The sequence below is a fragment of the Somniosus microcephalus genome, chromosome 19 (genome assembly GCF_052327205.1).
Source record: "Somniosus microcephalus isolate GS21.2 chromosome 19, FLI_Smic_1.0, whole genome shotgun sequence".
NCBI lineage: Eukaryota > Metazoa > Chordata > Chondrichthyes > Squaliformes > Somniosidae > Somniosus > Somniosus microcephalus.
Genome location: NC_141005.1, coordinates 17236947 through 17381125, shown reverse-complemented (window position 1 = coordinate 17381125; position 144179 = coordinate 17236947).

The following is a 144179-nucleotide window of genomic DNA, read 5'->3' as shown; positions in this document are numbered from 1 at the left end:
GGCTTGATGGCTTTCGTTGTATGCCTCCTCAGCAGGGGTCCTGGGCGCGCGGAGCGGGGTCATGAGCCATGTACACAAAGGATAGCCTTTGTCCCCGATAAGCCATCCTCTTGGGGGAGGCTGTGCCTGGAACATGTCAGCCACAGTAGTCTGGCGCAGGATAAATGCATCATGGCTGCTGCCTGGAAAGCGGGCATTGACAGCTAGGATGCGCTGCCTGTTGTCACACACCAGCTGTACATTGAGGAAATGGTAGCCCTTCCGGTTGCGGTAATCCTCGGCATTGTTGATAGGTGCCCGCAAAGCCACATGCGTGCAGTCAATGGCGCCCTGCACCATGGGGAAGTCCGCGATCCTCGCAAATCCGACTGCATGCTGCTCCTGCCTCTCCAGGGTCATGGGGAAGGAGATGAATTGGTGTCTCCTTGTGAAAAGGGCATCAGTGACCTGCCGGATGCAGCGATGCACGGCGAACTGGGATATGTTAGCTATGTCCCCAGCAGCGGCTTGGAAGGAGCCGCTTGCATAAAAGTTCAGAGCCACCGTGACCTTCACTTCCACCGACAGAGACGTCCTGCACATCAGCTGTGGATGCAGATCTCTGTGAAGCAGCTGGCAGATCTCTGCAACCACCTCCCTTCTGAAGCGCAGCCTCTTAACACACTGCGCGGCAGTCATGGTGAGATAGGACACCTGCTGGCGGTATTCCCTGAGTGGGTAAGGCCTACGTTGCCGACGCCTGATGCCCCCTCTGCGTCTAGGCATGGCTACCCCTCTCACACAGCGTCTGCGAGCCCTTCGCACATAATGCTGGAACTGAGGGTTGGCACCCCATGCAGCCCCCATAATATACTGGCAAACAATGAAATCACAATGAGGCAAATTGCCAAGCTCTGGCCAGAAGCCAAAAATACCTCTCCTATGTTGGGCCAAATCAGTAAGGTCTCTTCCTTGGTCTCTGTCCAGAAATCCGTTGCACAAAAGTCATTGCAGCAAAATGGCTGGCCTTTGTAGTTCAGTGTAAGTGCCCTTTAATTAGCACTCCCCGAGGCCCGCAGGGCCTCTGCTGCGTTCCACTTCACAGTTCTTAGCACCGCCACGCCCACATTGGGCGGGCGCGACTGAAGTTCCGGTTTGGGGCGCACAAAGGGCGTTGCACGACGAAATGACGTCATAAGCTGCGCGCGCAGCTGAGTGCGCGCAAACACTTTGCGCCGGCGGTAAATGTCTACTGAAGTTGGGCGTAGGTGCAGATCGCGCTGCGCCCGGCCGCTAAGTGCCTAGCGCTCGAAGTCTACTCCTCTTAAGGTGCTAACGGCTGGCGCACGCAACTGAATTTCTAGGCCTATGACTCTATAACAACAATTTGCATTTATATAGTGCCTTTAACGCAGTAAGATGTCCCAAGGAGCCTAACCACCACCCCTTGCCATTCAACAGCATTACCATCGCCGAGTCCCCCACCATCATCATCCTACGTGTCACCATTAACCAGAAACTTAACTGGACCAGCCACATAAACACTGTGGCTACAAGAGCAGGTCAGAGGCTGGGTATTCTGCGGCGAGTGTCTCACCTCCTGACTCCCCAAAGCCTTTCCACCATCTACAAGGCACAAGTAAGGAGTGTGATGGAATACTCTCCACTTGCCTGGATGAGTGCAGCTCCAACAACACTCAAGAAGCTCGACACCATCCAAGACAAAGCATCCGAATTGATTGGCACCCCATCCACCACCTTAAACATTCACTCCCTCCACCACCGGCGCACCGTGGCTGCAGTGTGTACCATCTACAAGATGCACTGCAGCAACTCGCCAAGGCTTCTTCGGCAGCACCTCCCAAACCTGTGATCTCTTCCACCTAGAAGGACAAGGGCAGCAGGCGCATGGGAACACCACCACCTCCAAGTTCCCCTCCAAGTCACACACCATCCTGACTTGGAAATATATCACCGTTCCTTCATCGTCGCTGGGTCAAAATCCTGGAACTCCCTCCCTAACAGCACTGTGGGAGCACGTTCACCACACGGACTGCAGCGATTGAAGAAGGCGGCTCACCACCACCTTCTCAAGGGCAACTAGGGATGGGCAATAAATGCTGGCCTTGCCAGCAACGCCCACATCCCATGAATGAATAAAAAATAAATAAATTACAAAACAAAACAAACTTCATTGGCTTTGAAGCGCTTTGGGACATCCTGAGGTTCTGAAAGGCGCTGTAGAAATGCAAGACTTTCTTCCTTTTTTATATTGTGGAAGTTGAGGCTGGTTCATCTGTTCCACAGTGGAAGAAATGGGTTTCAGACATGGTCCTCCTCTGCTGTGTAAATCAGAATTAAACTCTTTAATTGGGATCTAGTATCTATGTGCAGGCTGCACCACAGACCTAATAAATGAAAATGGGTTGTGCATCTGGTATAGTTGTGTCAGTAGAATTGGTGGGACCACAACATTTAATCAGATTAGCAAATGCTAAATTAACTTGAGGTGCTAACACCAACGTTTAGACATGTTAGCAAATCATTACATCTGTTAATGATTTGCTATCGATGCGATTTTTTTTCTTGCTTAAAATCCGTAGAATTCTTTGCTCTAGAAAAGCTGGCAGTGTCCAAAACGCTGCAAAAGCTGACTTAGAATAAAAACGATTACATCATCAGCACTTTAAAACACAGGCTGCAATGTTCTTCAAGTGTCTTACAAGGGGAACGTTTATTGCGGCCAAGCTGGTGATGGTCAACATGGCAGCAGTTTTTGGAGTTAGCTGTAATTTTCGTTGATTTTTCTCTCTTCCATTTTTCTCCCCCCGTCCTCTCTCGAAGGCAGAGACTCATGTTATGGCATTGTCCATGGATGTTAGCTGACCATCCTATGTGATCTCACCTAACTGGCTGGCGCTGAGTGCCTAGACTGTGCATGGACAGTGAGTCTCAGCAGGTTATTCGTGAAATAATTGGATCAGCTCCGATGGACGGGCCACATCGTCCGCATGCCTGATATGAGACTCCCAAAACAAGCGCTTTACTCAGAGCTCCGGCAAGACAAGAGAGGCCCCAGGTGGGCAGAGGAAACACATCAAGGACACCCTCAAAGCCTCCTTGAAAAAGTGCAACATCCCCACCGACACCTGGGAATCCCTGGCCCAAAACCGCACAAAGTGGAGGAGAAGCATCCGGGAAGGCGCCGAACACTTCTTCGCTGGGAGTAAGCAGAAGCCAAGCACAAACAGCGGAAGGAACGCACGTCAACCCAAGCACACCACCTGCCCGTCCCTTCAACCACCGTCTGCCCCACCTGTGACAGAGACTGTAGGTCCCGCATTGGACTCATCAGTCACCTGAGAACTCATTTTTAGTGCGGAAGCAAGTCATCCTCGGTTCCGAGGGACTGCCTCAGAAGAAGATTCATGAAAGTACTTTGTCCTCACTAAATTCAAACCTTGACAACTCTCTAGAACTTCTCAATCCCCACCACTCCCCACTTGCACCCCTCGCACCCCCTCCCCGCTATTGATAGGCTCGATCTCTCCCCTTCAACTCATCAGCCTGACAGGAACGTGAAATCCTTTGCTACCGTGAACAATTCCTCAATTATCCTCAATGTCACCTTGTAATTCAACTGATCTCTTAGGCACTTCTTTCTCATCTCCATTCCTAATTACTCCAGTGTTTCTTATCTGCCTTTTTGCAGATTATCCTGCAACAAATTACACTGCAGCACTTTACAACAGCAACAACTTGCATTTATATAGCGCCGTTCACACAGTAAAACCTCCCAACGTGCTTCACAGGAGCGATTATCAAACAAAATTTGACACCGAGCCACATAAGGCGATATTAGGACAAGTGACCAAAACCTTGGTCAAAGAGGTAGGTTTTAAAGAGCATCTTAAAGGACAAAAGAGAGGTAGTGAGGCGGAGAGGTTTAGGGAGGGAATTCCAGAGCTTAGGCCCTAAGCAACAGAAGGCACGGCCACCAACGGTGGAGCGATTAAAATCAGGGATGCACAAGAGGCCAGAATTGGAGGAGCGCAGAGATCTCGGAGGATTGCAGGGCTGGAGGAGGTTACAGAGATAGGGAGGGGCGAGGCCATGGAAGGATTTGAAAACAAGGATGAGAATTTTAAAATCGAGGCGTTGCTGGACCGGGAGCCAATGTAGGTCAGCGAGCACAGGGGTGATGGGTGAACGGGACTTGGTGCGAGTTAGGATACGGGCAGCCGAGCTTTGGATGAGTTGAAGTTTATGTTGGGTGAAAGATGGGAGGCCGGCCAGGAGAGGGTTGGAATAGTCGTCTAGAGGTAACAAAGGCGTCGAGGAGGGTTTTAGCAGCAGATGAGCTGAGCCGGGGTGGAATCGAGCGATGTTATGGAGGCAAAAGTAGGCGGTCTTGGTGATGGAGCAGATATGTGGTTGGAAGCTCATCTCAGGGTCAAATAGGATGCCAATGTCGTGAATGATCTGTTTCAGCTTTAGATAGTAACCAGGGAGAGGGAGGGATTCGATGGCTAGGGAATGGAGTTTAAGGTGGGATTTGAAGACAATGGCTTCGGTCTTCCCAATATTTAGTTGGAGGAAATTTCTGCTCATCCAGGACTGGATGTTAGACAAGCAACATGGCAAATCAGAGACCATGGAGGGGTCAACAGAGGTGGTGGTGAGGTAGAGCTGGGTGTCGTCAGCGTACATGTGGAAACTGACGCTGTGTTTTCGGATGATGTCGCCGAGGGGCAACATGTTGATGAGAGATAGGAGGGGACCAAGGATAGATCCTTGGGGGACAGCAGAGGTAGCGTTGCAACAATGGGAAGAGAAGCTGTTGCAGGTGATTCTCTGGCTACAACTGGATAGGTAAGAATGGAACCAGGCACGGGCAGTCCCACCCAGCTGGACAACAGTGGAGAGGCGTTGCAGGAGGATGGTGTGGTCAACTGTGTGAAAGGTCGAGAAGGATGAGGAGGGATAGTTTACCACAGTCACAGTCATTTGTGACTTTGACTTCAGTACTGTGGCAGGGGCGGAATCCTGATTGGAGGGGTTAATACATGGAGTTGCGGGAAAGATGGGCATGAATTTGGGAGGCGACAACACGTTCAAGGGCTTTGGAGAGGAAAGGGAGGTTGGAGATGGGTGGCAGTTTGCCAGGACAGAGGGGTCAAGGGTGTTTTTTTTGAGGATGGGGGTAGATTTGAAGGGGAGGGGGACAGTACCTGAGGAGAGGGAACTGTTAACAGTATCAGCTAACATGTGGACCAGGAAGGGAAGTTGGGCGGTCAGCAGTTTGATGGGAATAGGGTCGAGAGAGCGCGAAGTGGATCTCATAGACAAGATGAGCTTGGAGAGGGCATATGGGGAGATCGGAGAGAAACTGGAGAAAGGCGCAAGTTCAGGGCTAGGGCACTTTAGTGTAAAGTCTCATTCAAAATATGGCACTGAACTGAAGAGCCAGCCTAGATTATGTATGCAAGTCCAAGAGCAGGGCTTGAACCCATGACTATATGATTTAGAGACAAGGAAATTACCAACTGAGCCAAGCTGGCATTGCTTGAAAGAAGCCGAGACTGAATTTACAGTATTACATTGATCCTGTGAAAAGTTCAGTTCCTGAAAGCGTATATAGATTTATACAGATCCCATTAGGAATTTGAAAAGTTAAGGAGCAGGTCATCTCCAAAAGTTAAGTTTAAGTTTGACAAAAGTTCCGTCAATTACTCAACGCTGTAATTTCGTGGAGACCCTGACTGATAAGGATGATGATTGCTTTGTACCAACAGGCAGCAAGCTCCAGAAATTGGCAACCAAACTACAATTACTGCCTCATGCACTTTGAGGAAAGGTAATTAAGACTTGAGATAGATCTGATTCTGCGAGCATGAACAGATGAACTGACGGTGCATTCATTTATCTAGCCAATTCCATTTTGCATAGAGGTCATAGACCTTGTGAGATTGAAGATGGATGAACAGGCATCTGCACCTGGCAGAGGGGGTTGTGAGTATATTCATGTGACAGAGATACGAAGACAAAAGAATCTTTCTACCTACAAATGTAAAGTGATGGACATTACCCCAGCCCGTTTCACCAAAAGGGGATAATGTGCCATTTTTGTGGTGGAGGTTTGTGTGTGGGGTGTGGGTGGGGGGGCGGAGTTAGTGGTGAGATACGTAAAAATTAATGGGAGCATAGAAACATAGAAAAATAGGAGCAGGAGTCGGCCATTCGGCCCTTCGAGCCATTCAATATGATCATGGCTGATCCTCTATCTCAATACCATATTCCCGCTCTCTCCCCATACCTCTTGATGCCTTTATATCTGGCCCCTGAGACTCCATGGTATGCACTGACTAAACGGACCGCTAGTTAGGCAGCAGAAGGTACCGGGGATAACGAGTGGAGAGTGCCCGGCACTTGCTCTGCTCAGTTTCTGACCAATTTTGAAAAGGGTTCCTTAATCAAGTATTAGGCCCCTCATTAGCACATGCAAGGAGTCAAATACCGTTCCCACCCCCCCTTCCCGAAAATCCCGGGCCGTTGACTGAAAGAGAAACTTGCATCTATATAGCGCCTTTAACAACTTCAGCACATACCCAAAGTGCTCTACAGCCAATGAAGTACTTTTTTGACGTGTAGTCACTGTTGTAATGTAAGCAACGCGGCAGCCAATTTGCGCACAGCAAGCTCCCACAAACAGCAATGTGATAATGACCCGATCATCTGGTTTTTTTTTTAGTGATGTTTGGTTGAGTGATAAACATTAACCAGGACACCGGGGAGAACTCCCCTGCTCTTCTTCGAAATAGTGCCCTGGGATCTTTTACATCCACCTGAGAGGGCAGACAGGGGCCTCGGTTTGACGCCTTTGCCCGAAAGACGGCACCTCCGACAGTGCCGCACTCCCTCAGCACTGCACTGGACTGTCAATTTAGATTCTGTGCTCAAGTCTCAGGACCCAGGTTTAAGGAAATTGGCAGTAGACCCAGATGGGAGATGACGAGAAATTTGGTTACGCAGCGAGTTGTTACGATCTGGAAGCAGACTGAATAATAACTTTCAAAAGGGAATTGGATAAATACTTGAATGGGAAAAATTCACAGGGCTATGGATAAAGAACAGGGGGAGTGGGACTAATTGGAGAGCTCTTTCAAAGAGCCGGCACAGGCACGATGGGCCGAATGGCCTCCTTCTGTGCTATATTATTCTATGATTAAACAACCATATCCCACAGTATAATTTTGGGGCCCATGTTTCCCCGGACACTGCTGCCAGAAGCAGAAAATACATTCGACAACCAACACCCCCTGCCAAACAAGCTCACGGGAACCCACAACCTTCTGATTCGAAGACGGGAGTGCTACCAACTAAGGCACAGCTGACTGGGGACTGCCCTTGCAGACCTCTGAAGGACCCGTCACTTGTCAATTATGCTGCATGCAGAGACAGCTCAGTCGCTGGGGTAAAAACAGGACCAGTGGCAGAAGGCGAAGCGTTTAGTAGTCAGCGGTGGTAACATCTGGAGCCAGCTGTGGCCCGACCATTACGGCAATTTCTTGTGCGGAATCCCGAGGCACTGTATTGCAAGGTGTTAAATTGGCTCTTGATTTGACTAAAGAGCTTGTTCTTTCACTTCATTCCTGTGGCCTCTGGTCAATTATTCAGGATTTAGGGAAAACCACATTGGCAGTGAAATTCTCCAAGCTCAGCTCCTGGTCTCACTTGAGTGATTTTCTGTGCAAGACTGAGAGAGCGAGACTAATTTAAAGTTTAATAACAGAGCTGTTGTCTGTGACATATTTTTTGTCGCCAGGCGCGCTAAAAGGTCACCTGTCTTGTCCTTGTTGTGACGGGGTAACTTTGTTTAACAGAAACAATGATTTGCAAAGGAAGCCAGCATTATTTTCCTGAGGACAAAAATGCAACAAGACAGGAAAGTCTGCCTCGCGCGTTCCTGTGCCAAGCATTAGGTGTAAAGGAAAGAAAGGCTTGCATTTATATAGCACCTTTCACAACCTCAGGATGTCCTAAAGTGCTTTACAGCCAATGAAGCACTCACAGAATCACAGAATCCCCACAGTGCAGATAGAGGCCGTTTCAGCCCATCGAGCCTGCACCGACACATATCCCACCCTATCCCCGTAACCCCACGTATTTAATCCCCTAACACTAAGGGTCAATTTATCATAGCCAAATCAACCTAACCCGCACATCTTTGGACTGTGGGAGGAAACCGGAGCACCCGGAGGAAACCCACACAGACACAGGGAGAATGTGCAAACTCCACACAGACAGTCGCCCGAGGCCGGATTTGAACCCGGGTCCCTGGCGCTGTGAGGCAACAGTGCTAACCACTATGCCACCACTCTTGGAGTCCAGTCTCTGTTGTAAGGTAGGAAATCATTAGAGCACAGCAAGGTCCCACAAACAGCAACATGACAATGACCGTATAAACCTGTTTTTAGTGATGTTGGTTGAGGGATAAATATTGGCCCCAGGACACTTGCTCTTCTTCGAGATAGTGCCATGGGATCTCCACCTGAAAGGGCAGACGCCTCATGTGAAAGACGGCACCTCCGACTGAAGAAGCGCTGCACCGGGAGTGTCAGCCTAGATTTTGTGCTGAAGTCTCTGGAGAGGGGCTTGAAGCCACGACCTTGGCGACAAAAAAAAAAGAGCTTTTGTTAATTAATTTTAAAGGAGGCAATTGGAAGATGGGAATCACTTCTGTCAGTTAAAGAAAGAAAGAAAGACTTACATTTATATAGCACCTCTCACGAACGTCTCACAGCGCTTTACAGCCAATGAAGTATTTTTGGGCGTGTAGTCACTGTTGTAAGGTGCAGCTCAGAAACCAGCCACCAGGAGGCACAGGTGAGTGCGCTTTAGCTGTGTCATCAACATAAGACCCATCTTGTTCACACAATGTGCCAAAGTAAAAAACAAGGCCTAGAAATTCAGTTGCTTGCGCCACCAGTTTGCGCCCAAAGAGGCCACTCAGAGGCTTTAGCGCCACTGGCTACAACCACCGTGATATTTAGCGGGGCGCTAATGGCGGCGTTAGCCTGTAGCGCTGCGCCGCCACCGATGACGTCATCGGTGTGCGCAGCGCCCCGCTACCGCCCCGAACGCCATATTAGGTCGCGCCCGCCTCTTCCGCGCCGGCCGCAAATAGCGACCGGTACACAGGGGCCAACCTGTGGCGGTAGTGGCGCGAGTTAAGGTGGAGGTGCGGCCGGCCGCTTTTTCGGCGGCTGCCTGCCCGCACCTCCGTCCCCGGCCTCCTACACCACCCCCCCCGCGGCATTGCCGGCTGTTTCCCGAGAGCCCGGCACTTCTCCTTGGTGCCGGGCTCATTTGCCGGCACTCGCGAGCGGGGATCGCGCTGTTGCAGCCACCTCCCCCTTAACAGTGGGAGGAAGGCCTGCAGTATCGCAGCGTGTGGCGCTGCGGCCCTTAGCGCGCCGATATTCAGTTTCAGCGCCCCAAGCGGGGCGCGGGAAGCCTCGTTTAGCGGCCGGCTTCCATTTGGGGTGCAGAAACTGAATATCCCGATGGCGCAAGTGGCTCCGCGCGCAGCGGTAATTCCGGCGCCCAGGCGAGCTTGGCGCCCCAAACTGAATTTTTAGCCCTAAGTCTTTACGTGGGCGTAGGTTGAAGGTCCTTTCTGCTTTAACATACTTCACTTAAAACCTTTCCCGTGAGTTTGTTTGGCAGGGGGTGTTGGATGTCGAATGTATTTTCTGCTTCTGGCAGCAGTGCCCGGGGAAACATGGGCCCCAAAATTATACTGTGGGATGTGGTTGTTTAATCATAGAATAATACAGCACAGAAGGAGGCCATTCGGCCCATCGTGCCTGTGCCGGCTCTTTGAAAGAGCTCTCCAATTAGTCCCACTCCCCCTGTTCTTTTCCCATAGCCCTGTGAATTTTTCCCATTCAAGCATTTATCCAATTCCCTTTTGAAAGTTATTACAGGTACACTATCCCTTATCCGAAAGCCTTGGGACCAGCTGAGTTTCGGTTTTTGGAATTTTTCGGATTTCAGAAGGTATTATTATAAGACTGGGAAATTTGTATTTAATATAAATTGTAAAAGTTCAGGCTACCTCTTGCGACTGTTTCGTGTCTCATTCCCCTTCCTGCTTCTCTGGAAAGCCGGATATCGGCTGACTCCTACTAAGCTGGCCCGCAAATCAGGTCGGGGGTCGGGGGTCGAGGGGGGGGGAGAAAAGAATATCAGACGGGCCGCGGTTCAGGTCGGGGGTCAGGGGGGTTGGGGGTTAGAAAAGAATATCGGACGGGCCGCGGTTCGGGTTGGGTCGGGTCGGGTCGGGAGAAAAGAATATCGGACGGGCCGTGGTTCAGGTCGGAGGTCGGGGTCGGAGGTCGGGGGTCGGGGAGGTCGGGTCGGGAGAAAAGAATATCGGACGGGCCGCGGTTCGGTTCGGGTCGGGTCGGGGGGAGAAAAGAATATCGGACGGGCCGCTGTATTGTTGGGTTCACTCTCCCGGTACCTCCTTCGCACTGCCCGGCTCGGCCTGCAATCTCCTACCCAGGAGGGAACTCTGTGACCCTCTGCCCTGCTCAGCGTAAGTCGTGCGCCACTCGGGTCATGTCGTGCGCACGACTTACGCTGAATGAAAAAACTTTCGGTTTTTAGAGGTTTTCGGTTTTCGGAAGTTCGGATGAAGGATAGTCTACCTGTATTCAATCTGCTTCCACCACCCATTCAGCTCGTGCGTTCCAGATCGTAACAACTCGCTGCGTAACCAAATTTCTCGTCATCTCCCATCTGGTTCTTCTGCCAGTTTCCTTAAACCCGGGTCCTCCAGTTACTGACCCTCCTGTCAGTGGAAACAGTTTCTCCGTAATTACTCAATCAAAACCATTCATGATTTTGAACGCCTCTATCAAATCTCCTCTTAACCTTCTCTGCTCCAAGGAGAACAACCCCAGCTTCTCCAGTCTCTCCACATAACTGAAGTCCCTCATCCCTGGTACCATTCTAGTAAATCTCCTCTGCACCCTCTCCAAGGCCTTGACATGCTTCCTTAAAGTGCGGTGCCCAGAATTGGACACAATACTCCAGCTGAGGCCTAACCAGTGATTTATAAAGTTTTAGCATTTATTCCTTGCCTTTGTACTCTGTGGGAGTGATTTTCTCAATGGGGAGCTTTTGGAGGCGGGACCCCCACTTGTCGTGTTTCAGTCCCGCCTCCATCAACTTCTGGCCAACCCACGCTATTTTCCCTTGATTGACCTTGTTAAGCCCGCCCAGCGGGTTTAGCAGGTCAATTAAGGGAAAGCCGGTTGCAGAGAACGTCAACGTATGACGTTTCATCTGTCAACGTTTGACAGCTCTGTGAGGCTGTCAAACACTGACATTCTCTGTAGTTTGATGAATTCAAGACCTCATCAAACCTCTTTCTTTTGCAGAAATGAGGAGGTTGCTGCATTGGAGAATGCAACGGCCATCTCTCACCTCTGCCGCGGAGGTCCGCATGACCACCGACTGAAGCCTGCAGGAAGAAACAAAGGTAAGTACACGTTTTCGAACACTTTGCACTTACCTCAGATACTCACCTCTCCACACTTGCACCCATCACTCACCTCCACAGCACACTTTTGGACCCCTCCGACCCCCGCAGACCCACTACTCGCCTCGGTGATCCTGGCGGGGTTCGGAGCCTATGGGAAGCCTGCACTTGTGTGGGCAAAATGGCGATAAGCCTATTTTTTGTCTGTTAACTACCTGTTAACAGGTAGTTAAGTGGCTGTAATTCCTTCCCGCCTCCAAGGAGATGGGACCTGGCACGGGATGGCTACCCGCCTCCTGGCAAGATGGCACGGAGGCGGGTTGGGGGCGGGTTGGGCACCCGCTTCCAAATTCTGCCATTTTCCCGGCAGTCCCGGAGGCCTCCATATCAGCCTCCCCAGGGCTGGCAAGATTGCACTCAAAGTTCTTTGCCTTTGTACTCTTTTGTGTCTATCTGAAATTCCTCTCTAATATTTCGCCAGTTAATATAAATTGGTCAATGGCCCTGCCAATGTAGGATGGAAGTTCACATGAGTGTATTAACTGTTCACAGGTTAGTATCCTTCAGTGCAATTACAGGGCTCGGGGTTTTCTTGCTCTTTCACACACTCATTCATTGTACCTACCATAATGCACTGTCATTGATTTGGTAGGACATGAGCTGGACCAGTAACAAGAAGTACTAATTTGCATAATGTGTCTGATGAAATCCGTTACGTCCTGCCTCAGACTGGCATGGTTAAAATTTCAACCGTGGCTCAGTGGGCAGCACCTCGCCTCTGAGACAGGCGTTTGTGGGTTTAAACCTCACTCCAGAAACCTGAGCACGTAATCTAGGCGGACACTCCAGTGCAGTACTGAGGCACTGTCGGGAGGAGCTGTCTTTCAGATCAGACGTTAAACCGAGGCCCCCGTCTGTCCTCTCAGGTGGAAGTGAAAGATCCCACGGCCACTATTTCGAGAACACCATGGTCCTGACCAATATTTATCCCTCATCCAACAGCTCTAAAAACAGATTATTTAGTAATTAAGAAATAGGAGCAGGAGTCGGCCATATGGCCCCTCGAGCCTGCTCCGCCATTCAATAAGTTCATGGCTGATCATCGACCGCAACTCTACTTTCCCGCCCGATCTCCATATCCCTTGATTCCACTAGAGTCCAAAAATCTATCGATCTCAGCCTTGAATATACTCAAAGACTCAGCATTCACAGCCATTTGGGGCAGAGAATTCCTAAGATTCACAACCCTCTGAGTGAAGAAATTCCTCCTCATCTCGGTCTTAAATGGCCTACCACTTATCCTGAGACTATGCTGCCTAGTTCTAGACACTCCAGCCAGGGGAAACAACCTCTCAGCATCTACCCTGTCAATCCCCTTCAGAATCTTGTATGTTTCAATGAGATCACCTCTCATTCTTCTAAACTCCAGAGAGTATAGGCCCATTCTACACAATCTCTCATCTTAGGACAACCCTCTCATCCCAGGAATCAATCTAGTGAACCTTTGTTGCACCGCCTCCAAGGCAAGTATTTCCTTCCTTAGATAAGGAGACTAAAATTGTGCACAGTACTCCAGGTGTGGTCTCACCAAGGCCCTGTACAATTGTAGCAAGACTTCCTTACTCTTATACTCCAACCCCCTGGCTATAAAGGCCAGCATACCATTAGCCTTCCTTATTGCTTGCCATACCTGCATGCCAGCTTTCTGTGTTTCCTGCACGAGGACACCCAAATCTCTCTGAACACCAATATTTGAAAGTTTCTCACCATTTAAAAAATATTGTTTTTCTATTCTTCCTACCAAAGTAACCTCACATTTCCCTACATTACACTCCATCTGCCACCTTACTGCCCACTCACTTAGTCTATCTATATCCCTTTGCAGACTCTTTGGGGGAGAAATTGGGTGAGTAGCGCCACCTGTTAGCGCCTAAAGAGGCAGTCAGTGGCTGTAGCGCCACTGGCTGCGTCTGCGGCGATATTCAGTAGGGGCGCTAATGGTGGCGTTAGGCATTTGTGCTGCGCCGTCACCGATGACGTCATCGGTGTGCGCAGCGCCCCATTCATGCCCCGATCGCGATATTTGGTAGCGAACGCCGCAGTTGCGCCGCTCGCTACCCGCGCCCGGTTCACGGGGCCTTACTGTGCCGGCAGCGGCGCAAGTTAAGCTGGGGGTGCGGGGCGGCCGCTTTTTCGGCGGCCGCCTGCCAGCACCTCCGTCCCCGGCCTCCTAACCCCCCACCCCACAGCATTGCCGGCTGTTTCCCGAGAGCCCCGCATTTCTCCTTGGTGCCGGGCTCATTTGCCGGCACTCGCAATCAGGGATCGCGCTGTTGCAGGCACCTCCCCCTTAACAGTGGGAGGAAGGCCTGCAGGAGCGCAGCGTACCGTGCCGCAGCATGTGGCGCTGCGGCACGTTGCGCTGCGATAATCAGTTTCAGCGCCCTAAGAGGGACGCGGAGCGCCTCGAGCCTCGCCCCGTGTCCCTCGAGGGGCACTGAAACTGAATTTCTGGCGATCGGTATCACTCCGATCGCTGCGCTAAATCCTGCGCTCCGCCGACTTTTGCGCCACTTTGGCGCCCCAACCCAATTTCTAGCCCTTTGTGTTCTCCTCACAGCTTACTGTCCCACCTAACTTTCTATCATTAGCAAACTTGGATACATTACACTTAGTCCCTTCATCTAGGTCATTAATATAGATTGTAAATAGCTGAGGCCCCAACACTGATCCTTGCGGCACCCCACTAGTTACAGCCTGCCAACCTGAAAAAGATCCGTTTATCCCTATTCTCTGGTTTCTGTCCATTAACCAATCCTCTATCCATGCTACTATTTTACCCCCAACCCCATGAGCCCTAATTTTGTGTAATAACCTTTTATGTGGCATCTTATCAAATGCCTTATTATCATTATCACGTTGCTGTCTGTGGGAGCTTGCTGTGTGCAAATTGGCTGCTGCGTTTCCCACATTACAACAGTGATTAAACTTCAGAAGTACTTCATTGGCGGTAAAGCACTTTGGGACATCCTGAGGTCATGAAATGCAAGCCTTTTCTTTCTTCTTTTATGATTAAAGACCGACATAGGGATATTGGCCTAGAAATTCAGTATAGCCACGTTCGGGGCGCTACAGTCGGGCGGCCGCTAAAGTTTGCACCCGGCGCAAGTTCGCGCCACCTTCACCGATATTCAGTCGCATCGCCCCAAGAGGTTGCTGCTGCGCTAAAACAGGCGATGCACGACTATCATTAGGCGCTAAGCCGGCGGTCCGGGGCGATACCCCCGAGGGCGGGCGCAGCGCAGGTGCGGCGAGTTGCTGATTGACGGCAGACACTCTGGCGCCGGTCAGCTCTTAAAGGGGGAGGGTGGACTTGTCTGGCTGCCATGCCCTGCGCACTGCAGCCCTGAAGCAAGGCCTGACCAATGCTGGTTCATCAGTTCTACGCCCTGGACCACGGGGAAGCCCGCTATTCTTCCAAATCCCATTATACGCTCTTGCTGCCTGTCCAGGGTCATGGGGAAGGAGATGTACTGATGTCTCCTTCTGAAAAGGGCATTGTTCACCTGTCGGATGCAGCAATGTACCGCGAACTGGGAGATGTTGGCAATGTCCCCAGTAGCGGATTGGAAGGAGCCGGTGGCATAGAAGTTGAGAGCCACCGTCACCTTCACTGCCACCGACAGAGACGTCCTGCTCCTCAGCTGTGGCTGCAGATCTCTGCGAAGCAGGTGGCAGATCTCAGTGACCACCTCCCTTCTGAATCGCAGCCTCCGAACACACTGCTCCTCAGACATGTTCAGATATGAGAACTGCTGGCGGTATACCCTGGGTGGGTAAGGCCTCCTGTGCCGACACCTGTTGGCCCTTCTCCGTCTGGCCATGACTGGCACTCTCTCACGGCGTCTCTGATCCCTTTGAATGCAATGCAGAAAGCCAACGTTTCCACCCATTGTAGCCCCCATTACAGTATATGTGGCGACTCAAGGCTATGGCACTGAAAGTGAAATCCAAGTGCAAAGCTCTGGCCTGAAGCCAGAAGTACCTGTGCGAGCGCTGAGTCAAAGCAGAAAGCTCTCTGCCTTTGTCTCTCACACAGAAGGATTGGCACAAAATGGCTGTCACTTATAATGCAGGAGGAGTCCCCTTTAAATAGCGCCGCCCGCACCCCGCAGCGACTGGGAACCGTTCCCCTCTACCAGTCGCTGGGGGCGCCAGGCGCAAAGAAGGGCGGCGCACTGAAGTTCCGGTTTGGGGCGCACAAAGGGCGTTGCACGATGAAATGACGTCAGGATCTGCGTGCGCAGCTGAGCGCGCGCAAAGACTTTGCGCCGACGCTAAATCTCTAGTGAAGTTGGGGAGAGGCGCAGATCGCGCTGCGCCCGGCCGCTAGCCGCCTAGCGCCCAACATCTCCTCCTCCTAAGGCACTACCGGCTGGCGCAAGCAACTGAATTTCTAGGCCATTGTATTTTAAAGGATCGCTGGAGCTCTGACACTTCTATGGACAATGTGATGCACTATTGAATCAAAGGTGCGCATTGCACTGCTGTGTCGCATAATCTTACATTTTATGAGGGATCTGTTCATTTATAGCTGTCTGTTGGTTACGGCTTTATGTTTTGACACTGCCTGTTGGAGGCTAGTCATGTGCAAATGTTGTCTAGGCCTCCTGCTGTTGTGACATCGGATTGGAAAGTGCCGTCCCCATTCATGGAGCGGAACTTTACGAGCCATGTCAGGGGACAGTGCCACACAAAATGTCTGCTCAAGGGTATCTCTAACAGTTTTACAGCATAAAACCATGAAAGCATTAAAGCATTAAGCGTAGTATAATGGGTGACTGCGAGACATTTAGAATTGTATGACAGTTCAGTAGAATACACTTCACCTTCAATAATGCTCCAGAAAAGCTTCTCAAGGTTCCAGGGGAGAGAGCTCCATTGATGTCTCAATTGGTAAATGTTTAGTGTGGGGTTGAGCCATGCAACAATTGCTTGCACTTATTTTTTTTTAATATTCGTTCATGGGATGTGGGCATCGCTGGCAAGGCCAGCATTTATTGCCCATCCCTAATTGTCCTTGAGAAGTTGGTGGTGAGCCACCTTCTTGAACCGCTGCAGTCCGTGTGGTGAAGGTACTCCCACAGTGCTGTTAGGGAGGGAGTTCCAGGATTTTGTCCCAGCGACGATGAAGGAATGGGGCCGATATATTTCCAAGTCAGGATGATGTGTGACTTGGAGAGGAACTTGCAGGTGGTGGTGTTCCCATGCGCCTGCTGCTCTTGTCATTCTAGGCGGTAGAGGTCGCGGGTTTGGGAGGTACTGCCGAAAAAGCCTTGGCGAGTTGCTGCAGTGCATCTTGTAGATGGTACACACTGCAGCCACGGTACGCCGGTGGCGGAGGGAGTGAATGTTTAAGGTGGTGGATGGGGTGCCAATCAAGCGGGCTGCTTTATCCTGAATGGTGTCGAGCTCCTTGATTGTTGTTGGAGCTGCACTCATCCAGGCAAGTGGAGAGAATTCCAGCACACTCCTGACTTGTGCCTTGTAGATGGTTGAAAGACTTTGGGGAGTCAGGAGGTGAGACACTCGCCACAAAATACCCAGCCTCTGACCTGCTCTTGTAGCCACAGTATTTATGTGGCTGGTCCAGTTCAGTTTCTAGTTAATGGTAACCCCCAGGATGTTGATGGTGGGGGATTCGGCGATGGTAATGCCGTTCAATGTCAAGGGGCAATAGACTCTTTCTTGTTGGATATAGTGCCCTTTGCCGCAGAAAGATTTCAAAAGGTGCTTTGAAGAGGCATGAGGGTAGAAAAATGACTTCTTCTAATATAAAGGAGGTATTTATAAAATACTGGTTAGGCCCCAGTTGGAGTACAGTGTTCAATTCTGGACACCACACTTTAGGAAGGATGTCAAGGCCTTACAGAGGGTGTAAAAGAGATTTACGAGAATCACATAAAATCATAGAATGATACTAGGGATGAGGGCTCAGTTATGTGGAGAGACTGGAGAATCTGGGGTTGTTCTCCTTAGGGCAGTGAAGGTTAAGAGGAGATTTGACAGAGGTGTTCAGAATCATCAACAGTTTTGTTAGAGTAAATAAGGAGAAACTGTTTCCAGTGGCAGAAGGGTCGGTAACCAGAGCACACAGGTTTAAGGTGATTGGCAAAAGAACCAGAGATGACAGCAGCGGCAGTGTGGACCTGGGAGGAGCAGCAAGGCGGCGGGGGCGGTACCAACTCAGCACAGGCAGAATTTTCAAAGAGTGACGTCAGAAGTCAAAAGTGATGTCGGCACAAGGGGAGGGAGCTGATTGAAGCCGGTGTTGGGAGCGGAGAGAGCGGCGGTACAGTGAGTATTTAAACTGACTTTCGTGGGCTTTTTTACAGAGGCTAGTGCCGGGAGGAGCAGAGAGCGGCGGTACAGTGAGGACTTAAACTCACTTTCGCGGGCTTTTTTACACAGGCTTACCAATCTCACAGACCGGCGGCGGCGTTCTGGAGCCACGTCACGATTCAAAAAGTGACACGGGCAAAAGGAAGCAGCTGATTGGGTGAGTGCGGCCAGGTGAGTACTTATACTACTCTATAGTTTGACAGTTAAGATTAATAGTTTACAAAATTTAGACGGTCTTAATTTTTGTGGTTATAGTTTCTACGGTCTCTGTTGTGTATCAGGGAGTGCTAGTAACCAAGGGCCCTTGAGTATATCATTTAATTGTAGTGTAATTAGTGGTATTGATTTGATTTAAATTTATTTAAATTAATTAAAGGGTGAGTCATGACAGGACAGCTTGGCCCTGTGGCATGCTCCTCCTGCGCTATGTGGGGAATCAGGGACACTTCCTGTGTCACTGACGACCATGTGTGCTGGAAGTGTATCCAGCTGCAGCTACTGACAGACTGCATTGCGGCGCTGGAGCTGCGAATGGATGCATACTGGAGCATTCACGATGCTGAGGACATCGTGGATAGCATGTTTAGGGATTTGGTCACACCGCAGGTAAAGGCTGCACAGGCAGGAAGGGAATGGGTGACTACCAGGCAGAGTAGTAGGCGCAGGCAGGTAGTGCAGGGGTCCCCTGTGGCCATCCCCCTTTCAAACAGATATACCACTGACATGAATCAACTGAGTGGACTGCGGGTGGCGCTGTCCAGGGAGAGTATAAATACTCGGGCATGGGCCCAGCTTGCGCAGGACATTCTTAACAGGAACTACTGAAGGACACAACTAGACCTCCATGTTGTAAAACAGTTGATTAAAGCTTTGTTTAATGCTTAGACCAAGTGCCTCGTAGTTTTCTTACATCAACCACTTTGGATATTGTTGAGGGAGATGGCTTATCGGGGGAAGGCAGCAGCAGCCAACTCCCTGGCACTGTGGGTGGTCCTGCTGCACAGGACGGGAGGAAAAAGAGCAGGAGAGCTATTGTGATAGGGGATTCTATTGGAAAGGGAATAGATAGGTGTTTCTGCAGCCGCAAACAAGACTCCAGGATGGTATGTTGCCTCCCTGGTGCAAGGGTCAAGAATGTCTCGGAGCGGCTGCAGGGCATTCTGGAGGGGGAGGGTGAACAGCCAGTTGCCATGGTGCATATAGGTACCAACGATATAGGTAAAAAATGGGATGAGGTCCTAAAAGCTGAATATAGGGAGTTAGGAGGTAAATTAAAAAACAGGACCTCAAAGGTAGTAATCTCAGGATTGCTACCAGTGCCACGTGCTAGTCAGAGTAGAAATAGAAGGATATTTCAGATGAAAACATGGCTAGTGGAATGGTACAAGGGGGAGGGATTCAAATTCCTGGGCCATTGGAACCGGTTCTGGGGGAGGTGGGACCAGTACAAACTGGACGGTTTGCACCTGGGCAGGACCGGGACCGATGTCCTAGGGGGAGTGTTTGCTAGTGCTGTTGGGGAGGGTTTAAACTAAAATGGCAGGGGGCTGGGAACCTGTGCAAGGAGACAGAGGACAGTGAAGCAAGGATAGAAACAAAAGACAGGAAGGAGAAAAGCAAAAGTGGAAGGCAGAGAAATCAAGGGTGTAAATCAAACATGGCCACAGTAAATAAGAATTCTAAAAGGACTAAGAGTGTTAAAAAATCAAGCCTGAAGGCTTTGTGTCTTAATGCGAGGAGCATTCGTAATAAGGTGGATGAATTAGCTGTGCAAATAGGTGTAAACGGATATGATATAATTGGGATTACGGAGACGTGGCTCCAGGGTGACCAAGACTGGGAATTCAACATCCAGGGGTATTCAATATTCAGGAAGGACAGGAAAAAAGAAAAAGGAGGTGGGGTAGCATTGCTGGTTAACGAGGAGATTAACACAATAGTAAGGAAGGATATTAGCTCTGATGATGTGGAATCTGTATGGGCAGAGCTGAGAAATACCTAGGGGAAGAAAGCATTAGTGGGAGTTGTATACAGACCCCCAAACAGTAATGCTGAGGTTGGGAATGGCATTAAATGGGAAATTAGAGATGTGTGCAATAAGGGCACAGCAGTTATCATGGGTGACTTTAATCTACATATAGATTGGGTTAACCAAATTAGTAACAATACTGTGGAGGAGGAATTCCAAGAGTGCATACTGGATGGTTTCCTGGACCAATATGTCGAGGAACCAACTAGAGATCAGGCCATCTTAGACTGGGTATTATGTAATGAGAAAGGATTAATTAACAATCTTGTTGTGCGAGGCCCCTTGGGGAGGAGCGATCATAGTATGATAGAATTCTTCATTAAAATGGAGAGTGAAGTAGTTGACTCAGAGACTAGGATCCTGAATTTAAATAAAGGAAATTACGATGGTATGGGGCGCGAGTTGGCTAGGATGGATTGGGGAACGTTACTTAAAGGGTTGATGGTGGATAGGCAATGGCAAACATTCAAAGATCGCATGGATGAACTACAGAATTTGTTCATCCCTGTTTGGCATAAAAATAAAACCGAAAAGGTGACTCAACCATGACTAACAAGGGAAATTAGGGATAGCATAAGATCCAAGGAGAGGACATATAATTTGGCCAGAAAAAGCAGCAAACCTGAGGATTGGGAGCAGTTTAGGATTCAGCAAAGGAAGACAAAAGGATTAATTAAGAGGGGGAAATAGATTATGAGAGTAAGCTTTCAGGGAGCATAAAAACTGACTGTAAAAGCTTCTATAGATATGTGAAGAAAAAAAGATTGGTGAAGTCAAGCGTAGGTCCCTTGCAGTCAGAATCAGGGGAATTTATAATGGGGAAGAAAGAAATGGCAGACCAATTAAATACATACTTTGGTTCTGTCTTCACAAAGGAGGACACAAATAAACTCCCAGAGATGTCGGGGAACATAGGGTCTAATGAGAAGGAGGAATTGAATGAAATCAGTATTTGTAAGGAAATGGTGTTAGGGAAATTGATGGTATTGAAGGCCCATAAATCCCCAGGGCCTGATAATCTACATCCTCGGGTACTTAAGGAAGTGGCCCTAGAAATGGTAGATGCATTGCTGATCATCTTCCAAAATTCTATAGACTCTGGAACAGTTCCCATGGATTGGAGGGTAGCTAATGTAACCCCACTATTTAAGAAGGGTGGTAGAGAGAAAACGAGGAATTATAGACCGGTAAGCCTGACATCGGTAGTGGGGAAAATGCTAGAGTCCATTATAAAAGATGCAATAGCAGCGCACTTGGAAAACAGTGACAGGATCGGACAAAGTCAACATGGATTTACAAAAGGTAAATCATGCTTGACTAATCTACTGGAATTTTTTGAGGATGTAACTGGTAGAATAGATAAGGGAGAACCAGTGGATGTGGTGTATTTGGACTTTCAGAAGGCTTTCGATAAGGTCCTGTATAAGAGATTAGCGTGTAAAGTTAAAGCACATGGGATTGGGGGTGAGGCACTGTCTTGGATAGAGAACTGGTTGGCAGACAGAAAGCAAAGAGTTGGAATAAATGGGTCTTTTTCCGAGTGGCAGGCAGTGACTAGTGGGGTACCGCAGGGATCAGTTCTAGGACCCCAGCTATTCACAATCTATATAAATGATCTAGACAAGGGAACTAGATGTAATATCTCCAAGTTTGCAGATGACACAAAGCTGGGTGGGCGTGTGTGCTGTGAGTAGGATGCAGAGAAACTCCAGTATGATTTGGACAGATTGGGTGATTGGGCAGATGCATGGTAAATGCAGTATAATGTGGATAAATGCGAGGTTATCCACTTCGGTGGCAAAAACAGGAAGACAGATTATTATCAGACCTGGGTGTCCTTGTGCACCGGTCGCTGAAGGTAAGCATGCAAGTGCAGCAGGCGGTTAAGAAGGCAAATGGTATGTTGGCCTTCATAGCGAGAGGATTCGAGTACAGGAGCAAGGATGTTCTGCTGCAGTTGTACAGGGCCTTGGTGAGAGCACACATTGGGCCAGAAATTGGTGAACGGGGCTTGCAGCCCCGTTTCTGCACTTACCCCGCGCTACTGCCGATCAGCTCCAGGGACGCCTGGAATTGGTGTTTCCAGAAGAAGAATCCCGGGCAGCGTATGACGTCACGCCGCCCAGGAGTGCAGCCAGCGCGAAGCCAGGAGCGTGCAGTGCAAGTGAGATACGCCCCTTGAGGTCTCAGTTTCACTGGACACGGCCCCAATGTTTCTGTCAAGCTGCTAAGCATTTTTACATGCAAAGCAGCAGTTTAAATAGGTTTTTGGAAGTTTTTTGAAGATTTTGGTAACTTTTATAAACTTTTTAAAATGTTTACATTATTTTGAGTAATCTGAAGTAGTTTTAAACAGAATTAAAGCAATTTAAAGACTTTTAAAAGCCCTAAAAGAATTTTTTTAGTTCCATTTATTTATTTAGCAATGTTGTCGTCATACGTGTCTTCACACTGTTCCCTTTGGGGAACTGTATGAAGTGGTGGAAGGATTTATGGCCATGATTAACGCTCATTCCGTGACCATAACCATCTTTGAACCAGGCATTAGGGCGGTTAGTCCTATGGCGGGAGGGTTTTACGGGCTCCCACAAGCTATACAAGGAGGGGGGGCCACCCACACCCACGGACGCAAATATCCCACTGGATGTCAACCCAGAATTTAGAGCCGGAGCTCCGACTCCACTTGCCGGGACTGTCTGGAGCGGGGTTCGAAACCCTACCCTGATCTGGCCCAGCGGCGGGGATCCTACCGCTATGACAAAGGCCCAATCCGATTAGCAACGTGAAATGGCAGCATAGGGCTCCAGTCACGGGGAGGGAAAAGGCACAGGAAACATATGGGTGTCACCTTTTGTGCGGAGTGGGCCTTTTGCGTAGCAGTAAGCATCCCCGCCGCTGGGCCAGAAGGAGTAGGGTTTTGAACCCCACTCCAGACAGTCCCGGCAAGTGGAGTCGGAGTTCCAACTTTAAATTCTGGGTGGACATCCAGCGGGATACTTGCGTCCGTGGGTGTTGGTGGCGCCCCCCCCCCTCAGATGGGTTGTGGGAGCCCGTAAAACCCTCCCGCCATAGGACTAACCACCCTAATGGCTGGTTCAAAGATGGTTACGGTCACGGAATGAGCGTTAATCACGGCCATAAATCCTTCCACCACTTCATACAGTTCCCCAAAGGGAACAGTGTGAGGATACGTACGATGATGACCTCTTGCGCAATGCACCTCCTTGGACCCTCAGTCGCAGATGCGAGGGGGCAAGTCGTGCAATTGTTAAATTTTTCATTTTATTGACATATAAAATGTTGGCCCAGTAATTCCCTTCCAAATGCGCGAGTACGGTCGGGGTACTTACGCATCTGGCCGGATGAAATGCCGGTTTTCAGCATGCACAGTGCATGTGGGGAAAACCGGCATTTCCTGTCCTCTGAACGAAGGGGTTCAGAGGCCGAACGCGTGCGACTGCACAGGCAGCGCGTGCGCAGTGTAATTCGCCGCTTTCATTAATGCTTTCAGTGAGGTCAAGTCATTACAACTTACACATGAAAAAAGCATGGGTACAGTTGCTCCAGAGGCTGCGGAGGAAGATATTTATTATCGTGGAGCTTCTGAAAGTATGTATGTCTGTATATATTCCTTTGCGTGTTATGTATATATTCCTTTACTTATGTGTATGAATGTATTATTTAATTATGACTTTCAGAGAAAGTAACTTATTGGAAAATCATAATTAAAAACATACATTCATACACATTAGTAAAGGAATATAAAACATACATACATATACGTAAAGGAATATATGTGGACATACATACATAACTCATTCTCACATTCCATTCACACAGCCACAATTGCTCCTTCTACCTACCGTTCTGAAAACCCTTTTAAAGAAAAAAATTTTTAACTTTAAAACTTACTTAAAATTTCTTAAAATAACTTCCTTCCCTTTCCCAAACAAAAATATTGCATTTCAGAAGCTCCACGATAAAATGTTTCTTCCTCCGCAGCCAATGAACCACTTTACACTTGCTTTTTTCAAGTGTAACTTCTGAAGACTTACCCTCACGGATTTCATGAATGAAATCTACGAAGTTCACTGCGCAAGCGCTGCCTGTGCAGTCGCACGCGCTCGAGGTCTGGAAATGCCGGCGTTCCCCGCATGCGCTGTTCATGCTGAACGCCGGCATTTCCAACGGCCAGATGCGTGAGTACCCCGAGCGCACTCACGCCTTTGGCCGCGAATTTCTGGCCCCTTGAGTATTGTGTGCAGTTTTGGTCGCCTTATCTGAGGAAGGATGTTCTTGCCATGGAGAGAGTGCAGCGAAGATTCACCAGACTGATACCTGGGATGGCAGGAATGACGTATGAGGAGAGATTGGGTTGATTGGGCTTATATTCGCTAGAGTTTAGAAGAATGATAGGGGATCTCATTTAAACTTATAAAATTCTAACAGGACTAGACAGACTAGATGCAGGAAGGATGTTCCCGATGGCGGGGGAGTCCAGAACCAGGGGTCACAGTCTAAGGATAAGGGGTAAGCCATTTAGGACAGAGATGAGGAGGAATTTCTTTCACCCAGAGAGTGGTGAACCTGTGGACTTCTCTGCCACAGAAGGCAGTTGAGGCCAATTCATTAAATATATTCAAGAAGGTGTTTGATATATTTCTTAAGGCTAAAGGGATCAAGGGATATGGGGAGAAAGCAGGGACAGGGTACTGAATTTGAATGATCAGCCATGATCTCATTGAATGGCGGAGCAGGCTCGAGGGGCCGAATGGCCTACTCCTGCTCCTATCTTCTATGTTTCTATGTTTCTACGACATGAGGAAACATTTTTTTACACAGAGAATGGTTGCGATCTGGAGTGTGCTGCCTGAAAGGGTGATGGATGCAGAATTAATAGTAACATGCAAAAGGGAGTTTTATAAGCACTTGAAGGGAAACAATTTACAGGGCTATGGGGAAGGAGCAGGGGAGTGGGATTAATTGGGTGGCTCTACCAAAGAGCCAGCACAGGCATGATAGGGCGAATGGTCTCCTTCTGTGCTGTATTATTCTTTGATTCTACATTAAAGGGGTGACCAAAAACCTGGTCAAAGAGGTGGGCTTTAAAGAGGGGCTTAAAGGAGGAGATGGAGTTGGAGAAGAGGAAGGGTTTAGCGATCGAATTCCACACTGTAGACCCTAGGTGGCTGAAAGCATTGCCACCAAAGGGAATGGGCGATGTACCAACAATCAGAGCCAGAGAAATGCAGAGTTCAGCATGGGTTGCTGTACTTTAAGAAGCTACAGAGATAGGAAGGGGAGAGGGCATGGAGCGATTTAAACACATTTTACATTTGAGGAAGATGGGGTGTGGGAGCCAATGTTGATCAGCACGGAAAGGGTTGATTAGTGAGCGGGAGAAGCAAGTTTGCATGTTCTGACCTTCTAGTCTTTACAGCGGTAGTTGATTTTAGCAGGGTGGTAGTAGAAATACTACAATTGGACTCAGCACTCTGGGCTAGGAAGTGGGGGCAGGGGAAATCAAGCAGAGTTCCTGCCCCGATTGCTATCCTGTGACTCATGTTGGAAAATGTGTGTGCAGGGACATCAGATGAAGGCGAGATTGGACTTGATTGGACTGTGAAACTGTCCCGTGCCTGCCAACATTCTCCTGCCTAGGTCCATTCATGAATAATCATTTGGACAAGGCACTGGAGGCCAGCCAGGGCCCATTGAACCCAAACCCACCACGAGTTAACACCTTCAGGAGAGGAGAGGAAAAAACATAGTTTTGAAGGCGGAAGGGAAGTGGGCAGAGTCTGCAGGGACCACAGTCACTCATTTCTGACAGATAAGCCATCTTTTATGTTGTAGGTAAGTGTTCTGGGAGAACATAGCTTCAAATGAAGACCTGCAAGTTTCAAGAAAGTGCTCCACCTGTTTTTCTTTTGTACTGTGCTAATAGGTTAATAGGACTGTTTCAAGTTTCAGCTCTGCCTTAGATATTATCTTGGGTACAGACACCTCAGGGGCCTGGATGGCCACCTGAGATGAGATGATGACTTACTTAATGTCTCATCCAAAACTCTGCTGCCTGTACATAGGAACAGGAGGAGGCCATTCAGCCCCTCGAGCCTGTTCTGCCATTGAATGAGATCATGGCTGATCTGTGACCTAACTCCATATACCCGCCTCTGCCCCATATTCCTTAATACCTTTGGTTAACAAAAATGTATCAATCTCACATTTAAAATTAACAATTGATCTAGCATCAACTGCCATTTGCAGAAGAGAGTTCCAAACTTCTGCCACCCTTTGTGTGTAGAAGTGTTTCCTAACTTCACTCCTGAAAGGCCTGGCTCTAATGTTTAGACTTTGCCCCCAAGTCCTAGAATCCCCAACCAGTTCTCTCTATCTACACTATCAGTTCCCTTAAAATCTTGAAAACTTCAATTAAATCACCCTTAACCTTCTAAATCCCAGAGAATACAACACTAATTTGTGTAATCTCTCCTCGTAACTTAACCCTTGGAGTTCAGGTATCATTCTGATAAACCTACGCTGCACTCCCTCCAAGGCCAATATATCCTTCCTAAGGTGTGGTGCCCAGAACTACTCACAGTACTCCAGGTATGGGCTAACCAGGGCTTTGTATAGCTTTAGCGCAACTTCTAACCCCTTGTATTCTGGTCCTCTGGATATAAAGGCCAGCATTCCATTAGCCTTTTTGATTTTTTCTGTATCTGTCCATGGCATTCTAATGATCTACGCACCTGAACCCCCCCAAATCTCTTTGGACGTCCACTGTCTCTAGCTATTCATCATTTAGAAAGTACTCTATTCTATCCTTTTTAGAGGGAGAGGTACTGCTGTTTGAAGGAGCACGTGGTGTTCAAAAGTATTTCATTGGCTGTGAAGCGCTTTGGGACGTTGTGTAGGGCGTCACATAAATACAAGTTCTTTCCTTCTTCCTTATCATTGTACTGTGTGCTGCATCTATTGTAATGAATCACTGCCCATATCATAGATTTAAATGTCATAAATCATGTACAATGTTACTGTATATAAATACCACAGGCACATAGCAAATGGATTATCCATTTACGATGCCCAGACTGATTGTGAACGGATCATATCGTCTGCGCCGTTCCGTGTCAAGAACAAAACTGCCGTGTAGGAAATATAGGCGCAGCCTGTCGTCACTGTCACCTCGAGCCAGGAGACAGAGGACAGCTGGTGCTGGGTCTGCCACTGTCAGGAACCAGACAGCAGCAGAAGCAAAGCCCAGAATCCGAGTCAGGGTTTAAAAAAAATTTTTAAATTTGTTTATGGGATGTGGGTGTCGCTGGCAAGGCCAGCATTTATTGCCCATCCCTAGTTGCCCTCAAGAAGGTGGTGGTGAGCCCGCCTTCTTGAACCGCTGCAGTCCGTGTGGTGATGGTACTCCCTCTCTTCTCTTAGGCAGTCCCTCGGAACCGAGGATGACTTGCTTCCACATTAAAAATGAGTTCTCAGGTGACTGATGAGTCCAATGGAGGCAAAGAACAGTTGGAGCTGTGGCTTGAGTCAGGAGTTGGGAAGAAGGTAACAGCTGGAGTTGGGAGTGGAGTTGAGGGAGAAAGAGAGAGAGAGGAGACTACCAGGCAACAGTTAGAAAATAACCCAAGGTGGAAACCATTGATCAGTCAACTTTATAAGAGGATTCCAGTATTGAAAGGGTTAATAGAGTGTGGGGAACTCACGCTCTAGGAAATACAGTAGCTGAAGTTGCTGAAAGCGAGGGGAAAAGAGGACTTATAACCTTTGGCATGCTGACTGGGATGATTACTGGAATGCAATGAAAGCTAAGCATACGAAACATAGGTATTCATTTGAAGATTAAGCACTTTATCTACTTTCGAAAGAGGGCAGGCTCAGGGTTAAGACAAGCCCTCTCCACACACACAGTGCCCGCCCCCACCACCACCTCCGCTCCTGTACAACAGAGATTTAAAAATTACCACAGCTTCAATCTTCACACAATGCAACATGCATTTGAAATTCTGGAAATCAGGTTTGCAAGTGCAAAAAGCATTTCTGGCTAAACTGTTTAACCAGAGTTAAATGGCTTTACGTTCAGCTTTATTACGGCACTGAGTTCTGGTTATAATGAAGCCATATTTGCACTTGGAACTTCCTTGTTCAACTGGCATTTGTCTACAATATTTTCTATTTTTTTTTGCAACTTTCTGTTCGTCCCTGTGAAGGTTTGACTGACTCGTGCTCGGTTACACGTACACCCACAGCAGCAATCCGCGCCCAAGTCTTCATTCTTTACACGTGAGCCTAGATAGCAAATGTCGGCAGGCTAGTTGGCCATGAAGGGCATTACAGCCAACCTTCCTCTCCCCCCGACCCACCCCACATTCACCTGCAAATTCCATGTGGGATCACCGGATAGTGATTGAGAGTAAGATCCCTGCCTCTTTTTTACGTCCTCCTTAACCTTTGAGCACAGCATCACTTGCCTTGGCTGAGACCAATTAACACTGCACAGATCAAACTAAAGAAAACTTACATTTATATAGCACCTTTCATGAACTCAGGATGTCCCAAAGCGCTTTACATCAAATGAAGTACTTTAGAAGTGTAGTTATTGTAGTAATGTAGGAAACGCGGCAGTCAATTTGCGCACAGCAAGCTCCCATCAACAGCAATGCGATAATGACCATATAATAAGTTTTTGTTATGTTGTTTGAGGGATTGAATATTGGCCAGGACAGCGGGGAGAACGACTCTGCTCTTCTGTGGAATAGAGCCATGGGATCTTTTACGTCTACCTGAGAGAGCAGACGGGGCCTCGGTTTAACGTCTCATTCATATGTAATATCACAAACAGTCATTTCTAGGCTTATGTAAAATATTAAATTATTAATCGGCTTTAATTGCTTGAATGTAAGAACATAAGAAATAGGAGCAGGAGTCGGCCATACGGCCCCTCGAGCCTGCTCCGCCATTCAATAAGATTATGGCTGAACTTCTGCATTAACTTCACTTTCCCGCTCTATCCTCATATCCCTTGATTCCCTTATATATATAGATATATATATATTTATATATCAAGAGTTAAATTACACGTTTAAATAGATTACTTTGACTATGCAATTGAAACTTTTTACACGGTGTTCTATTTCTACTCAATATGATCTGGTTCACTCAGTGCTCTCGCTCTCTCTCTCTCTGTTACTAAAGAACATACAATGGAAAGTGTGTTTGGCATGTTGGAGAGGGTTCAGAGAAGGGCAACCTGTATCATTCCAGGATGCAAAGCTCTCAGTTACGATGGGGATGCTGTGCTTGCTTTCCAATCTCATGTTTTGCTTTTTATCTTTAATACTTGTGTCCTCTGGTTCTGCACTCAGTTCAGGTTCACTAACACCCATTGCTTCCAGCAATTTAACAACATGGATCATGCAGCGTGTCGTCTCAGCAAGAATAAGGTCAGTTCTGTCAATTTAATATCTCAACAACAACAGCAACTTGCATTTATATAGTGCCTTTTACATCACAAAACATCCCAAGGCGCTTCACAGGAGCGTTACCAGACAAAACTTCACACCTAACCGCGTAAAGAGATGTTAGGACGGGTGACCAAAAGCTTGGTCAAATAGGTAGGTTGTAAGGAGGAGACAGAGGTAGAGAATCAGAGAGGTTTAGGGAGGGAATTCCAGAGCTGAGGGCCCCCAGGCAGCTGAAGGCACGGCTGCCAATGGTGGAATGATGAAAATCAGGGATGCGCAAGAGGTCAGAATTAGAGGAGCGCAGAAATGTTGTAGGGCGGGAGGAGGTTACAGAGATAGGGAGGGGCGAGGCCATGGAGGGATTTGAACACAAGGATGAGAATTCTAAAACCAAGGCATTGCCGGATCGGGAGTCAATGGAGGTCAGCGAGCACAGGGATGATGGGTGAACGGGACTTGGTGCGAGTTAGGATACATTCACCCATGGAATTGAAGGCAAATTATTGGCCTGGTTAGGGAACTGGCTGAGCAGCAGGCGACAGAGAGTAGGGATAATGAGCAGATACTGTTATTGGCAGGATGTGGCTAGTGGTGTCCCACGGGGAACTGTGTTGGGGCCTCAACTTTTCACCGTATTTATTAACGACTTAGATGATGGGATAGAGAGCCACAGAGCCAAGTTTGCTGATGACATAAAGTTAGGCGGCATTGTAAACAGTGTAGAGGGAAGCATATAATTACAAAAAGATAGTAATAGATTAAGTGAATGGGCAAAAGTGAATTTCAATGCAGGCAAGTGTGAGGCCATCCACTTTGGACCTAAATAGAATAGATCTGAGTACTTTCTAAATGTTGAAAAGCTAGAAACAGTGGAGGTCCAAACAGACTTAGGGGAGAAATTGGGTGCCTTTGCGCCTCCTGTTAGCGCCTCCGCAGGGCACCAGTGGAGCGTTACTGGCTTTCCGACCGGGCTGGGGGAAGCATGCCTCATGCCCCATAAGCAGTGCTGTAAAGGCACTTAGCTGATGGATCCAGCCCTTCACGCCTCTCTTCAGCTGCCGGGTTTCCCGAGGCCCGAGAAACCCGACCTGCAGCTGTTAAAACTAAAAGTTAAGTTAAAATGGAGGCGTGCAGCCTCCTTACAAGGTTTTAGTGACCGTCCCGCCTCCAGGGAGCATGTCGGTTGCCCTCCCCCCGTCCCGCTTCCATTAAAATCAAAGTGGGCGGGTTGGAGGCAGGTTGGGGGTCGGGATGTCCATTTAAATTTTTTTTTTAAAACCAGCCGCCCTGGGGGGCGGGGGGGGAGGGGGGGACGGGGGTTAAAATGACCCTCAATGTGTCCATAATAAAAACAGAAAATGCTGGAAATACTCAGCCGGTCAGGCAGCATCTGTGGAGAGAGAAACAGAGTCAACTTTTCAGGTCGATGTGTCCATGTTCCTTAGTGGTCCAGAGAGCCATGTGCGCTGGAATTTGTGTTCAGCTACGCTTCAAATTTATTGATACCTGAACGGCCAAAGATCAGGAACACTGAAAAAAGAATTGCTAACAGTTGTGCAACCAAAATGTATCTTCCATAACAGTAGTTTAATATTTAAGTAAAGGCTCGTACCATCAAAAGGGTTAAGACAATGTTAAGGATATGGGTGAAAGATGACTCTCACCACCACAGACCTCTCAGAAAGGTCACTGCCCTCGTGTGGGCATTTAAATAGTGACTTATATTCCGTCGGATACACTGAGTACCTGCTGGCCTTCTTGAGTTCCTGCCAAGTGGGGATTAGACATTCCACTGGAACCAAGTCCAGTATAACAGAAACAAACTCCAAGCACAAGCACGTGCTTTCCAGTGAATAGCTTATTTTTTAAAATTAGGTTAACATTAGACTGTGCTGCAACTGTACAGCGAGGAATCAGATATTTGACCAGAACCTACCCCGCATTCATATGGAAATCCATCCCTTGATACTGGCAGAGTGACATGTAATAGAATCCCGTGCCCATATAATGGTCCTTTGTAGGACAAGGCTCTCGTTTTCAGGTGGCTGTGTGGCTCATTACTGTGATGATTGTGCAGCAGGTACTGAAGGAGAGCGAGCTCGTAGCAAAGAATCTTTGAGCTGACCTTTGGAATGCTGGAGCCTTGGACCAGAACTGAAACACTTTGGGGGGGAAAATTCTGTTGCTTTGCGCCTCCCGTTAGCGCCCTAAGAGGGCGCGGCGATGTTTGTGCCGCTCGCGAAATTGACCAGACATTTTGCGGCAGCGCTAAACACTACTGCCACGATCTCCTGCGCCCGCAGATCGTGACGTCAGTCGAACGTGCAACGCCCCGGTAGTGCCCCGGGTCGGATATTGAATGACGCCCCCTGCCTTACCGCCTGCTGCTAGCAACGACAGGTTGAGGGGAATGTTTTGCAGTTGGGAAGGGACTGGGGGAGCGCTATTTAAAGGCGAACGCTTCCTAACTTTTTTTGTCAGCGACATTTTTGCACCACGCATTCTGAGAGAGAGGAAGAGACTTCTGGAGAGAGTCAATGCTGTGTGAAGGAGTTTTGGGTAATGAGCAGCACTTTGCAGGTTCATTTTGATTTGCCCTTCCTTGCATCGATTTAGAAGAGACTATGGGGGCTGCACTCTGAGCTCTTTCCCTGGGCCCCTCCATTGAACTTTCCAGCAGAATTGATGTACAGGTCTCTCCAGGCCGAGATTCAAGGCTGCAATGAGCAGGGTGTGGATGGAGAGCAAGATCGACCCTCCCCTTTAAGAACTGGCTGGCGTCAGTGTGTCTGTGTTCCATCGCTGACTGTCATCACATGGGCTTCGCCAGCGCTCTGAGGTAGCGCCTCGCTCCTCGGCGTTAGCGCCTTAAGAGAGGTGTGTAGCGCCTGATTTAACGCTCCAATCACCTCCAGGTGCAATGGAAGCCAAGTTTGCAGTCGGAGGCAATAGTTAGCACCAGGCGCTAAACTTTGTGCCCGGCCGATAATTGCACCCCAAACGGGGCGATATCGAATTTCTCCTCCCTTGCCTCTTGTATCAAGACTGGTGCCGTGGAACTAGGTACAAATGTCCAAATATGTAATTCATTTATTCGCACTTGAGGGATATCTTGCTGGATTTGGGAAGCAGCAGCAATCATTTGGGGTTTGGACTTTGCATGCAATGTACATTGAGCTGCAGTGAGTCCACAACACAGAAACAGACCATTTGACCCAACTGGTCTATGTCAGTGTTTATGCTCCACTCGAGCCTCTTCCCACCCCTCTTCATCTCACCCTAGCCATGAATCCTTCTCTTCCTTTCTCCCTCATGTGTTTATCTAGCTTCCCCTTAAATGCATCTATACTATTCACCTCAACCAATCCCTGTGGCAGCGAGTTAACATTCTAACTACTCTTTGGGTAAAGAAGCTTCTCCTGAATTCCCTATTAGATTTATTAGTGGCTGTCTTAAGATAAGAACAAAACATAAGAAATAGGAGCAGGAGTCGGCCATTCGGCCCTTCGAGCCTGCTCCGCCACTCAATGAGATCATGGCTGATCTTCTGCTTCAACTCCATTCACCGGCCCTATCGCCATATCCCTTGATGCCCTTACTAGTCAGAAATCTATCGACTTCTTTTTTGAATATACCCAATGACTGAGCCTCCACAGCCCTCTGGGGTAGAGAATTCCAAAGATTCACCACCTTCTGTGTGAAGAAATTTCTTCTCATCTCAGTCCTGAATGGCCTACCCTTTATCCTGAGGCTGTGGCCTCTGGTTCTAGACTCCCCAGCCAAGGGAAACATTCTCCCAGCATCCACCCTATCAAGCCCTGTAATCATTTTGTATGCTTCAATGAGATCCCCTCTCATTCTTCTGAATTCAAGAGAATACAGGCCTAGTTTACTCAATCTCTTCTCATACGACAGTCCCGCCATCCCAGGAATCAATCTCGTGAACCTTCGTTGCACTCCCTCTATGGCAAGTATATCCTTCCTTAGGTAAGGAGACCATCTTATATTTATGACCTATGGTTTTGGACTCCCCCACAAGTGGAAACATTTTCTCTACATCCACCCTATCAAATCCTTTCATAATCTTAAAGACCTCTATCAAGTCAACCCTCAGCCTTCTCTTTTCTAGAGAAAAAAGCCCCGGCCTGTTTGATCACATGCATGAGTGTCAGCGGTGTATAATTCTTAGACTCCTGGAGCACCTAAATAATTTGGCCATGTAAATCCTCAATAAATAGGGGAGGGCAGATGGCTTTTGGTTTTTATCCAGTTCAGGATGACAGTACTAGAAGAATGGAACTCTTCTCTACTTTTGACACTCAGCTCCAGCATCAACAATAACTTATATTTATATAGCACCTTTAACGTAGTAAAACGTGTCAAGGCGCTTCACAGGAGTATTATAAGACACAAAATTTGACACTGAGCCACATAAGGAGAAATTTGGGCAGGTGATCAAAAGCTTGGTCAAAGAGGTAGGTTTTAGGGAGCATCTTAAAAAAGGAAAGAGAGGTAGCGAGGCGGAGAGGTTTAGGCAGGGAACTCCAAAGCCTAGGGCCTAGGCAACAGAAGGCACAGCCACCAATGGTTGAGCGATTAAAATCAGGGATGCTCAAGAGGGCAGAATTAGAGGAGCGCAGATATCTCAGGGGGTTGTGGGGCTGGAGGAGATTACAGAGATAGGAAGGGGTGAGGCCATGGAGGGATTTGAAATCAAGGATGAGAATTTTGAAATTGAGGCATTGCTTAACCGGGAGCCAATGTAGGTCAGCGAGCACAGGGGTGATGGGAGAACGGGACTTGGTGTGAGTTTGGACACGGGCAGCCGAGTTTTGGATGACCTCAAGTTTACGTAGGGTGGAACGTGGGAGGCCAGCCAGGAGTGCGTTGGAAAGTCAAGCCTAGAGGTAACAAAGGCATGGATGAGGGTTTCAGCAGTGGATGAGCTGAGGCAAGGGCGGAGACGGGCGATGTTATGGAGGTGGAAATAGGCGGTCTTAGTTATGCTGCAGTTTAGTGGTCGGAAGCTCATTTCAGGGTCAAATATGACACCAAGGTTGCGGACAGTGTGGATCAGCCTCAGACAGATGTTAGGGAGAGGGATGGAGACAGTGGCTCGGGAATGGCGTTTGTAGCGGGGACCGAAAACAATGGCTTTGGTCTTCCTAATACTTAATTGGAGAAAATTTCTGCTCATCCAGAACTGGATGTCAGACAAGCAGTCTGACAATTTAGAGACCGTGGAGGGGCCGAGAGAAGTGGTGGTGAGGCAGAGCTGGGTGTCGTCAGCGTACCTGTGGAAACTGACACTGTGTTTTCGGATGATGTCGCCAAGGGGCAGCATGTAGATGAGAAATAGGAGGGGGCTAAGGATAGATCCTTGGGGGACACCAGAGATAATGCTGTGGGAGTGGGAAGAGAAGCCGTTGCAGGTGATTCTCTGGTTACGATTAGATAGATAAGAATGGAACCAGGCGAGTGCAGTCTCACCCAGCTGGACGACGATGGAGTGCCATTGGCGAAGGATAGAGTGGTCAACCGTGTCAGAGGCTGCAGACAAGGCAGGAAGGACGAGGAAGTATTTGGAGGTCAGAGTGAGCATGGCATAGGTGCAAGATGTTCTTTAACTTCCCCTTATCGGGAGAGCACCTGACGACTGCACCAACGTGGCATTTTCATTTTCCTTGCCAGCTATCTCTCTAGCCTCACTGAATTACATTACTAATTCAGTGTCAAATTGTACTGTGAATTATGAAGTTTTGTGCTTTGAAGCCCCACTTGCTAGGAATTGGGTTGAGAGACTGGGTCAAACTCATTTCACTAGGGACCTAGAGTTGTCAGGGAGAGGAAGCTATCATACTAGATTCAACCTCAGGTCCCAGAAATCAAAACAAAACAGTATTCTGCTCCAGTGTGCCCCTCAAATTCGCAGTTCAAAATACCAAGAGAGAGTTAACCCCATACAGGCAATTCCCACTGTCAACAAGGAGCGTTGAGCATTAGTAGTTCAACCCTGGGTGAAGTATCTAGGCCTAAACTGCAGATACTGGAGATCAATGTTCCCTCTAATTTTTTTTGTTTGGTGCTGCGCGGTTTAGAAACCGGTGAGCTGGCTGCGCAGGAGCTCCAGCCATCCTCTCGGCCGGGCAGCTTAGAGGGATCAAGGGATATGGGGAGAAGGCAGGGACATGGTACTTAAGGCTAAAGGGATCAAGGGATATGGGGAGAAGGCAGGGACAGGGTACTGAATTTGGATGATCAGCCATGATCGCATTGAATGGCGGAGCAGGCTCGAGGGGCCGAATGGCCTACTCCTGCTCCTATCTTCTATGTTTCTATGAACGTTGTGGGAGATGTGTTATAATGTTTCACGCAAAAACAATATTGGGGAACAAGTGATTGATATTTACATTGTTTACATTGATAAAGGAACATTTTGGTAAAGTGTACGAATGGAAGACATACTTGGGTTGCCGAAGACACGCTCCATTTTGTGGCCTGATGAAGCTAAAGACCACACCGAATTCATTTCAATAAGTAAAAGAGCTCATTAATAACTTACCATGCACATAAGCCAAGAATGCGAAAGCCAGAGCTGCGCTTTTCTGCTTTCCTATTCATGCATGAGTTCATAGGGGAAAGCATAGGGGCAGAAAGGTATTGGGTTTGAAGCCATCTTTGGGTGATAGGTTTGCTGTAATTGTATTTATTTCTCCCATTAGTGGCCTTTGCACCACAGATTAATACTATATTCATGAAGCATTGTTGATGTGCATATTGTCGCATGGTGCAAAATTGCTTTATTAAAACCATACGCAGCCTAAAATAATGGATGGAAACAGAGGGGGGAGTTTTCCCAGCCCTGGGGAGGCGGGTATGGAGGCAGAACTGCCGGGAAAATGGCAGAAACTGGGAGCGGGTACCGACCCCGCTCCCAACCCGCCTCTGTGCCATCTTCCCGGGAGGCGGGGTCCCCGACTCGCGCAGGGACCCATCTCCTCGAGGCGGGAAGGGGATTACAGCCAATTAACTGCCTGTTAACAGGTAGTTAACAGGCAGTTAAGAGGCTTATCCCCATTTTACACCTGCAAGTGCGGGCTTCCCGACGGCTGCGAACCCCGCCAGGGTCAGCGAGGCGAGCAGTGGGTCTGCAGGGGTGAGAGGGATTCAAAAGCCCACTGTGGAGGTGAGTGATGGGTGCAAGTGTGGAGAGGTAAGTATGAGAGGTGAGTGTAAAGTGTTAGAAAAAGTTTATTTATCTTTGCTTCTTTCTGCAGGCTTCAACCCTTGGGGATCTGGAGGTGCCTCATCTCAACGGCAGAGATGACAGAATGGCTACTGCATTCTCAGATACTGCAGCCATCTGATTTCTGCTGAGGTAAGAGGTTTTGATGAGTCTTTGTGCAAGGACCCACCACAGAACAGAGCTTGTCAGTGTTTGACAGCTTCTCTAAGCTGTCAAACGCTGACAATTCATCTGTCAAAAATTTTGACAGATGAAACGTCATACGCTGACATCCTCTGTCACCGGCTTTCCCTTAATTGGCCGGCTAAGCCCACTGGGCGGGCTTAACAAGGTCAATCAAGGGAAAATAGCGTGGGTTGGCCGGACGTCGTTGGGGGCGGGACTGAAACCCGACAACCAGCAGTCCCGCCCCCAACGTGCCCCCATTGAGAAAATCCAGCCCAGAGTTGGTAAATAATAAATACTCTCTGTTTCATAGCTAGTTTTTCCAGAAAAGAAGGAAAAGTCATTGTTCTTTCTTAGTTATTCAGTTAATTTATCAGTTAAGCATCAACTACCCAGAATACGCACACCCATTGCAGCCAAGTGGATTACCTCTGCTGAGAGAGGACTGACAGAGGGACATCCCACACAGCACATCGCCAAGCTTCTCTCTCTCGCTGACCTGCTGTGTATTGTCACAGCTGCTGTGTATTGTCACAGCTATCTTGTTCCCTCTGTTGTATGTGCCAGTAATTTTAGCATTGGCTTACTGCCATGTATAAGGTGGCAGTGCATGCGTTCGGGCAACTTTGGGCAATGTTAATGCCAGCTTATGAACTCTGAAGCTGGTTTAACATTGTGAGCGAGTTTTCCTATCTGGGCGTTCTAGGGCTGTGGGGTCTACCAACAGACGTAGGGACATAGGAACAGGAGGAGGCGATTAAGAACATAAGAACATAAGAAATAGGAGCAGGAGTAGACCATTCGGCCCGTCGAGCCTGCTCCGCCATTCAATGAGATCATGGCTGACCTTCTGCCTCAACTCCATTCACCGGCCCTATCGCCATATCCCTTGATGCCTTTACTAGTCAGAAATCTATCGACTTCTCTTTTGAATATACCCAATGACTGAGCCTCCACAGCCCTCTGGGATAGAGAATTCCAAAGATTCATCACCCTCTGTATGAAGAAATTTCTTCTCATCTCAGTCCTGAATGGCCTACCCTTTATCCTGAGGCTGTGAGCCCTGGTTCTAGACTCCCCAGCCAGGGGAAACATTCTCCCAGCATCCACCCTATCAAGCCCTGTATTAATTTTGTACGCTTCAATGAGATTTCCTCTCATTCTTCTGAATTCAAGGGAATACAGGCCTAGTTTACTCAATCTCTTATACGACAGTCCCGACATCCCAGGAACCAGTCTCGTGAACCTTCGTTGCACTCCCTCTATGGCAAGTATATCCTTCCTTAGGTAAGGAGACCAAAATTGTACACAGTACTCCAGGTGTGGTCTCACCAAGGCCCTATATAATTGGAGTAAGATTTCTTTACTCCTGTACTCAAATCCACTTGTAATGATTCAGCCCCTCAAGCCTGTTCCGCTATTCAATTAGATCATGGCTGATCTGTATCTTAACTCCATCTACCCACCTTGGTTCCGTAATCCCTTGAAGCCCTTGCCTAACAAAAATCTCTCAACCTCAGTTTTGAAATTTTCAATTGACCCCCAGCCTCAGCAGCTTCTTTTTGGGGGAGAGAGTTCCAGATTTCCACTACCCTTTGTGTGAAGAAGTGCTTCCTGACATCACCCCTGAACAGCCTGGCTCTAATTTTAAGGTTAGGCCCCCGCACCCCCCCCCCACCGCCCCCCCATTGTCCTGGACTGCCTCATACCTGCAGGATGGGAGCAAGAGGGCAGAAGAAAAGCGAGAAATAGATTTTGAAGTTAAATGTATGGCAAAAAATAAGGAATAAAAGTTAAGTTAGAAATATAGGACATAGTGACAACAGAGAAAGAGAGAAAACATAATGGAGAAAGGACATCAGGCAGAGTCCAGAGGCCCGAATCACAACCGCACTCTAAACCTCTTGTTTCCCGCTCCCTCCACTCCACTAACAGTGGCAGCTTCTTCAAGCCCCTTGCCCTCTTCCTCTGGAACAACCCACCCCACCCTGTGGCATCTCCACTTTGCCACCTTGCTCCCTGCTTTCAAAAGCCTCCTTTTGGCAGTCTTTCTGCCCCCTATGGAACCTCTGCCAAAACTCTTCCCCTCACCCGCCATCCTTTGCCTGCAAGGCACTCTGAGACATTTCTTTGTACATAATGAGCGCTATTGAAATGTAAGATGTTATTGGTGACATAAGTTGGTCAGAGTATTAAACAAGGCTTTAATCGACTGTTTCACAACATGAAAGTCTAGTTATCCTTCACTAGTTCCTGTTTACAAAATGTCCCTGAGCAAGCTGGGCCCGTGCCCGAGTATTTATACCCTCCCTGGACAGCGCCACCAGCAGGCCGCCCAGTATATTTCATAAATAATTTCTACATGAATGGCACAATTTATGACAATTGGAATATGTACACAATAAATGGGTGTCTATTAGGAAAGCTGGTAAATGACAGTGTTTTGGCTGTGATTATTGGCTATTCACCGAAAGTATTTTTTTAATATGTTCATGGGATGTGGGCGTCGTTGGCAAGGCCTTCATTTATTGTCCATCCCTACTTGCCCTTGAGAAGGTGAGCCGCCTTCTTGAACCACTGTAGTCCATGTTGTCGTGGTTTGGTACAACTGAGTGGCTTGCTAGGCCATTTCAGAGGGCAGTTAAGAGTCAACCACATTGCTGTGGGTCTGGAGTCAGATATAGGCCAGACCGGGTAAGGACGGCAGATTTCCTTCCAATTTCCTTCCTTCCTGTGATGCTGTATCTGGGTTATATGATGCTGTTAACAACAAGGCTAACGGATAGACCTCAAGGACATTTGATTATGTCAAAACAAGTAATTTTGAGCGACACTTCTCATCGACAAAGCCATAGTTGGAGTATTACATGCAATTTTTGGCATCCTCTCTTCAAAAGAACACAGGTGCATTGGAAAGTGTTCAATAAAGAACAAGAGTGATACCAGAATTTTGGGAACTAAGTTATCAATGGCAGAGATTCACAGAACTGGTACCCGGAGGAGAAAAGAAGATTACGCAGAGACAGTGAAGCAGGCCTTTAAAATGGGGAGGCATGAATACTGTAGGTGTAAGAAGGTCATTCAACAGACTGTGACCACAGGCCATGAGCACAAAATTAACCAGCTTCAAGCAAGACAAGAGATTACAAGAACTAACACACAGTTGTAGTTAGAGCCGATTGGGAGCAAAAAGAGCTGGAGAAATACTTTAATTTAAGGTTGTAATGACAAGAAGGAACAGACGATTTAATAGTCTATCTATGTCTTTGTGTCATTGGGAAAAATTCCATAAATCCTTATTTTCTTAGACTAGATCAATTGATTTAGTATCTGATCCGTGACCAGCTCAGGGGCTTAAATCCTCTCAGGATTCACTCAGCTCTTCATCCTTCCGAGATGGATAGAATGAATACCATGGGGGTGATTTTAGCTCAGGTGCGGGATGGTGTCGTGTTATCCGAATTTCGTGTTTCCCGCACAAATCTAAATCGATGTGGGAGATTGATGCAATTTTAACTCAATTGGCCAATTAATTTCCAACGTGTGGGAAGCCTTTGCAAAGGGATTTTTCATGACTGAAAATCCCCTCCGATGACATCATCATTGCGGCTGCATTTAAGGTCTGCAACAAGCCTTGCTTCTTCCGCAGACTGCCAACCTTTTGCCCTTTCATGCTAGAGGGACCTGGAGACAGACTGACCACCGAAAGACCTAGGTCTGCTCCAAGGTTTGACGACGTTGCCCTGCAAGCTTTAGTTGAGGGAGCAGGAGCTCATAAAGAGATGCTCTTCCCTTCTTCAGGGAGGAAGAAGCCTCCCCAGCAGACCAAGGCTGTGTGGGTCCAGGTGGCAGAGGAGGTCAACTCATTATCGGTAACCTGCGGAACCTGGATTCAGTGCAGGAAGAGATTTCATGACCTTCTGCGCACTGGAAAAGTGAGTATGAATTTCCCATCACCCTCAATCTGAACCCCATTGCCTTTCCTCACCAGCACTCAGCTTTAGCAATCTCTTCCTCTACATCCCACTTGATACTGACATCCATGCACCCTTATCCATTCCCTTTCACTCTATGGTCACATTCACATCACTATTCGGCTATGCAGCCCTCACACTCCCTAGCACTCTGATGCTTTGAACACAACTGACAACACACAGGGAGGGCCCTTGGTCTTGCCACCTCGCTCCATCTTTGTCTCCTTCTAAGTATCTATGCTATGGAATCTCTACACTCACTCCTTCATTCTCAATCAACCTCCACTTGTCTCCCTCATTGCAGGAAAAGAGAGCTCACAATAAGCGAGAAAGAGCGAGGACAGGAGGAGGGCCACCCTCACTAGCCCACCTCACCCCCTGGGAGGAGGCAGTCCTGGAGATCGTAGGAGTGGAGGAAGCTGTGCAAGTGGGGGATGGACAGATGGGTGCATCACAGCAAGCTGGTGACAGAATAGTTTTCCATCTCTCTCATTGACATTGCATGAGTCGCTGATAATGATTCTGAAGCTATAACAGATGGACTTATGACCATCTGCAATATGCAATGTGCATGTAACCTTGGCATCACATCTCTGACTCTTTCCTTTACTCCCCCACAGGACCATCACAAGCAGCCGTCCCCACTGTCCAGGAGGAAAAGCCTGAGCAGCCAGACTCCTCAGGAGGAAGCTGCAACCTCTGAGGGCGCTCCATCAGCAGAATTCAGCACACCCAGCACCAGCACAGACACTCACACCTCAGTGGGACCTTCGGGACATAGAGTAGTGTTGTCACCTGGTGTATCACAGCTCACAAGTGAGCATCAGCAGATTGTGGAGACAGGGACAGCAGTGGAGAGTGCTAGTCGGAGGGCGCAGGACTTTGCCAGCTCGGCTCAGCTGCATGTCGACCCTCTGCCTCTGGGTCCATCCATAAGATCAGCGGGGCTGGAACTCCAGGAACAGATGCAGGAGTCTCTGGCAGGTTTTGTCTCCAGGGTCGATGCGAGTGTGGAGCGAATGGAGGAGTCCATAGCGAACATGAGCAGAGCCTTTGTGGAGTCATTGGTGCATGAACGCAGCACCACGGAAAGGATGGCAACCTCCATGGAGGAGGTAAGTCGCCAGAGTGCAGAAAACATGGTGGGGGAGAAATTCAGTAGGTTGCGCCACCCGTTATCGCCTTAAGAGGGCGCTAAGTGGGTCGCAAGCCAACTGGCCACGCCTCCCGCTAAATTCCGCGGGACGTTAGTGGTGGCGCTAACCGTTAGCGCTGCGCCGCTACTGATGACATCATCGGTGTGCGCAGCGCCCCGCTGACACCCCGGCTGCGATATTTGGCAGCGCCCCCTGATTTACCGCTGGACGCTATGTCCGACCGGTTCAGGGGGGCCTACCTGCGGCCGGGGAGGCGCAAATTAAAGGAGAGGTGTGGGGCGGCCATTTTTGTTGTTGGCCGCCTGCCAGCACCTGCCTGCGCTCCCGTCCCCGGCCTCCTGAACCCCCCCCCCAGCGGAGTGCCAGCTGCGTTCCAAGAGCCCGGCACTTCTCTTCGGTGCCGGGCTCTTTTGCCTGCACTCCCGATCCTCGGGGGCCCAGCTGGGCCCCAGATCGCGCTGCACAAGGCCCCTCCCCTTTAAGAAGGGGAGGAAAGCCTGCAATACCGCAGCGCGATGTGCCGCGGCGTGTGGCACTGCGGCACGTTGCGCCACGATATTCAGTCGCAGCACCCCAAGAGGGATGCGGGGCGCCTCCAGTAGTGCTGCGCTTCCCTTTGGGGCACTACCACTCAATTTCCGGTGGGCGGTTGCAATGCTTCCGGGGCGCTACTTTTAGCACCCTGGCAAAGCTGGCGCCCCAAACGGGGCTATACTCAATTTCTCCCCCGGTGAATGTTCATAATAGAATGACATCTCTGGAGGAGCGATGGTCATCTATTGAACATAGAAACCAGACCTTCACGGAAGTCCTTCTGAGTAGGACTGCCAGTGCAGAAACGGGTCCCCATGGCCCCCTGATGCGCAGCAAGGTGCTCTCAAGCCACTTCCAAGCGATGGCCCCTTCTGGCCTGTGCAGCTTCAGGTGGGTGAGCAGCAGCCTGGCGCTCCTGTTGCTGCTGCTGTTGTTCCTGGTTCTGCTGTTGCCGCGGCTGGTGTTCGAGCTCATCTAATGCCCAGAAAGGAAGGAAATAAATGGCTCCCATGCTTCTGGTATATGCGTCCGTTGAGGAAGCGCTGAGTGAAGGTGGCGAGAGGGGTTTCCCAGGAGGTCACACTGGAGATGGGTGTGAGGCTCCAACCTTCCACAGGTGTGGTTAAGCCTTCTAAAGGTTGCCCCAGATCTGAGACCACTAAATCTTGCCACCTGCAAACCATGGCTGTTCAAATCTCCTCTTTACCTGCAGTTGATAGTCACCAATGCAATAGTGCTCCCGCCAGGTTTCACATTCGTGATTCCCACCAGGCGTGTTTTACGTGGGAAAAGGGTTACAGTTGCAAGGGCCTGTTAAAATAGGATTATAGAGGCCATTTAGTGGTAATTAAGGGGCTTAAAGACCAGTCCCGCCTGTTGGATGTGGGACGGAGTCGAGACCATCAGACACGCCTGAGTTAAAATTGCTCGGAGTCGGGAACTAGGCGGCGGGGGGGGGGGTCCCGCCCGCCAGTTTTTGGCAATTTTAACCCCCCGCCCACCTCAAAGCCCGCCTCACGGCCCAATGAAAATCGAGGCCCATATCTCAGGAATAAAAACGGAAAACGCTGGGAATACTCAGCAGCTCAGGTGGCATCTGTGGAGAGAGAAACCGAGTTAACGTTTCAGGTTGATGACCTTTCATCAGAACTGGAAAAGGTTAGAGATTCTAACTTTTTCCATTACAAGGTCGGCTTTCTCTCCCCATGATGTCAGGTCTGCTAGTCCAGCACCATAACCACGAGGCTATCACACCCCCGACCGACTTCATGCTACTTTAAAAATGCGTTTCCATCTCCTCAATTTTGGAAGAGATCTTTTTCTGCGTCGGAGCAACGTTTCCATTGCCCATACCAACTAGGCCAGTTCCTCAGACTGAGAGTTTCCGATTAGGCCCAATTACTATTTTATAACTGTGAATAGTTTTTTTTTACGAAGATCAATTTTCAAATTTGTTGGGTATGTACCGTTAACAGGGATAGAAACTCACTGACCTACCTGCATAAAAATGCTGCTTTCTTGGGGGAGTTTGGAGAGAACAAGATATTTTATAAACCATAACTGCAACGGCAAGGTGGCACCTTGGAGCGCTGCAGTCAGTTTTGGTTCTGTGAGTAGGCCATTACTTAAGGTAAGAATAAACTTACTTAAGGCAAGTTTTCGTTCTGCTCTGATACACGTATTATTTAAAGGATTGTAATTCTTGGTATCGATTTCCTCGGGTTTGGGCAAGATCAGCATTTCCCACTCCTGATTGCAGTTGAGAAATCTTCACAGGAGGTACAAGTGGTTGAACCTGAGATGCCAAACAGCCCGCCCACTGTTACTCAGAGTTGAAGGATGAACATATAGAAGAAGAAGGCGACTTGCATTTATATAGCGCCTTTCACAACCACCGGACATCTCAAAGCGTTTTACAGCCAATGAAGTACTTTTGAAGTGCAGTCACTGTTGTAATGTAGGAAACACGGCAGCCTATTTGCACTCAGCAAGCTCCCACAAACAGCAATGTAATAATGACCAGATAATCTGTATTTGTTATGTTGGTTGAGGAATAAATATTGGCCATGACACTGGGGATAACTCCCTTGCTCTTCTTCAAAATAGTGCCACGGGATCTTTTATGTCCACCTGAGAGATCAGACAGGGCCTCGGTTTAACTTTTCATCTGAAAGACGGCACCTCCAACAGTGCAACACTCCCTCAGTACTGCACTGGGAGTGTCAGCCTAGATTGATGTGCTCAAGTTCCGGGAGTGGGACTTGACCCCACATTGGGAGTGCACTAGCACTTTGTAAATGATGGGACAGCGGAGAACCTTGGGATGTCCCCTCAGTGCACTGTGTTAATGCAAGTGCGCTGGCTCCATTGATGTGCCCATAGTGGAACATCAGCCTTAGTGTAAGACTGTGTTGTTGCCCCAGCCCAAAGGTGCAGTAAAACCTGAGAACAAGCTTACAATTATCCAATTAGTATGCATGCTCCACCACAGTTCAAATGGGTTACCTTACACATTTATAGCCAAATATAGAAATCCCATTGGGATCCCCATTGTATATCTGCACTGTTTCTTGAACTCCCTGATTGCTGCTCAATTATTAAGGAGCCCATTACATAGAATGTACAGCATGGAAACAGGCAATTCAGCCCAACTGGTCCATGCCGGTGTTTATAAGAACATAAGAACATAAGAAATAGGAGCAGGAGTCGGCCATTTGGCCCCTCGAGCCATTCAATAAGATCATGGCTGATCTGATCTTGGCCTCAACTCCACTTTCCTGCCCGCTCCCCATAACCCTTGACTCCCCTATAGTTCAAAAATCTGTCTATCTCCATCTTGAATATATTCACTGACTCAGCCTCCACAGCTCTCTGGGGTAGAGAATTCCACAGATTCATGACCCTCTGAGAGAAGAAATTTCTCCCCATCTCTGTTTTAAATGGGCGACTCCTTATCCTGAAACTATGCCCCCTAGTTCTAGATTCCCCCACGAGGGGAAACATCCTCTCTGCATCCACCCTGTCAAGCCCCCTCAAAATCTTATATGTTTCAACAAGATCACCTCTCATTCTTCTAAACTCCAATGAGTATAGGTCCAACCTGCTCAACCTTTCTTCATAAGACAACCCCTTCATCATGTTTGACAAATTTGCTGGAGTTCTTTGAGGAAGTAACATATAGGGTGGATAAAGGGGAACCAGTGGACGTAGTGTATTTAGACTTCCAAAAGGCATTTGACAAGGTGCCACACAAAAGATTATTGCTTAAGATAAAAAATCACGGGATTGGGGGTAATATTCTGGCGTGGGTGGAGGATTGGCTATCTAACAGAAGGCAGAGAGTTGGGATAAATGGTTTATTCTCAGACTGGCAATCAGTAACTAGTGGTGTTCCGCAGGGGTCAGTGCTGGGTCCCCAACTCTTTACAATCTATATTAACGATTTGGAGGAGGGGACCGAGTGTAACATATCAAAGTTTGCAGATGATACTAAGATGGGAGGGAAAGTAGTGAGTGAGGAGGACATAAAAAACCTGCAAGGGGACATAGACAGGCTAAGTAAGTGAGCAGAGATTTGGCAGATGGAATACAATACTGGAAAGTGTGAGGTTATGCACTTTGGCAGGAAAAATCGTAGAGCAAGTTATTATCTTAATGGCAAGAAACTGGAAAGTACTGAAGTACAAAGGGATCTGGGGGTCCTGGTGCACAAAACTCAAAAGGTTAGTATGCAGGTGCAGCAAGTGATTAAGAAGGCCAATGGAATGTTGGCTTTCATTGCTAGGGGGATAGAATATAAAAATAGGGAGGTATTGCTTCAGTTGTACAAGGTATTGGTGAGACCGCACCTGGAATACTGCATACAGTTTTGGTGTCCATGCTTAAGAAAAGACATACTTGCTCTCGAGTCAGTACAAAGAAGGTTCACTCAGTTAATCCCGGGGATGAGGGGATGGACATATGAGGAGAGGTTGAGTAGATTGGGACTCTACTCATTGGAGTTCAGAAGAATGAGAGGCGATCTTATTGAAACATATAAGATTGTGAAGGGGTTGGATCGGGTGGATGCGGGGAGGATGTTCCCGATGATGGGTGAAACTAGAACTAGGGGGCATAGTCTTAGAATAAGGGGCTGCTCTTTCAAAACTGAGATGAGGAGGAACTACTTCACTCAGAGGGTGGTAGGTCCATGGAATATGCTGCCCCAAAAAGCTGTAGAAGCTACATCATTACATAAATTTAAAACAGAAATAGACAGTTTCCTAGAAGTAAAGGGAATTAAGGGTTACGGGGAGCGGGCAGGAATTTGGACATGAGTCTAGGTTCGGATCGGTCATGGGCCTGTGGGTAGCAGAGCGGGCCCAGGGGCCATGTAGCCTGATCCTGCTCCTATTTCGTGTGTTTAATTCTGTTAGATTCAGGAGATGGTTCTGTGATAGTAGATTGGCGGTTAGGATCAGATCAGCCATGATCTTATTGAATGGCGGAGCAGGCTCGAGGGGCCGATTGGCCTGCTCCTGCTCCTATTTCTTATGTTCTTAAGTTCTTATGTAACCTTTCTTCATAAGACAACCCCTTCATCTCCGGAATCAACCTCGTGAACCTTCTCTGAACTGCCTCTAATGCAAGTATATCCCTCTTTAAATAAGGAGACCAAAACTGTACGCAGTACTCCAGGTGTGGTCTCACCACGCCCTGTGCAGTTGTAAACAAAGCGCAGCATTGGGAGTCGAACTCACGACCCCGAAGGAAGCCTAAACCCAGCAGCTTCGAGCACTTGGCCACACTACCATGCTCTACACCCTACTTCATCTAACCCTGTCAATATGTTCCTTTCTCACGAGTTTATCTTGTTTCCCCTTAAATGTTTCTATGCTATTTGCCTCAACTACTCCTTGTGGAAGCGTCTAACCACTCTCTGCGTAAAGAATTTTCTCCTGAATTCCCTATTGGATTCGTTGGTTGAAGTGACTGTTGCCTCTTGTCATTCCCAAGGTAAGGAAGGCCTGTACTATGCCTTGGTTTAACTGGTTGTAGGTGCTCATTGGTTAACTTGGATGCTACATAAACCAAAATCTGCAGCATCACAGCGTGAAATCCCTGCTTCATCAGTATGTTGGATAAGATTGGATATCAATGTTGGATGTTGAAGCTTAAATAAAGCAAAGAGTTCCTAACATCTAAAAATGCACAAATTATATTATTTAAACTTTATTATTCACACATTACAGCCAGGTTAAAGGGTTAAATAAATTGTCATGAGACTCATTTACAGGATACAGGCTCTTTTTTAACCTGAGTTTCCAATAAGAAAGTCTTGCATTTATATAGCACCTTTCACGACCTCAGGATGTCCAATAGCGCTTTACAGCCAATGAAGTGCTTTTGAAGTGTCGTCACTGCTGTAATGTCGGAAAAACAGCAGCCAATTGCTATGTTATGTTGATTGAGGGATAAATTTTGGCCAGGACACTGGGGATAACTCCGCTGCTCTTCTTCGAAATAGTGCTACTGTTCTTTGTCAAATACTGCCATGGGGTCTTTTACATCCACTTGAGAGAGCAGACGGGGCCTCGGTTTAAAGTCTCATCCAACAGTGCAGCACTTCCTCAGCACTGGAGCGTCAGCCTAGGTTTATGTGCTCAAGTCTCTGGGAGTGGGACTTGAACCCACAACCTTCTGAGAGTGCTACCCACTAAACTACGGCTGACAATGGGAAGGTTGAGCACTTCTAAGCATGTTTTGACCGTTACATATCCATTGGATTGGGATGGATCCCCACCCGTCACACCCCCCCCCTCCGATTGTTTTATGCTATTCAGCAGTGGTTGGAATTTGTATATCATTTGCATATTCACCTGCTTGCTCACCTTGAGTCAGGTTGAGCCTCATGGGAACCACCTACAGCCCTGGAAGCTGCACGGATCCAAAAAGGTACAATGCAGAATAAGAGCTGACTCTCTTATCTGGTTCAGCTGTGACTATGCAGGAAACACTTGTCAAATGATGCATTATTTTAACTCAGCGGGACCACTTGTTTAATGAGAGAGGCTCATTATGTTACTTTTACAGTCGCTGCAAGAAGCCAGCTATAATGAGCAAGATGCCTTGTACTCCCTCGGATATGAATAGCTGAAAAGGGACCTACTACTGAATAGTGTTGCTGAGTCCTACATTTGTCTTTAACCTCGGTGTTGTAGAGTGAAGATAATGAGTGAGGGATGTTAGGAAATAAAATATTTTTTTCCTGCCAGTCTCAGCATCGAGCGCTCTCAGATCAGGTGTAATATGGGCATGATGTAGAATCATGAGCCCATCTGTTCTGCCCGAACAATGTGCATTATCTCCAACCTCACAACCTTTACTGCACCAGTGTGACACTTTCCGTTCCTCACGGCAGCCAACCTTGTGGCTTTTCTGAGCAAGGTTGCCAAGTTAGTGCTAGTTAGTGCTGAGTGATAGCACCCAGTCTAATCAAACATTTATAAATTGTAATTACGGAGGCTATTTTGAGCTTGCCCGTTGAGCAATTATATGGTGAGGACTGCGTTAACTTCCTGTCTCACCATGGATGCTGTGTATTACAAAAATGCAGCACTTACTGCCGGCATTACATCACGATGCTCAATCGGATGTCTGCTCAAATGTTTAAGAATGACTCCTTCAGTGAGTGAGCTTGAAGTACTTGACACCTGCTTACGAATGTGGCATCATGCACTGGTGGCGGTAAAGCCAAAAAATGGTGAGCTAAGCAAAAGTCCAAAGATGACGGGCCGTATTTTCCGATCAGAGGCTTCCCGTGTGTGAATGCCTCTGATCTGGAAAAAATCTACGCATTTACCTGAGGGCTCCCGAGGTGCGTGTAGTTCCAATCCTGGGCCTCTCGAACTCCAAGTGCGCAAGGCCCACGTATCCCAGGGACACATGCGGGTCGCAAGCGTCCCTGGGATCACGTGGGCCATTGGGAGCCAATAGCAGAAGGGAATCTCCCTTCATACACTTGACAGATAGACCTGTCAAATATATGTACAGGAAACTTTCTGGTATCCGGCACGGATGGGACCGACGTGTTGCCAGTTCATCAACAATTCCGGATAACCGAACGCTATATTTAAAACATACGGAGCTTCTGAGCTCCGTATCTAGCAACAAACCCTGTTGCTTAGCAACAGCTTCAAAACAATCAGCACAGCTTGCAAGCATCTCTGTAGCTTAGCAACAGCTTCAGTTAGACGCTTGCTCAGCCAGAAATGAGTAAAAAAAAGTAACAAAAAGTAAAAAAAAGTTACCTGAACTGACTCCTGAATTTTGCCGCTTAACCGACATTTCCGGTTATTTAGTGGCCGGTTAATCGAAAGTTTCCTGTAATAGCAAAATAATGCGGATGCTGGAAATCTGAAATAACAACAGAAAATGCTGGAAATACTCAGCAGGCCAGGCAGCATCCGGGTCCCAGACCTGAAACGTTAACTCTGTTTCTCTCTCCACGGATGCTGCCTGGCCTGTCAAATATATGAATGGAGATCACCCCAAAAACACTTTAAAACATTAAATAAATGAATTAAATAAATTAACAAAAAACATCACATTTTTAAAATTAGTTGAAATTACAATAAATTAAATATTTTAAACAAAAATTTAATTTTTTGAAAAATATAATTAAAGTTTTTTACGGGGCTAAAAATAAACTTACTTTTTTTAAAAGTATTTTTAAATGATAAATGAGTGAATTAAAAAAAAAAACTTTTATCAACTCTTATGCTGGCAAAAGCAGGCCTTACGTCCCTGCTTTTACCAGGCGTAAAATTTCTAAGGGTTTTCTGCGGGCGGAGGTTCTCCAGAAAGTGGAACTATCTGCCCACGGAGGCCCTTCTCCAGGGCAGGCGTCCGATCTGTCAAGAGCATTCTTGACAGATCGGAAATGCCGGTTTTCAGCGCATGCACATCGCGTGCCTGAAACAGGCATTTCTGATGTCCCTACAGGTGTGTACACAGCGCGTACACGCCCATAGTGATCGGAATATACGGCCCAACATTTTCTGCAGGTGAATATTACATCTGCGAGACAATTAATCAAATATCAAGAATAATTACTTCAGCACAAAAATGGCATTAGGGGGACCCTAGAAGGGCTTGGACTATGATCATGATGATAGTGAAAACAACAACTGGCATTGGCATAGCCCAATAGCGTAATAAAAGTCACTCGATGCTTCATAAATGAGAGAACAAAATCAAGCAGTGCTATTAATATTTAAGAACACAAGAACATAAGAATTAGGAGCAGGAGTCGGCCATAAGGCCCCTCGAGCCTGCTCCGCCATTCAATAAGATCATGGCTGATCTTCGACCTCAATTCCACCTTCCCGCCCGATCTCCATATCCCTTGATTCCCCTGGAGTCCAAAAATCTATCGATCTCTGTCTTGAATACACTCAAAGACTGAGCCTCCACAGCCCTCTGGGGTACAGAATTCCAAAGATTCACCACCCTCTGAGTGAAGAAATTCCTCTTCATCTCAGTTTTAAATGGCCGACCCCTTATTCTGAGACTATGCCCCCTTAGTTCTAGACTCTCCAGCCAGGGGAAACAACCTCTCAGCATCTACCCTGTCAATCCCCCTTAGATTCTAATATGTTTCAATGAGGTCACCTCTCATTCTTCTGAACTCCAGAGAGTATAGGCTCATTCTACCCAATCTCTCCTCATAGGACAGCCCTCTCATCCCAGGAATCAGCCTGGTGAACCTTCATTGCACTGCCTCTAAGGCAAGTATATCCTTCCTTAGACAAGGAGACCAAAACTGTGTAATTTCTGTAACTTTCAACCCTCTTCGCAACAGATGCCAATCCAGCTCGCTTTTAACAGTGTCAATTGTCTCCAAATCAATTATCTTCTTCTTTAAGAAGTTGTTTTTGCTTCCATTGACATAACCAGATGGCCAATTTTTGATATCTATCCCAGTTTGAACCTATGCCCCTCCCCTCCCCCGCCCCACCCCGCTCTTCCATTTCTGGAAATTCGTGGTTCAGATTTACCATCTTAGTGCTCATCACGGTGAGCAGTCGCGGCTAGGCACAGCTAGATGCAGAGTAAAGTTCCCTGCCCTAGCAATATGCCTCAGCCCCAGTCTCAGAAGATTCTGTATTTAGCCTTAGGCCTGTCTGAGTGGCATTGCAAATTCGTGCCAAATTGGTGGCAGTTTTGTGCTGTGGCCATGCCGACTAGGAACCAGATTGAGACTGCCCAAACTCACTTTAGATAAAGTTTTGCAGGCAACTTTGAAGCTCTTTTTCCACAGGAGACATACTTACAGCCCAGCAGTTTGTGCTGGATTTGAACCCAAAGGTGAACATTAAGTGTCGAACCCACTGTGCCACCCAGGATTAACCTCTTCTACAGAGTTTCAATACCATTTGTCATCTTATTTAAACTCTTTTCAAAGCTGAAAAGGCCAAATGTTCTCAAAATCCAGTCCTCTGACACGAGGGATCATAGAAACATAGAAACATAGAAGATAGGAGCAGGAGTAGGCTATTCAGCCCCTCGAGCCTGCTCCGCCATTTAATGAGAGCATGGCTGATCATCCAAATTCAGTACCCTGTCTCTGCTTTCTCCCCATATCCCTTGATCCCTTTAGCCTTAAGAAATATATCTAACTCCTTCTTGATCAGCCTCGTCAGAGGTGCCATCTTTCGGATGAGACGTTAAACCAAGGTCCCGTCAGCTCTCTCAGGTGAACGTAAAAGATCCCACGGCACTATTTCAAAGAAGAGCGGTGGAGTTATCACCGGAGCTTGCTGTTTGCAAATTGGCTGCCGCGTTTCCTACATTACAACAGTGACTACACTTCAAAAAACACTTCATTGGCTGTAAAGCGCTTTGGGATGTCCAGTGGTCATGAAAGCTGCTATAGAAATGCGAGTCTTTCTTTTTTCTTGTGACGCTTTGCACCATCTCCAGCGCTTTGATGCTTCTCGTGTGTCTTGGTGGCCAAACCTGGACACAGTGTGCAAACGTGGCCTTAAATGTCTCTCATCTTTCCTCAAAGCTCATCCTTTTGACACTGTGAACAATCTTGAACTTCTTTCTGTACTTTCAGCAAGTACATATATTTATGAGGAGCTGATCAGAACTGAACCTACTATTTCAAGTGAACACGTACTTGGTTTGAATCATTCCAAAGAGAAATAGACAGCTCGGTGTTTCTCAAGAGGGAATGGAAAGACATGGGCCAGACACTACTGCAGGTGGAGAGATGAAAATAGGATGTAAACTGCATGGCAAGTTAAAATTAAAATTAAAAATTAAAATTATAAAAGTCCTAAGCACTGGAATTACCTCCCTAAATCTCTCCGCCTATCCACTACTCTTTCCTCCTTTAAGACGCTCCTTAAAACCTACCTTTTCGACCAAGCTTTTGGTCACCTGCCCCAACATCTCATTATGTGGCTCGGTGTCAAACTTTGTTTTTTTTGATAACGCTCCTGTGAAGCGCTTTGGGAACGTTTTACAGGAAACTCTTTTTTATCCGGCACCGACGGGACCGGCATGTTGCTGGTTTATCAAAATTTCCGGATGACGGAGAGGGTTATTTACCGAGGCTATTTTTAACAAAGAAAAATTAAAAAATCAAGACATGTGCAGTATACAGTAATTGGGTACTCACCTACAGAATGTTGTGTTAACTGGATGGTGGAAGATGCTTGATTAAGTACAGTACTGCCAGTTGAGGGTAATGCAATGCAATGACTACCAGCAGCATGGGAGACACACAGTACCCCTGTAAAATGGCGGATCGGAAGAGACTACCGGCAGCGCGGGAGAGTCAGACTCCTGTTATTGAGGCGTTCCGACTTCCGACAGCGCCAAGAAGCCGAGTAGTGGCAGTTTGGAGAACTACTCCCACTGACTAACTCGGCCACCACGGGAGACTCGGACTCGGACTCGGCAACATTGCCGGTTATTGAGATGCTGTTTTCGGAGTGAGAATTTTGCCGGTTAATAGAGAATTCCGGATATTTAGGTGCCGTTTAAATGAGAGTTTCCTGTATTACGTTAAAGGCGCTGTATAAATACAAGTTGTTGTTGTTGTTGTTGTTGTTGATTGGCATATTCCCATTTCTACTTTCCTATCCTTTCGTGGACCTGAAGCAAGTTGACTCACCGTGCTGTTGGGTGGGGAAAAAAATGGCGGGAGGAGGTTGGAAATAAATTGAAATGAATGGAGGCAAAAAATAAGGCAGAAATATAAACCAAACGCTAAGTGATAATCTGAACTCAGTCCCCAGAAAGGAAGCTGTTCTCTGGAGCTGCAGCCAGTGTTTCATTCCAATGGTTTATAAATGAAACAGTCTCCCGGCGGTCAGGTCTGGCTCGAATTTGTGACCTCTCACCTCTCCTGCTGTTTCCCAAGTGGAGGGATTGAAAAAAAAAAGATCTCCACTTCTTAAAAAAGAAGCACAAGGCAGCATTTATTCAAAAGCTTTCTCAGCGTGACGGCATTGGTAGAGAGAACCTCCATTTAAATGAGCATGCAGAAACTCGGAATGGTTTCACGGATCTGCAAGTCAACAGCTATAGGGCAATCACATTCCTGCCTGGAGATTTTGCAAAACAAATTAGGTGGCCAGTCAGGCTGTACCTATAAACACATTATTGCGCAGTTTTCTGAGGTGACTAAACTTGCAAAAGTTGTACAATCTAGCCCTGAAATTCCTGGAATCGAGAGAAATGCTCAGCCTGCCTTTATATTAAGTCTTTCCATTCCTCCTTGAATGCAGCAGTGAATCGAAAACATAAAGCCAACACATTATTGACGGTACAAAGTATCACTTGCTTGTTTAGGAAAATAGGAATGGGAGGAGGCCATTCAGCCCCTCGAGTCCACTCTGCCATTCAATTGGATCATGACTGATCTGTACCGCAACTCCATTTACCCGCCTTAGCTCCAGACCCCTTGATATCCTTATCTAATAAAAATCTATCGATCTCAGCCTTGAAAGCTCCAACTGTCTCACCATCCACAGCCTTTTGGGGGAGAATTCCAGGTTTTTACTACTCTTTGTGTGAATAAGTGCTTCCTGATTTCCCTCCTAAATGATCTAGCTCTAATTTTAAGATTGTGGGGGAGAAATTCGGTATCGCCCCGTTTGGGACACAATTATCGGCCGGGCGCAAAGTTTAGCGCCTGGCGCTAATTATCGCCAACGACTGCAAACTTGACTTCTATCACCCCTGGAGGTGATTGGTGCGCTAAATCAGGCGCTACACACCTCTCTTAAGGCGCAAAGGCCGAGGAGCGAGGCGCTACCTCAGAGTGCTGGCGAAGCTCATGTGATGTCAGTCAGCAATGGAACACAGACACACTGGCGCCAGCCAGTTGTTAAAGGGGAGGGTCGATCTTGCTCTCCATCCACACCCTGCTCATTGCAGCCTTGAATCTCGGCCTGGAGAGACCTGTACATCAAATCTGTTGGAAAGAACAATGGAGAGGCCCAGGGAAAGTGCTCAGAGTGCAGCCCCCACAGTCTCTTCTAAATCGATGCAAGGAAGGTCAAATCAAAATGAACCTGCAAAGTGCTGCTCAGTACCCAAAACTCCTTCACACAGCGTTGAATCTCTCCAGAAGTCTCTCTCTCTCTCTCTCAGAATGCGTGGTGCCAAAATGTTGCTGACAAAAAATGGCAGGAAGCAGTTGCCTTTAAAGAGCGCCCCCCCAGTCCCTTCCCGACTGCAAAACGTTCCCCTCAACCTGTCGTTGCTAGTGGCAGGCGGTAAGGCAGGGGGCGCCACTCAATATCCGGTCCGGGGTGCTACCGGGGCGTTGCACGCTCGACTGACGTCATGATCTGCAGGCGCAGGAGATCATGGCGGTAGTGTTTAGCACCGCCGCAAAATGTCTGGTCAATTTCGCGAGCGGTGCAAACATCACCACGCACGGGCGCTAGTTGCTTTGCGACCCGTGGAGGCGCAAAGCAACCGAATTTTTCCCCCTATGTCTCCTCGCTCTTGATAACTCCAGCAGAGGAACTAGTTTACTGCCTTCAAAAGTCACAAAAATATAACTTAAATAATGAATTTTCACCATGCAAACTCCGGTGACTTTTTAAAATGTTTTCCTAAGGCCTAATCTAACACTGTGCCTCAGTGCCTTGCGAGAACAGCTTCCCGCTTCCTGGCAAGAGGGCACGGAGGTGGGTTGGGGGCGGGTTTGCCACCCGCCCCCAAATCTGCAACTTTCCCGGCAGTCCTGCCTCCATACCTGCCTCCTCGGGGCTGAGAAAATCCAGCCCTTAGTCTACACCAGACCCAGACAAGAGGCAAGGAAAATCCCCAATGGTGAAACGGTTTAAGAACCATAGGTCCAAAATCACCTGTCCCTCCCAATGCTACACTTACCATATGGCATGTCTCAAATGACTCATTTACTGCATCCCAAGATATTATTTTCTGAAAGAAATCTATCTAATTTGCATTTGTTTGAATCAATACTATTTGCTTCCACCATCTCCCGAGGGAGTCTGTTCCATAGATTGGACAGGGTGAGGATAGGTTGAGGCTCAATGCTGCTGCTACTGTGATCGATTAGTCTCCTGATAGGTACTGTCAAGGTTCACACATGAATAATGGCCTTCAGAGAAAGCGGGTGGCGGGGTGGTGGGGCGTGGGGAATCAATTTTAAATAAAACTTTGATAATGTAGTCTATTCTGTAGGTGGGCAGAGGAAACGCTTCAAGGACACCCTCAAAGGCTCCTTGAAAAAGTGCAACATCCCTACCGACACCTGGGAATCCCTGGCCCCAAGACCGCACAAAGTGGAGGAGAAGCATCCAAGAAGGCGCCGAACCTCTCGAGTCTCTTCGCCAGGAGCAAGCGGAAGCCAAGCGCAGGCAGCGCAAGGAGCGCACGTCAACCCTAGCACCCCACCCACCCGCCCCTTCAACCACCGTCTGCCCCACCTGTGACAGAGACTGTAGGTCCCGCATTGGACTCATCAGTCACCTGAGAACTCATTTTTAATGTGGAAGCAAGTCATCCTCGGTTCCGAGGGACTGCCTAAGAAGGATTCTGTACAGCAATGAAGTGCGGCTGTCACCTGGAACTCTGAGCCCAGAACGAGGCGATGGCTTCAGAGGAGGGGGAGACAGAGAAATCATTGGTTTAACGAGAAGTATGACAAAAGCCAAAGAACAAAATCACATCACAAATGGACGCTCTACAGCTTAGTTTGATCCAAAAACAAATGATCCTGTGCGAAAAATCTCCAATGTCATGACACCAATCCACCATTAAGTGTTGTATTTTTTAAATAGTCAGGAAAGACTGCCCCCTTTAATAGCATTGCTACCTTATTCCAGCCCACCACCTCTCCGCCGGTTGCTACGGGCAACGTTGTATTACTATTAGAAGATAAATAATTCTATTTTGGAAAGGTGCGGCACAATAACAGTTGCCATGGGGGTGGATGCACTCAGTGTAAATCTGGCCACCCAATGATAAATGCCTTAATTGCACCTCAGCAGATCCCGTTGCTCTCAAACATCATTATCTTTGCACAGTCACCCTGTGGTGGCTGTTATTGTTTCAACAACCTTGCTTCAGGGTACTTTTGAATTTTGTTATTTTCATAAATTACTTATGAAAAGTTTCATTAGCAATGTCATTTGGAACTTAATCCTTTAACCCATCAAAGGCACCAATAGTTCTTTTAACATATCATTAGAAAACAGTAAAAATTAAAAACAAAACATATTCTTGGTGTCTGTTTTGGTAATATTCTATTTTTGTAGGTTATTCTGTTGAATGTTTTTTAAGTTTGTTAATGGGATCAAAAAAAGGCACAATGGTTATTAAAACTTGGCATCGCCTAATCATTAATTCTTCATTTTACCTCATCTTCTCTCCTACCCCTGCAGTATAAGCCTTCATTATGGAGGGAATCTCCCGAAACAGGCAACTCATTTATAAAACAACAACAACAACATGCATTTATATAGCGCCTTTAATGTAGTAAAACATCCCAAGGCACTTCACAGGAACAATTATCAACCACAATTTGACACCGAGCCACATAAGGAGATATTAGGACAGAGAGGTAGGTTGTAAGGAGCATCTTAAAGGAGGAAGGACAGGTAGGGAGGCGGAGAGGTTTAGGAAGGGAATTCCAGAGCTTAGGGCCCAGACAGCTGGAGGCACGGCCGCCAATGGTGGAGCGATTAAAATCGGGGATGCACAAGAGGCCAGAATTGGAGGAGTGCAGAGATCTCGGAGGGTTGTAGGGCTGGAGGAGGTTACAGAGATACGGAGGGGTGAGGCAGTGGAGAGATTTGAAAAAAAGGATGAGAATTTTAAAATCGAGGTGTTGCAGGATTTATAGAGGGAACCTTCCCAACAGGAACTCATTTAGAGAGAGAATCTCCCCAATGGGAACTCATTTATAGAGAGAATCTCCCCAACAGGAACTCATTTAGAAAGGGTATCTCCCCAACAGGAACTCATTTAGAAAGGGTATCTCCCCAACAGGAACTCATTTATAGAGAGACTCTCCCCAACAGGAACTCATTTACAGAGGGAGTCTCTCCTTTGATTCCCTTGTCAATTCTTTCATTTATAGAGGGCATCCCATTAATCCTCTTTTAAGGGCAGTGTTTCCTTGAACAAAGTACAGTAAGCTCTTTCGTATCCGGCACCTATGGGACCGGGATGGTACCGGTTGATTAAAAATTCCGGATAACGGAGAGGTATACCTACCGAGGCAATTTATATATTGGCCGACCTCAGACCAGAAGAAGGGACATGGAGTGACAATGGCCCAAGGTACGAGAGCACCGTTACATGGCCACAGGTGCAGGAGCCCCTGTTACATGGCCACAGATCCAGGAGTCCCGGTTACACGGCCACAGCTACAGGAGCCCCGGTTACACAGCCACAGGAACAGGAGCCCCGGTTACACGGCCACAGATCCAGGAGTCCTGGTTACACGGCCACAGGTACAGGAGCCGCGGTTACACGGCCAGTTGTGCAGGGGCCTTGGTTACACGGCCACATGTGCAGGAGTCCCGGTTACATGGCCACAAGTGCTGGAGCCCCGGTTACACAGCCATAGGTACAGGAGCCGCGGTTACACGGCCAGTTGTGCAGGGGCCTTGGTTACACGGCCACATGTGCAGGAGTCCCGGTTACACGGCCACAAGTGCTGGAGCCCCGGTTACACGGCCACAGGTACAGGGGACCCGGTTACACAACCAGAGGTGCAGGAGCCATGGTTACACGGCAAAAGGTATGAGAACCTTGGTTACACAGCCACAAATATACAGTAAAACTTACCTTTGGGTTCTTCTTTGGCTGGATGGCCAGCTGATACTGTGCGGGGAAGATTGCAGCACCCACAGCGACGGCGGGAACAAGCGGTAAGTCATTCCCCACCATTTTCAGGACACTACTGCCCCGTTCCTTCTGGGGCGGAAGCCTCAAAACCTACTCCTGAATTTTGCCAGTTATTCAAGAATTCCGGATGATTAAGTGTCATTTAAACAAGAGTTTACTGTATTAGGAAAGGGAGATAAGTAAGAAGAAGAATAACACCGTCACTGCAGCGGTTCAAGGCGGCAGCTCACCACCACCTTCTCAAGGGCCATTAGGGATGGGCAATAAATGCTGGCCTTGCCAGCGACGCCCACATCCCATGACTGAATAAGGACAAGTGACAATATGAGGGAGCTGAATTATCATCAACTGAGTTACAGTTATGAACCAAACGTGCTTTAGTGATCATGTCCTTTTGACCACATGCATGCTATGCAGGTCCCACCACCAAAAGGACCTGGCTGTTCCTTTCCAATATCCTTCCTTGGCCCCCCAACCCTTGGGAAGACTTTGCCTCCTGCTTGGTGATCGCTTCACTGGTGCCTGCAATCCTGCAGTATCAAAGTGTGATCCCGAACAGTGAGTACCTTAGGAGATGAGGTCACAGGGAGCACCACATGCAAGCCTGATCCCGTTCTTCCCCAAAACCTACACATGTGGACATCACTGCTTGGGTGATGAAACCCTGGTTCATTTTTTTTCCTCGCTAACCCAGGAGTGCTGAAGACATCCACAGTGCTGCCCTGGTTTAGGGCACAACACAGACCAGGAATCAAACCAAGAACCATCCCGGGCTGTCTGACTTAGGACAGCACTGTTGCCAAACACCTCGATGATATCTAATTTATGGGGCGAGTTAATGTATTGGAGGTTGGGCTTCTATGTGGCAAATGGCCATTCCTCGTCCATTTTTTTGGGTTCATATGTAACCATTCAAATAGACAGACGAAGTTGAATATATTCATAATTTATTTAATTTGATTTTTTAAAGATTGTGGGGGGGTGGGGGGGTGTAGTTTTACCCTAACTCGCTGGGTGGGAAACCCTCGGGATCGGGTGGAACGCCGGTTTTACACCCCACCCGATATTGCTTTCTGTTAACTTCAATGTAGAGTGACATCGGGCCGGGTGTCAAACCGGCATTGCTCCCGATCCCGTCAGTTTCCCGATGGGCGGGTTTTGTTAAAATTGTCCCCACGAGTGAGTCCCTCTTTGAAAATCCCATGAGCCGATATTCTGGCACTTATTAATAAAATAAGGATCACTGGGAGGGGGGGGGGGGAAACACCTTCTCGCCCGGAAAGCAGTCGGTCTCCTCGCCAACTGCCGTTAACGGTCGTCTGAAATGGCCGCCGCGCTGGACGAGGTAAATTGGTGTGGGGGGCATGGCGGTAGGTGGCGCAGCGCTAACCTTAGATGCAACGCCGTCCTGGTGGCGTTCCACGAGGGATCCGGGACCAATTTGTGGTGCTGCTGCGGCGTTGCTGCTTCCCCGAGTGTCCGTGTGCGAGGCGGTGACGCTCGCAATGGGTTGCGGGCAGTGAGGAGCTCTGCAATTTAAAAGGCCATGCACATTGAAGCAAGGGAAAATAAAGTGCACTGATTCAATACATTTTTCAGCCCTTTCTGTCTTTTAACAAATATTCAATATTTAAAAGAAGTTCCAAATGTGAATATTCAACTGTTGAAGCTGAATTACCTTCCTAACTTCAACAAATGGGAAAACTGCCTCAACACTAACACAACTGGCTCAGCAAGCCAGGGAAGAGGCACCTAGGGTTTCGCATGCAGCACTCCAGCTTTGTGCAGGGGGTCAACACTGCAAGACTGGTCCTCTACCCAGAGGGGCCAGGAGGCCCTTCAGAAAGAACGATGTGGGAGCACATCACTAAGGCTGTCACTGCCAGCAGTGTTGCCCCCAGGAGCTGGCTCCAGTGCCCAAAGAAGCTTCATGACCTCAGACCACTGGTCAAGGTCAGTGAATGCATCTTCAAAAGCCGTCTCCTACCAACTGCACCACTAGCCTCACACACTGCTCAATGCACGACCCCCAATCACTCACCTACCAACAATCTGCACCAATGACGAGGTACATCTCCCATTCTTAGCACCACCCCACCCCCTTGGAGGAGACGGTGCATGGCGTTCTTGGCAGGGGCATGGCTGAGCCCTTGGCCAACAACGGAGCTGAAAGGATACAAGATGCGGGTATCCTCGTCCGTTATCCTCCTTCTGGAATGCACCTCTAGGTGTCCCACCCTTCCGCCAGCACAACTCCACCCTTGTGCCTTCCTCATTTCATACACCCAAGAAATGCAGCCTGCCCAGCCAGTGGGACCGCAGGCGGATGATTCCATCCCGGATATGCCGGCCACAAAGGGGCTGTCTGGGATGCATCCTTCTATCTGATTCCTCCTCTTCGGCTTCCTCCTCTTCTGCGTCTTGCTGTTCTGCGTCTTCCTCTTCTGCAACTTCCTCTTCCCTCTGCAAGTGAATGCTGTAAATGTGAAATTACAGCATAAAATGCTGCAAATACTCAGTTGGTCAGGCAGCATGTCGACCTGAGACATGAACTCCACGGATGTTGCATGACCTGCTGAGTATTCGCAGTATGTTCTGTCTTCTCAAAGGCCTTCATTTACCATCCGAGCCCTTGCAAGCATCCAGCAGCACTCCCTACACACTTAAAAAACTTTTCACATCTATTGCAGCAAGCCACCACTTCAATAAAAAATTTTAATAAGTCCAAAACCTTCCATTCAAACTTACCTGATTGATGTGTGTGTCCTTTTAACAGCTGCAGATATCGCTCCTGTCAGCCTGCTTGCATGCTGGGCTAACCTGGCTGGCTTAGGACTCAGCGCTGACTTGAGTGCCAGGGTCCAAGTTCATAGGTGACGTTAGGTTGGCGTGTCACCACACCGCCATTTTTTTTCAGGGCGATGCCAGTTACTGGCAGTGCAAAGGGGGCGACCAATATGGCGGCTGCCGTGACGTCCTCCAGCTGGAATTTTTTCACGCATCGCTTGCGCTACCAGGTGGCGGCGAGGACATCAATTTCTCGCCCATTGTCTTTATTCACAGTTTCACAATTGAAATCAAGGGAACAAAAATTGGCTGGGTTTTTCAATGGACGGATGATCCACTCTACCAGGTTAATGTCTAGCCGGTGAAGTAGAAGACGACTACTTTTGCATCTTACCTTTAACAGAATGCTTTTTTTGCAGCTAGAACCATGGACAAAAATGCAGCCATTTTTTTCTTATTCATTCACAGGATGTGGGCGTCACTGACAAGGCCAGCATTTACTGCCCATCCCTAATTGCCCTTGTGAAAGTGGTGGTGAGCTGCCTTCTTGAACCGCTGCAGTCCGTGTGGTGAAGGTGCTCCCACAGTGCTGTTAGGGAGTTCGTTCCAGGATTTTGACCCAGCGGCGATGAAGGATCGGTGATATATTTCCAAGTCAGAATGGTGTGTGACTTGGAGGGGAACTTGGAGGTGGTGGTGTTCCCATGCACCTGCTGCCCTTGTCCTTCTAGGTGGAAGAGGTCGCGGGTTTGGGAGGTGCTGCCGAAGAAGTCTTGGTAAGTTGCTGCAGTGCATCTTGTAGATGGTGTACACTGCAGCCACGGTACGCCAATGGTGGAGGGAGTGAATGTTTAAGGTGGGAGATGGGGTGCCAATCAAGCGGGCTGCTTTGACCGAAACGAGAGGCAGTTTCACACTGATGGAGTACCATCAACAAGGCAGTTCGCTGTTGACTGCATTTTCAAATATAAACGACCTGACTTCCAGAGATCAGACAGCATCAGGGATCCAAATGTCTGCAGTTAAAAGCACAGTGCCGAATCCTTCCCTTTTAGCTATGAGAAGCACTGGAGCCTAGCATTGATTTGGAGCATGACAGGAAGAAAATTAAATAGGGCAGAGCAACACACAGACGTGGCGGATCTGCACTAAGCATCACTTTCCTTGGATGATGCAAAAGTGCTATTGCTAAAGCAATTTGGAGGAGGGTGTTAGCATGTGAAGATTGAAGAAGCATCCCCCTTGATAGAAACATAGAAGGTTAGAGCAGGAGTAGGCCATTCAGCCCCTCGAGCCTGTTCCGCCATTTAATGAGATCGTGGCTGATCATCCAAATTTTTGATTGGTTATAAATCCATTGGCCAGTGAGACTGAGCTTTGTTGAAAAGAAGCATCCCAGGTTTAATGCCTGGTTAATTAGTGTATGAGTCTCGCCCCTCCCTATCGCTGTAACCTCCTTCAGCCCTACAACCTTCGAGATCTCTGCGTTCCTCCAGTTCTGGCCTTTTTCGCATCCCCCAATTTCCCTCATCCCTTAATTGTTGGCCATGCCTTCCGCTGTCTGGGCCCTAAGATCTAGAATTCCCTCCCTAGTCCTCTCTCTGTCTCTCTATGTCTTTCTCCTCCTTTAAGACACTCCTTAAAACCTACCTCTGTGATCGTCACATATCCTACTATCGCCTTACTCGGTGTCGAAATTTGTCTGAAAACACTTCTGTGAAGCACCTTGGGATGTTTTACTACATTGCTATATAAATGCAAGTTGTTGTTGTTGAGACCGCAATGCCTGGGTTGGAAAGTGGAAGAAACTACCCTGTGTTCCTGCTCCAGCTCCCCATCAGTCACCACTTGTTGGAAAGTTCACACATGTGGATGTCTGGCGAGGGCATGATTGGGGAATGTTGAGTCTGTGTTTTCCCAAATGTAGTTATGCTGAATAACTGGACACAGACAACAGAATACTTAAACAGGTCTTTAGTAATTGAGGGTCAGGGCTGAACTGAAATACAAACTGCTCCACAGTGTTTATATACCGGTGTGGTCACCACCGGTACTACAATATACAGGAGCCATCAGAAAGTAGTTCATCACCTTAAGGTAGTCTCTTAAGGTGGTACAGGTTACATACACTACAATTCCTCCCCTTTTAGCTTAACAGTGTACACCCCAATTTAAACATAACATGGATAACATATATATAACTTTCATACAAAACTGTTCAAAGATTCAGTCTCTGAGGAGGCCTCCTGATCCGGGCCGGATAACACCTTTCAGGGGTCTCTGGTTCTCGTTGCTGGGGTGACTCATCCATTTGATCTCTTATGGATTGAACATCATCATGTACATTCGAGTCTGAGGTAGATGCTACAGGCTCAATAACTTCTTCAACTGGTGTCTCTGCCGTAGACATGGGATCGACCCTTGTTCTCGATTCCACAAGTTGGTCAGCATGACGTCGTATTACGTTCTCACCAACGTCTACCGTGTACACCAAGGGTCCCTGTCGGGCACGAATTGTTCCGGATTGCCATTTATCATTCCTATAGTCCCTGGCCAACACTGGTTGTCCTATTTCGAAACTCCGAGTGGCCTTGTTATTTACGTGCTGGAATTGTTTGTTTTCGACTTCCCTACGCACATTGGGTTTTAACAAATCCAACTGGGACCGCAACCTCCTGTTAAAGAACATTATGGCAGGGCTTTGATTTGTCACTGCATGCGTGGCGTTTCGATATGCCATCAGGAAATTGTCCACCTTGTGTTGTAGTGGAATATGGTCTTCGCTCATGGCCTTTATCGCCTTTTTGAGCGTTTGTACAAATCTCTCGGCCAACCCATTGGTAGCCGGATGATATGGGGCAGATGTATAGTGTTTCACCCCATTCTTCTTCATGAATTTCTGGAATTCTTCTGACACGAACTGTGGTCCGTTGTCTGAACATATTTGTTCCGGCAACCCATTCCTTGCAAATATGGTTCTTAGAACTGCGATCGTCTTTTCAGAGGTAGTGGTCGACATCTTAATCACTTCTGGCCATTTAGAATGTGCGTCTACCGCTATCAAAAACATGGAATCCATGAATGGACCTGCAAAGTCGATATGCACACGTTGCCATGGGGTTGAAGGCCATTCCCACAGATGCAGCGGTGCAATTGGAGGTGCATTTTGAACTTTTTGGCACCCTGAGCAGCTTTTAGTCAGATCCTCTATTTGTTTGTCGATACCTGGCCACCACACATAAGCCCTAGCAAGGCCTTTCATCTTGACTCCCCCCAGATGACTTTCATGCAGTTCCTTCAGAACTCTCTCCCTTAATTTAGGAGGAATAATCACTCTTGTTCCATACATCAATGTTCCTTGACAGACAGACAGCTGCTCTCGTCTGGCTGAGAATGCAGGTAACAATGGTTCGCCATGTGTTGGCCATCCCTTCACTGTCAAATTGTAGACCCGAGACAGTGTCGGGTCGTTTCTGGTCTCTCTCTCAATACTCGCATTGGTGACTGGTAAGCATTCGATGATGGTCGAGTGAAATATCTCGACAGGGTCAACTGCCGGTGCCTCTTCCGCTGTAGGTAGTGGCAGGCGCGACAGCCCATCAGCATTACCATGTTGCTTTGTACCTTTGAATTCGATCTCATATTGATGTGCCCCTAGGTAAAGGGACCATCTCTGAAGCCTCTGCGCCGTCATAACCGGAACACCCTTCTTAGGGTTAAAAATGGAAACCAACGGTTGGTGATCTGTCAGCAGCGTAAACCTTTGGCCTTGCAAGTAATGGTTAAATTTCTTAACTCCCCACATGAGGCTGAGAGCCTCCCTATCTATCTGAGCATAGTTGCGCTCAGCGGAGGTCAATGATCTGGATGCGAACGCGACTGGCCTTTCCAAGCCATTTGGCAACTTATGTGAGAGCACTGCCCCGATACCATATGGAGAAGCATCACAAGCTAAACGAATAGGCAGCGTTGGGTTAAAGTGAGCCAACACTTCCTTAGAGGTGATCAGTGCCTTGCTTTTTTGAAAAGCCCGCTTACAGTCCTCGCTCCACTTCCATGGTACTCCCATTTGCAAAAGAGTGTTCAGCGGGTGTAACACCGTGGATAAATTTGGAAGAAACTTGTGGTAATAGTTAATCAACCCAAGGAACGACCTCAACTGGGATACATTTTCCGGAGTGGGAGCTTTCACAACAGCTTTGATCTTGTCAGGTGACTTATGAAGCCCCTCCTGGTCAATGACATGACCACAGTACGAGATTCGCTTCTGAAAGAATTCACATTTCTGGCGATTAACTCTGAGTCCATATTCTTTCAATCTGGTGAGCACCTGCTCCAAATTCGCGAGGTGTTCCTTATCATTATCTCCTGTAATCAGAATATCGTCCAGGTAGCATTGTGTGCCTGGAATTCCCTGTAATACCTGCTCCATGGCCCTTTGCCAAATCGCTGGAGCCGATGCCACTCCAAAAACCAGTCTATTATACCGATATAAGCCCTTATGTGTGTTGATCGTGAGATACTGGCGTGACGCTTCATCAACTTCCATCTGTAAGTACGCCTGCGCCAGGTCTATCTTGGTGAAGTGTTTCCCGCCAGACAGCGAAGCGAAGATATCCTCAATCCGCAGAAGCGGATATTGCACCGTGTGAAGAACCGGATTAACAGTGATCTTGAAATCGCCACAGATGCGAACCTTCCCAGCTTCCCCCGGCTTGTTGCTCAATGAACGCTTCATGACAGGAACAATGGGCGTGGCCCATTCACTCCAGTCCACCTTTGACAGTACTCCTGAACGTTCTAGCCCTTCCAGCTCTGCTTCCACAGCAGGTCGTATCGCATAAGGTACCGGTCTGGCTTTGAAAAATTTTGGGTTTGCATGTTCTTCAACCTTGATGTTTGCCGTAATTCCTTTCAGTGTTCCCAGTCCCTGTTGGAACAGCTCTTTAGCATCGTCCAATATTTTGGACAGTCGTTTAGGTTTGACGTCGTCCTCTTTACAGGAATCTACAGTTAGTGCTTGTAAGGAATGCCAGTCCATATTTATTCTCCGGATCCATTCCCGTCCCAGTAGTGGTGGACCTCCCTCAGGTAACACATACAAGTCCATTTCCTGACTTTCTTTACCATTGTAGACCACCTTTACCTTTATCTTTCCGATGGGGTATACTCTTTGCCCCGTGTATGTTTTCAATACAATCTCCGTATCCCTCAGGGGAATGTGTGAGAATAACCTTTTGTAATCTTGCTTATTCATGACCGTCAATGCCGATCCAGTGTCCAATTCCATCTTCACTTGGACTCCTGCTATCCGAAGCATGACCCAGATAGTTTGGTGGTCTGCTGTGTTACCCACATTATGTATTTTTAGACAACCCAGTTCTTTACTGCTGGAGTCTGAATCCGTCTTCTGTTCATCCGAACTGTTCTCTGTCACCTTGTGTACTTTTTTGTACTTCTCCTGCAGCGACTTTTTGTTGCTGGTCTTCTTTCCTGACCGGCATACTTTCGCTATGTGACCAAGTCTGCCACATTTCCTGCATTCTTTATCTTTGAACCAACACTGGTTCTGATCATGCGTTGTCCTTCCGCAACGATAGCACTTTACTGCACCCAATGCCATTTCATTGGTGCTGAATTCCGATGGCCTTTGCTGCATTTCCGCAGTGCCTCGTGCTGCTGCCTCGTGCGATGCTGCAATGCTGAAAGCTTTGTCCAGCGTAAGATCCTTTTCCTCTAGCAGTCGCTTCTGGGTTCCTTCCTTTAGTAGCCCATACACGAACTTATCTCTCAGAGCGTCTGCTAGTCCTGTACCGAACTGACAGTACTTTGATAACTTGCGCAGTTCGATTAAGAATTCAGCGTTGCTTTCCTCTTTAAGCTGAATTCTTTTGTAAAATTTAAATCGTTCCGCTATCAGCAGCGGCGTGGGGTTTAAATGCTCTTGCAGGATAGTAACAATCTCCGCGAAACTCTTTCCTACCGGTTTATCTGGTGTTACAAGGTGCCTTAATAACCCGTATGTCTTCGCACCCATCAAGTTTAATATGGTTAGTGCTTTCTTATCCGCCGGTACCTCATTCGCTGTACAGTAAACTTCAACGCGTTCCACATAAGTGGCCCAATCTTCTACATCGCTATCAAAAGCAGTGATGTTACCCGTTTTTGGCATCTTGTTGAGTTTCCTTTATTTTATTTATTTTCCAAAATGGCGGCTTCCCGCGCTTGGCGGCTTTTCCCGCGCTTGTCTTCTTCCCCCGCCGACTAAAATGGCGATTACCGCGCTGTTGCCGTTCTCGCCTCCCAGCGGTCCTTTATTTCCCCCGACGCTGCTGCTCTTGTTCCCCGCCGCTCCCGCGGTCCTCGTGGACATTAATGCTTTTCTGGCTGCTGCGCGTCTCTGCCCCGATTGCAGTCCGGCCCCTTACACTGGCTGCGGTCGTGTTCTCCACCCTTTTCTTCGGTTTCCCTCCCCTTCTCCCACTGGCAACTCAGCCGACTTTCTCTCCGTGTCGCTAGATCGGGCTTACCCGCCGCTGTCGTAGAAGGGATGATCAATGCCTGCTCCTGATGGTGGACTTCGTGGCCAGCAAATCCAAACCGGGTTCTCGATGCCTCCCGTGCGATGTGGTGCTCAGCAGGATGATGAGGGCGGATGCCCCTTTTCGACGCCCGTTCTGAGGACGAAGCTTCCTTGGATGCAAAACTGCCGCTAGGTACGATCAGACTCGTCGCCACTGTTGAGTCTGTGTTTTCCCAAATGTAGTTATGCTGAATAACTGGACAGAGACAACAGAATACTTAAACAGGTCTTTAGTAATTGAGGGTCAGGGCTGAACTGAAATACAAACTGCTCCACAGTGTTTATATACCGGTGTGGTCACCACCGGTACTACAATATACAGGAGCCATCAGAAAGTAGTTCATCACCTTAAGGTAGTCTCTTAAGGTGGTACAGGTTACATACACTACAGGGAACAGCTATAATGTCCCGTGGTGGAACACCCTGCCAACTTTCTAGACTCACACGCGAAGACAGTGGTGATTCCAGAGGTCACCTGTTGTCTAAGGATCTAATGTCCCAACATGAGTCACACTTTCCTAAGTGGACAGGAGGAAAGAAGAAAAATATACATCTGCAAAAGGCTGGATAAGTTACACATTTACTGCGCGCTTCACAAAACGTACAGCGTATAAGGTAATCTTCTTGCGATATCAGGCTTCACGTGTCTTATTCCACCATTACAGTGCAACAAAAGGTATTAATGGCCCAGAACTTTGGGTCTCCATGGGTGAGTACACACGGGGTACTCACCCGTAGGCCCAATGGAAGTGCTGGTTTTCTGCATGCACTGCGCATGCGTGGGAAACCGGCACGTCTGTTCCCCTGAAAGCAGGGGTTAAGAGGTGGAATGAGTGCGCGGGAGAGGCTGCACGTGCGCATCGAACTTACGTTTTTTTTGGAGGTTTTCCCGGGAAGGTAAGTCTCCAGAAGTTAGACATGTAAAAAGCAGTCATAAGGCCTGCTTTTAACAAGGTAAGTGGTGAATCAATTAAAATTAAAAAAAAATTTCCACAGGTTTATTATTTTTAAATACTTTAAAGAAAGGTAAGTTTATTTTTAGCCCTGTTAGAAGATAAAATTATTTTTTTCAAAAATTTAAATTATTGTTTAAAATAGTTATTTCATGTAATTTACAGTTTATTTAAAAAATGTGATGGTTTTTAAAATTTATTTGAAGATTTAGTGATGTTTTGGGGCTCGTAGTATTTCTAAGTTTGACAGCACTTCCTGTCAAACTTATGAATGAAGCATTCCCTGCTCCGATTGGCTCCCCATGGCCCACGTGATCCCAGGGGACGCATCGAACTAACTGCGCCCCTGGGATACGCAAGCACTGCGCGGCAGCAGTTGGAGCAGGCCCAGGATCGGAATCCCATGTGGGCCCACAGCTCAACGGCCGGCGCGCTAGGTAAGTGCAGGTTGGAGGCTTGCACCCGCGGGAAGCCCCCGACCCGAATTTCTGGGCCATTATTCCACATTAAATCCTATCCTCAATGTTTGAATCATTACAACAGTGATCACATTTCAAAAGTACTTAATTGGCTGTAAAGCGCTTTGGGACATCCTGAGGTTGTGAAAGACGCTGCAGAAATGCAAGACTTTCTTCCTTCCTTCCTTCCTTCCTTCTTTCTTTCTTTCTTTCCTTCCTTCCTTTCTTTCTTTCTTTCTCTCTCTCTTTCTTTCTTGTAATTGAAGATAGGCAGTGCAAAGGCAGGTTTCCTCTGTTTATCGATGGGTAGCTAAATTACACAGATCAAATCAGGACGTCACCTTTTGCTGAATCTAAAAGTGGACACTGGGGAGGATGGGGTGGTTTTTGATGCTTTTCTTGCGCTCAGTGAAAATTCACTGTAAACATTAATATTTCATAAGAATGACTGCTACATCGTGAAAGACAGAAGCAAATGGGGAAAAGCATGATTCACATTTTAGAAATTTCCACTCACTAACTGGACAGGTAGCAACTCTGAGAAAGAAAAAGGAAGACTTGCATTTCTATAGCGTCTTTCACGACCACCGGACTTCTCAAAGCGCTTTACAGCCAATGAAGTACTTTTGGAGTGTAGTCACTGTTGTAATGTAGGAAACACGACAGCCAGTTTACGCACAGCAAGCTCCCACAAACAGCAATGTGATAATGACCGGATCATCGGTTTTAGTGATGTTGGTTGAGAGATAAATATTGGCCCAGGACACCGGGGAGAACTCCCCTGCTCTTCTTCGGAATAGTGCCATGGGATCTTTTACATCCACCTGAGAGGAGACGGGGCCTTGGTTTAACGTCTCACCTGAAAGACAGCACCTCCAACAGTGCAGCACTCCCTCAGTGCTGCACTGGAGAGTCAGCCTAGATTTTTGTGCTCAAGTCTCTGGAGTGGGGCTTGAACCACCACAACCTTCTGACCTAGAGGCGAGAGTGCTACCCACTGAGCCACAGCTGAGACCGATCAAATTAGTGACGCAAACTTTGTGGCAAACTAGTATTTTATGGCTTTAATCAAACGAAAGAACACACTGTCGTTATATCTTCCATTTTACCATCTCTAAGCATGAATTGAAAAACAAAGCTCTCAATATTCCTCACTTTCTAAAAGCTGGCACTTATCACTGAGAATGCTCCTCTTCTTGAAAGGCTCATTAATATTCATTGACATAGGGTGACTCTAATAAAGCCAGTTAAATTCATATCCCCATGGTTACACTGAGCTCTCTGCTTTTGCACATCAGCCCTCCAGGGCGTGATTGACATGCATTTTGTCAGCTCATCATACCCTAGACTCTTCAGGCACTGAAGCAGCCCAACCAGCAGGGCCTCTTTTAAAGCCTGGAGCTAAATTACTTTAAATTCCGATCGACCATCAACACGAACTCCTGGCTTTTCTGTTTTCTAAGCTGCTTTCATATTGATTTTGTGGCACGTCAGGTTCCTGCAGGGTCACCTGCAACTGACAGCGACCACAAAGTAAAAATGTAATGGTTAACCAATGGGTTAAACATAGAAGATAGGTGCAGGAGTAGGCCATTCGGCCCCTCGAGCCTGCTCCGCCATTCAATGAGATCATGGCTGATCATTGAAATTCAGTACCCTGTCCCTGCCTTCTCCCCATATCCCTTGATCCCTTTAGCCTTAAGTAATATATCCAACTCCTTCTTGAATATATTTAATGAATTGGCCTCCACTGCCTTCTGTGGTAGAGAATTCCACAGGTTCACCACTCTCTGGGTGAAGAAATTCCTCCTCATCTCTGTCCTAAATGGCTTACCCCTTATCCTTAGACTGTGACCCCTGGTTCTGGACTCCCCGGCCATTGGGAACATCCTTCCTGCATCTAGTCTGTCTAGTCCTGTTAGAATTTTATAAGTTTCAATGAGATCCCCTCTCATTCTTCTAAACTCCAGCGAGTATAAGCCCAATCGGCCCAATCTCTCCTCATACGTCATTCCTGCCATCCCAGTTATCAGCCTGGTGAATCTTCGCTGAACTCCCTCCATGGCAAGAACATCCTCAGATAAGATAAGGGTTGGCACCTGGAAAGGCCCAGTTAAAAAAAACTGCTCTGTCCGCCTGCCTGCTTTGGCCAATCCGCCATGTTGACTTTGGAGTCACTGCTCTGGCAGCAAGAGGCACATGTCGCGAGCCGACGACACTAACCCAGCCAGAAACCGAGATAGAAACAGCTTCAACCTTAACTCATCGGCAAGATCATAGGCCTGCAGGAACATTCATCTAGCCAAATTCTGTTTTGTCTTTCAGATGAGACGTTAAACCGAGGCCCCGTTGTTCTCTCAGGTGGACGTAAAAGATCCCGTTCACTATATCGAAGAAAGCAGGGGAGTTATCCCCGGTGTCCTGGCCAATATTTATCCCTCAATCAACATCACTGACATGAATCTTGTCATTCATGTGGAAATGACTTATGAAATAATACTGGGCAGCCTGCTGGTGGCGCTGTCCAGGGAGAGTGTAAATACTTGGGCATGGGCCCAGCTTGCTCAGGACATTCTTTAACAGGAACTAGTGAAAGACACAACTAGATCTCCATGTTGTAAAACAATTGATTAAAGCTTTGTTTAACGCTTAGACCAAGTGCCTAGTAGTTTTCTTACATCAATCACTAAAACAGGTGATCTGGTCATTATCACATTGCTGTTTGTGGGAGCTTGCTGTGCGACAATTGGCTGCCGCGTTTCCTACATTACAACAGTGACTACGTTTCAAAAGTACTTCATTGGGTGTAAAGTGCTTTGGGATGTCCAGTGGTCATGAAAGGCACTATATAAATGCAAGTCTTTCTTTCTTTGTGTCAAGAGGTCACCGAAACAAAACGTTAACCCTCACCCACCCCCAACACCCTTCCCCACCCCGCCTTCCTGTCTCCACAGAAGCTGACTGACCTGCTGAGTGTTTGCAGCAATTTTCTTTTTAGTTGTCTCCATTTGTATTACGTGGGGTTTGGAGATGTTTTTCCGGATTACATTCAGTGATTCTAGCCATTTAGGCCCTGGGTGATAGGGCAGGAAGGTGGAGTTGAGGTAGAAGATCAGCCATGACCTTATTGAATAGGCTCGAGGGGCCATATGGCCTACTCCTGCTCCTATTCATTATGTTCTTACGTTCTTATTGATTTACAGTGAGTGGTAAGCCGAGTTCTGTATTTATTAAAAGAAAGACTTGCATTTGTATAGCGCCTTTCATGACTCAGGATGTCCCAAAGCGCTTTACAGCCAATGAAGTACTTATGAAGTGGAGTCACTGTTGTAATGCAGGAAACGTGGCAGCCAATTTGCGTACAGCAAGCTCCCACAAACAGCAATGTGATAATGACCAGATAATCTGTTTTTTGTTATGTTGATTAAGGGATAAATATTGGCCCCAGGACACCGGGTATAACTCCCCTGCTCTTCTTCGAAATAGTGCCATGGGATCTTTTACGTCCACTTGAGAGAGCAGACGAGGGCTCGTTTTTACATCTCATCTGTAAGATGGCACCTTACGGTAGCATAGTGGTAATGTCACTGGGCTAGTAATCACAGTTGGCCAGGACTACTGATCCGGAGACACGAGTTCATAATCCCACCGCGCCAGCTGGGGAATTTAATTTCAGTTAATTAAATAAATCTGGAATAAAAAGCTAGTAATCAGTAATGGTGACCATGAAACTAGTGGATTGTTGTAAAAACCCATCTGGTTCACTAATGTCCTTCAGAGAAGGAAATCTGCTGTCCTTACCCGGTCTGGCCTATATGTGACTCCAGACCCACAACAATGTGGTTGACTCTTAACTGCCCTCTGAACTAGCCTAACAAGCCACTCAGTTGTAACTAACATAATAAGAATGAAACTGAATGGACCACTTGGCATTGTCCTTGGCACCAGCTACAGACACTGCACACCCAGCCCAGTCGAGCCTGCAAAGTCCTCCTCACCAACATCTGGGGACTTGTGCCAAAATTGGGAGAGCTGTCACACAGACTAGTCAAGCAACAGCCTGACATCATACCTTTCAGCCAATGTCCTAGATTCCTCCATCGTCGTCCCTGGGTATGTCCTGTCCCACCGGTAGGACAGACCCACCAGGTGTGGCGGCACCGTTGTATACCGTCGGGAAGGAGTGGCCCTGAGAGTCCTCAACATTGACTCCTGGTCTCATGAAGCATGGACAAGGAAACCTCCTGCTGATTACCACCTAGCACCCTCCCATAGCTGATGAATCAGTACTCCGCCATGTTGAACACCACTTGGAAGAAGCACTGAGAGTAACAGGGGCACAGAATGTACTCTGGGTGGGGGACTTCAATGTTCATCACCAAGAAGTGGCTTGGTAGCACCACAGCTGGCCAGGTCCTGAACGACATAACTGCCAATCTGGGCCTACAACAGGTGGTGAGAGAACCAACACGAGGGAAAAACCTACTTGACCTCATCCTCACCAATCTACCTGTCGCAGATGCATCTGTCCATGACAGCATTGGTAACATAAGTGGCAGTGACCGCACAGTCATTGCGGAGACAAAGTCCTGTCTTCACACCGAGGACACCCTCCATCATGTTGTGTGTGTGGCGCTACCACCGTGCTAAATGGGATAGATTCAGAACAGATCTAGCAGCTCAAAACTGGGCATCCATGAGGCGCTGTGGGCCATCAGCAGCAGTAGAATTGTATTCCACTTCATAGCCCGGCATATCCCTCACTCTACCATTACCACCAACCCTGGTTCAATAAGGAGTGTAGAAGAGCATGCCATGAGCAGCACCAGGTGTACCTAAAAATGAGCTGCCAACCTGGGGAAGCTGCAACACAGGATACATGCATGCTAAAAAGTGGAAGCAGCATGCTATAGACAGGGCTAAGCGATCCCATGATCAGATCAAAGCTCTGCAGTCCTGCCACATCCAGTTGTGAATGGTGGTGGACCATTAAACAACTAATGGGAGGAGGAGTGGATGATTCATATTGGCCTACTTCCGAGGTCCCCACCATCACAGAAGCCAGTCTTCAATTCGATTCACTCCATGTGATATCAAGAAACGGCTGAGCGCACTGGATACAGCAAAGGCTATGGGCCCTGACAACATCCCGGCTATCGTGCTGAAGACTTGTGCTCCAGAACTAACCATGCCTCTAGCCAAGCTATTCCAGTACAGCTACAACACTGGCATCTACCCGACAATGTGGGAAACTGCCCAGGTATGTCCTGTCCACAAAAAGCAGGACAAATCCAACCTGGCCAATTACCACCCCATCAGTCTACTGTCAATCATCAGCAAAGTGATGGAAGGTGTCATCGACAATGCTATCAAACAGCACTTACTCACCAATAACCTGCTCACTGATACCCAGTTTGGGTTCTGCCAAGACCACTCAGCTCCTGACCTCATTACAGCTTTGGTCCAATCATGGACAAAGGAGCTGAATTCCAGAGGTGAGGTGAGAGTGACTGCCCTTGGCATCAAGGCAGCATTTGACTGAGTGTGGCATCAAGGAGCCCTTGTAAAACTGAAGTCAGTGGGAATCAGGAGGGAAATGCTCCACTGGCTGGAGTCATACCTAGCACAAAGGAAGATGGTTGTGGTGGGTGAAGGTCAATCATCACAGCCCCAGGACATCGCTGCAGTATCCTAGGCACAACCATCTTCAGCTGCTTCATCGATGAACCTTTCCTCCAACACGATGGGCCGAAGGGCCTCTTTCTGTGCTGTAAAACTCTATGACTCTATAACATAACGCGATGGGCCGAAGGGCCTCTTTCTGTGCTGTATAACTCTATAAGGTCAAAAATGGGGACGTTCGCTGATGACTGCACAGTGTTCAGTGCCATTCACAACTCCTCAGATAATGAACCAGTCCATGCCCGCATGCAACAAGACCTGGCCGACGATCAGGCTTGGGCTGCTAAGTGGCAGGTAACATTCACGCCACAGAAGTGCCAGGCAATAACTATCTCCGACAAGCGAGAGACTAACCACATCCCCTTGACATTCAACGGCATTACCATCACCGAATCCTCCACCATCAACATCCTGGGGGTCACCATTGACCAGAAACTTAACTGGACCAGCCACATAAATACTGTGGCAACAAGAGCAGGTCAGAGGCTAACTATTCTATAGCAAGTGTCTCACCTCCTGACTCCCCAAAGCCTTTCCACCATCTACAAGGCACAAGTAAGGAGTGTGATGGAATACTCTCCACTTGCCTGGATGAGTGCAGCTCCAACAACACTCAAGAAACTTGACACCATCCAAGACAAAGCAGCCTGTTTGATTGGCACCCCATCCATCACCTTAAAAATTCACTTCCTCCACCACCGGCGCACCGTGGCTGCAGTGTGTACCATCTACAAGATGCACTGCAGCAACTCGCCAAGACTTCTTTGGCAGCACCTCCCTAACCCGCGACCTCTTCCAACTAGAAGGACAAGAGCAGCAGGCGCATGGGAACACCACCACCTCCAAGTTACGCACCTTCCTGACTTAGAAGTATATCGGCCGTTCCTTCATCGTCGCTGGGTCAAAATCCTGGAACTCCCTCCCTAACAGTACTGTGGGAGCACGTTCACCACACGGACTGCAGCGGTTCAGGAAGGCGGCGCACCACCACCTTCTCGAGGGCAACTAAGAACATAAGAACATAAGAACATAAGAAATAGGAGCAGGAGTAGGCCAATCGGCACCTCGAGCCTGCTCCGCCATTCAATAAGATCATGGTTGATCTGATCCTAACTGCCAATCCACTATCACAGAACCATCTCCTGAATCTAACAGAATTAGACACACGAAATAGGAGCAGGATCAGGCTACACGGCCCCTGGGCCCGCTCTGCTACCCACAGGGTCATGAGCAATCCGAACCTAGACTCATGTCCAAATTCCTGCCCGCTCCCCGTAACCCTTAATTCCCTTTACTTCTAGGAAACTGTCTATTTCTGTTTTAAATTTATGTAATGATGTAGCTTCTACAGCTTTTTGGGGCATCATATTCCATGGACCTACCACCCTCTGAGTGAAGTAGTTCCTCCTCATCTCAGTTTTGAAAGAGCAGCCCCTTATTCTAAGACTATGCCCCCTAGTTCTAGTTTCACCCATCATTGGGAACATCCTCCCCGCATCCACCCGATCCAACCCCTTCACAATCTTATATGTTTCAATAAGATCGCCTCTCATTCTTCTGAACTCCAATGAGTAGAGTCCCAATCTACTCAACCTCTCCTCATGTGTCCATCCCCTCATCCCCGGGATTAACCGAGTGAACCTTCTTTGTACTGACTCGAGAGCAAGTATGTCCTTTCTTAAGTATGGACACCAAAACTGTATGCAGTATTCCAGGTGCGGTCTCACCAATACCTTGTACAACTGAAGCAATACCTCCCTATTTTTATATTCTATCCCCTTAGCAATGAAAGCCAACATTCCATTGGCCTTCTTAATCACTTGCTGCACCTGCATACTAACCTTTTGAGTTTCGTGCACCAGGACCCCCAGATCCCTTTGTACTTCAGTACTTTCCAGTTTCTTGCCATTAAGATAATAACTTGCTCTATGATTTTTCCTGCCAAAGTGCATAACCTCACACTTTCCAGTATTGTATTCCATCTGCCAAATCTCTGCCCACTTACTTAGCCTGTCTATGTCCCCTTGCAGGTTTTTTATGTCCTCCTCACGCAACTAGCGATGGCCAATAAATGCTGGCCTTGCCAGTGACGCCCAGATCCCTTAAGCGAATAAAAAAAAAACCTCTGACAGTACAGAACTCCCTCAGTACTGCCCTGTAGTGTCAGCCTAGATTTTTTGTGCTCAAGTCTCTGGAGTGGGACTTGAACCTACAAACTTCTGACTTAGAGGCGGGAGTGCCACCAACTCGATTTATTACGCCCACTTTTCTGTGAAGGCTGTTAATCAGTGGGGCCTTTTCCATTTTTTTCTGGCTATCATGCAATCATCTGACTGCCAGAACTTAAACATATGGGGGGAAAAATTCAGTATCGCCCCCTTTGGGGCGCCATTATCGGCCGTGCGCAAAGTTTAGCACCTGGTGCTAATTATCGCCTCCAACAGCAAACTTGGCTTTTATCGCCCCTGGAGGTGATTGGAGCGCTAAATCAGGCGCTTTACACCTGTATTAAGGCACAAAGGCCGAGGAGCGAGGCGCTACCTCAGAGCGCTGGCGAAGCAAGGAAGGGCAAATCAAAATGAACCTGCAAAGTGCTGCTCAGTACTCAAAACTCCTTCACACAGCGTTGAATCTCTCCAGAAGTCTCTCTCTCTCTCTCAGAATGCGTGGTGCAAAAATGTCACCGACTAAAAAAGGCAGGAAGTGGTCACCTTTAAATAGTGCTCCCCTAGTCCCTTTCTGACAGCATAATGCTCCCCTCAACCTGTTGTTGCTAGCGGCAGGCGGTAAGGCAGGGGGCGCCACTCAATATCCGGTCCGGGGCGCTAACGGGGCGTTGCACACTCGACTGACGTCACAATCTGCCGGCGCAGGAGATCGTGGCGGTAGTGTTTAGCGCCGCCGCAAAATGTCTGGTTAATTTTGTGAGCGGCGTAAACATCGCCGCACCTGGGCGCTAGTTGCTTTGCGCCCCAATTGGCGCCCTCTTAAGGCACTAACGGGAGGCGCAATCAACTGAATTTTTCCCCCATGAACTTAAAAAAATGGGGACCTTTTATGCTGAACTTTAGCTTCTGGTCAGTGGGTTGGGGGAACGTGTGTGCTGACCCTCAGGACGATGCAGCAGGAGACCCGGCCTATTTTAAGCTGGCAAACTGCCTGCACCAAATGGATGTCCAGAGGCAGCTCACTGGGTTGTGGTTGGCCCAAGATCGCAGTGGCCGGCATGCCTCCCACCCAACAGCAAAGTTAGTCCTCGGAGAGGAAGGGAGGAGGGAAGGGATTTTGAAATGCAAAGGAAGCTTGGGGTGTCAAGGGCAAAAATTAATTCTGTGGAGCGCGCTGGAGCCAGGTGTTCGCCGTGGCTCAGTGGGCAGCAGTCTTGTCTCTGCCTCAGACGGTTGTAGGTTCAAGCTCCATACCAGAGATTTGAGCAGATAATCTGGGCTGACCCACCAGTGCTGCACTGTCAGAGGAGCCGTCTTTCGGATGAGACGTTAATCCAAGATGTCTGCCCTCTCAGAAAAGCTCTCATGGCAGGCACTATTTTGAAGAAGAGTTGGGGAGTTCTGGCCAATATTCATTCCTCAACCAACATCACTATAAAACAGATTACAGGAAACTCTTTCTTATCCGGCACCGACGGGACCGGCGTGTTGCCGATCAAAAAGTCCGGATTACAGAGAGGTATACTTACCAAGGTACGAGAGCCCCGTACATGGCCACAGGTGCAGGAGCCCCGGTTACATGGCACTTGTGCAGGAGTACCGGTTACATGGCCACAGATCCAGGAGGCCCTGTTGCACGGCCACAGGTGCAGGAACCCCGGTTACACGGCCACAGGTGCAGGAGCCCCGGTTACACGGCCACAGGTGCAGGAGCCCCGGTTACACGGCACTTGTGCAGGAGTACCGGTTACACGGCCACAGATCCAGGAGTCCCGGTTACACGGCCACTAATATATAGTAAAACTTACCTGAACCTACTGCTGAATTTTGCCGGTTAAGAGAGATTTCCGGTTAAAAGAGATTTTCCTATATCACATTGCAGTTTGTGGGAGCTTGCTGTACTCAAATTGGCTGCCACGTTTCCTACATTACAACAGTGACTACACTTCAAAAGTACTTCTTTGGCTGTAAAGCCCTTTGGGACATCCTGAGGCTGTGAAAGGTGCTACAGAAATGCAAATCTTTCTTCTTCTCTAATAAACATTCTTGTTAAATTGCACTCTATACCTGCACAATCTCAAATACATAGAAAGCTTCACATTTAAATCAACATGTTCCTTGTGGCCTGTTAAAGTTCCTAATTTAGTCATAACTCACTTATCATTAGTTTAATTATCTCAAATTGTGGCAAATTCTTTCTTCATTGCTGTACATAATTGCTGTAATTTAAAGGGTAGATGGTGTGTCGTGATATGGTAACAAACTGACTCCAACTCAATTATCTTTGAACTGCAATGTGTGATAACAGTTCTCAACCTCTTCTTTCAATCCCTCTTATTCATATTCTAAGTCTAACGCCCAGGAGGGGGGAGGTGGAAGCGAATAAAAGAATGACTATTAAACGTGTGCTAATGTGCCAAAAATGAAGGTCTACTATCGAGTTGATCTGTTTATTATTTCAAAGGGCTAAATTCTATCACCCCCCCCCAACTTCCCCTCCAACCCAGCAAAATTATATTTTAACACAAAGCAAAATACCGCTGACGCTGAAAATCTGATGTATAAACAGAAAAATGCTGGAAACAGTCAGCAGGTCAGGGCAGCATCGGTGGAGAGAAAAACAGAGTCAACATTTCAGGTCGATGAGCCGCTGTTCTTGGCCAATGTTTATCCCTCAAACAAAATCACTAAAACAGACGGTCTAGTTATTTATCTCATTGTGGGAGCTTGCTGTGCGCAAATTGGCTGCCGCATCTCCCTACATCGTAACAGTCACTACAATTTAAAAGTACTTCAGTTTGTGTGAAGCGCTTTGGGTCGTTGTGGAAGGTGCTATATAAATGCAAGTTCTTTCTTTATTTAATACTGTATGCCACTGAATCCTGCCAGGTCACCAGCGGTGACGTATTCCAAATCAGTCACTTGTCCACAGTTGCATCAAACAAGGAGCAGAGGCTTTGTTTGCAAGGGCAACATAAGCTTCCCTGTGGAGAAAATACAGAATGTTTCCTGGCTGCGAAGGTTCCCAAGAGCAAAGGGTTAGGTAGAATTAAATAAATCTGGAATAGAAAGCCAGTATCAGTAATGGTAGCCATGAAATTACTGGATTGTCATAAAAACCCATCGGGTTCACTAATGTCCTTTAGCGAAGGAAATCTACTGTCCTTCCCTGTCTGGCCGATATACAACTCCAGACCCACAGCAATGTCATTGGGCTGGATTTTCATTGAGGAGGCGTGTAGGAGGCGGGACTACAACTTTCGGGGTTGTAGTCCCGCTTCCATCGAGTTGTGGCCAACCCACGCGATATTCACTTGATTGACCTTGTTGAGCCCGCCCAGCGGGCTCAGCAGGCCAATTAAGGGCCACCGGCAACAGGTGACGTCACAGATTGACATTTCATCTGTCAGGAGATTTTGACAGATGAAATATCAGCGTTTGACAGCTGTTTGAAGCTGTCAAACACTGACAATCTGCACTCTAAGTCAATTCCTCCCTCTCAGGATGATTTAGAGAGCCCCCCGGAACAGAAAGCTGAATGCTGCAGGTTTTGACAGCTCGCGGCCATTTTGCTTTCTGTGTCGGTGAGATGAGGGACTCCGAGACCTGAAGGAAGGAAGGCTGTAAAGGTAAGTAAAACTTATTTAAACACTTTACACACACTAAACACACTTACCTCTTCACTCATGCACCCATCACTCACCTGAACACCGGACATCTCGATCCCTCCAAGCCCTTCATCCCGAAGGCCTGCCTCGCTAACTTGGCATGGTTTGGAACCGTCGGGAATCCCACACTTCAGCAATAAAAATAGGGATTAGGCTAAAAACTGCCTGTTAACTACCTTCCCGCCTCGGAGAGGCAGGTCCCAGCGCGGGTCGGGTGCCTGCCTCCTTTGAAACTGGCATGGAGGCGGGTTGGGGGCAGGATGGGTTCGTGCCCCCCAATTTCAAGATTTTAACCCCTCACACGCCTCCAATCCCGCCTCCATGGCTCAATGAAAATCCTGCCCATTGACTCTTAACACTCCTCTGAAATGGCCTAGCAAGCCACTCAGTTGTGTTCAAGAAGGCGGCTCACCACCACCTTCTCAAGGGCAGGTAGGAATGGGCAATAAATTGATTCTAGAACTAGGGGGTCACAGTCTCAGGATAAGGGGTCTGCCATTTAGGATTGAGATGAAGAGAAATTTCTTCACTCAGAGGGTTGTGAAACTTTGGAATTCTCTACCCCAGAGGGCTGTGGATGCTCAGTTGTTGAGTATATTCAAGGCTGAGATTGATAGGTTTTTTAACTCTAGGGGAATCAAGGGAAGTGGAGATCGGGCAGGAAAGTGAAGTTGAGGTCGAAGATCAGCCACGATCTTATTGAATGGCGGAGCAGGCTCGAGGGGCCGAATGACTGACTCCTGCTCCTAATTCTTATGTTCTTATGTTCTTACAAATGCTGGCCATGCCAGTGACTCCCACATCCCATGAATGAATAATAAGAAAAGATGGTATCCATTTATTATACAGGCCTTCAAGCTAGGCTGATCTATAAACAGGCAAAGTGCATTGTCCTCTGAGAGGGTGCCCCAAGTGCCAAACAGGACAACCTTCCTTGCATTTTGCATGTCAGCCAATGGCTCAGTGGGTAGCACCCTTGCCTCTGAATCAGAAGGTTATGGGTTCAAGTCCCACTCCAGAGACTTAAGCACAAAAATTCTAGGCTGACACTCCAGTGCAGTGCTGAGGGAGTGCTGCACTGTCAGAGGTGCCGTCTTTCAGATGAGATGCTCAACCAAGGCCCTGTCTGCTCTCTCAGGTGGATGTAAAAGATCCTACCGCACTATTATGAAGAAGAGCAGGGGAGTTATCCCCGGTGTCCTGACCAATATTTATCCCTCAATCAACATCACTAAAACAGATTATCTGGTCATTATCACATTGCTGTTTGCAGGAGCTTGCTGTGAACAAATTGATTGATGCATTTCCTACATTACAACAGTGACTGTACTTCATTGGCTATGAAGCACCTTGGCACGTCCGGTGGTCGCAGGAAGGCGCTATATAAATGCAAATCTTTCTCTTCATGCAACAGAATTCCAATTGTGCTGGCCATCGAACAAAAGGTTAAGTGGTGAACTGATCCATCACTTGCCCACAGGCTCCCTTTCATTCTTGCACATTGGTTTCACTTTCACCTGGAGCCTGTCTCCCCACCCTAGTCTTTGCAAAATCCGGCAAATATTTAAAATTAATTTCAAAGCTTTATAAAAGGTTGAAACAAAGCTTGTCCCCCCTATGCCACCATTTACCTTTGAATGTCCACGTCCCTTTGAATTTGAGCTGTTCGCCAAATATTGTGCATCCCTCACTTAACCTAGTTGCTGGGCAAGGACAAAGCTGCGTTGGGAGGTTAGGCTAATTATTCAAATGAGTTGACCCTGTAAAACTGGGCACTGTCACTTCATGGTTTCACTGGTCCGACCACACTTAGCGTGCTGTGTTCAGTTTTGACCACTACACCAATTAATCATGATACAGCTGTGCTAGAAAAGGTGCGGAAAAAAATCAACGGGTAATATTCACCTTCATTTCTTCAAGCCGATGGGTGTGAAAATCAGGCTGGCTCTATAATGAGTGGGCAATCCCTCTGCCAGTTTACTGTCCAAGTGGTGAAGGTAAAGATTCCCCCCGACAAGATTGATTCCAGGTGAAAATTAGATGAGCTTTGAGAAATAAAACTTAGGGAAGACGGATAAGACAACGTATGGGATACTTGGTTTTGGCTTTCAACAGCACCTCTCAAAACCGCGACCTCTACCACCTAGAAGGACAAGGGCAGCAGGCGCATGGGAACACCACCACCTCCAAGTTCCCCTCCAAGTCACACACCATCCTGACTATATCGCCGTTCCATCATCGTCACTGGGTCAAAATCCTGGAACTCCCTGCCTAACAGCACCGTGGGAGCACCCTCACACACGGACTGCAGCGGTTCAAGAAGGCGCCTCACCACCACCTTCTCAAGGGCAATTAGGGATGGGCAATAAATGCTGGCCTTGCCAGTGATGCCACATCCTGTGAATGAATAAGAAAAAAATTGGGGCATTGAATTAAAAAAAAACAAGGAAGTCTGGTTAGGTCTCAGCTGGTGTATCGTGTACAATTCTGGGCGCCACACTTTAGGAAGGATGTCAAGGCCTTGGACAGGGTACAGAGGAGGTTTACCAGGATGATATCAGATATAAGGGGCTTCAGTTATGTGGAGAGATTGGAGAAACTGGGATTGTTCTTCTTAGAGCAGAGAAGGTTACGGGATTTTTTTTATTCGTTTATCGGATGTGGGCGTCGCTGGCAAGGCCAGCATTTATTGCCCATCCCTAATTGCCCTCGAGAAGGTGGTGGTGAGCCACCTTCTTGAACCGTTGCAGTCCGTGTGGTGAAGGTACTCCCACAGTGCTGTTAGGGAGGGGGTTCCAGGATTTTGACCCAGCGACGATGAAGGAATGGTGATATACTTCTAAGTCAGGATTGTGTGTGACTTGGAGGGGAACTTGGAGGTGGTGGTGTTCCCATGCGCCTGCTGCCCTTGTTCTTCTAGGTGGTAGAGGTCGCGGGTTTGGGAGGTGCTGCCGAAGAAGCCTTGGCGAGTTGCTGTAGTGCATCTTGTAAATGGTACACACTGCAGCCATGGTACACTGGTGGTGGAGGGAGTGAATGTTTAAGGTGGTGGATGGGGTGCCAATCAAAAGGGCTGCTTTGTCCTGTATGGTGTCGAGCTTCTTGAGTGTTGTTGGAGCTGCACTCATCCAGGCAAGGTGTTCAAAATTGTGAGGGGTTTTGATAGAGCAAGTAGGGAGAAACTGTTTCCTCTGGCAAGTGGGTCGGTAACCAGAGGTCACAGATTTACAATAATTGCGAAAAGAACTGGAGGGGAAATGAGGAGAATGTTTTTCACACAGAGGTTTGTTAAGAATCTGGAACGCATTAGCTGAAAGGGTGGTGGATTCAGATTCCATAGGAACTTTCAAAAGACAATTGGACATGTACTTGAAGAGGACTAATTTGCAGGGCTGTGGGGAAAGAGCAGGGGGAGTGGGACTAATTGGAGAGCTCTTTCAAAGAGCCGGCACAGGCACGATGGGCCGAATGGCCTCCTCTGTGCTGCAGGATTCTACTTCTTTGCTTTTGTCCTTTAATGTGTTCATCTGAATATCCTAAGCTTCTCAGCTGAAGTTTTACAGTCCAGAAGGCAGGTGGCTAAGGGCGAATCTCATTGAAGTATATAAAATATTAAATAGTATAGATAAACCCAAATTATTAATGGAAAGTATGCCAAGAAGCAAGACCACAGGACGTAAATGGAAATGAGTAAGAAGTACTTTTAAAAAAGATACCAGGAAAAAGTTCTTCACTATGTGTTTCAAACAATCTACCAAGTAAGATAACAGAGGTCATTCCGAATATAATTTGATGTCACACTGGGAGAGTTAATGTACCAGAGGGATAAGATTTGATGGGCTGAGGAGTCTTTTCTCCTCTTTTGTTCTGCTGACATTGAAATGAGAGAATTGCAAAGTCATAGCAGCAGACTTTCTTGAAAGATAATCTCCTGCTGGTTACAGGAGGATTCTGCCCAGTACACATTATAATAGCTTGTCAGAGTTTTATCCAGTTTGCCACCTTTAAATCTTCAGGTGAAACAATTAATCCGTTAATAAATGTTGTGCCAACACTGCTTCGGAAGAAGAATTAGCCCGTCCTCAAATTGCGGGCTAGAGGATGAGGGTAACTGTTGGCTGAGGGAAGACTGTCTCTTCTAGAAGTATTAAACATTGGGCCGTAGTTTGGGGCCCCTATGGGCGTGTATGAGGTGCGTACGAGGCGTATACGTGCCTGTCAGGGCCACGCAAGTTTCAGGTTTAGGTGTGCGAAGCGCACGCGCCAAAACCCGGAACTTGCGGTGTGTCAAGAAGATCATCTGCATCCCCGGGCGAAGGACTTCCGTGGGTGGAGAGTGGGCCTATTTACCCAACTTCTGCCGAGCGAATGCCCGTGAAATTCTTATGCCTGGTAAAAGCAGACGTAAGGCCTTATTTTACCAGTTTAAGAGTTTAAATGAGTATAAAAATATTTTTTTTCAATCATTTAAACATTAAAACACCTGTAAAATAAGGTAAGGTTATTTTTAGCTGCTTCAAAACATTTACATTTATTTTTCAGAATTTTTGTATTAAATATTTAATTAAATGGCATTTTAATTAATTTAAAATATGTAATTTTTTTTATTTATTTGATGTCTAGGTGTATTTTTTGGGGTATTCCCATTTATGCTCATGTGGCCTCCGTACATACAGAATCCCCATAAGCGTGAATGGGGATTCCCTTCTTTCATTTGTTGGTCCAGCCCACGTGATCCCAGGGGAGCTCGCGAACCGCCTGCGCCCCTGGGGTATGTGGGCCTCTGCCCGCGGGTACCCGGAGAGCCCCAGGGCCGCGAGTCTCCGTACCTCCCGGACCACCGGCTACGCGGGCTTTTTATTAGCGGATCGGAGGCATTTCCCCTGCAGGAATCCTCCGACCGCAAATTCAGGGCCGTTACATTAACAACTATTTTACAAAAAATATATATTTTTCTGATCAAGGTGAGAAATGTTGCCAGTGAGAAATGAACCATCTTGGTCACCGAATGTCATGTGAGCATTGAGCACTGCCAGAGCAGTTGTTGCTTTGTTGGATGCAAAGTACATTTCTCTGCACCGTGCCCTAACCTCCGAAGAGTATCAAATTCAAATTCAAATTCAAATTCAAATGCTTTATTGGCATGAAAGTTTACAGAGAACCATATTGCCAAAGCTTACATAGCAAAAAGGTACATTTTCAAACATTCTGTAGGTGTCAATCGATTTGACGTTTGTTGGGTACATACAATATTACTTTTAAACAATATTAATTTTAAACAGTCTTTGTACTTCATTTGGTACGTTCAATATTAATTTTAAACAGTCTTAATTTTAAACAGTCCTCAGGTTGTGACATGTTGTTACATATTTGGCCCCAAGGTATGGTCTGTCTCCTTCTCCTAGGACTAATCTCAATTTTGACAGGTCATCTAATTCCTTGAAATCTGGGGTTGTTTGGCTTAGCTTGTTGAATAATATGTTTCTTGATGTGTTGAATTTTTCGCATTTTAGGAGGAAATGCATTTCTGTTTCAACCTCGCCGGCCAGACATTGATCGCATATTCTATTCTCTCTAGGCTGCCAGGATTTCTTGTATCTGCCTTTTTCAATTTCCAGTTGGTGGTCGCTTAGTCTGTACCTGGTGAGGGTCTGTCTCTGTTTTGTGTCTCTGATGGTCGTGAGGTAGTCTGCCAGTTTATATTCTCTTTTTAGGGCCCGGTAACATTCTAATCTGCTTTGGCTTTCGGTTATTTTGTTCCAATGTTCCAGGTAGGTTTCTTTGCATTGTTTAATGATTTGGTTCACTCGGATTGGTGTTTGGACGGCTGTGTTGGTCTGGGGCTGGTCAGGGTCCGGCTGAGTACTTAGTTTCAGTAGCAGCTGACTCAGGGGACTCTTTTCTGGGTTTAGCTCTTGGGTCTGAAAGGCTTTGAAATGAAGGGTGTCTGGGGAGCTAGATTTGAGGTGATTTAGGAAGTTTAGTGCTCGTTTTTGGATGTTTATTATCAGTGGGTATCTGCCTAGTTCGGCTCTGCATGCATTTGTTGGCGTTTTTCTTTGGATGCGAAGGATGCTTCGGCAGAATTGCTGCACCAGCGTGACTTTCATTCCATTTCCGACACCAGCCACCTCTGAGTGAGATTGCCAGTTGATCCCCGGTTGACAGGACAGCAGGAAGAAAGTGACTGTTTACATTGTGCTCGAATGAAACAGGGCGTACCGACTCAGGCTCAAGAACAAAGGAGGGGAAAAAATTCACACAGAGAGTTATTAGAACATGGATTGCTTTCTTACAACTGGTTACTGAGGCAGCGAGAATAACTTCATGTAAAAGTGAATTGGATAAGTATTTGAAAAAGAAGAATATAAAAGGCTTCGGGGAAAGGACATGGATAAGGGATTAGAGTAGATAGCTCCGGTTGAAGTTAGTGCTGGTGTAGAAATGAGGGGCCAAATTGCCTTCCGCTGTGCTATTATTTCTGTGGCTGTGTGAGTCCCTGTTAAGTTAAGCATCGGAACTGACATCGGCTCCTCCTTGCTTCTGTTACAGTAAGTTGGTTAGACCAAGAATAACAGATTTTAAAAAAAACCTCCCCCAGGGAGAGCCTCTTTTGAGCAATGGAGATCTGGGGAAATCCTGAAGCAAGAATATAATAAATAATGAAGGTCGGTTACTGAGTCGTGCTCTGTTTTATAGTTTGAGCAAACACCTGGCATTTTTGTCAGCCTATTTGTATCAGCCATGGCTCAGTTGGTAGCACTCTCACCTCGTAGTATAAGTAAAGCTAGACTGACACTCCAGTGCAGTACGACAGGAGTGCTGCACTGTTGGCAGTGCTGTCTTTCAGAGGAGACATTAAACAGAGGCCCCGTCTGCCCTCTTGAGTGGATGGCACTATTTTGAAGAAGAGCAGGGGAGTTCTCCCCGGTGTCCTGGCCAACAGTTATCCCTCAAACAACATCACTAAAACAGATTATCTGGTCATTACTGTTAGATCCGTGTATCTTGATGTATGGTGTCCTTCAATAACTAGACAAGAGACTGCAGGGAACAATCAACAGGTGTTTACTGGATGAGGGTTACTCTAAAACTAACTGTACAGATCCCTATTCAGGGTTTATATACAGGTGTGGTCACTGCCGGTAATACAGTATACAGGAGCTGTAAAAAGTAGTTCTCCCCTTAAAGGTACATACACTACAATTCCTCCCCTTTTAGATTAACAGTACCATAACATTCATTTAACAATTAACACTTTTAACGTGCAACATTAACTGAAAATAGTCCATTTATAAATTCAGTCTTTGGGGCGGCTTCCTGATCCTTTCTGGATAGCGCCTTTCCTGAGTGTCTTGCTCTTGGTGCGGAGGCGATTCTGGCCCCCTGTCGTCGGTTGGTTCATCAGCTTCCGATGCTACTGTTTCTGGGGTAAATGCTACCTGTATGTCGGGTTCATCACCAGGTACGCGAGACATGGGGTTGACTCGTTCCTGTGACTCTAGGATCTGGTCGACATGGCGTCTCACAATGTTCTCCCCAACATCCACTGTGTACATTAGTGGCCCCTGCCGTGTGCATATCGTTCCTGGTTGCCATTTCTCTGTTCGGTAGTCGCGGGCCAAGACTGGTTGCCCTACATTGAAGCTCCTTGTCGGCTTCTCATTGATGTGCTGGAATTGCTTATTCTCAACCTCTCTTCGTACATTTGGTCTGAGCAAATCCAGACGAGATCTCAACCTTCGGTTAAAGAACATCATGGCCGGGGTCTGGTTGGTGACTGCATGTGTCGCATTTCTGTAGGCTAACAGGAAATTGTCCACCTTATGCTGCAGTGGAATGTCGTCATCGCACATGGCCCTTACTGCTTTTTTAAAGGTTTGTATGAACCTCTCAGCCAATCCATTTGTGGCTGGATGATACGGGGCGGATGTGTAATGCCTTACCCCATTCCTTTTCATAAATTTCCGAAACTCTTCGGACACAAACTGTGGTCCGTTATCAGAGCAAATCTGCTCTGGCAAGCCGTTCCTGGCAAATATGGTCCGTAGGACTGCAATAGTTTTCTCCGTGGTGGTGGAGGACATTTTGATCACCCCAGGCCATTTCGAGTGCGCATCCACGGCTATTAAAAACATTGAGTCCATGAATGGACCAGCAAAATCAATATGCACCCGTTGCCATGGAGAGGCGGGCCACTCCCATGGGTGTGGCGGGGCATGTGGTGGTGCATTTTGGACCTTCTGGCATCCTGAGCAGCTCTTTGTCAGGTCCTCGATTTGCTGATCGATCCCCGGCCACCACACATAAGCCCTAGCAAGGCTTTTCATTTTCACCCCTCCCAGATGGCCTTCGTGAAGCTCATTGAGCACTCTCTCCCTTAGCTTGGGTGGAATTACCACTCGGGATCCACACATCAAGGTCCCCTGGCATACTGACAGCTGTTCTCTTCTGGATGAGAATGCTGGCAACAGTGAGTCGCCATGTGTTGGCCATCCCTTCACTGTCAAGTCATATACCCGAGACAGTGTCGGGTCATTTCGGGTCTCCTTCTCTATATCCGCGTTAGTTACTGTCAAGCGTTCAATTATAGTTGAATAAAATATTTCGACAGGGTCCACTGCTGGTGCTTCCTCTGCAGTAGGCAGTGGCAAGCGTGATAGCCCATCAGCGTTTCCATGCTGTTTCGTGCCCTTATACTTGATTTCATATTGGTTCGCCCCTAGAAAAAGGGACCATCTTTGTAGCCGTTGCGCAGTCATCACCGGAACGCCCTTCTCTGGATTAAAGATGGAGACAAGTGGTTGGTGGTCAGTCAGCAAGGTGAACTTCTGCCCGTGCAGATAGTGGTTGAACTTTTTCACTCCCCACACTAGGCTGAGGGCCTCCCTGTCAATCTGGGTGTAGTTACGCTCGGCTGAGGTTAGTGACCGAGACGCAAAGGCTACTGGCCTCTCCGAGCCGTCCGGGAATTTGTGCGACAGCACCGCTCCAATACCATAGGGTGATGCATCACACGCCAACTGAATTGGTAGTGCTGGGTTGAAATGATCCAACACCTCTTTTGATGTGATCAATTCTTTGCACTTCTGGAAAGCTCGTTTACATTCGTCATTCCACTTCCATGGTACCCCCGTTTGCAGTAGGGTGTTCAGTGGGTGTAGTACTGTAGACAAATTCAGCAAGAACTTATGGTAGTAGTTCACCAGCCCGAGGAACGGCCACAGTTGTGACACATTTTCCGGTGCTGGAGCCTTGACTACTGCCTCAATCTTTTCAGGGGACTTATGTAACCCATCTTCATCAATAACGTGGCCACAATACGAGATCTGCTTCTGGAAAAACTCGCATTTGTGGCGATTAGCTCGGAGCCCATATTCCTTCAATCTAGTGAGCACCTGCTCCAGGTTGGCGAGGTGATCACTGTCATTTTCGCCCGTGACCAGGATGTCATCCAAATAACACTGGGTCCCTGGAATCCCTTGCAGGACTTGATCCATTGTCCTTTGCCAAATAGCCGGAGCTGATGCTACCCCGAACACCAGCCGGTTGTATTGGTAGAGACCTTTATGAGTGTTGATCGTGAGGTACTGTTTCGAGGCTTCTTCTACCTCCATTTGCAGGTATGCCTGGGCCAGATCAATCTTAGTGAAGCGTTTCCCTCCAGATAGCGAGGCGAAAATATCTTCAATCCGCGGAAGCGGATATTGTACCGTGTGAAGGACTGGGTTCACTGTCACCTTAAAGTCCCCACAGATGCGAACCTTCTTTGGTTCCCCAGGCGTATTACTCAATGACCTCTTCATTACAGGAATGATGGGTGTAGCCCACTCGCTCCAGTCCACTTTGGACAGTACTCCTGAACGTTCCAAACCTTCCAGCTCTGCTTCGACGGCTGGGCAGATCGCATAAGGCACTGGTCTGGCCTTAAAAAACTTTGGGCTTGCATTTTCCTCTATTTTGATCGTCGCTGTTATGCCTTTTAGTGTTCCGAGTCCTTCCTGGAACACTTCTTGTGCGTCAGTTAGCATTTTTGACAGTCGTCCAGGTGTGACGTCGTCATCCTTTTTGGCATTTACAGTCAATGCTTGTATGGAATGCCAATCTAGCTGTATCTTCTGGATCCATTCATGTCCTAGTAGTGGTGGTCCTCCATCTGGCAATACATATAGGTCCATTTTTGGTGTTTCCTTGCCGTTATATATAACGTTCACCCTTACTTTTCCTTTGGGGTAGACTTTTTGCCCCGTGTACGTCTTCAAGACAATCTCTGTATCTCTCAAGGGTATATGTGAGAATAGCCGCTTGTAGTCCCTTCGGTTTATGAATGTTAGGGCTGATCCTGTGTCCAATTCCATTTTCACTTGGACTCCGGCTATCTTGAGCGTGACCCAGATAGTTTGGTGATCCTCCGTTTTGATCACATTATGTAGTTTCAGACAACCCAGCTCCTTGCTTCCGGAGTCTGTATCACTTTTCTGTTCGTCTGAACTACTCTCCGTCACCTTATGTACCTTCTTGTACTTCTCCTGTGGAGATTTCTTGCTGCTGGTTTTCTTTCCCAACCTGCAGACTCTTGCTATGTGTCCTACTTTTCCACACTGTCTGCACACTTGGTCCTTGAACCAGCAATCATTATGGTCGTGTGTTGTTCTGCCGCAGCGATAGCACTTCACTGTTCCGTATGACATTTCATTTGTGCCATATTCTTGCGGTCTCCGTTGTATCTCTGCAGCGCCCCGTGTGGCTGCTTCGTGTGATACTGCCATGCTGAAAGCCTTGTCCAGCGTAAGATCCTTTTCTGACAGAAGCCGTTTCTCGGTTCCTTCACTTTGAACCCCACACACAAACTTGTCCCTTAAAGTATCTGCTAGTCCCGTTCCAAACTGGCAGTGTTTCGATAGCTTGCGCAGTTCCGTTAAATACTCAGCATTACTTTCATCTTTATGCTGGTTCCTTTTGTGAAGCTTAAATCTTTCTGCTATCAGCAGCGGTGTGGGGTTTAAGTGGTCCTGTAGGATTGACACTATGTTTTCAAAATCCTTTTCCACTGGCTTCTCTGGGGTTACTAGGTTTCACAGTAAGCCATACGTTTTTGCACCCATGGAATTCAACAATACTAGCGCTTTCCTGTCATCTGGCACTTCCTTCGCCTTGCAGTACTCTTCGATGCGTTCGACATATGTCGCCCAATCTTCGACTTCATTGTCGAACGCTGTGACACTGCTACTCTTCGGCATCCCTGGGTGTGGTTAGACTGGCTCAAAATGGCATCTCCTGCGCTCTCCCTTCTTCTCCGCTGTGGCTCAAAATGGCGTCTCCTGTGCTTTCCTTTCTTCCCGCCCTCTCCCTTCTTCTCCGCTGTGGCTCAAAATGGCGTCTCCCGCGCTCGCCCTTCTTCTCCGCTGCGGCTCAAAATGGCATCTCCCGCGCTTTCCCTTCTTCTCCGCTGCGGCTCAAATGGCGTCTCCCATGCTTTCCTTTCTTCCCTTCTTCTCCGCGGACGCTGCTCAGCCCTTGAACACCGGCTGCGCTCTGCGCGTTTTCCTGCACACCTCTCTCGTTGACGCCGCTCAGTCCTGAACACCGGCTGCGCCCTGTGCGCTTTACCCTCTCTCTCTTCTCCCGTTGACACCGCTCGGTCTTGAACACCGGCTGTGCCCTGTGTGCTCTACCCTCTCTCTTCTCCCGTCGACGCTGCTCGGCCTTTTTCTGTGCCGGCGGTCGGCTCTAGCTGCCGCTGGATGGGAAGGGTCTGCACCGTACCTGTTGCCAGCCCGTTTCGCTGGACCACCATGACTGGAGAACCATGCCCAGCTCTCAACAGCCTCCTCTGCGATGCTCAAGTCTCCGCTGGATGGTCGACGCCCGTACTTCTGGACTCGGCCTTCTTCTTTCACTGTTCTCCAGGAGCGAATCCCTGGGAGGTGATGCAGAGTTGCAGGTAGCTTTGAATCTTCTCGTCGCCAATGTTAGATCCGTGTATCTTGATGTTGTGTGTCCTTCAATAACTAGACAAGAGACTGCAGGGAACAATCAACAGGTGTTTACTGGATGAGGGTTACTCTAAAACTAACTGTACAGATCCCTACTCAGGGTTTATATACAGGTGTGGTCACTGCCGGTACTACAGTATACAGGAGCTGTAAAAAGTAGTTCTCCCCTTCAAGGTACATACACTACAATTACCACATTGCTGTTTGTGGGAGCTTGCTGTGCGCAAATTGGCTGCCGCGTTTCCTACATTACAACAGTGACTGCATTTCTACAGTACGTCATTAGCTGTAAAGTGCCGGAGGTTGCTGTAGAAACCCGTCTTTTTGTGCCATCTTTGATATTAGGGGGGGAATGTAGCTTTTGATTCACATTGCGGGGCTGAATCTGTATTTAGCCCCAGCTGTTTTATCCTTTTGATTTGTTCTGTGGAGCTCTGTGTACATTACTGCTCCTCTGTAGAGTAATGGGCCAGAAATTTGGGTCGGAGGCTTGCCGTGGGTGCAAGCCCCCGACCTGCACTTACCTAGCACGCCGGCCGTTGTGCTGTGGGCCCGCGTGGGATTCCGATCCTGGGCCTGCTCCAGCTGCCGGTGTGCAGTGCTTGCGTATCCCAGGGGCGCAGTTAGTTCGATGCGTCCCCTGGGATCACGTGGGCCATGGAGAGCCAATGGTAGCAGGGAATCTCTATTCATAGATTTGACAGGAAGACATTTAAAATTTTGAAAAAATTAATTACAGTTTTTAATGGGGCTAAAAATAAACTTACCTTTCCTTAAAGTATTTAAAAATAATAAACCTGTGGAAAAAATGTTTTAATTTTACTTAATTCACCACTTACCTTGTTAAAAGCAGGCCTTGCGACTGCTTTTTAAAAGCGTAGCTGCTGGAGACATACCCTCCCGGAGAAACCTGTAAAAAAAATGGAAGTTCCAGGCGTACGCGCTGCCTCTCCGGCGCATGAGTTCGACCTGTGAACCCCTTCCTTTAAGGGAACAGAAGTTCCGGTTTCCCGCGCATGCACAGTGCATGCACGAAACCGGCACTTTCGTTGGCCCTACGCGTGAGTACCCAGCGCATACTCACCTGTGGGGACCTGAATTTCTGGCCCAATGTTGTTGTCCCCCCTTGAATGCACTCCAAGGGTTGGAATTTGTCAATGGGGAGCTCTTGGAGGTGGGTTTTAGTCCCACCTCTATCGGCTTGTGGCCAACTCACGCTATTTTCCCTTGATTGACCTTGTTAAGCCCGCCCAGCGGCAGATGAAATGTCATCGTTTGATACCTCTGTGAAGCTGTCAAACACTGACAATCTGTCTTCTAAGTTGTGTCTTTACTCAAGACTCAATTAGAAAGCCTTCCTGACCAGAAAGCTGAATGCTGCAGCTTTTGACAGTTCAGCGGCCATTCTGCTTTCTGTGCCGGTGAGCTGAGGGACTCCCGAGACCTGAAGGGAGGAAGCCTGCAGGAAGAAGTAAAGGTAAGTAAAACTTATTAAAACACTTTACACACACCTCACACACTTACCTCTGCACACATGCACCCATCACTCACCTGCACACTGGACATCTCAGCCCCTCCGACCCCCGCAGACCGACGGCCCGCCTCGCTGACCCTGGCGAGGTTCGGAGCCGTCGGGTAGCCCACACTTCAGGGCTGAAAATAGAGATTAGCCAAAAAACTGCCTGTTAACTACCTGTTAACAGGCAGTTCATTGGCACTAATCCCCTTCCCGCCTCGAGAAGACGGGACCCGGCGCGGGTCGGGTACCCGCCTCCTGGGAAGATGGCACGGAGGCAGGTTGGGGGGTGGGATGGGTACCCGCCCCCAGATTCTGCCATTTTCCCGGCAGTCCCGCCTCCAAACCCGCCTCCCCAGGGCTGGCAAAATCGCCCCCTTAAGTCACGAGTAATCCTGTAAGCAGCAGGTTTATTTACGAGGCTTAAAGGCCCCAAAATTGTGCGGCTCTGTTACCATCATGGAGTCTTGCTCGATGGGAATGCAGATGGGCCAGGAGGTCAGTATGCCTGATTCGTGGCATTCTTAATTTCTGAGGCACCCAGCCCCATGCCTGATTCTCCGATCTGTGCTCCCATTGGCCGAGATATCACACCAACAGCAGAGCCTTCTAATTTCCGTGCTATATCTTTGTGGTTGTCAGCTGTGGCTCAGAGGGTCGCACTCTTGCCTCTGAGTCATGGGTTCATATCCCACGCCAGAGGCTGAGAGAGTGCTGCACTGTTGGAGGTTCTGTCTTTCGCATGAGACTGTTAAACCAAGATCTTGTCTGTCTTCTTGGGTGGACATAAAAGATCCCGTGGCACTCTTCAAAGAAGAGCAAGGGAGTTATCCCTGGTGTTCCTAACCAATATTTATCCCTCAATCATCATCACTAAAACAGATTATCTGATCATTATCATATTGCTGTGTGCTCAAATTGTCTGCTGCATTTCTTACCTTCTCTTCTCTTCTTAGGCAGTCCCTCGGAACCGAGGATGACTTGCTTCCACATTAAAAATGAGTTCTCAGGTGACTGATGAGTCCAATGCGGGACCTACAGTCTCTGTCGCAGATGGGGCAGACGGTGGTTGAAGGGGCGGGTGGGTGGGGTGCTTGGGTTGACGTGCACTCCTTGCGCTGCCTGCGCTTGGCTTGCGCTTGCTCCCGTCGAAGAGACTCGAGATGTTCGGCGACTTCCCGGATGCTTCTCCTCCACTTTGTGCGGTCTTGGGCCAGGGATTCCCAGGTGTCGGTGGGGATGTTGCACTTTTTCAAGGAGGCTTTGAGGGTGTCCTTGAAGTGTTTCCTCTGCCCACCTGGGGCTCTCTTGCTGTGTTGGAGCTCCGAGTAGAGTGCTTGTTTTGGGAGTCTCGTATCGGGCATGTGGACAATGTGGCCCCTCCACCGGAGCTGATTGAGCGTGGTCAGAGCTTCAATGCTGGGGGTGTTGGCCTGAGCGAGAACACTGATATTTTTGCACCTATCCTACCAATGGATTTGCAGGATCTTGCGGAGGCAGCGTTGGTGGTACCTCTCCAGTGCTTTGAGGTGCCTGCTGTACATGGTCCATGTCTCTGAGGCATACAGCAGGGCGGGTATCACTACTGCTCTGTAGACCAATAGCTTTGTGCTGGGTTTGAAGTCCTGGGGGGAAAAATTCAGTTGTTTGCGCCTCCCGTTAGCGCCTTAAGAGGGCGCTAATGGGTCGCAAAGCAACTAGCACTCGGGCGCGGCGATGTTTGCGCCGCTCGCGAAATTACATAGACATTTTGCGGCGGTGCTAAACACTACTGCCATGATCTCCTGCACCTGCAGATCGTGACGTCAGTCGAGTGTGCAACACCCCGGTAGCGCATCAGACCGGTTATTGAGTGGCGCCCCCTGCCTTACTGCCTGCCGCTAGCAACGACAGGTTGAGGGGAGCGTTTTTCAGTCAGGAAGGGACTGGGGGAGCATTATTTAAAGGTGACCGCTTCCTGCCTTTTCTTGTTGGTGACATTTTTGCAGCACGCATTCTGAGAGAGAGAGAGAGAGACTTCTGGAGAGATTCAACGCTGTGTGAAGGAGTTTTGGGTACTGAGCAGCACTTTGCAGGTTCATTTTGATTTGCCCTTCCTTGCTTCGCCAGCGCTCTGAGGTAGTGCCTTGCTCCTCGGTCTTTGCGCCTTAAGACAGGTGTGAAGCACCTGATTTAACACTCCAATCACATCCAGGGGCGATAAAAGCCAAGTTTGCCGTCGGAAGCGATAATTAGCGGCAGGCACTAAACTTTGCGCATGGTCAATAATGGCGCCCCAAACGGGGCGATACTGAATTTTTCCCCCTAGTCTTCAAACACTCTCTTCCTCAGGCGACCGAAGGCTGCACTGGCAGACTGAAGGCGGTGTTGGACTTCGTCATCAACGTCTGCCCTTGTTGACAGTAGGCTCTTGAGGTATGGAAAGTGGTCCACTGTTATGTTCATTAATAAATAGACATTCTTATTATGAACACAGCTAGCTTCTAGCTAGTCATTTATTCAGTACACGTTCTCTAGGTACAGTATCTGTAGAGATGCAGCATGTGTGCTCCTGTGTGCAGGCTGCCATCTTGACTGTTGCCTTGTGGGTAGCCTAGTGCCTCATGGGTAATGTAGTCTTAATATCTATACAGCTGGGTAGTGTAGTCTTATATACATACAGCTATATACAGCTCTACACAGCTCTACGGCTCCACCTAGTGTCCACTATAGAATGACATGTTATTGATCATTACATCCCCCTTTCTTTGAGGTTTAACAAAATCAATATCAATCAACTTTCAAGAAAACAATAAAGATAATATCAGTAACACTTTTGTTAGTGCTCTATAAACATAAACATTTTCAAAACAGTCAACACATTTTCAAAGCTTTACATTGTACTCAAAGATTAAGTCTATCAGGCTCTTTTACTTCACGTGTGGATCTTCTCAACACGGGTAAGTCTGATGTGTCTTCATGAGATTGTTCTGGCGGTGAATGACAAGATGCAGTTGCGGCATTGTCATCAATCTGGTCTTGAATAGTCTCTTGTGTTTTTAGGAGGGAACGGCGGTTCCTCCTGAGAATCTGTCCTTCCTCAGTTCTAACAGTGTATGACCTTGGTCCTACTTCCTCAAGAACTGTAGCTTTCCTGTTCCATGCATCTGGATCCTCAATCCTGACAACATCATCCCTTGTCAATGGTTTTAGAGTTTTGGATGACTTGCCATAGTATGATTTCTGTTTCAGCTTTAACAGTTGAAGTCTCTGTCTCAGTTCCTCACTTTGCTGTTCTTTTGCACAGCAGGGTAGCGTGGTGCGCAACTTGCGACCCATTAGTAGTTCAGCAGGTGAAGAACCACAGTCTAAAGGTGAGGCTCGGTAGCTCAGCAGGGTGAGATAAGGATCAGACTTGCTTTCTGTCGCTTTCTTCAGTAGCTGCTTGAGAACTTGAACACCTTTCTCTGCCTTACCATTTGACTGAGCATACAAAGGACTGGATGTGATGTGCTGAAAGTCATAATGTGCTGCAAACTGTTGCCACGCCTTACAGTTGAAGCACGGACCATTGTCGCTAATGGCAATCCTGGGAATTCCATGTCTGGTGAAGATGGATTTCACATGCATTATGACACTGCTTGCTGTGGTGCTTGAGAGCAGCGCCATCTCAGGATAGTTAGAATAGTAGTCAATCACTATTAGATAGTCTTTACCATTTAAATGAAAAAGGTCCATACCAACCTTTTGCCATGCTGCTGTTGGTATGTCAGCTACTATCATTGGTTCCTTTGCTTGTTTGTTTTGGTGTTTCTGACATGTCTCACATTTGCCTATCATGTTCTCAATGTCCTTATTTATGCCAGGCCAATAAACAGTGTCTCTTGCTCTCCTTTTGCATTTTTCAATTCCGAGGTGTCCCTCATGAATCCTTTTGAGCATGTCTTGATGTAGAGCCTGTGGAATGACTATTCTGTTCTGTTTTAGTAATAGTCCACTTGCGACACTCAATTCTGACCTTATGTGAAAATATTTTGGACAGGAACCTTTTGGCCAACCATGATGAATGTTCTCTATTATTGTTTGTAATACTGTATCTTTTACTGTTTCTTCTGCTATTTGCTTTGATTTTGTGTCTGACACGGGCAGCGCAGCAGTGACCATACTCACATGAACATCCACGTCTTCTTCAGTAGAGCTCACATGACTCATTGTGGGTGCTCGGGATAGTGCATCTGCTAACACTATGTATTTGCCTGGTGTGTAGATCAGTTCAAAGTCATATCTTTGCAACTTCATCATGAGTCGTTGAATCCTTGGAGACATCTCATTCAGGTTTTTTTTTATGATGGCACCCAGAGGGCTGTGGTCTGTCTTAACTGTGAAGGTGGGAAGTCCATATATGTAGCCATGAAACTTTCCTAGTCCAACTACCAAGCCTAGACATTCCTTTCAATCTGGGCGTATCGACACTCAGTATCAGTCATAGACCTGGAGGCATAGGCAACAGGCTTCCAATCTTCACCCTCTGCTTGTAGCAAGACCGCACCTAGGCCATCTTTTGATGCATCCGTTGACACTTTGATTCTTTTTGTTGGATCAAAGAAGGTGAGTACAGGTGTGGTTGTCAGCACTGTTTTGAGGTTTATCCACTCTTGTTCATGTCTTTCTGTCCATGCGAACTCATTTGTTTTATGTAGCAGGTCTCGCAGACAGGCTGTCTTGGCTGACAAGTTAGGAATGAACTTTCCAATGAAGTTTATCATCCCCATGATGCATAGCACTCCTTTTTTGTCAGTGGGTCGGGGCATTTTGAGTATGGCGTTTACTTTTTCCATATCTGGCTCTATTCCTTTACCAGATAGATTATCTCCTAGGAAAGTAACTTCCTGGACGCCAAACTGACACTTGGCTTTGTTGAGCTTCAGTCCATTCTGGCGTATGCTCTGTAGCACTTTAGTCAGTCTCTCATTGTGTTCTTTCAGTGTGGAGCCCCAGATGATGATGTCATCAACATAGACCTGAACTCCTTCCAGACCTTCAATTATGTGTTCCATCGCTCTATGAAAGATTTCAGATGCAGATATTATCCCGAAAGGCATTCTGAGGAAACAATACCTGCCAAATGGTGTGTTGAAGGTACAGTATTTGGTGCTCTCTTCATCCAGTTTTAGTTGCCAAAATCCTTGTGAGGCATCGAGCTTTGTAAAGTATCTGGCACCTGACATTTCACTGGTGATTTCTTCTCGCTTGGGAATCTGGTAGTGTTCACGTTTTATGTTTGCATTTAAGTCCTTTGGATCCATGCATATTCTTAGATCATTGTTCTTTTTCTTTACACATACCATGGAGTTAACCCAGTCTGTTGGCTCTTCGACTTTCCTGATGACTCCTAGTGTGGTCATTCTGTCCAGTTCATTCTTGAGCCGGTCACGCAGGGGTGCTGGAACTCTTCGTGGAGCATGTACCACTGGCTGAGCATCCTGCTTTAGCTGGATCTTGTAAGTGAATGGTAGAACTCCGAATCCTTTGAACACATCCTGGAAATTATTCACAACAGAATCCACCGAGTCATCTGGCCTGCTTATGGCACAGTTTATACGGTAGACTCTTTTGACCAGTTCTAAGTCCTCACAAGCTTTGTCACCCAGTAGTGAATCAAGCCTTTCAGCCACAACAAAAAACATGAGATGATGCACTTTGTCTTTGACTATCACTTTAAGTCTGCATACACCTAAGCTATCTATTTTCTGTCCATTATAGTCCTTCAGTAGTACTGACTTTTTCTGTATTTTGGGCTTTTCTTTCATATTGTTAATGTCACTCATACTGATTAAGTTTGCTTTTGCCCCAGTGTCTAATTTCAAGGTAACTAATGCTCCATTTACCTGCAGTGGGATCATCCATTTGTCCTCTTTTACTGCATTAACTTTATGTTCAGCATTGTCCATTTCTGAGGGCTGCACATTTTCTGTATCCTTTTTGATATTGTCACATGACACCATTCCTACAAAAAATGTCTCACTTAAATCAGTGTCCTCAATTACATTAACTTGTTGCCCTTTCTTAGTTTTTACTTTTGAAAAGCATTGTTTGGCAAAGTGATTCTTTCCATTACACGTTGTGCACATTTTTCCAAACGCTGGGCATTGTCTTAACTGGTGTTTGTAACCACAGCGTTTACAATTAAAAATTTCATCCTCCGATTGCTTTTCATTTCTGTTCTGCCCACGTTTCTTCCCCTTGTAGGACACAGCACCGACAGCAGCATTATCACTCATTACAATCGCATCATTATTGATTTCACTGAAAGCCTTCGCGTGCTTTCGAGCTAGCTCGCTGGCTCGGCATATTTTCACTGCATTTTCCAAATTTAGTTCGGTTTCTCTCAACAGACGTTCCCTGACTTTTTTATCATGAATACCAAACACAATCTGGTCACGAATCATGGATGCTTTGAGCTCAGAGAAATTACATGTCTGTGCTTTCAGTTTCAGATCAGTTATAAAGCTATCAAAAGTCTCATTTTGTTGCTGTGTCCGAGAACGGAAGATGTATCTTTCATACATCTCATTCTTTTTGGGAGAGCAATGTGCATCAAATTTTTTTAGCACATCTTCTAATTTTTCTCTGTTCTCCTCTGGATTAAATACAAATGTATTAAATACCTCTATCGCCTGTGGGCCTGCAACCGTAAGCAGCAACGCTATTTTTATTGCGTCTGGTTTCGTACCGAATCCGATGGCAGCAATGTAGAGTTCGAATTGTTGTTTAAAAATCCGCCAATTGTAGTTGACATTTCCCTTGAGATTCAAATGCTCTGGTGGCTTCAAATTCTCCATGACGCTTTTCACAATTTTCAGCAGATCTTCACCATCCTGGTACCATGTTATGTTCATTAATAAATAGACATTCTTATTATGAACACAGCTAGCTTCTAGCTAGTCATTTATTCAGTACACGTTCTCTAGGTACAGTACCTGTAGAGATGCAGCATGTGTGCTCCTGTGTGCAGGCTGCCATCTTGACTGTTGCCTTGTGGGTAGCCTAGTGCCTCATGGGTAATGTAGTCTTAATATCTATACAGCTGGGTAGTGTAGTCTTATATACATACAGCTATATACAGCTCTACACAGCTCTACGGCTCCACCTAGTGTCCACTATAGAATGACATGTTATTGATCATTACAGTCCACGTTGTCCAAGGTCTCGTCATGGATTTTGCTAATCGGGGGGCAGTACTGTGTGGCGGGGGCAGGTTTGTAGAGGGCCTTTGTCTTACGGATGTTTAATGTAAGGCCCATGCTCTCATATGCTTCAGTGAAGGTGTTGACGATGGTTTGGAGTTCAGCCTCAGAGTGTGCGCAGACGCAAGTGTCGTCTGCATACTGTAATTCAATGACAGAGGATGGGGCAACCTTGGATCTGGACTGGAGGCAACGGAGGTTGAACAGTTTCCCGTTTGTTCTGTAGATTAGCTCCACGCCAGCGGGGAGCTTACTGAGGGTGAGATGGAGCATTGCAGCCAGGAAGATCGAGACGAGCATCTCTTACATTGCAACAGTGACTACACTCTCAAAAAGAACTTCATTGGCTGTAAAGTGCTTTGGGATGTCTTGTGCTATATAAATGCAAGTTCTCTCTTTAAGAAAAAACTGACAGCTCTCTTGTCTTTCCAGACATTGTGGTGATGAAACAAGGATTGTAGTCCGTAGAAAGCCCACACATTCTTATCACTATTTGACTTTCCAATCACCACCCCATTGGGCTTTATTAAACATTCAAAGATTGGATCTTCAAAGATGTTCTTCCTCTGCACAATGGAAAAACAGCATGACCCATCCCTGGAACACTGGTATCTTACCCCCGTGTGTTCACTTATTGCCACATCCCCGAGAGCGACTAACAAGAGATACAACGAATTGGATTCATGAGGCATTCAGTCTATCAGTGCCAGTTGGTATTATAACAAATTATAAGCAAACACTAATTTAAGATCTAATATCTCAACAGGGTCCTAATTCTCCTTCAGGTCATAAGCCTCTTCATAATTGAATTTAATGGGAGAATGATGTTTACATCACAGGTTGACGGATTCAGTGGATTGCTAGAATGGCAGAAGGTTGCTGTAACAGGGGTGTCCGAACTATAGCCTGTGCTCCACATGCAATCCTTGAGCCATGGCGATCAGGCTGTCAAAGCCCAAGCAACGCAGCTCAATTGCTGCTCATATTTCTTAGTTATTTGAATTTTGTTTACCTGGAGGTTTGGCTATTAATGGATAAACCGCAAATCAGAATGCCAAGATATGTTAGTAATCTGCAAATTGGCTTAGAAAGGCTGGGAACATAGAGGGAAAAAAATGACACGTGTCCAATCCTGGCATGTCTGATTTTCTGTCTAACACAAATTTACAGGATCAGAAGCACCGCTTCCCAATCCCCAAGAGTTGCAATTCCCAATGTTCAAAATACATAGTATGACATAGTATTAACAGCAGGCTGACAGGTCCGTGCCGGTGTTTATGCTCCACACGAGCCTCCTCCCACCCTTCATCTAACCCAAATCATCAAATATCCTTCTATTTCTTTCTCCCTCATGTGTTTATCTGGCTTCTCCTTAAATGTATCTGTGCTAATCACCTCAACCGCTCCCTGTGGTGACGAGTTTCACATTCTAACCACTCTCTGGGTAAAGAAGTTTCTCCTGAATTCATTATTGCATTTATTAGTGACTATCTTATATTTATGGCCCCAATTTTGGTCTCCCCCCGCAAGTGGAAACATCTTCTCCACGTCTACCCTATCAAACCCTTTCATAATCTTAAAGACCTCTATCAGGTCACCCCTCAGCCTCCTCTTTTCATACGACTCTGTCCCTCATATACCTCAATTGATTTCCTTGCCAAATACCCATACCGATGACGGACATGCCAGGATTGGACACGTGTAATTTTTTTTCCCTCTATGATTTTGCTTGCGCTGTCCACCTCCATTCCACCCCGCTGCGGTCATGAGCTTCTATGTAAAATAGTTAAATCTAAACTATCTGTTCACCTCCCGTCCTCTGGCCCTGTTCCTTGCTACGTGTGTTTTTTTTTTGTTTTCATTGGGAATTTTACTTTTGATGTAGCAATACCACTGCACAAGTACAACATTGATGAAGGCTGAGAGATTCTTCCAGCTTTAGTACTTTAATTAGTATTGTTTGAACAGGAACATGGGCGGAACAGCTCTGTTCCAGTAAATAAACAGCCTGGATTTATGTGCTGCGCTCCAGTTCTAGGGCATGAGGAATGAGTCAACTTAACTTAATAAAAATAGTGTAATACAATTCAACAATGAGTGTAAATACTGTCCTACTTAGTTTAGCATTTTTAAAACTCAGTCATTTCAGAACAGTCTACATCCCTCATAATGCTCAAAACTGACAAATCTTGAGGCTCTTGGTGCACAGGTCCTGACTCGAGTACAAAAGAATGTTTGTCACCTGATCGGCTGTCCCTCTCTCACCTTTGACCTCCAACCTCTCCCTTTTATCATTGCAACCATTCTTGTTGCTATTTTATTAATACTTTGGCCAGTGTCCTCTGAACTTGGCTCGCATTCTCAGCTCCAAATTTGGCATCCTACACACTCCTCTTCCCTGTATCCTAACTGCGGCCTCGCCCCTCCCTAGCTCCGTAACCTCCTCCAGCTCTACACCCCTCCGAGATCTCCGTGCTCCTCCAGTCCTGGCCTCTTGAGCATCCCCGATTTCAATCGCTCCACCATTGGTGGTCGTGCCTTCAGCTGCCTGGGCCCGAAGCTCTGGAATTCCCTCCCTAAACCTCTCCACCTCTCTACCTCTCTCTCCTCCTTTAAGATGCTCCTTAAAACTTACCTCTTTGAGCAAGCTATTGGTCTCCTGTCCTAATAGTTCCTTATGCGGCTCGGTGTCAAATGTTTCCTAGTGATGCTCGCTCCAGTGAAGCACCTTGGGATGTTTTACTGCATTAATGGCTCTATATAAATACAAGTTGTGGTTCTGTTGAAATTCCATTGCGTAGCACCCGTCTTTGGGGTTGGAATAAGTTACAACATTGTCCTCTTACACTTATTCTCAACTTGAATCCAATCCAGACGGATGGGGCGAGTCTTCTTTCCGTTGGTTGTAAGTAAATGAGTCCAGACAGCTTCAGCCCAGCTCCAAGTGGGCATGGACCTGAAGCCAAAGCAACCCTTACACATGTGACAACCTAGGTAACTAGCAAAAGCTGGCCGACAGCTTCCAAAAAGTTGACATAGGTCCCAAAAAGCTGACAACTCAAAAAGGCATAAGCTTATGGCATGTGGAAACAAGAAAGGGGTGCATTTCTATAGCGCCTTTCACAACATCCCAAAGTGCTTTACAGCCAATGAAGAACTTTGTTTTGAAGTGTAATTTATTGACTGTTGTAATGTAGGAAACGTGGCAGCCAATTTGGGCACAGCAAGCTCCCACAAACAGCAATGTGATAATGACCAGATCATCTGCTTTTAGATGTTGGTTGAGGGATGAATATTGGTCAGAACTCCACTGCTCATCTTCAGAATAGTTCCATGGCATCTTCTATGTCCACCTGGGAGGGCATCCGAAGGACAGCATCTCTGACTGTGCAGCGCTCCCTCAGTTACTGCACTGGGGTGCCAGCCTAGATTTTGTGCTCAAGTTGCTGGAGTGGGTCTATTGAGCGCACAATGTTCTGACTCGGGGGCGAGAGTGCTACCCACTGAGCCATTGCTGATACCTGGTAGTACCATTGGCTCCGGAGACAAACCTAGAAATGATAAAGGCTCAGCTCAGTAGGTTAATGAGCAGTAAGAGAGCACAGATAGGAATTTATACAAACAGGTTAACGGGTGTGCTAAAAATAGCACACGCGAAAATAAACACCATAAAAACAAAATTAAAATAAAAACAATAAATTGGCAATCGCGCTCAGAGAGTCAACCTCACAATAACCTACATCTCACATTGGATACCTGGTGTGCGAAATTAAAAATCCACACTGGTGAATTTGGACTATGTTCCTCTGAAGTTCAGGTTAAACCTATTTATTGAGGCAACATACAGAGAGGTTAATTATACATGTAACGTATGCTATACTTGGTATTATTAGACAGAAAATCAAGGGGACATGCCTGCAAATATCCATCATCCTAATCAGTGCAACAACAAAAAAATAATCGCAAAAACAGCACATCAAACTGGGAAGGAAAATCGAGCTTGTAAATTAAGTAATGGAATAATCAGAAAATTACCTTGTTAAATTTTAAACTAATGAAGAGGAGGTGGGAGGATTCAGGAAAGAGTAAATTTAAAAGCAGCGAGAGAAATGTCAAGGCTCTAGAGCAGAGTAGAGTTTTGGGTAAAAATAAGCAGAGTGGGTCAGGAAGGGACAGAGAGAGTAACAAAGCTAATAAGGCATCAGTGACTGAGGTGACATCAGGGAAAAATAGAAATAAGCCAAAGCTAAAGGCACCATATCTGAATGCGCGAAGCATGCGCAACAAAATTGATGAATTAATAGCTCAGATAGAAATTAACAGGGTTGATCTAATCGCCATTATGGAGATGTGGTTGCAAAGTGACCAAGGTTTGGAAATAAATATTCCAGGATACTTAACTTTTAGAAGAGATAGGCAAAATGGAAAAGGAGGAGGGGTATCCCTGATACTAAAGGATGGGATAAAGACAGTAAAGAGAAAGGATCTTTGCTCCAAAAATCAAGAATTAGAATCAGTTTGGGTGGAGCTAAGAAACAGCAAGGGACAGAAAACATTGGTGGGAGTTGTTTATAGGCCCCCAAACAATAGTTGTAATGTAGGGCAGAGTATAAATCAGGAAATTAGAGGCGCATGTAACAAGGGAAATACAGTAATCATGGGGGACTTTAATCTATATATAGATTGGGAAAACCAAATTTGCAGTAATAGTGTGGAGGACGAATTCATGGAGTGTATGCAAGATAGATGGCAACTAGGGATGGGCAATAAATGCTGGCCTTGCCAGCGACGCCCAGATCCCAGGATCGAATAAAAAAAACTATAGATCATAACCAGCGCTCCCATTTTCTCAAACAGCAGGTGCTGGTAATGATTCTTCTATTACCGTTTACACCTCCTTTGGACCCAGCTTTTATTGTTTCTTTACTGGTCCCAATACCACCCCCTTTTGCATTGCACCGTCAACCCTTTTGTCATGTAATGACTCCTGCCCTCCACCCTATCACAGACTTTCCCCTTTGCTCTTTCCTCCCGCCACCACCACCCCCTCCCCTCTCTTTTCCCCTGGCTCTGCACTTGCTTATAAAATGTTAAATCTACAACTTCTTCCAGTTCAGATGAAAGGTCATCGACCTGAAACGTTAACTCTTTGTTTCTCTCGCCACAGATGTCGCCTGACCTGCTGAGTCTTTCCAGCAGTTACTGCTGTCGTTTGCTTTTGGGTTAGATTACAAAAGACTGTCTCCACCGTTGGCCTTTCCAATGTTTGTGTTATGTCTGACATTTGGTGATAGGTACTCGATTGCCTTGGCCTGAGCACATGGAGTTTGATAGTGCTGTGATCATTGTATTGTGTATAGGTATTCGATTGCTTGTGCCTGGAAGGGTGTGTGTGGCAGCCATATTAAAAGCAGCATGAACTGAACTCACTGACGGTCTCTGGATTATCTTTGCAAACGCAATATTTGGCGACAAGGATGGCTGAAATCTCTCTTCCACCACCTCCTCCCTTCCTTGCACTACCCGGTGAGCCCCCGATCCCATGGGTTCGCTGGTTACAGTCCTTTGAAACCTATCTCATTGCTCTTGGACTAGAAACTGTGAGTACGGCTCGGAAAAAGGCACTGTTATCCCATTGCTTGGGAGCGGAGGGCCAGCGTGTTCTTGGGACATTGTGCACAGCAGACTCAATCCAAACATATGATGAGGCTGTGGCTCTGTTAAGCACACACTTCTCTGCCCCACAAAGTGCCCTCCTGCGGCGATTCATTTTTAGACAGCGTCACCAACTCCTCGGCGAGTCAGTGCATCAATACGTGGCTAATTTGAGGGGGTTAGCTAGCTCGTGCAAGTTCGGTACATTACAAGATGAGATGGTGCGTGATCAACTAATAGAGCACACCAACAACGTGAGAGTGCGTGAAAGACAGTTACTCGAGTCCGACGAACTGTCGTTGTCACAGGCAGTCAACATTGCCTTTCAAGTGGAGTCTGCAGCCGAATGTGCAGCGAAACTAGCACACACACCCAGTGACAGCGCCCTCGGCCCCGACAGCTCTGACACGGTAGTGCTCGCGCGACGGCAGCAACGCGCGCTACCGCGGCAACAGTGTGGAAACTGCGGATCTCGTTCACATGCTACCAGAGCGCAGAATTGCCCCGCGCGCGGCCAAGCCTGTTGCAATTGTGGAAAACAAAATCACTTTGCCAAGGTCTGCCGCCCTGCCCCTGTTGCTACAGATGAACACTCTCAGTCCTCAAGCAGTTGGCCTACAATTCACAACGTGAGCTCTGGGCCAGTAGTGGCTTTCAAATCATGCACAATTAACCTGAATGATGTGTGCATCCCACTGTTGTTGGATACCGATGCCAGCGTCTCACTGCTGAATGTGGACACATCAAACGCTTTTTCAGCTCCCTGCCACTCTCTGCGCCCTCCACTACCCTTTGCGGGTATGGTAATTCGAAAATTGGACTAGTGGGCTCAGTCAACCTCACAGTACGCTATAGAACAAAAGTTTTGCCAGATTTTTGTTTTCATGTGGCACGCCAAGGAGCTAACCTGATGGGACTGGATCTTTTCACTGACCTGGGTTTTTCTCTCTTGGACACCGGCGGGTCTGCGATTCTGCACGTCACCTCACCGTGGCGCCAAACATGGCCAGCACTCTTCGAGGGTCTGGGCTGCCTGACTGCCTTCACCCACCAGCCCATGGTTGACTCCACCGTTACCCCTGTCATTCAGCCACTGCGCCGCATCCCGCTTGCTCTCCGTGACGGGGTCACAGCTGAACTAAAGCAGCTACTGGAAGCCGGCATCATTGAACCAGTTGATGCCTCCCCATGGGTCTCCAACCTGGTGGTCGCAACGAAAAAGTCAGGTGGTCTACGCGTCTGTGTCGATCTTCGAGCAGTGAATAAGGCTGTAAACCCTGACAAGTATCCACTGCCCACGTCAGAGGAACTCACAGTGCAGTACACAGAATCACCAGTGCAGATAGAGGCCATTTCGGCCCAGCGAGCCTGCACCGACACATATCCCACCCTATCCCCGTAACCCCACGTATTTAATCCCCTAACACTAAGGGTCAATTTATCATAGCCAAATCAACCTAACCTGCACATCTTTGGACTGTGGGAGGAAACCAGAGCACCCAGAGGAAACCCACGCAGACACGGGGAGAATGTGCAAACTCCACACAGACAGTCGCCCGAGGCCAGATTGAACCCGGGTCCCTGGCGCTGTGAGGCAACAGTGCTAACCACTATGCCACCATGTTCTATGGTTCTATCCTGTTCTCGAAACTGGACCTTCAACAGGCTATCTACAGGTTCTCCTCCACCCCAGCAGCAGGGACCTCACTGCTTTTGTGACACATGCTGGCGTCTTTCGGTACACCAGGATGCCATTTGGACTTAGCTCTGCACCCAGCTGGTTCCAAAAGGTGATGGCCTCTGTGCTCGCGGGCATTCCTGGGGTGGCCATCTACCTGGATGACATCGTCGTGCATGGGCCCTCGACCTCCACTCACGACGAACGTCTTCACAGAGTTTTCACAGCTCTAGCAAAACACAAGCTCACACTGAATGGCGAAAAGTGTGTCTTTGCTGTTTCAGAGACCGAATTTGTGGGGTTTCGGTTGTCGGCTGACGGTATATCCCCACTCCAGTCAAACGTGGATGCCATTCACAGCATCCCAGAACCCAGCTCTGCAGCACAGGTTGCCTCCTTCCTTGGCATGACTGGGTACTACCTGAAGTTTTTGCCCCAGTACTCAGCCACCACAGCCCCACTGCGCCAGCTTCTGCGAAAGGATGAGCCCTGGGTGTGGTCACAAGCCTGTACGGAAGCTGTTCGCCTCCTCAAATCGCAGCTCACGTCGCCTCCAGTGTTGGCTCACTTTGACGTCGCCAGCCCCACCCTCGTCACCTGCGACGCGTCCGCTGCAGCTGTGGGGGCAGTGTTATCGTAGATACAGAATGGAGTGGAGAAACCAATCGCCTTTGCCTCCCGAGCCCTTAGCCCCACCGAACAGAAGTACTCAGTAGGCGAGCGTGAGGCGCTGGCGTGCGTCTGGGCATGTGAGCGGTGGCACCTGTACACGTATGGCCGTGCCTTCACCCTGCGAACCGATCACCAGGCTCTCACTGCCCTGCTGTCGACATCCGGCACAGGCCACAGACCACTGCGTCTACACCGCTGGTCTGACCGCCTCCGCCAATACAATTTCAGTCTCCAGTTCACACCAGGACGTGACAATGTTGTTGCAGATCTGCTCTCCCGCACTGTCTCTGTCCCAGCCCCACTCGTCGGGTCTGAACAAGTGGAACAGGATATCGTCCAGATGCTGCACACGCCTCTCCAAACCACAGTCTCTCTCCAGGAGCTCAAAGAGGCCTCTGAACAGGATCCGGCAATCTCCCAGCTGTGCACCTTCATCAGAGATGGCTGGCCTCGCAAGGTGCCTGAGGAACTGTCTGCCTACTCCAGAGTTAAAGAGGAGCTCTCCTGCTGGAATGACTCCTGTGTTGCACGTGGGCTCTGCACCGTGGTCCCAAGTGCCCTTCGTGCGCGTGTTTTATCCATGGCACATGAGGGCCACTTGGGCATAGTGAAGCTCAAACAACGATGCCGAGACCTAGTGTGGTGGCCGGGTATCGACATGGAAATCGAGGCCCTGGTCAAGGACTGTGCAACCTGCCTTGTAAGTGGCAAGACTGGCCACCAAGCTCCCCCACCCCTGCAACCCCTTGCCTGGCCCTCTCAGCCCTGGGAGCACCTGCAGCTGGACGTCTGCGGGGTGATCCATGGTGTCCCCCACCATCAACGGTTCCTAGTGGTGACCTATGACCTGCACTCAAAATGGCCAGAGGTCACTGCCGTGGGCTCCGTCACCTCTTGGGTCATCATTGATATCCTTGAGTCCCTCTTCTCCCGCTGGGGGCATCCAAAGGCCATCACCACAGACAATGGCCCCCAAATGGTCTCTTCGGAACTCTCCTCTTACCTTGAGAGCAAGGGCATCCGTCACATTCACACAGCGTACTACCACCCCGAGTCAAATGGGGGGGGGTGGAGCGTTTTAACCAGACTCTGAAAAATGGCTTCAGAGCACACCTATCCCAGGGGTGTGCGTTTGACAAGGCCCTCCTCCAGACACTGCTGCACTACAGAGCCTCCCAGCATTCCACTACAGGGGTCTCATCCGCATCCCTCATGCTAGGCCGTGAGCTCATGCTGCCCCTTGGCAGGCTCTGCCCCTCGCTAGCTCAGAGCCCTGCTCCACCGGCTCAAGCCACAGTCGCTAGACAGCAGGAGAAGATGAAACTCCGCTTCGACCAGTCGAAGAGGGCCAAGGCGCCCAACATCTCAGTCTCCGATTGGGTCAGAGTCCGCAGGCCTCACCGCAATAATAAGATGGCGTCATTCTGGTCCTCCCCTCTCCAAACCAGCCGCCAACTTGGACCAGCCACTTTCTGCCTCACTGACGGCTCTCGGTGGCATGCCAGCCGCCTTCGGAAGGTGCCAGCACCCCCTGATGTGGGATTATACGGACCTAACCCCCAAGCCTTACCCCCAGAGTGGCGGGATGCACATGTGGCTCAGCCAGCCAACCCTCAAGCAGATGTTGTGCCTCAGCCTGTTCCTCACCAGTCCCCACCTCGGCTTGCTCCTCCCCAGTCCCCACCTCGGCCTGTTCGTACACGTTCTCGCCCTGGCCACCTACAGGACTTTGTCACTACATTTCATGTTTGAAATTCTGTGAGGGGGGAGGAAATGTTATGTCTGACATTTGGTGATAGGTACTCGATTGCCTTGGCCTGAGCACATGGAGTTTGATAGTGCTGTGATCATTGTATTGTGTATAGGTATTCGATTGCTTGTGCCTGGAAGGGTGTGTGTGGCAGCCATATTAAAAGCAGCATGAACTGAACTCACTGATGGTCTCTGGATTATCTTTGCAAACGCAATAGTTTGCTCCTACAAACTTGAGCACCAATTCACTTTTCAAGGGGATTCATCGACCATAAGCATTTCCATCTGTCTGTGGAGCTCAGTCTTTCCGTGGTATTAAATGCGTGAGTGTGCAATATTATTCATCACATTATAGTAGCTGTCTCTGTCTTCCAGAGACCACTTAGCACTAGTTGCCCTCAAGCAGTGAAGCTTAAGTTTGTCACTGAATATTGAAACAAAATGTAAAACACAGGTATTTATTAATTCAAGAGCTATTTTACATATTCTTGTGATAGATTATTCCATTTTTCCTTTCGCTATTGTGCTGCTCAGTCAACTTGCCTTTATTTCATTTTTGACACAATCATAGAAACATAGAACCTTGCAGCACCGAAGGAGGCCATTCGGCCCTTCGTGCCTGTTCTGGCTCCTTGAAAGAGATGTCCCACATCCTCGTCTTTTTGTCCGTAATTCTGTAAGTTCCTCACAGTCAAGTACCTGCCCAACTCCCTTTTAAAATTATTTATGGAATCAGCTTCCACCACCTTTTCAGGTCGAACGTTCCCGATCCCCGACAACTCTCTGAGTGAAAAAATTTCTCCTCATCTCCCCACTAGATCTTTTTCCAAGGATTTTGAACCTACGACCTCTGGTTATTGACCCACCTGCCCGAGGGAATCATTTTTCTCTCTCTACTCTATCGAAACCTCTCATCATCATTCTAGGTCAACTCTTAACCTTCTCTGTTCCAAGGAGAACGGTCCTAATTTTTCCAACCTCTCCTCATAACTGAAATTCCCCATCCCTGGTAACATCCTTGGTAAACCTCCCCTGCACCCTTTCTAAGTCTAAATAAGAATGGCCCAGAAATTCGGGTCTCCACGGGTGAGTACGCACGGGGTACTCACGCGTGGACCCGATGGAAGTGCCGGTTTCTTGCATGCGCTGCGCATGCGCGGGAAACCGGCACTTCCGTTCCTCTGAACGAAGGGGTTCAGAGGTCGAACGCGTGCGCGGAGGAGTCTGCGCGCGCGCGCTTTGAACTTACGTTTTTTTTACAGGTTTTTCTGTGAGGGTAAGTCTTTAGATTTTAGAAATGTAAAAACCAGGCGTAAGGCCTGCTTTTTAAAAGGTAAGTGGTCAATTAATTAAAATTAAAACATTTTTTCCATAGGTTTATTATTTTTAAATACTTTAAAGCAAGGTAAGTTTATTTTTAGCCCCGTTAGAATATAAAATTATTTTTTTCAAAAATTTATATTGTTTAAAATACTTCTTTCATGTAATTTATAGTTTATTTAAAAAGTGTGATGATTTAAAAAAATGTATTTGAAGGTTTACTGCTATTTTGGGGCCGTAGTATTCATAAGTTTTGACAGGTCTTCCTGTCACTACTTATGAATGGGCTTTTCCCTGCGCCGATTGGCTGCCCATGACCCACGTGATCCCAGAGGACGTATCGCACTAACTATGCCCCTGGGACACGCAAGTACAGCGCGCCGGCAGCTGGGCCAGGCCCCGGAGCGGAATTCCACGGGGCCCTACAGCTCAACTGCCGGCACGCAAGGTAAGTGAAGGTCGGGGGCTTACACCCGCGGGAAGCCCCCGACCCGAATTTCTGGGGTAATATTTTTTTAAGACAAAAGACTATTTGGGAACTGGAAGAGGTCAGTAGGCTCAACAATCCCATTCCTCTGTGATTAACCTTGACCTTTAAATGTGGCTCACACGGGTGAAAGGTCAGCTTAAAAAAATAGGATGAATTTTGTACTCAGTGAGAGTTGAGGAATAAGACGCTTTCCTAATCTATGGGAAAAATATTACATTGAGTTACATCGAATGTACAGCACAGAAACAGGCCATTCGGCCCAACTGGCCTGTGCCGGCATTTATGCTCCACCCGAGCCTCCTCCCACCCCTCATCATCTAACCCTATCAGCATATCCTTCTATACCTTTCTCCCTCATGTGTTTATCTAGCTGCCCCTTATATGCATCTATACTATTCGCTTCAACTATTCCCTGTGGTAGCGAGTTCCACATTCTCAACACTCTCTGGGTAAAGAAGTTTCTCCTGAATTTCCTATTGGATTTATTAGTGACTATCTTTTATTGATGGCCCCTTGTTTTTGAACCCCCTACAAGTGGAAACATCACGCCCTGTCGACCCTTTCGTCATTTTAAAGACCTCTATCAGCTTACCTTTCAGCCTTCTCTTTTCGAGAGAAAAAAGCCCCAGCCTGTTCAGTCTTTCCTGAAAGTTAGAACCACTCCGTTCTTGTATCATCCTTGTAAATTCTTTTGCACCTTCACCAATGCTTCTATATACATGTTATAATATGGAAACCAGAACTATGCACAATACTACAAGTGTAATCTAACCAAGGTTCTATAAAAGTTTAACATGGCTTCCCTGTTTTTAATTCTATCTAAAAACAAACCCTAGTGCTTAGTTTGCTTTTTTATGGCATTATTAACCTGCTTCGCTACTTTTAGTGATTTATGTATCTGTACCCCTAGATCCCTTTTCTCCTCTATTCCATCTAGGCCCTTATTATCCAAGCTGTATGTGACCTCCTTATTCATCCTACCAAAATGCACCACCTCACACTCATCTATATAGAAATTCATTTGCCAATTAAATAACCATTCCGCAAGTTTACTAATGTCTTCTTGCATTTTGTCACAATCTTCCTTTTGTATTAACTACAGCCCCCAATTTGGTGTCATCCGCAAATTTAGAGATTGCACTTCCGATTCCCAAGTCCAAACCGTTAATGTAAATTGTGAACAACAGTTGTGAACAATTGTGAACAGCACCGATCCCTGTGGAACATCACGTCCCACCTTTTGTCAATTGGAGTAACAACCTTTAACCCCTGCGCTCTCTTTTCTGCTTGGTAGCCAGCTTCCTATCCATTCTGCTACATGTCCCGACGCCACATGTCCTGACCTTAGTTATGAGTCTATTATTGGTACCTTATCCAAGGTCTTTTGAAAATCCAAATATATTACATCTACTGCATTACCCTTGTCGACTCTTTCTGTTACTTCTTCAAAGAATTCAGTAAGTTTGGTCAAACACTCCGAGATCAGGTTCGATGCAGAGTTATTCTCCCTCCGTTCTTCCCCAACAATGTGCGGAGTGTCTATTGAGACCACAGTGTCAGCCAATGAGTAGGAGGTAGGGCCGGGACTTCTGGCAGAACTTACAGTATTTACTCAGCAAAGAGCAGAGCAAACAAAATCTATTTGAAAGAGTCTCTACGAACTGCAGTAGCAAAATGCAGTGTGTGGAAGATCGTTACATCATTCAAATTATGTGCGTAAAACCGGTCGTAGTCACTTACAGCAGTGCGGTCTCTGGGCATGATAGATGGGAGGGGGGGTGGGTGGGGATTACCCAATTATCTGCATTCTGGTCAGGACTTGTGACCTCACTATATGCTGCTGTCACTATCTGCAGCCAACAAAGTGCCTCAGCAGCAACCACAGAAGTGCTCCCACTAATGCACCAGTGTGAGATTTTTATCGATTCCCACACCAGCCATCCTGAAGAGCGACACTGTCAGTTTTGAGCTAACTAATGCCAAATCAGTTTTGTGTGCGGATCCCACCAGTGGAGGCAGCCCTGACCAGGAGTCGTCGCCTGGTATGTTAGTCTGTCCTTTCTCTGATCAGATTGTGATAGAAATACCATGGGGAAAAAATTCAGTTGTTTGCACCTCCCGTTAGCACCTTAAGAGGGCGCTAATGAGGCGCAAAGCAACTAGCGCCCGGACGCGGCGATGTTTGCGCTGCTCGCGAAATTAACTAGACATTTTGCGGTGGCGCTAAACGCTACCACCACGATCTCCTGCGCCGGCAGATTGTGACGTCAGTCGAGTGCGCAACGCCCCGGTAGCGCCCCGGACCGCATATTGAGTGGCGCCCCCTGCCTTACCGCCTGCCGCTAGCAGCGACAGGTTGAGGGGAGCATTTTGCAGTCAGAAAGGGACTGGGGGAGCGCTATTTAAAGGCGACCGCTTCCTGCCTTTTTTTGTCGGTGACATTTTTGCACCACGCATTCTGAGAGAGAGAGAGAAAGACTTCTGGAGAGATTCAACGCTGTGTGAAGGGGTTTTGAGTACTGAGCAGCACTTTGCAGGTTTATTTTGATTTGCCCTTCCTTGCTTCACCAGCGCCCTGAGGCAGCGCCTCGCTCCTCGGCCTTTGCGCCTTAAGGCAGGTGTGAAGCGCTTGATTTAGCGCTCCAATCACCTCCAGGGGCAATAAAAGCCAAGTTTGCTGTCGGAGGCGATAATTAGCGCCAGGCGCTAAACTTTGCGCACGGCCGATAATGGCGCCCCAAATGGGGCGATACCAAATTTATCCCCCCATGTATTTCTGACATTTTCTGTTTTGATTTCAGCTTTCCAACATTGATACTTTCCAGCTATTCTCTCCATTTTAATTTTGCTCCAGCTAATTTTAAGCAGCATCCTTAAAGAAATGGCAGACTTTCAACTCTTCGGGATAAAGGGCAGCTCCGTAGCATCGCACGGCATCAGACAAAATGGCTTTTATATTCTGTCTTCATTGCATTTCCCTTGAAATACAGACAGGGTGCCTGTCAGCTGTGGTTCGGTGGGTAGCACTCTCGCCTCTGAGTCAGAAGGTTGTGGGTTCAAGTCCCACTCCAGAGACTTTGTGCACAATATGAGACGAACACTCCAGGGCAGTACTGAGGGAGCGCTGCACTGTTGGAGGTGTCACCTTTCCGAAGAGATGTTAAACCGAGGCCCCGTGTGCCCTCTCGGGTGGACTTGAAAGATCAAAGATTTCAAAGAAGAGCAGGGGTGTTCTCCCTTGATTCCTGGCCAATATTTATCCCTCAATCAGCATCACTAAATATAGATTATCTGGTCATTCTCACATTGCTGTTTGTGAGAGCTTGCTGTGGGCAAATTGGCTGCCGCGTTTCCCACATTACAACAGTGACCACACTTCAAAAGGTACTTAAGCAAAATACTGCGGATGCTGGAAATCTGAAATACAAACAGAAAATGCGGGAAACACTCAGCGGGTCAGGGCAGCGTCTGTGGAGAGAGAAACAGAGTTAACGTTTCAGGTCGGTGACCTGACGAAGGCTCATTGACCTGGAACATTAACTCTGTTTCTCTCTCTCTCCACAGATGCTGCCCGACCTGCTGAGTGTGTCCAGCATTTTCTGTTTTTATTTCAAAAAGTACTTCATTGGCTGTAAAGCGCCTTGGGACGTTGTGAAAGGCGCTATACAAATGCAAGTCTTTATTTCTTTGTCTTGCGGCTGCATGTCATTGCGGTTCTGTGCCGTCATTGACACCCTCCTGCGAAAAACTCAGCGTCAGATTACTTTCACCAGGCGGTTAATTAAACACAACGGCAGTTTTGAGCAGTCGGGCATTTGTCTGGTTGAGACAGCAGGTGATGTCAGAGGATATAAGAAACTGAAAGAAGAATCTGTAAACCATTTAGTCGACCTGTTAGAAATAGCTTACCACTTCCACATTCCGATAGCTGCCAGCCTTCGGAGATGTGACACAGGCCATCTTGTCACTGCTGGAGAATGCAGCAAAAAATGCTTGGTTCTAACATTCCACGCTGGCACAAGACTATTCACTTCTGATTCCCTTCAACAACAAAAAAAAAAGGGTTGCCTTTTCCTGTTGGCCTTTGTAAAAATGCATTGCAAATTGATTAATGCAGCAAGACGATAACCTACGAGCTGCACAATGACACTGGAATAGGCGGCGAGGCAGCAGTTGTCAGACAGTTGCGCAGTTGAAGGCTTCAAACAATATCACAAACCAGAGGAGCAAAACCTAAGCAGTTTAAAAAACATCATCAGACTCCCCCTCGATGGGTAAATGCACCACACAATGTGATACTAGATTGACCCCTGAGATGAGAGGGCTGTCCTATGAGGAGAGATTGAGTAGGTTGCGCCGATACTCTCTGGAGTTTAGAAGAATGAGAGGTGATCTCATTGAAACATATGGGTTGACAGGGTAGATGCTGAGAGGTTGTTTCCCCTGGCTGGACATTCTAGAACTAGGCAGCATAGTCTCAGGATAAGGGGTCGGCCATTTAAGACTGAGATGAGGAGGAATTTCTTCACTCAGGGGATTGTGAATCTTTGGAATTCTCTGCCCCGGAGGGCTGTGGATGCTCAGTCGTTGAGTATATTCAAGGCTGAGATCGATAGATTTTTGGACACTAGTGGAATCAAGGGATATGGGGATCAGGTGGGAAAGTGGAGTTGAAAGAAAGAAAAGAAAGACTTGCATTTATATAGCGCCTTTCATGACCATCGGACGTCTCAAAGCGCTTTACAACCAATGAAGTACTTTTGAAGTGCAGTCACTGTTGTAATGTTGGAAACGCAGCAGCCAATTTGCACACAGCAAGCTCCCACAAACAGCAATGCGATAATCACCAAATAATCTGTTTTTGTTATGTTGAGGTCGAACATTAGCACAGATCTTATTGAATGGCGGATCAGGCTCGAGGGGCTGTATGGCCTACTCCTGCTCTTAATTCTTATGTTCTTATACTGAGTTTGGACCTTTGGTCTGTGCTGATTCGAGCTGGCTGATAGTGGGGATTATATCATTGGCCTACATAAGAACATAAGAACATAAGAAATAGGAGCAGGAGTAGGCCAATCGGCCCCTCGTGCCTGCTCCACCATTCAATAAGATCATGGCTGATCTGATCCTAACCTCAAATCTTCTATCACTCTCCATCCACCGAACCCATGTGATCTCCCGGGAGAGGCGAAAAACCAGATAAAAAACCCAATGGCCAATTTGGGAGAAAAAATCTGGGGAATTCCTCTCCGACCCATCTAGGCGATCGAAACTCGTCCAGGAGATCACTCTGTCCCTATATTTTCTACAGTACTTACCTTCTGTAAAGGCGATCTCCACCCCAGCCAGGAACGGGAATAAACCATCTCCTGAAATCCAACACAGAATTAGAACACAAGAAGTAGGAGCAGAACCAGGCTACACGGCCCCTGGGCCCACTCCACTACCCACAGGGCCATGACCATTCCGAACCTAGACTCATGTCCAATTTCCTGCCCGCTCCCCATAACCCTTAATTCCCTTTACTTCTAGAAAACTATCTATTTCTGTTTTAAATTTATTTAATGATGTAGCTTCCACAGCTTTCTGGGGCAGCAAATTCCACAAACCTACCACCCTCTGAGTGAAGAAGTTTCTCCTCATCTCAGTTTTGAAAGAGCAGCCCCTTATTCTAAGATTATGCCCCCTAGTTCTAGTTTCACCCATCATTGGGAACATCCTCACCACATCCACCCGATCAAGCCCCTTCACAATCTTATGGCCTAGATATTGGGTTTTGGCTTAGCCAGGGCTTTAGCGCCGGAAGTTAGTGCCGGCGCTAAGTCCCCCTGCGCGCGCCAAAAATTCAGTAGCGCCGCGCCCAAACGGCTGCCGGCGCTACTGAAGGGTCTTAGCGCCTGGAAAAGGGCGCTAACTGCCGTTTAGCGCCGCAATTCCGGCGCTGCGGCACCCGATGCGGTGCGGCAGGCTGGGGAAGTGCAGGCCTCCTCCTTCCGTTAAGGAGGAGCTGCCTGCACCCGGCCGCGGCCCGCGCAAATCTGTTTAAAAATGAGCCCGGCACCTCGGACAAGTGCCGGGCTTGCATCTGTTCCGGGGGCGGGGGGGGAGAAGTCCGGGGAGGGAGCTGCGGGCAGGCGGCCGGCGGGAAAGCGGCCGGCCGCCGCGGGGCCTTTAATGCGCCGGCGCAAACACATGTTGGACTCTGTTGCCAGAGTCTTAGTTGCGGCTGCCACGGGCGAGGCGGCTGCAACTGAATTTCGGCGCTGGGGCCCGTCGGCATGGCAACCGGGACGCTGCGCACACCGATGACGTCATCGGTGCCGGCGCAGCGCTACCGGTGCAATGCCGCTTTAGGGCCCCAGGGAATTTTTCAACTGGCCATAACTCTGGCGCTAGTCCCTCTAGCGCCTCAAAAGCGGCGCTAAGGCTAGTGAATTTCTAGGCCTATGGCCTAGAAATTGGGTTTTGGCTTAGCCAGGGCTTTAGCGCCGGAAATTAGTGCCGGCGCTAAGTCCCCTGCGCGTGCCAAAAATTCAGTGGCGCCGCGCCCAAACGGCTGCCGGTGCTACTGAAGGGTCTTAGCGCCTGGAAAAGGGCGCTAACTGCCGTTTCGCGCCGCAATTCCGGCGCTGCGGCACCCGATGCGGTGCGGCAGGCTGGGGAAGTGCAGGCCTCCTCCTTCCGTTAAGGAGGAGCTGCCTGCACCCGGCCGCGGCCCGCGCAAATCTGCTTAAAAATGAGCCCGGCACCTCGGACAAGTGCCGGGCTTGCATCTGTCCCGGTGGGGGGGGGGGGAGAGAAGTCCAGGGAGGGAGCTGCGGGCAGGCGGCCGGCGGGAAAGCGGCCGGCCGCCGCGGGGCCTTTAATGCGCCGGCTCTAACTGCAGTAAGGCACCTCTGACAAAACGCTGGTTGCGGCTGCCATGGGCGAGGCGGCCGCAACTCAATTTCGGAGTTCGGGCGGGTTACCACGGCAACCGGGACGCTGCGCACACCGATGACGTCATCGGTGCCGGCGCAGCGCTACCGGAGCAACGCCGATTTAGGGCCCCAGGGAACTTCACTACTGGCCATAACTCCGGCGCAAGGCCCTCTAGCGCCTCAAATGAGGCGCTAAGGCTACTGAATTTTCAGCCGTATATGTTTCAATAAGATCGCCTCTCATTCTTCTGAACTCCAATGAGTAGAGTCCCAATCTACTCAACCTCTCCTCATATGACCACCCCCTCATCCCCGGGATTAACCGAGTGAACCTTCTTTGTACTGACTCGAGAGCAAGTATGTCTTTTCTTAAGTATGGACACCAAAACTCTATGCAGTATTCCAGGTGCGGTCTCACCAATACCTTGTACAACTGCAGCAATACCTCCCTGTTTTTATATTCTATCCCCCTAGCAATAAAAGCCAACATTCCATTGGCCTTCTTGATCACTTGCTGCACCTGCATACTAACTTTTTGAGTTTCGTGCACCAGGACCCCCAGATCCCTTTGTACTTCAGTACTTTCCAGTTTTTTGCCGTTAAGATAATAACTTGCTCTATGATTTTTCCTGCCAAAGTGCATAACCTCACACTTTCCAGTATTGTATTCCATCTGCCAAATCTCTGCCCACTTACTTAGCCTGTCTTTGTCCCTTTGCAGGTTTTTTATGTCCTCCTCACTCACTACTTTCCTTCCCATCTTTGTATCATCTGCAAACTTTGATATGTTACACTCGGTCCCCTCCTCCAAATCGTTGATATAGATTGCAAAGAGTTGGGGACCCAGCACTGACCCCTGCGGAACACCACTAGTTACTGATTGCCAGTCTGAGAACGAAGCATTTATCCCAACTCTCTGCTTTCTGTTAGAGAGCCAATCCTCCACCCACGCCAGAATATTACCCCCAATCCCGTGATTTTTTATCTTGAGCAATAATCTTTTGTGTGGCACCTTGTCAAATGCCTTTTGGATGTCTAAATACACTACGTCCACTGGTTCCCCTTTATCCACCCTGTATGTTACTTCCTCAAAGAACTCAAGCAAATTTGTCAAACATGACTTCCCCTTCATGAAACCATGCTGAGTTTGTCCTATTAAATTAATAGTGTATCCAGCACATGGAAGGGAAAAGTCAGCGACAGTTTCCGCTGCTGATCCAGGGGGAGTGGGACTAATTGGAGAGCTCCTTCAAAGAGCCGACATAGGCACGATGGGCTGAATGGCCCCCTCCTGTGTCCTATAATTCTATGATCCAGTGGAAAATATACATCTGTGAACAGGTTGATGCTCAAACATTCTGCTCACACTCGGGCAGGTTTTCCTCTACCATTCTGCCCGACTCTAGGTGACCTGCGGTGGACGGATGTCGGAGAGGAATTTTCCAGAATATGTTTTTTTCCTTATTGGTCCTGGTTTTTTTTTTGCTGGTATTTTGCCTCTCCCAGGAGGATGTTGCCAGGACTGGAAAATTTTAGTTATGAGGAAAGATTGGACAGTCTGGGGTTGTTTTCTTTAGAACAGAGGAGGCTGAGGTGAGACTTAATTGAGGTGTATAAAATTATGAGGGGCCCAGATAGAGTGGATAGGAAGGACCCATTTCCCTTAGCAGAGAGGTCAATAACTAGGGGGCATAGATTTAAAGTAATTGGTAGAAGGATTAGAGGGGAGTTCAGGAGAGTTTTTTTCACCCAGTGGGGTGCAAGCCCCCGACCTGCACTTACCTAGCGCGCCGGCCGTTGTGCTGTGGGTCCGCGTGGGATTCCGATCCTGGGCCTCCTCCAGCTGCCGGCGCGCAGTGCTTGCGTATTCCAGGGGCGCAGTTAGTTCAAAGCGTCCCCTGGGATCACATGGGCCATGGAGAGCCAATCGTAGCAGGGAATCTCCATTCATAAATTTGACAGGAAGACCTGTCAAATCTATGAATAGAGATCGACCCCAAAACATAACTAAAACTTCAAATACATTTTTTTTTAAATCACATTTTTAAAATAACTATAAATTACATAAAATAACTATTTTAAACAATAATTTAAATTTTTGAAAAAATAATTACAGTTTTTAACAGGGCTAAAAATAAACTTACCTTTCTTTAAAGTATTTAAAAATAATAAACCTGTGGAAAAAATGTTTTAATTTTACTTAATTCACCACTTACCTTGTGTACAGATAACTGTAGCTGTAGTAAAGACAGCTGCTTGACGGCTACAGAGTGCCGGTATGCGCAAATAGAGAAGGAGTGCCTGGGCTTGGCATTTGGGTGTGAAAAATTTCATACCTACATCTATGGACTTCCCAAGGTTATCCTAGAAACTGACCATATGCCACTGCTAGGGATCGCAAAAAAGAATCTGTGTGACATGTCATCACGGATACAGCGCCTAATGATGAGACTACAATGTTATGATTTTGAGCTCACATATGTGCCAGGGACACAAATGTTCATTGCAGATACACTATCCAGGGCTGCGCCTCGTGCCACACAAAACAGTGAAACAGAAGAGGATGTGGACTTTCATGTGGATATGGTCTATGCAGCATTGCCCGCTTCACAGGAACAACTATCAAAGATAGCCACAGAGACATCAAAGGACCCTGTTCTGAGGAAAGTGATGAGAAATCTTCAAGAGGGTTGGAAGAAAGGGTCATGTAAACAATATCATCATATTCAGTCTGAGCTTTCTGTGGTCAATGGACTACTGCTTAAGTGTGACAGGATTGTAGTGCCCATCTCTATGTGACGAGAAATGCTTAACAGGATACATGAAGGGCACCTGGGTGTGGAAAAGTCAAAAAGGAGAGCACGTGAGGCACTCTACTGGCCAAACATGAACTCTGATATTGACCAGATGATCAGTGAGTGTGCTACATGTCAGGAGTATCACTACAAGCAAACAAAAGAGCCCCTCATTACCACAGAGCTCCCATCACAACCTTGGCAAAAGGTAGGAACTGATATTTTTCACTACGAAGGAAAAGACTATTTGTTAGTTATTGATTATTACTCTAATTATCCTGAGATTGCTCTCCTACCCAGCACCATGTCAAGAGCTGTGATAACTCACCTGAAGTCAATCTTTTCCAGGCAGGGCATCCCTCTAACTCTGGTCTCTGATAATGGCTCTCCCTATGCCAGTCATAAGTTTCAGTCGTTAGCTACAGAGTATGGCCTAGAAATTCAGTGCCCTTAGCACCGATTTTGCGGCGCTAGAGGGCCTAGCGCTGCAATTGGCGCCGGTTCCTAAATTGCCTGGGGCCCTTCCGCGGCGGTAGACCGGTAGCGCTGCGCCGGCACCGATGACGTCATCGGTGTGCGCAGCGTCCCGGTTGCCGTGGTAACCCGGCCCCAAGCCGAAATTCAGTTGCGGCCGCCTCGCCAGTGGCAGCCGCAACTAAGACTCCGGCAAACGAGTGTTGCCGGAGTCTGCGCCGGCGCTTTAAGGAGGCGCGGCGGCCGGCCGCTTTCCCGCCGGCCGCCTGCCCGCAGCTCCCTCCCCGGACTTCTCCCCCCCCCCCCCCCCCGGAACAGATGCAAGCCCGGCACTTGTCCGAGGTGCCAGGCTCATTTTTGAAGAGATTTGCGCGGGCCGCGGCTGGGTGCAGGCAGCTCCTCCTTAACGAAAGGAGGAGGCCTGCACTTCCCGAGCCTGCCGCACCGCAGCGGGCGCCGCAGCGCCGGAATAGCGCTGCAATGCGGCGTGTTGCGCCAGTTTTCAGGCGCTAAAACCCTTCAGTAGCGCCGGCAGCCGTTTGGGCGCGGCGCTACTGAATTTTTGGCGCGCGCAAAGGGACTTAGCGCCGGCGCTAACTTCCGGCGCTAAAGCCCTGGCGCAGCGCAAACTCAATTTCTAGGCCTATGAGTTTAAGCATGTAACCTCCAGCCCACTCTACCCTCAAGCCAATGGAAAAGCAGAGAAGGGGGTGCAGATTGTGAAAAGACTATTAAAGAAAGCAGCACACAGCAACACTGACCCATATCTGGCCATGATGTCGTACAGGGCGGCCCCGCTGGAAAGTGGCAAGTCTCCAGCTGAGCTCTTACTGGGTCGCAAAATCCGTACGCGACTTCCCAGGCATGTCACACCTGATCACAGAGATGAGGTATGGGCAGACAAAGCCCGGAAACTTCAGCGGAAACAAAAAACGCTCCATGACCGCACAGCCACTGCACTAGTGCCTCTACAGGAGAAGGATGTAGTTCGCATTGAAGGGCCTGGGTCATGGAATCAAAGAGCCACCGTTCTACAACAGGTTGCCCCCAGGTCATACAGTGTCATGACAGAAAATGGCAATGTGTATCGCAGAAACAGGAGGCACCTACTGAAAACCACGGAGACCTATCAGCCGCAGGAGGACAGAGAGGATGAGCTGATGATGGAAATCCGACAGAGTGACGAGGAGACGAGGGCAATGCCACAAAGTGATGAAGTACACAGGGGTGACAATGAAACAAGGGATCCATGTGGTACAGACATGAACTTAATGGACACAACTGGGTTGGCCCAGCAAATACCCGCTCAGCTACGCAGGTCACAGCGCACCAGAAAGCCTGTCGTTAGACTCGACCTGTAGACAATGGAAAGACTGTGATGTGCCTCAATAATTCCGAGACTCGATGTTAGCGAAACAAAACAAGGCTTTTATTAACTTAGAAGGTAACACGCAGTGGAGAGAGGTATCTTCCATCTGGAGGTCTGCAGTACTGGATATGAGGCCAGACTGAGCTTGCTTACATAGGGGCCAGGTATGGGCGGAGCCCTACACACAATCCATTACAATATACAATACAATGGTGAGGAGACGGAACTGAGGTAAGGGAACTGAAACCTGAAACCAACCACAGTCACAGGCAGTGATGAATGGAATATTTCATCACATTCACCCCTTCTATAGATTTAGTCTGCTCGGGGGTTTGATAGTCCTCTGCGACCGACGTGGCTGTTGTGGTGTCGCGGGTGTCGGCTGGGTGTCCCCGGTGGCCTCCTGGGTCTCTGCCGGGGGTGCCGCCAGGGTTGTTGAAGGGGTAGTTGGTGGGGGTGCCGTTGGTCGATGTTCTTCCGGGGGTGATGAAAGAGTAGTGGGTGGGTAAGAGTTGCTGTGATCGTTGTTGTTGCTATTGCCGTGGTTGTTGTCGTTACCGGCTGGGGCGACGTCTTTTATGGACACGGTGTCCTCCCTTCCGTTGGCGTGCCGGACATACGCGTATTGGGGGTTGGCGTGGAGTAGGTGCACTGGCTCCACGAGAGGGTCCGTCTTGTGGCCCCTCACATGCCTTCGCACGAATACCGGACCTGGGGTGGAGAGCCATGACGGCATGGATACGCCTGAGGTGGATTTCCGGGGAAAGACAAACATTCGTTCATGAGGTGTGGCATTAGTGGCAGTACACAATAGCGAGCGTATCGAATGGAGCACATCTGAGAGGACTTCCTGCCAGCGGGAGATAGGGAGGCCCTTGGTCCTTAGAGCTAGAGTGACTGCTTTCCATACTGTCCCGTTCTCTCGCTCCACTTGACCGTTACCCTGGGGGTTGTAGCTGGTGGTACGGCTCGTGGCGATCCCCCTGGACAGCATGTACTGGCGTAGCTCTTCACTCATGAAGGACGCCCCCCTATCCGTATGGATGTAGCTCGGCATACCGAACAGGCAGAACAGGCTGTTGAGGCATTTAATGACCGTGGCGCTGGTCATGTCTGGGCAGGGGAAGGCGAATGGGAAACGGGAGTATTCGTCCACAATGTTCAGGAAGTAAACATTGCGGTCGACTGACGGGAGGGGGCCCTTGAAATCTAAGCTGAGCCGCTCAAAGGGCCGTGTAGCTTTGATTAAGTGGGCTCTATCTGGGCGGTAGAACCGAGGCTTGCACTCAGCGCAAGTGCGGCAGTTCCTGGTCAGAGACCGAACTTCCTCAATCGAGTAGGGTAAGTTACGGGAAGTGGAACAGCCGCGTGACCCCTGGGTGGCAGAGGTCGTTGTGGAGGGTCTGTAGCCGATCCCCGGTGGCGCTGGCACACATCCCTCGTGAGAGGGCGTCAGGGGATTCGTTAAGGGCCCCTGGCCGGTAAATGATGTCATACTCGAAGGTGGAGAGCTCGATCCGCCACCTAAGAATCTTATCATTTTTAATCTTCCCCCTCTGTTTATTATTGAACATAAACGCTACCGACCGCTGGTCGGTAAGTAGGGTGAAGCGTTTGCCGGCTAGGTAGTGGCGCCAGTGGCGCACTGCCTCCACGATGGCTTGGGCCTCCTTTTCTACGGAGGAGTGTCTCATCTCGGGCCCTTGGAGGGTCCTCGAGAAGAAAGCTACGGGCCGCCCCGCCTGGTTGAGGGTGGCCGCCAAGGCAAAGTCAGACGCATCACTTTCCACTTGAAAGGGAGTGTTCTCGTCCACTGCCTGTAGCGTGGCTCGCTCAATATCCTGCTTAATGCTTTTGAAGGCGGCGTGGGCCTCAGCAGAGAGCGGGAAAGAGGATGCTTTCAAGAGGGGGCGGGCTTTGTCAGAGTAGCTGGGGACCCATTGGGAATAGTAAGAAAATAACCCCAGGCACCTTTTCAGGGCTTTGGGAGTGTTGGGCAGGGGCAGCTCCCGTAGGGGGCGCAATCGGTCGGGGTCTGGTCCGATTTCCCCATTCTCCACCACGCTGCCTAGTATGCAGAGACGCATGGTGTTGAAAACGCACTTGTCCTCGTTGTAGGTGAGGTTGAGTTTTTGTGCGGTTTTCAGGAACCTCTCGAGGTTCGAGTCGTGATCCTGCTGGTTGTGACTGCAGATGGTGACGTTGTCGAGGTAGGGGAAGGTTGCCTGCAAGTGGTGGTCATCGACCATGCGGTCCATCTCCCTCTGGAAGACCGAGACCCCATTCGTCACCCCAAAGGGGACTCTGAGGAATTGGTAGAGGCGTCCGTTCGCCTCGAAGGCGGTGTACGGGCGGTCCTCTGGTCTGATAGGGAGCTGGTGGTACGCTGACTTGAGGTCGATGGTGGAGAACACCCGGTATTGGGCGATTTGGTTCACCATTTCTGATATGCGGGGTAGCGGGTAGGCGTCTAGTTGGGTGTACCTGTTGATCGTTTGGCTATAGTCGATCACCATCCGTTTCTTCTCACTACCCCTTACCACTACCACTTGGGCGCGCCACGGGCTGTTGCTGCGTTCAATAATGCGCTCTTTCAGGAGCCTGTCTACCTCGGTCGCGATAAACCGCCTGTCCTCCCAGCTGTACCTCCTGCTTTTGGTCGCTATTGGCCGGCAGTTAGGGGTAAGGTTCGCGAATAGCGAAGGCGGCTTTACCTTCAGGGTAGCCAGACCGCACACTGTGAGGGGCGGCTGGGACCCACCGTACTTGAGCGTGATGCTTTGGTGGTTGCACTGGAAATCCAGGCCCAAGATCACGCTCGCACATTGATTCTTCATGATTAATACTTTAAAATTATCGTATACAGTTCCGTTAACGGACAATTGTACCGTGCAGTAACCCAGAATGGTCGATGTCTGGGTTTTATCAGCCATAGAGATGGTACCCTGAGTAGGGACCACCTTTAGGGAGAGTTGTTGTGCCAGTTCAGGGTGGATAAAACTCTCCGTGCTTCCACTGTCAATTAAACATTTAACCCGGCACCCGTTTACCTCGATGTCCACCATTGATTTGGATAGCGGGTGCGGCCTGGTCTGGTCCACTGTGACCGATGCCACTGTAGGGCCCTGATCGAGACAAGATGGCGTCCACGCTGTCTGCTCATGAGATGGCGGACCCCATGAGGTCGGGCAAGATGGCGTCCAAGATGGCCGCTCCCACGGCGCACACGCGGCGGTGGCGGGTTTTCCGGCGGGGTTCCCTCTGCACACCTTCCCGAAGTGCCCCTTCTTACCGCACTTAAAGCAGGTGGTGCCTTTCGCCGGGCACAGGTTTCTGGTGTGCTTTGGCTGCCCGCAGAAGTAGCAGTTGGGTCCCCGACGCGTCGCGGCTGTCGTAGGGCTTCTGGGGGGAGAGCAGGGCCCCGACGGTGTCGGGCTGCCAGGCGGGGAAGATGCCTTCCAAGATGGCGGCGCCCTTGGTGCACACGTGGCGGCGTGGACGGCGCGGGCTGAAGAGTAGGTGTCCGAGTTTCTCTGGGCCACATCCAGGGATCGCGCGGTGTCCGCAGCCTGTTTCAGGTCCAATCCCGTTTTTTCCAGCAGTCTCTGCCGGATGTAAGTGGAGCTGAGGCCTGTGATAAAGGCATCGCGAACAAGCTCGTCAGTGTACACTGCGGCTTTTACATCTTGGCACTTGCAGTCTTTGCCAAGCATTTTCAGGGTGCCTAGGAACTCCTCCACCGATTCCCCGGGTCGCAGTGCGCGAGTAGCGAGCAGATGCCTAGCATACACCTCATTCGTAGGTTGCTGGTAATGCGCCTTTAAGATGTCGCAGGCGGCCAGGTACGTGTCGGCGTCTTGGATGAGGGGGTAAACCCGGTGGCTTACCCAATTCCGCAGAATTCCGAGTTTCATACTCGCAGCGTCCGTAGCGTCTTTGACGGCTGCGGAATTGTCCAGGAAGAATTCCATACACATAAACCAGTGTCCGAAGCGTGCCGATGCGTCCGAAGCATGCTGGTCCAAATCCAAACGTTCGGGTTTTAGGAGTTGATCCATTGTGTTGAAAAATAAGTTAATAAAATTGATGTGCCTCAATAATTCCGAGACTCGATGTTAGCGAAACAAAACAAGGCTTTTATTAACTTAGAAGGTAACACGCAGTGGAGAGAGGTATCTTCCATCTGGAGGTCTGCAGTACTGGATATGAGGCCAGACTGAGCTTGCTTACATAGGGGCCAGGTATGGGCGGAGCCCTACACACAATACATTACAATATACAATACAATGGTGAGGAGACGGAACTGAGGTAAGGGAACTGAAACCTGAAACCAACCACAGTCACAGGCAGTGATGAATGGAATATTTCATCACAGACTGTAAACAGCTAATGGACTTCTGGGTGTGGGTAGTGTTTATATGTACCAGCAGTTATTGCAAGGTATAGTTACACTGACAGTTTTTACATGTTGTTAATAGTAATTAATAGTAGTTACACTGACTGTTTTTATATGTTGTTAATATGTATTCTATGTGTTATGTTATGGTGTTTACTGTTTATGTCATCGTTGAGGGGGAAAGATGTACAGATAACTGTAGCTGTAGTAAAGACAGCTGCTTGACGGTAGCTGTAGTAAAGACAGCTGCTTGACGGCAGTCGGATAAATAGGAAGCCATCTTGGCCATGCAGCAGTACTACACGAGCTGGCACTGACTCAAGACCTAATAAAGAGTACTCAACGATATTTACTCATAAGCCTCTTAATAGTACGATATAAGATAACATTATACCTTGTTAAAAGCAGGCCTTGCGACTGCTTTTTAAATGTGCAGCTGCTGGAGACTTACCCTCCCGGAGAAACCTGTCAAAAAAACGGAAGTTCCAGGCGTACGCGCTGCCTCTCCGGCGCACGCGCTTGACCTGTGAACCCCTTCCTTCAAGGGAACAGAAGTTCCAGTTTCCCGCGCATGCGCAGTGCATGCACAAAACCGGCACTTCTGTTGGCCCTGCACGTGAGCACCCAGCGCGTACTCACCCGTGGGGACCCGAATTTCTGGCCCGTTAACATATGCTCTCCCAGCAAGACACTTTCACTGCGCTTGTATACAGTTAAACAAGTTAGAACCCTTATTCCATCCAAATGTTTGATGCAAAAATATAAACCTTGAAAGAAAAACCTGCATTTCTATAGCGCCTTTCACGACCTCAGGATCTCCCAAAGCGAATCACAGCCAATGAAGTAGTTTTTGAAGTGTGGTCACTGTTGGAATGTAGGGAACTCGCTGTTGACGATATTAGTGGACATACCAATATCGCTCTTCTCTGCTTACTATTTCAGCGGAGGCGGTAACCCGTTTCAAACAAGCTGACTCCCGTGTTAAAATAACAGACAGAGGAATGTCCTACACATGTGCTAAGGCTCGGCCCCTCAGTACTGATATCACCCGCAATAATTACAGGCCTCCAGTCAATAAGGTACTTTGCCCACCTTGGCTGTCGGGGAGGAATCCATACTGGGAGCCAGTGCGGGTTGAAGACAGGGCTGCCAGCATGCAGCGCCGATTCTTCAGCCCTCACTCCCTTCAAGAGAAGCACCCGCTTGGAGTTGCAAGATTGGCGAATTCGCCCTTGTGTTCCGGCTGCATCTTTTAAACATGAAGAGCGCCGGGGTTTTTAAGCAGTCTCTGTTTTTTTTTTATTCGTTAACGGGATGTGGGTGTCGCTGGCAAGGCCGGCATTTATTGCCCATCCCTAGTTGCCCTTGAGAAGGTGGTAGTGAGCCGCCTTCTTAAACTGCTTCCAGTCCATGTGGTGAAGGTGCTCCCACAGTGCTGTTAGGGAAGGAGTTCCAGGATTTTGACCCAGCGACGATGAAGGATCAGCGATATAGTAACATAGAAGATAGGAGCAGGAGTAGGCCATTCGGCCCCTCGAGCCTGCTCCGCCATTCAATGAGATCATGGCTGATCATCCAAACTCAGTACCCTGTCCCTGCCTTCTCCCCATACCCCTTGATCCCTTTAGCCTTAAGAAATATATCTAACTCCTTCTTGAATATATTTAATGAATTGGCCTCAACTGCCTTCTGTGGTAGAGAATTCCACAGGTTCACCACTCTCTGGGTGAAGAAATTCCTCCTCATCTCTGTCCTAAATGGCTTATCCCTTATCCTTAGACTGTGACCCCTGGTTCTGGACTCCCCCGCCATCGGGAACATCCTTCCTCCATCTAGTCTGTCTAGTCCTATTAGAATGTTATAAGTTTCAATGAGATCCCCTCTCATTCTTCTAAACTCCAGCGAGCATAAGCCCAATCGACCCAATCTCTCCTCATACGTCATTCCTGCCATCCCAGGTATCAGTTTGGTGAATCTTCGCTGCACTCCCTCCATGGCAAGAACATCCTTCCTCAGATAAGGTGACCAAAACTGCTATACTTCTAAGCCAGGATGGTGTGTGACTTGGAGGGGAACTTGGAGGTGGTGGTGTTCCCATGCGTCTGCTGCCCTTGTCCTTCTAGGTGGTAGAGGTCGCGGGTTTGGGAGGTGCTGCTGAAGAAGTCTTGGCAAGTTGCTGCAGTGCATCTTGTAGATGGTCCACACTGCAGCCACAGTGCACCGGTGGTGGAGGGAGTGAATGTTTAAGGTGGTGGATGGGGTGCCAATCAAGCGGGCTGCTTTGTCCTGGAGGGTGCTGAGCTTCTTGAGTGTTGTTGGAGCTGCACTCATCCAGGCAAGTGGAGAGTATTCCATCACACTCCTGACTTGTGCCTTGTCGATGGTGGAAAGGCTTTGGGGAGTCAGGAGGTGAGACACTCACCGCAGAATGCTGTTTCTGAATGAATGTCATGAGCGCACTGAGTTTTGTTAACTTGCAGCACATCTCCGAGCTGAGATGTCTCCTCATGGGGCCGAAATGCTACCCATTGCTTATGTGGAAACAATCTTAGTTGGCAGAGTGACAGTTGAAATGAAAACCAAAAAGGATATCTTTGCTTACTTGTTCTTCAGGGAGGAAGTAAAAAAGGAAAGTCCGCCACCTATTAGATATATCACACCATCCAACTAGCCTTGCAGCATAAGGTGTTTAAGAACTTGCTTGGCTCGCAGTCCTAAAATCATGGGATTGAGTACCTGGGCGGTTTGACAAGAGTGAAGTTTACTGGCAGCAACTGCAATATGAGTTCTTACTTGGGCCTGCTGTATGGAAACCTCACAGCAGTGAAGTGTCTTGCATTGTTACCATTTGTTGTGTAGGTTATTGATGAAGCATTGAGTTCATAATCAGGGAAATATCTGCATCAGTTTCAGCTCCTCCACCACGCACCCCTCCTCCCTCCCCCCTCCCCCAACCCTCTCCCCAGCTAAAAGAGGTCCTCTTTATTGCTGGACTCCATTGGCCAGCAGAAAGGTGACCTGGTCCCAAGATTTAAATCTGCAAAAACTAAGTTCATCAAAAACCGAAACGGTTTGGCGAGCAGTCGGCCATGTGTTGAAGCTGCCCATTGCCTTGTCCTGACTCCAACGGGAATCAGCCACCGGAGTTGCACAAGGACATGGTGCAATGCCTTAGTCTCTCTTCCTACCTGAGAGAACTTCTCACTCCTATGCTTGGCATCTCTCTGGGGGAGAACCAAGGGAGCTCAGGAAAGGCTTGACATGTGGGCTGTCACGGGCGAACCCATGTCCTACCGTTCTTGGTCACGGTGAACCTTATGCAGGCGCGTGCTACCATGCTACCATGACCACCCCACAAAGCAGATTCCTGCCTCTGATTATGATGTTAACAATTGGATCAAAATTTGAGCTGAGGTTGTAGTCTTCAGTTGGGTTATTGTGTAACGGTTCTTTTTATAGCAGCTTTGACTTGCAGCTTGCACAGGCCGAGAAAAAAAGAACTGCCTCCTCAACATAGTTTCTGTCAGCTCTCCAGGGATTAGTGCTGCTTGGTGGAGGATCAGCTTTGAATATTCAGCCTTTGGCACTTGTCAGCATGTGTTCTGTGCTTCTCTTTTGAAGACTCTCTGCTCGGGTTGCCGCTAATTTAAACTACAAAAGGAAAATGCTTCTCGTGACAAGTTGGCTGGCTCCGACCATAATGACATAGGGGTCAATTTTCAGGCCTCCTGCCTGGCAGTATAAAGGGGGCGGTAGTGCCTTGCAAAATGGCGTGCAATAACTTACCACCCAGTTGCCGCCATCTCTGTGACTGTACCAAGGTTTCCTCGGGCCTACCGCTGGTCCCTTGACATCGGCTGTAGGCATATTTAACGTGCAAATTGGGGGTTCTTTGACACATTGCAATCGGGAACTGTCCTGCTGCAGTTTGTTTTAGTTCCCTCTCCAAACCTCTCTGTATTGATTTCTTTGTGGGTTCAATGATGAGACATTTATGAAAGAGAATGAGTTTTAATCTAAAGTCTGTTCAACTCTTTATACAGCATTCAGGAGACACCATTATGCTAGTGATGCATCTAGAACGAAACTGAAACTAAACTAGACTGCCTTGCTTGTCTCGGTCACATGACCTCTGCTGGTCAGGCACAAGCAATCAATACATGCAATCATGCTGGTAGGCATCATAATCGAACAGGCAAATAACATCACTATTTGCTGATATCATTACATCTCCTTTTCTTAAAACAAAAGTATTTTACTTTTAACTAACAACATGTTTTCTTTGTATTAATCTGCATTTTAACTGTAACACTTAATGAACTTACATTATCATTATCATGATCAAGGTTTTTTAACCTTGCTTTGTGTGTTCACATGAAATATGTCAATACACTAGAACTTGAAGAAAGAATAAGATAACATTACTTCCTTCTATAACAATAGTCCTTAAATTTGCTCAATGAGTCTCTCAGGAGGCTTCACGTGTCTTGAGGATTTTCTGATTGATTGTCCTTGAATCTGAGTTGTTGCCTCAGATGGTGGTTTCTCAGCTGTGTGATCAGGTTGTTCAACAGTATCAGTCTCTTGACCTGCTGTGGCTGGTCCCATGAGAAGATCTCGACGATTTCTTCTCAGAGCAGCACCCTCATCTGTCTGAATGGTGTATGATCTTGGTTGAACTTCACTCAGGGCAGTTCCCTTCTGAGTCCATGTGTTTGTTTTGTCTTTGAACATTACTTGGTCACCAGTGTATGCTAGTGATGCATCTAGAACGAAACTGAAACTAAACTAGACTGCCTTGCTTGTCTCAGTCACATGACCTCTGCTGGTCAGGCACAAGCAATCAATACATGCAATCATGCTGGTAGGCATCATAATCGAACAGGCAAATAACATCACTATTTGCTGATATCATTACACTCTCCAGCTTGCTTTCTCCTCCTTTTAGAGGCTCCTTAAAACCTACTTCTTCGACCAAGCTTTTGGTCATCTGCCCTAATATCTCCTTTTGTGGCCTCGGTGTTAAACCTTGTTTGATAATCGCTCCTGTGAAGCACCTGGGGACGTTTTACGACGTTATAGGAGCTGGAAAGCATGCAAATTGTTGTTGTTGTGTCTGCTGGAACGAGTCGGGGTGGGGGGGAAACAAAATGGAAGCATGTCCATATATGGGTTAAACAGGCGACAAGGTCACTGATTGGCTGTGCGTGGGTGATGTCATGGCCATGTGGAAGCCACATGGGGTCGGGGGGCATGTAAAGAAGTGGCTCAAGAGGGACAGGGCAGAGCTGTTGCAATCAGAACAAAGCAACAAACAGCATCAACACATGGTCGCCTGTTCTCCAAAAGATTTTGGTTAAAATCCATCTTTTGTACTTAGTGCTGGTAGCTAGTTGAACTGTTATTGCAATTATTGATGCCACCGTAAATGGTCATCTTGTCCAACTGATCAACAGTACAGAGGGACCCCCGATTGCCATTTTTGGACTGACCCAGGGCGGGGCCGTGCGCCTAGCATGCATCAGCTGGCCGGCCCGGCCGAAGAGATCCCAAAGATAAGTTCCCCCCAGTGTTCTTGAGGGGCCAGGAGGAGCAGGAGTGCTCCACAAAAACCAGCCTAGGCCGCTGTGGCTCAGGCTACCTTCCCCCACATCCAGACATCAGGCCACCTCGCCCCACCAACCGCAGCCCCCTCTACCATGAACGTTCCTTATTCCAGGTAGGCTTCCCGGGCGCTTGATCTCTGGCTGCAGCCCTCTGTTCTGATGATAATGAGGCTCGGACGTCAGAATGGATCGGGCCTTACATGTGCTGGGCAGTTGACCGAAGTCCACTTGTTAGATGGGGTTGGGGGGGTGGGCATGGGTGGAATTCCCCCGATATATAGTACCTGAACCGGTGCGAATTTATAACATCTTCAAGCTAATTTGTGAAGCAAAGATGTTGTTTCCCAAAAGTTATACAACACAGATCTTTTAAAAATGGCTTGAACCATTAGCTGCCAACCATGGCTCAGTTGGTTACACGCTCACCTTTGAGTTAGAGGGTTGTCGGTTTTTAGTCCCACTCCATGACACACAAGCACATAATCCTGGCTGACACTCCAGGGCAGTGCTGAGGGAGTGCTGCACTGTCGGAGGTGCCGTCTTTCAGATGAGACGTTAAACCGAGGCCCTGTTTGTTCTCTCAGGTGGACGTAAAAGATCCCATGGCACTATTTCGAAGAAGAGCAGGGGAGTTATCCCCGGTGTCCTGGCCAATATTTATCCCTCAACCAACATCACTAAAAAACAGATTAACTGGTCATTATCACATTGCAGTTTGTGGGCGCTTGCTGTGAGCAAGTTAGCTGCCAGGTTTCCTATATTACAACAGTGACTACACTTGGAAAAAAAAAGTACTTTGTTCGGTGCAATTGCACCTCTCGTTAGCGCCCCCGGGGAGGTGGCGGGCGCGGAAAAAAATCATTCGGCCGACTTACTTGCTGCGGCCTGCTGCGTCTTTTAACACGGGGTCCATGTCGCGATCTGGCAGTCCGGCACTTCTCGAGTGCCAAGTTGCTGGCACGGCACCCCTGCTCCCCGGCGGTCCAGGTCGGGCCCCACAGAGTTGTGGGCTTGGGCCCTCCCCTTTAATGAGGGGAGGAGCCCTTCTATGCAGCAGCGCTACGTGGCCCAGTGCGGAGCGCTGCAGAACGCACTGCCCCGATATTCGGGGTTAGCGCTCTAAGAAGGAAGTGAATTAGTGTCCACCTCCCTCTTGGGGCGCTAAGACTGAAGTTAGCGATCGCCGGCGCTATTTTTCCACCGGGCTAGCGCCCAGGCGACGTTGACGACCCAAAATGGCCGCTAACGAATTTTTTCCCCCCAGATCTGTTTCTTTATTAAACCATTTACCAAAACCGTTTGCTGTTTTGAACTCAGGGAATGACTGTTTATTCAGCCAGGTGAAGGTTGACTGAATCCTGAGGCCAACTCGCTGCAACATGGACTATCCTTGCAAAATGTTGCTCAGCACATCAAGACAGCGGGATTGATCAGATTTCTCACTGACTGAAATCAGCGTTCCTCAATACAAAGACACGTTATTGCTAATTGACTAACGAACAGGTAATTACTCAACTCAAGGTGCATTTTTAAATGTGCTCTTGTCTATTTGAATCTGCACTCAAACAATCTGGGTCCCAGTATCTCTAATGTGGAATTAAACCAACACGTTGTTTAGTGCTGTATAATTACCAGACTGATTCATTAAGAGTGAAATTAATTCATCGCATACACAATACTCTTGCCAGTGCATTCAAAACTCCTCTGTTCTTCATTTCAAGACAAACAGTTTAATTTTCCAATATTATGTATTTAATTTCCAAACCTCCTCAGGTTTGGAACACATGGGAAAAAGGGATTTAAATCTGAATGTTCAAATACAATGCATTATAATTCAGTATCAGAGGAAAAGGGGCGGCACTATCCAATTTTCCGATACAAAGGTCACTTGTGCAATTTCCCCAAGGCCACCTGAAAAATATCTGACGCCGTATTAGTCTCGGATGATTTTCAGGCCGACACCAAAAACAAGTCTTAGTCCCATTCCACCTCGTAATGAGGGGGGCTAATGCCTGTTTTCAGAGTCCTCTGAGAAATTGGACTGCCCTGAGGTTATTGGGCAGGTTTCCCTGGTGAGGATGAGGCTCAGCAAGTGGCTGCCATCAAAAAAAAGCTAAGTTTTAAAAAACGTAATGTTTGACATAGAGCCAGGGCGAGCAGGCGTTCTCCTCCCGGCTTCATACCACTCGCGAGGGTCACTACCCACCTGTGAAAGCCACCCCCACTCCTGTTCTCCGTAGCCCCCACCCCGCTCAGGGCCAATACCGGCAAGGCAAGAAGCCCAAAATTGATCCATTGGTTCTGGATGCATGACAAACTCATAAATAGATGCAGTACCTAGTATCCATAGCACAGAAACAGGCCATTCGACCCAACTGGTCTGTGCCGGTGTTCATGCTCCGCACGAGCCTCCTCCCACCCCTCTTCATCTAGCCCCATGAACAAAGCCTTCTATTCCTTGCTTCCTCATGTGTTTATCTAGCTTCCCCTTAAATGGATCTATGCTAGTCGCTGCAACTACACACTGTGGTAGCGAGCACCATATGCTAACTCTTTGGGTAAAGAAGTTTCTCCTGAATTCCCTATTGGATTTTTTAGTGACTATCTTATATTGATGGCCCCTAGTTCTGGTCTCCCCCGCAAGTGGAAACATCTTCCTCCATTACAACAGTGGGGGTGATTTTCTCAATGGGGAGCTTTTGGAGGTGGGACTCCCACTTGTCGGGTTTCAGTCCCGCCTCCAACAACTTCTGGCCAACCCATGCTATTTTCCCTTGGTTGACCTTGTTAAGCCCGTCCAATTAAGGGAAAGCCGGTTGCGGAGAACATCAGCGTATGACGTTTCATCTGTCAAAATTTTTTGACAGATGAATTGTCATCGTTTGACTGCTCTGTAAAGCTGTCAAACACTGACATTCTCTGTAGTTTGATGAGGTCTTGAATTCAAGACCTCATCAAACTTCTTTCTTTTACAGAAATTAGATGGTTGTTGCATCTGAGAATGCAACGGCCATCTGTCATCTCCAACACGGAGGTCCGAGACTTTCCGCATACCCACCGACTGAAGCCTGCAGGAAGAAACAAAGGTAATTACACTTTTACTAACACTTTGCACTTACCTCAGATACTCACCCCTCCACTCTTGCACCCATCACTCACCTTCATACCACACTTTTGCACCCCCCCCCTTCGCGCCGATCCCCGCAGACCCACCACTCGCCTCGCTGACCTGGCGGGTTTTGGAGCCTTCGGGAAGCCCACACTTGTGTGGGCAAAAAGGGGATAATCCTATTTTCTGCCTGCTAACTACCTGTTAACAGGCACCCGCCCCCAAATCCTGCCATTTTCCCAGCAGTCCCGCCTCCATACCCGCCTCCCCAGGGCTGGCAAAATCGCCCCCACAGTCTCCACTTCAAAAAATGTGCTTCATTGGCTGTAAAGCGCTTTGAGATGTCCGGTAGTCATGAAAGGCGCTATATAAATGCAAGTCTTTCTTTCTACGTCTACTCTATCAAACCCTTTCATAATCTTGAAGACCTCTATCAGGTCACCCCTCAGCCATCTCTTTTCTAGAGAAAAGAGCCCCGGCCTGTTCAATCTTTCCAGATAGGTAGACAGACTCGCTCAAAATTATTGTTCAAAGTTCAGTTGAGCATTGGGCCTCCCGATTGGGGCACGTACTGCCTGTGCACCATTGGTTAGGCCCCTAAATACAGCACCTAACCAATTTCTACCCCACTCAGGGGAGCTCGAACGTACGTTTTAAGTCTGCTGGGAAACATTTGTGAGTTATTTGTGACGAAGCAGATGGAACCCGCTGCAGGTTCTGAATAAATATTTAAGATGTTATTCTTTACAGTTATTTAGTTCAGGGACTGGACAGTTTAAACAGGGTAAATGAGGTTCTGACGGATTATTTCCAGTAGTAGAAGAATCTTCAGCAAGTTGTGAGCTTTTATATTTTTTTTGTGCCTGTTTCATAAAAGAGTGAAGTGTCACTTGTTAAAAGTGAGGTATAAAACATAGTGATCGTGTCAGGTTCTTGCAGCAACACAGGGCTTTCGATGATCGCTGCCTCATTGACAGAAGAGGCTGCCGGCTGGTAAGAATAGTTCATTTTGGCAGGAGGAATAAAAAAGAAGCATATGATCTAAATGGTGAGAGATTGCAGAGCTCTGAGATGCAGAGGGATCTGGGTGTGCTAGTGCATGAATAGCAAAAGGTTAGTATGCAGGTACAGCAAGTAATTAGGAAAGCTAATAGAATGTTATTGTTTATTGCGAGGGGAATTGAATACAAAAGTAGGGAGGTTATGCTTCAGTTGTACAGGGCATTGGTGAGACCACATCTGGAATACTGTGTACAGTATTGGTCTCCTTATTTAAGGAAGGATGTAAATGCGTTGGAAGCAGTTCAGAGAAGGTTTACTAGACTAATACCTGGAATGGGCGGGTTGTCTCATGAGGAAAGGCTTGTATCCGCTGGAGTTTAGAAGAGTAAGAGGTGACTTGATTGAAACATATAAGATCCAAAGGGGTCTGGACAGGGTGGATGTGGAGAGGATGTTTCCTCTTGTGGGAGAATCTAGAACTAGCTTAAAAGTAAGGGGTCGCCCATTTAAGGTAGAGATGAGGAGAAATTTTTTCTCACAGAGGGTCATGAGTCTTTGGAACTCTCTTCCTCAGAGGGCGGTGGAAGCAGAGTCTTTGAATATTTTTAAGGCAGAGGTAGATAGATTCAAGGGGGTGAAAGGCCATCGGGGGTAGGCGGGAATGTGGAGTAATCAGATCAGCCATGATCTTATTGAATGGCGGAGCAGGCTCGAGGGGCCGAGTGGCCGACTCCTGCTCCTAATTCGTATGTTCGTATGTAATATCTGAGACATGAATCTTTCATCTGGGGCTTAGTGAGGAGTGTCAGCTGTGGCTCAGTGGGCAGCACTCTTGCCTCTTGACACAGAAGGTCGTGAGTTCAAGTTGCACTCCAGCAACACAGTTCCGATCTGGAACGCACTGCCTGGTAGGGTGGTGGAAACTAAATTTAGCTTTTGAAAGGGAATTGGATAAATACTTGAAGGAGGAAAACATTTGCAGGGATATGGGGATAGATCAAGGGAGTGGGTCTAACTGGATTGCTCTTCGAAAGAGTTTGCACAAACTCAATGAGCCGTTTGGTCTCCTTCTGTGCTGTATCATTCTATGATTTTATAATCAGCCCATCGTCCCTGTGCCAGCTCTTTGAAAGAGCTCTCCAATTAGTCCCACTCCCTTGCTCTCTCCCCACAGCCCTGCAAAGTTTTTCCATTCAAGTATTCCAACGCACTCCTGACCAGCCTCCCACATTCTACTCTCCGTAAACTTGGGGTCATCCAAAACTATACTGTCCGTGGCCTAACTCGCACCAAGTCCTGTTCACCCATCTCCCCCGTGCTCGCTGACCTACATTGGCTCCCGGTTAAGCAACGCCTCGATTTGAAAATTCTCATCCTTGTTTTCAAATCCCTCCATGGCCTCGTCCCCTCCCTATCTCTGTAATGTCCAGCTTCGCAACCCCCGAGATATCTGCGCTCCTCTAATTCTGGCCTCTTGAGCAGCGCCGATTTTAATCCTTTAGCTGCCAAGGCCCTAAGCTCCGGAATTCCCTCCCTAAACCTCTCTACCTCTCTTTCCTCATTTAAGACGTTCCTTAAAACCCACCGCTGTGACCAAGGCCACCTGTCCTAATATCTCCTCATGTGGCTCGCTGTCAAATGTTGTTTGATAATGCTTCTGTGAAGCGCCTTGGGATGTTTTACCACGCTAAAGGTGCTATATAATTACAAGTTGTTGTTGTTATTGTTATTTATCCAATCCTCTTTTGAAAGTTGCTATTGAATCTGCTTCCACTGCCCTTTCAGGCAGCGCATTCCAGATCACAACAAGTCACTGTGTAAAAAAATGTTTCCGCATGTTGCCTCTGGTTCTTTTGCCAATCATAATCTAGGCAGTACTGAGGGAGCGCTGCTCTGTCGGAGATGCAGTCTTTCGGATGAGGCCGATAAATCCCCAGGGCCTGATGGTCTACATCCCAGGGTACTTAAGGAAGTGGCCCTAGAGATAGTAGATGCATTACTGATCATCTCCCAGAACTCGATAGACTCTGGAACGGTACCCATGGATTGGAGGGTAGCTAATGTTGCCCCACTATTCAAAAAAGGTGGTAGAGAAAAAGCGGGGAATTATAGACCGGTAAGCCTGACATCGGTAGTGGGGAAAATGCTAGAGTCTATTATAAAAGATGTAATAGCAGAGCACTTGGAAAACAGTGACAGGATCGGACAAAGTCAACATGGATTTACAAAAGGTAAATCATGCTTGACTAATCTACTGGAATTTTTTGAGGATGTAACTGGTAAAATAGATAAGGGAGAACCAGTGGATGTGGTGTATTTGGACTTTCAGAAGGCTTTCGATAAGGTCCCACACAAGAGATTAGCGTGCAAAATTAAGGCACATAGGATTGGGGGCAAGGTATTGACTTGGATAGAGAACTGGTTGGCGGGCAGAAAGCAAAGAGTTGGAATAAACGGGTCGTTTTCCGAGTGGCAGGCAGTGACTAGTGGGGTACCGCAAGGATCGGTCCTAGGACCCCAGCTGTTCACAATATATATTAATGATCTGGACGAGGGAATTGGATGTAATATCTCCAAATTTGCAGACGACACAAAGCTGGGCGGGAGGGTAAGCTGCGAGGAGGATGTCGGGAAACTCCAGTACGATTTGGACAGGTTGGGTGATTGGGCAGAAACATGGCAAATGCACTATAATGTGGATAAATGTGAGGTTATCCACTTTGGTGGCAAAAACAGGAAGGCAGATTATTATTTGAATGGCAATAGATTGGGAGAAGGGGAAGTGCAAAGAGACCTGGGTGTCCTTGTGCACCAGTCGCTGAAGGTAAGCATACAGGTGCAGCAGGCGGTTAAGAAGGCAAATGGTATGTTGGCCTTCGTAGCAAGAGGGTTCGAGTACAGGAACAAGGATGTCTTGCTACAGTTGTACAGGGCCTTGGTGAGACCGCACCTTGAGTATTGTGTGCAGTTTTGGTCACCTTACCTGAGGAAGGACGTTCTTGCCATGGAGGGAGTGCAGCGAAGATTCACCAGGCTGATACCTGGGATGGCAGGAACGACGTATGAGGAGAGATTGTGTCGATTGGGCTTATACTCACTGGAGTTTAGAAGATTGAGAGGAGATCTCATCGAAACCTATAAAATTCTGTCAGGTCTGGACAGACTAGATGCAGGAAGGATGTTTCTGATGGCCGGGGAGTCCAGAACCAGGGGTCATAGTCTAAGGATAAGGGGTAAGCCATTTAGGACTGAAATGAGGAGGAATTTCTTCACCCAGAGAGTGGTGAACCTGTGGAATTCTCTGCCACAGAGGGCGGGGGAGGCCAGTTCATTAAATATATTCAAGAAAGAGTTGGATATATTTCTTGAGGCTAAAGGGATCAAGGGATATGGGGAGAAGGCAGGGACAGGGTACTGAATTCGGATGATCAGCCATGATCTCATTGAATGGCGGAGCAGGCTCGAAGGGCCGAATGGCCTACTCCTGCTCCTATCTTCTATGTTTCCATGTTTCTATGTTTCTATGTTAAACCGAGTTCTCTCATGTGGAGGTAAAAGGTCCCACGGCACCATTTCGAAGAAGAGCAGGGGGAGTTCTCCCCGGTGTCCTGGCCAATATTTAACCCTCAATCGACAGAGTATCTGGTCAATTATCACATCGCTGTTTGTGGGATCTTGCTGAGAGTAAATAGGCTGTCGTGTTTCCTGCATTACAACAGTGACCAGAAGTACTTCATTGGCTGTAAAGTGCTTTTTGATGTCCTGAGGCCATGAAAGGCGCCATATAAATGCAAGTCTTTCTTTTGTCTTGGGAACCCAATTCCCTCCAATTCCTCCTCAAGCCATCCACTGAAGCTGCTGTGAAGGAATAAGCCATATAACCGATTCAGAAAAAGACACCATCTTATAAAAGCATTCTGGCCTTATTGAAACATGACCAACTGGGTTTGGAAATCTAGAAACCTAACGATGAAATAGCTGTGAAAGCATTCTGGCTATTGAGATAAGGCAGTTGTTGACCCTGAATAAATAACCTTATTGGAACAGAAGGTTAAGGGCTCCGACAGGCTGAACTTTTTGGAACGAAACAATGGTTCACCCTGGATAAGGTGTTCTAATTTACACTTCGTAAAGCAGCACATCAAGTAAGGAACACCTGCTGTCACATCGCATTTTTATATGGTAAACTTAGAACGCCTCGAGATGCGACATGAGTCTGGCTGAGCTGGCAGTAAGAATTGCAGAGGTCAGCAGAAAAATGACTAGAGATAATTAGCTTGCATCAGCAGTAAATTTAAAGGAAATACCACTGGAAAAGCGTATAAATATTGAACTCTCAAATGGGATAGTAGACTCGTTTTAATCAGGCAAAGCGATTCTCAGCTTCAGAGGCGGCTCTGTAAGTCTCCAACTCTTTGTACCTCGGAGATCAAAGGTATTTGATTTTGGTGGATATCCTGTAGACTTTAAGAACTGTAAAACTGTAGCGAAGTTAAGATTTGAAAGTAAGGTTCTCTGATAATAAAATTGTAAGCTTTCTCTTTTTGGAACTGTTAATGTTGCGATTGACTCACCAACTGTAAATAACATGTCGGTTCTTTAATAAATCTATATATTTTTAGAATAGTCTCACATAAGACTTCTGTATCAAAAACTCGCAAACTCAATCTCTGTACACTCTTTGGTGAGGAGTTGCAGAATTCTGGGGGCATTTTCCGGACCCTCATAATATCCAGAACATTACAGTCTAGCTAAACTTATTAAAAGTGCTATCTGGAGGACGGTAACATTTTCAGGTTGTTCCTTTCCTTTAGGGAGAGATAGTCCGGACCTTTAGACCCAATTAAGCGTCTTTAGGATTCGGCTACCTCAAACTTTAGTTGAAAGTGAACGTCTGAGAAATACGCCTGATCTGGGGTAGGCCTAAAGGGGCTAGGACTAGTAATTATCCCTTCACTACAACCCGCGACAAGGGCAGAGTTTCAACTCATTTTTT